At 38.8% G+C, this 144179-nt stretch overlaps 2 protein-coding genes across 5 annotated transcripts in view; both read left to right on the top strand.

Annotated features, from left to right (window-relative positions):
• The window catches only part of FOXP4 (forkhead box P4), a 183560-nt gene extending 149091 nt beyond the window's left edge, over positions 1–34469 (top strand). For all 3 annotated transcript variants that reach the window (XM_083359853.1, XM_083359855.1, XM_083359854.1), the window contains 4 exons: positions 18845–18966; positions 21746–21812; positions 22816–22982; positions 24648–34469. In XM_083359853.1, coding sequence (XP_083215979.1) covers positions 18845–18966; positions 21746–21812; positions 22816–22982; positions 24648–24792 — 501 coding nt within the window. In that variant the 3' untranslated portion in view covers positions 24793–34469. The remainder of the gene's footprint in view (positions 1–18844; positions 18967–21745; positions 21813–22815; positions 22983–24647) is intronic.
• Positions 34470–71301: 36832 nt separating this feature from the next.
• On the top strand, positions 71302–123188 carry MDFI (MyoD family inhibitor). 2 transcript variants are annotated; one of them, XM_083359874.1, is made up of 5 exons: positions 71302–71534; positions 71793–72015; positions 108592–108816; positions 118205–118480; positions 121716–123188. In XM_083359874.1, the coding sequence occupies exons 2-5, from the start codon at positions 71919–71921 to the stop codon at positions 121970–121972; spliced, it is 855 nt and encodes a 284-aa protein (XP_083216000.1). In that variant the 5' UTR covers positions 71302–71534; positions 71793–71918; the 3' UTR covers positions 121973–123188. The 2 variants fall into 2 exon arrangements, with proteins under 2 accessions (XP_083216000.1, XP_083216001.1); XM_083359875.1 differs by lacking the exon at positions 71302–71534 and having other exon boundaries at positions 71717–72015.
• Positions 123189–144179: the final 20991 nt, after the last annotated feature.

The following is a 144179-nucleotide window of genomic DNA, read 5'->3' as shown; positions in this document are numbered from 1 at the left end:
TCCATTATTATGTTGCTTCCAGTTATGATGAAGTGGTTCTGAGTCTGTCGGGACTGATGAATTCCACCTTCTTGAGCACAAGATATTCCTCTGCCCCAATGGCTTTCTTTTTGAGCTGTGGGCTATAGTTTCTCTTGATGATAATGTATAGTTCCTCAGTACAATAAACAGATAATTTAACATAAAATGTGTCAAAATGCATGGATGATTAAACAAGATTAGAGAATTAGTTTCCATCCCTCAGAACAAAGTATTTTAGCTTCTGAGGTGGGGATAAGGATGTGTGGGTTGGTGACAACAGCATGTGACCAGTCTGTTCCATTATAAGCCTGCAGAAATAGGTCTCCAGCTGCATGCATGTGGCTTCAGTACAAAAAAAGCAGAAGGGAAGTTCAAGATGCTGAAATAGAAAATAAGGTTAATGATAACCTGGGGGTTGGTATCTCACTGCATGTGGCAAATAGATGTTTCAGTCAACCCTAGCTATCATTTAGGTTAGTTTCCCAGATTACAAGAAGTACTTGAAGGTTTTGAAATAGTGAAAAAGGTTAAATATTTAGGAGTATATATTGCAGCTTCAAATGTAAAATTGTATAAAAATAATTATGAAACACTATGGTTGAAGGTACAAAGGGACTTAAATAATTGGAAAAAATTACAATTATCATTATTGGGAAGAATTGCAGTTGTTAAAATGAACGTTCTACCAAAGTTTCTCTTTTTGTTTCAAATGATACCTATATTGAAAAAGGATGCCAACCTTGATCAATGGCAGAAGGGTATTAATAAATTTATTTGGGCGGGGAAAAAACCAAGAGTTAAATTTAAGATTTTACAAGATGCCAGGGAAAGAGGGGGACTCAAGGCGCCGAATTTGAAATTGTATTATGATGCGGTTGCCTTGACGTGGGTTAGTGATTGGCTTAATTTAACTAATAAGAGAATACTTCATCTTGAGGGATGGGATTTGGTATATGGATGGCATGCATATTTGCTTTACGATAAGGTAGACAGGGCTTTTAAATCCCATATTCTTAGAAGTGCTTTATTGCGTGTCTGGAAAAAGTATTTTTATAAGTTAAATTATAAAATACCGATTTGGGGAATTCCTGGACACGCGATAGAGGGCATATCTATGGGAGTGAGTATGGCTATGGTTTCTTATAAAGAACTACTTAGATTGCAAGGGAATGATTGGCAACTTAAATCATTAGAGGAGTTAAGACAAGAAAACATAAGTTACTCTTGGTTTCAATATACCCAATTGAAAGCTAGGTGGAAGTCAGATCAAAAGGTTGGCATCACAATTACAGATCAAAATTTAGTAAAACAAATTAGAGATTTAAATTGTGCACATATAAAGAGGATATATAATGCTTTAATTGAATTGGATTTGGAAACGGAACTGGTTAAAGACTGTATGATAAAGTGGGCACAAAATATTCAGGAACCAATTTCGTTGGACACCTGGGAGATAATTTGGGTCAGAAATGTTAAATTTACTCAGGCTCAAAACTTAAGAGAAAATTTTAATAAAATGTTTTATAGATGGCATCTGGATTCCAAGAAGTTGTCCAACATGTATCCTAATTTACAGTCTAAATGTTGGAGATGTGGTAGTTTAGAAGCTACCTATTTTCACATGTGGTGGACTTGTAGAAATATAAAAGCTTTTTGGATCAAAATTTGGTGGAACATTCAAAAGATTTTTAAGAGAAAGATAAAGTTTTCTCCGCAATTGTTTTTATTGGGTATTGTTGTAGATTGTGATGTTAAAGAAACTAATTTGATGTTGAATATGAGAACAGCAGCACAGTTACTGGTGGGACAATATTGGAAGAAGGATAGTTTGCCTACTATAGAAGAATGGGTGTTTAAAGTTTCGAATCTTGCAGAAATGTCTAAGATTTCTGCTTAGTTGAAAGATCATTCACAGGAAAGATATATTTCAGTTTGGAGGAGATGGATAAATTATATTCAGAACAAACATGGGACTAAAAAGTTCCATTTAGCTTATGAGTAGATTTTAGTGGGATATTGTTATTGGTACTTTGTTTGTAGTTATGTTAAAGGGGAGTTAAAGCACATTATGAATTTGGTTAATTGTACATTATGCATAATTTTTATTTAGAATATGATTATTGTAACTATAATCCTGTATTTAGCTCTGGAAAGTGGGGGGGGAGTGGGCGGTTTTGGGGTGGGGGGGATTTGGGGATATATTATAAAACTTTGTTTTTGTAAAACTCTTTAATTAAAAAAAGAAGTACTTGCCATAATACAGATGGCATCCTAATAGGATAGGGGTTTTTGTGTGTGTGTGTGTGTGTGTGTGTGTGTGTTCACAAGAGAGAAACACAGTACTCAACTTCATTTTCAATCCTCGTAGAGAAGTTAAGCTTTACAATGCAAGTTAGTCTTATAATAGTTTCCAGTATCCAGTCTTTTATCCTGAATAAACTCTTGAGGTTCTAATTATGATCTTATCACTTGGTGTATCTATTCCTCCAATTGTAAAATAAAAAGAGGAAGTTACTGTTACTTATATCATCATAAATCTTTGAGGACAGCTGAGGGTTTGAGTCTGGCTATAATCATGTTTGTGCATGTCTCTATTTCACCTTTTTAATTACCTCATGGGAATTAAAAAATTATCAGAACAAAGGCAAAATCTGCAAATTTTACATGGAGAGCAATGGAAGATGTCCACAGTTCAATCACAGAGAACAAGAATTCACATAAAAGAGCTATAGTCCATCATTGTAGATTATAGGGAATAGTAAACTAAGTGGACCAAGTAGGTTGTGTATTTGTGCGTTTCCCCTAATTCCAGCCAATTGTATCTTGTGTCTAGAAAACTTAACAGTTTAAAACTATTAGGCTTGTTTATATTATAAAATCCAAAATACCCCCTTTTCAGGTGTATTTTTTCAGATTACTATTTTAGCAAAAACATATATCCTTAAAATATGAAGTGTGTGTGTGTTTCGTGTGTCTTTTTCTTCATGTGAAATAGTACTCAATTTCCATTTTTAATTCGTATTTTGACCTGTTAATAACCTTTGTCTCTGAATATATTTGCCCTTCCTTGCTTCAGTGATATTTGGAAATAGAAAAGACTATTTCTCCTTGGCATGTAAAAATGGGGGTGGGAGAAAAAGAAAAGCAGTGGGTTGTCTCCAGAGCAGAGGAGGGGTGTCATGTTCCTGCAGCTGGGCATCTTTGCCTTTCAGACAAAGCCCTGATAAGATTCCATCTTCCAGACATGACATAATTCTGCCAGTGTCACACTCAGGTCCCGATACAATCACTCCCTTAGACGGGAAGCCAGAGTTATTGTGTAGCCGTCAGACTTTGATAACGGCCAAGCAGAACTTGCTGCTTGTTAAGCAAACACAAGTCTGAGAGCAGCAAATTACTCTGAGAATGAAAAGGAGGTCATGGCATTAGGCTATTGTGGGAAGTGAGTTGATTTGGATCGATCCAAGAGGGATCAAGGAAATCTGAACTTGCCAGTGAAGTTGGTTGGAGAAGGCAGCTGCCCTGGAGTCCAACCCATGCTTTGAGAGGATCACTGTCTAGGTTCATCTGTGAAATAACTCGTTAATGATATTTCAGAGAGCAGGCGGAATATAACCAGTTCTTAAGATACTTCTTGCTTCCCTGGGAAAAAACAATTTAGTTTGTACTAGTTCAATGAGCGTCTCTGCATTTGCAAAGCAGCAGAGGTAGAGGACCTGGCTCACATCCTATTTGACTGTTGTCTGTATAAGAGGGTGAGAGACAGGTATCTTGGTCTATATACCAAACGAATGACCCATTGGGATCCCCATATCAAAATAACTTATCTTATGTCCGGTCAGAACTTGAAAATAACATTTAACATAGCACAGTATTTAAACAAAATGATCCGGTGAAGATCTGCATATGTGGGACTGATTGGGGTAGATTGCAAGGGCGACTCCGAAATATAATATCATATTTTATCTATATCTTAAATTTGTATTTTAATACTATTTCATCTTAAATTGTATTTTATTTTAATTCCATTTTAAATTGTATTTTATCAAATTCCATTTTGGATTGCTTTTATCAAGTTTTGATGACGGTTTGTTGCTGGAACTTTGCACTTTGATATGGCCCAAGGGCTAATCAATAAAGTTGATGTTGTTGTTGTTGTTACTAGTTAAAAATTGCCGCTCGAACTTGCTGCTTGAGCATTCTTTTTGGTTATGGTGTGGAATGTTTGTGAACAGTTTGTCTTTTCAGAAGATGAATTGTAAGGTTTCAAGAAAAGAAAGGGAAGAAATTATTTCCTACCTTTTTTCCTTTTCATAAAAAAACAAACAAACCCAACCTACTGTATACGTGATTCTAAGATGCTTATTTTTAAGATTAAACATGAAATGCCAAATAATAGAACTTCAACTAACACAAAATCTTTACTTACACTTCTAAACATAAACATAATATCAGCACTCCCATATTGCTGGTTTTTGTTTCTATCTTTGATGTGAATTTTGAGTCATTTTATTCCAGGAGCACACGTAATATTCAAATAGCTGATCACCAATGTGTGGAACATGTTTTAGACAAGTTACATAATAACTGTAATATATTTTCTGTACAGATAGTCCTCAACATACAACCACAATTGTGCCCAACATTTCTGTTGCTGAATGGGATCGTTTTTAAGTGACTTTTTTTTAATCCCATTTATATCCCGCCCTTCTCCGAAGACTCAGGGCAGCTTACAATCTAAAGCACAAATCAATGTGCTTAGCAATAGCCTTCATTCTATGTATATGCCTGCTTATTAGGGCTTTCGCCCCCCCCCCCCAAAGCAGCATTATTACAAAGTCAGCTTATTGCCCCCAACAATCTGGGTCCTCATTTTGCCCCATTTTATGACCTTTGTTGCTACAGTTGTGAAGTGAATCAGTGCTGTTGTTAAATTAGTAACAGAGTTCTTAAGTGAATATGGGTTCCCTATTTACTTTCTTTGTCAGAAGGTTGCAAAAGGTGATCCTGGCACGCTGTAACCATCATAAATACATGCCAGTTGCCAAGTATATGAATTGTGATCACATGACTGTGGGGAGGCTGATGTCGTCTTGGGAAAAGCAGTCATAAGTCACTTTTTTTCAGTGCCACTAAAAAATGGTCACTAAAATTGCAGGGTGTAAATTAAGGACTAGTTGTAAAAGGGGTCTATGACAACTCACCAGGGCCAACTCACCACAGGACAACTTGCCAGGGTCAACTCACTCCAGGACAAGAGTTACACTAATATCAAAGAAATGGTGGAATAGAATCACTAAATAAAGGATGCAAAGGTAGGGACAAAATGAAATATGAATGACAAAAAATAAAATATTTTTTAAATTATTTTAAATAATTAAATTGAATTGTTGAATTGTCCATGGTGAGTTGTCCCATAGCAAGTTGGCCATGGCGAGCTGTCCCCTGGTGAGTTGGCCATGACGAATTGGCCATGTTCGTTTGGCAATGTAGCAAATTGTTCTATTCCGCTGTAAAGCAAAGATATTTAGATTTCATCATATAAAGAGACAGTCTTTTGCCTTTTCAATCCTATTTCCTCCCATTTTTGGTGACATGAAGATACCAAATCAAAAGCATGGAAAAGTTCCTCTATCCAAGTCCTCCATTATTTTCATGTACTGTATCTTTATTCAGCTACATCGTTTGAACTGTGCCTTCAATTCTCTATATAGCCTATAACACACACCCAAATCATGCATTAAACATGGATCTCAGATACAGATGGGAGATCTGAAACACATAGAGATCGAAGTGCCTCTGGACAGTTCAATCTGTAGCTCATTTTTCTTGTTTCCTTCACAACAATGTACCTTTGTCCCTATGTCTGTGACCCATATTTCTTTCTTCAGTCCCCATGTACAGTATCTCTTTGTCCCCCTCCACCTCAGTGAATACAGGTAAAGCATTCATTTTCACATCAGTTCAGCAAAGGCCTTTAGTAACAAACTTGGTTTTCAGATGAGCAGATGGCATCAACCCACTGATATCATCTGGGCAGAGAAACTAGGAAAGGTGGGAATCAAATAGTAGACCACCAGGAAAAACACAAGAACTCTAAGCCAGGCTGAGAAGTTCAAAACCATCTCAGCGATAAGCAGTAGCAAATCACTTCGCTGCTGCAGCCAAAAAAACTATACAGTTGTATCTATCCATGTAATCAAAATCCAGCTTGGCTTGAGAGTTTTTTTAAACTTTATTAAACCTCATATGTCATTGGAATGTTGAGCTCAGCTTACCTCTAAGACACATTAATATTTCTGACGCACATTTACATTTTTAAAGCATGCCAAATTATTTTGCTACTTGACATCTTAAGAATACAAACCATATATTGAAAACATGTAGAAAAACTACAAATTTTCTGTCTGTAGAAGGTTGGGAAAATACTGCTGTCCATTCCATTGTATGCTTGTGATTTGGGGTGGGGAAAAAAATAAAGGAATTTATCGTGTGTCAGAGAAAGGAATTGCAGTTACTGTCGCAATTGGCTGACTGGATTTAGTTTGTGCAGGCCTGTCCCAGTAGAAAGACTTCTGATTATTTAATTATATATGAAAGTCCTGGATTTTGCTAGGCATCAGCATCTATACTTTCTCTTCTTTTTTCTTTATATGAGAAAAAGAACCCTTCCTTTGGTTATTGTAAGCATTGTACAATATTGGGCTCATATAACAAATTGCTGAAAGCTCTAATATTGGGACTGACCACATCACAGAGCTTTACCCGTAGATGGTGTTAGATCAGGGGTCCCCAACCTTGGCAACTTTAAGACCTGTGGACTTCAACTGCTGGGTGGGGAATTCTGGGAGTTGAAGTCCACAGATCTTAAAGTTGCCAAGGGTGGGGACCCCTGTGTTATATGGTTAACCTATTCAAGTATAATGTAGAGGCCTTAAAGAATTTTCATTTCTACTTGTTCAAGAATTATATAATCTTGGTTGTTGGAGTCTAGAAAACAATTATTACCTGACACCTAGTCAATTCACCTGCCAAAGAAAGAATTTTTCCTACTATGTAATTATTTACAATACAACAAATTTCAGCTGTAATGGCTTATGTTATGCTATAATCATGTTCTGAAAACACCAGATATGAAAGTGCTTCAGGGAATACAACCGCTGTGAAATTCACAAGCAACATATGATGTCTTTAGCAATGGTGACAACTGTTTATAGCCTTTTGGTTTTATGTTTTGCTTATACTATCTGTTAACAGGAATTAAGAGTATGTTTACTGACATTCCTACTATATGCTATATAGGCAGATGCAATAGTGTTGTAGTATTTCTGATGTTATCGCCATTTATTTTTTATGCTATGTATATGTATGGTATTAAAACAAATTTAAAATCCATTCTGTAGAATGAAATCCTTGCAAATTATTGTAGGAATGACAGAACAATTGTTGTTCCAAATGATGCTGATTTAAAAAATGGGAACTTCAGCCTCTGTTTCACATACATGCAATATTATTTAATAACTATATATGAAATATTATTTACCATACCTTACAGTTTATCTGAACTTTAAACTAGCTTTTGAAGTCCCAAAGGTGCTTTCCCATAGACATTTAGGTTTTGAGGTAAATCATCCCAGGGTAGAAAGCCAAAAATAAGCAAGATGCCCTGGGAATATTGTGGGGGTTTCTTCTCTTATACAGATCTGTAAGATGTCTTATGTGCAATATATCCTCCTTTGTGAATGAATTGCATGAAAAAGATTCTACTTGATCCCATCATTCACTTCAGTACTACCCAACTTTCTTTGTCATCCCAACCAGATATCCATAAAAGAGGTTTATATACATCTATATACATTTATATACAGAAGAATCTTGACAGACTTGAACATTGGGCACTATCTGACAAAATGAAATTCAGTGGTGAAAAAAGTAAGATTTTACATTTAAGCAAGAAAAACCAAATGCACAGGTATAGTATAGGTGATACCTTGCTCAATAGTAGCAACTGTGAGAGGGATCTTGGAGTCCTAGTGGACAGTCACTTAAATATGAGCCAGCAGTGTGCTGCAGCTGCCAAAAAAGCCAACACAGTGCTAGGCTGAATTAACAGAGGGATAGAATCAAGATCACCTGAAGTACTAATACCACTTTACAATGCCTTGGTAAGGCCACACCTGGAATACTGCATCCAGGTTTGGTCACCACGATGTAAAAAAGATGTTGAGACTCTGGAAAGAGTACAGAGAAGAGCAACAAGGATGATCAGGGACTGGAGGCTAAAACAGATAAGGAATGGTTGCTGGAATTGGGTATGTCTAGTTTAATGAAGAGAAGGACGAGGGGTGACATGATAGCAGTGTTCCAATATCTCAGGGCTGCCATAACGAAGAGAGAATCAAGCTATCAATCAATTCTCCAAAGCACCTGAAGGCAGGACAAGAAGCAATGGATGGAAACTAACCAAAGAGAGAAGCAACCTAGAACTAAGGAGAAACTTCCTGACAGTTAGAACAATTAATCAGTGGAACAACCTGCCTCCAGAAGCTGTGGAATGCTGCAACGCTGGAAGTTTCTAAGAAGAGACTGGACAGCCATTTGTCTGAAATGGTATAGGGTTTCCTGCCTGAGCAGGGGGTTGGACTAGATGACCTTTATAATAATAATAATATAAGGACTTGATAGGTAGACAAAAATGCCAAATCCAGTCTGAACATCTGGCTGACTGTGCGATGATAAATTATTATTATTGTTGTTGATCATCGTACAGTCAGCCAGATGTTCAGACTGGATTTGGCATTTTTGTCTATCAAGTCCTTACCAAGGACCTGGGATAGGCAGATGTGGATGTTTGATAGTATTATAGATATCGTCGCAGGATGGAAGCAGTTCCTAGTAAGGCCGCCTTTTGCAATTGACTAATGGTGAATTTGTCAATGCCAATGGTGTTCAAGTGGTGCTCCAGTTGTTTTGGGATTGCACCCAAGGCGCCTATTACTATTGGTACTACCCTTGCTTGCCTTTGCCACAGTCTTTCTATTTCTGTTTGAAGGTCTTTGCATTTTGTTATCTTCTCCAGTTCTTTCTCATCTATTTGCTGTCTCCAGGCACTGCCATGTTTTTTTATTTTTATTATTATTATTATTATTATTATTATTATTATTATTATTATTATTATTATTATTATTATTTTATTTTATTTTATATTATTTTATATTATTTTATTATTTTATTTTATTTTTATTTTTATTTTTTTTTACAGGGCAGCCTTTGAACATTGACCCACAGACTTTTAATCTTTTAGGGAAGTCTCAATGTATAGCAGCCTAACCATATGGATCTTTCCATGACTGAAATTGTTGCTGTGTGAATTAAAGATTGCAGTAACAGAATTCTTGACAAGTGAATTCAAGCAACAATCTTTTTGCATACTGAATCTGTTTGAATTATTAATTTATCAAGGGGCAGGGAACTTAAGGAACTCATGTTGATGCTTAACAACAGTTCCCAGTAGCTCAGCCAGTTTTAAGTAATATTGGAAATTGTAGGTCAGAACCTTTGAGGAACTTTTGTCCATTCCTATATTAGATAAGTATAGACATTAAGATAGAAGAGGATGTATATAGCTCAGGATTGAACTGTGGAGTTCTTTTTTTATTGAAAAGTTTTAAAATACATTTTAAAAAACATAAACTCCCTCCCTCCCCCTCCCCCCCCACTTCCTCTCCCTCCCCCTCCCCCCCAACTTCCCAGAGCTGAATACAGGGTATAAACTTTAACCAACTTAAGCTAAAATATGCTAACCAACTAAAAAAGACACTTTAAATTCTATCGCACTTTAACTCCTCTTAACATAACTAAATAACTAAATAATAATAACTAATTAATAATACATCATATAATACTAATACTTATTCATATACTAAATGAAACTTTCTAGTCCCATATTTATTCTGAATATAATCAATCCATCTTCTCCATTCCAAAATATATCTCTGTTGCGATTGTTCTTTCAAATATGCTGAAATCTTTGCCATTTCCGCCAGGTTTGACACTTTTAAAGTCCACTCTTCTATAGTAGGCAGTTCCTCCTTCTTCCAATATTGCGCTACCAAAAGTCTTGCTGCCATAATTAAATTTATCTCTATATTGTATCATAACCACCTCCTCCTCAGTCTTGTCCATTTTATTCTCAGCTTCTGACATTTTAGCATCCAATCTCAAATTATTTTGATACACCTCTTCCACACGTTCATCCAAACGCTCAATGCAAACTGCCAGCCCCTGAAAAGCCACTAAAATGTCCCCTCATATTTCTTTATTCTTCTCATTGATAAGTTCAGATATTTGCTGAGATTGATTTTTTAAAGCATCTTGTAAATCTTTTAATGTTAATGTGGGTGCAGGTGCCACTGGGGGTGGCATCAATGCCTGTAGTGAAGAATGCTGAACTGGTGACGCACCAGCACTTCTAGGAATAGAAGCTTTAGCTGGTTTAGAAGCCATTTTAACACCCAATTAATTTTCGTTGCGCACTTTCACTTTTCCACTCAGCTTGCAACTTTCTTTCTCCCCTATTAAATATCCAAATCCTTAAATTCACTTTTAAACCAATTTCAAATATTTTGCGCAGAGTGACTTTAAAAAAAACACAATTTCTTCCTTCTCAGTCTTTATATGTTATGATATATTCATTGTCCTTTTATTTTTCACTGACAATTCACTCCTGCACCATCTTTCTTCCTTACTTTTAGTATAAACCGGAGTTAAAGATCATATACTTGCTGTTTCAAAATTCTCCTGCACAGCTCTGCCTGCATCCAAGTAATCCAAAATACAATGTTGATTGCAGGGATGGTTGCAGCGTCCTGCTCTGTTCCATAGCCTTGGAACAGAGGAGTCCCCAAGTCCGGAGCTAATTCAGGCTCTGGGGAAGCTCTCACCCTTCAACAGAATAACAATTCTAGGGGTCTAGGGGAGCTCTACCTCTACCTGAATGTTCCCCCTCCCCTGTTCTCCAGAGGGAGGTTGTTTCCAAACCGCAAAACAGCTGATTATCGCTGTTTTCACAGTTCAACGGAAAACAACGGGGCTGACGGTCAAAACGGCCACCATCGACAGAGCCTTGCCACCCGGAAGTCCAAACTGTGGAGTTCTTAATATTCTCTCAGCTTGGTTATTTACTTGCAGACATTAAATGCAGACATTAAACATCAGTGTACATAATGTAGAATATCGAAATAATAATACTGTTCTTCAAACATATATATCTCTTAGATTCTTTCCACCCTTTAATGAATAAATTAATCTTTTTTTCTCTTATCCATAACCTACAAAAGAAATTACTGGTGCTTCAGTTGTCAGACAAACTGTCAAGATTGAAAGGAAAGGTGTAGAGTTACTGTGCCATCCTGATTGACCTATTGGACTTTATATTGTAATACATATGACTTAGGATTTAGGTTATAGAAAATGAATATTTTTAAAAAGCATGAAAAAAATTCTTAAAATATGTGGTATCTAATTGTTCCACAAACATATTCGTCATCCACATGAATTACTACACCCTGTCTGCTGGTCATCTATAAGTTTCAGATAGATTTTTTTTTAAATTTAATTGTTGGTCTTAGCTGTATACAAATTATCACTTTATTTTTTTATTTGAATGTGAACATGACTTACAGAGAAGAAAAAGTAATTTAAACTCTGTTCATTTTTCCCCTTGGTCTTAAAATGAATAAACTCCCTGCTATATTTGGTAGCTAAAATGGATGATTCATATCTAGAATCACTTAAAAAATAATAAAGGCTAAACGGGGATTCCCTACCCCCACATATTTACAAAGTGATTCTAGATATGAATCATCCTTGTTAGCTACCAAATATAGCAGGGAGTTCATTCATTTTTAAGACCAAGGGGAAAATGAACAGAGTTTGTTTATCTATCTATCTATCTATCTATCTATCTATCTATCTATCTATCCACACACACACACACACACACACACACACACACACACAAATATATATATATATTTGTTTTCTGAGGTTTTCGCGGGTGTTTGTATGTGGATCTTTGGTCATTCGGGTTTTTCCCCACGTAGAATTGAAGGTGTAAAAGCAACGTTTCGACGAAATCCCATCCGTCATCCTCAGGCTGGTGGCTTCAGCTTCCTTCTTCTGGGAGAAGCATATATATATACACACATACATACATATATATAATGAGAATTTAAGTTCCAAAGAAGAAATTTGCACCCAGACCAGACAAATGTCCTTTTCCATTTTTTTGAGGATGGAAATTTTGGTGGGTTCTTAAGGGTCACAGTGATTTATAGCATCTGCTTTCATCTTCATTTTAATCAGAAAAGTAGTAAAGTTCATGCCACTGAAAATTTTATTGTGAAATTTGCCAATGCAACCTAATTATGAGGCCCCAATAATGAAGGCTGGGGACCATATGTAACCTATGAGTAGAGAGTATTGTAGAGATGCAAAAAGGAAATGGCAAGGTCCTGGATATGAAAATTAAAAGCAAGGCTGGACATTAATGCAGACTTTAAAAAGAGCTGCTTGGATGGGTTAACAAAAGATTGCTGGCTTGGCGGGTGAAGGGAATAAAAAGTCATGAATTAGAATAATCTAGAGTAAGTAGGCAAGTGGAATGCTGTTGGGCAGTGGGACGAAATGTGCAGCTGGCTGATGTATTGTTGAGAAATAAACATCAAAATGGATGAAAAAGCAATTGTCTGTGGATAATATGGCAAAGCAGTCCTCCGAGTTAATAACAATATGGAAGTGGCTCTCTGTAATTTTGAGTTGCAAAGAGAGATCTGCATTGCCTTTTCTTCATTTCTACGGTTACTTTTCCTTTCCTTACTGAAAGGAGAGAGAAGCTCCAAAGTGGCTGCTCATGCGTCTTGTCTCATTTAAGGTTCTCTGTGCCCCAATTTTGAACACTTTGCCTCATTGTCTTCTATTACTCGATGATACACAGCACAGTCTGAGGCATTTTCTGGGTTGCGGTTTTAAAAGACACCTTCACATCCAAATGAAAAATATAATGTGCACTCTATATTGCTCTCCTATTGCTTGACTTAGATTGGATCATATCTTTGGCCTGTTTTGAGTTGATTTCAGGAATGTTTGAAGAGGAAAGCCTCAACTTGTTAATTTTAGCATAAATGAATTAATGTATTTATTGTGTTTCAATATCTGACTCACAGTGGTCTATCAACTATTTCTGATGAAATGCTTAGTCTTCTTGTTTGGTTTATTTTCCATTGTTCAGAGTTTTCATTTCTTCAGTATATCTATTTTTGTTACATAATGGCTACTAACTATTCATAATTAGTTTTATGTGTTCTTACTGCTAACTGTTGATTGATGCTTAAAGTACAAATCAATACTGAACTTGCCACCAAGATTACAAATTATTTTGTTACTAATGAGGAACTTGGTGATTCTATATTAATTCATTTAAATTCCATCTGAAAATGAACTGTGCTGCATTTTATGAGGAAAGCTTGGCATAGCTTTGCATCTTCCTTCCAAGTTAGTTGATTTGATAGTGACATGTTATCCCTTTGTTCGGAAGACAGATGATGATGTCAAGGAAAGGGAACTGCCATTAAGTTCCATTATCCTACCCTGCCATTTCCTAACTTTTTAAAACTAGTTTTTCTTAAAGAATCTCTCCTCTCCCCAACAAGGAATATGAAAAACTGTAATACGTTCATTTCATTCCCTGTCCAGACTATTTTCCTCATTTTTGGAATGATGAATGTTCACATTTATTACTTGCATCTCAGGTAAATAATTTTTAAAAAGTGAATCCCTGTACATAGGCTATTGTTGGGGGAGGGTTGGCACACACCTACACCCACACCCACCCACACACACTCATGGGGTTGTGGTGTGAAAACAGCATTGGTGATAGATGTAGTGGTGTCAAGTGACTGCCTCAGGAAGTATGAGAATCTGGAGAAGTACTAGGCCTGAAGAAAGAATTAGAGAGGATGTGGAAAATAAAGACCAAAGTGGTCTCAGTGGTGATAGGAACACTCAGGGCTGTGACTTCTAAATTTTTCCAACAGATTCCAGGAAGAAGATCAGATCTTCCTGACCAAAAGAGTACAGTGTTAGGAACAACTAAGGCAGCGGCCCCCAACCTGTTGGGCACTAGGGACTAGTTCCGTGGAGAAAGGTTTTTCCATGGACCGGAGGGGGGCGTGGTTTTGCATGCTGCCTGCATCTCAGAGATGGGGCTTTGCTTGTTTGTGCAACCCAGTTTCTGGCATGCCGCGGCCCGGTGCTGGTCCACAGGCTGGGGGTTGGGGATCCCTGAACTAAGGTAATGCGCAGAATTTTCAAACTCAGTCTTCTAGTACAGGACCTGAGATTGGAGGAAGACCCATACCACCACTACAGTGTTTTAATATTTGTTTTTTATGATAGGGACAGATCTGAGTCAAGATGTGGTTAGATGACACTATTATTTTCTTTACTTTGAAGCAAAAACCACGTTGTTAATCAAAATAGGTGTCTGTGAAACTGAAAGTTGAAACAAACTGGTCTAATCATTGACCAATCATTGACTCCCTCTAATGGTTTGGTTCAAAAACTACAAGTACAAGAACTTTGGTTGTACCTACTAAACAGATTACAATACTGTGCATGTTGCAAGTGGAGCTCCATTGGAGAAAATGGGGTGGGGAGGGGAGCGCTGGAAAAATGTCAGACAGGCTTCCTTTTAGAACTAGTGAGGTGACGATAGAAATTGGACATCCAAATGTTTGTGTTTATACCTTTGCAGGAAGTGGTGAGGAGAAAAAGTTGTCCATCTTTGTGTTCTCTGTTGATACACACATATAAGCCATCCTGTCTATATTAGAAAAAAATGTTACTGCAAATTGAAGAATGATACTTTAAAGCCCCTGTCTGTGAAAAACTTCTTTTAAATTATTTTTGTGAGTTTTCTTCCACCGTGGCTGTTTAGTTATCACAGGAAGTTCTAGATATGCATTTCTTTTTCATTGGAAGAATTAAAGCAAAGTGTCTTCTTTTTTTTTTCTTTCAAAGGGATTATGGGTAGAACAGAGATTTTAACACCAGGACATGTTTTTTCCCCCCCTGCAAATACTGTCTATATTTTGTGTGATACAAAGAAAGTGTTTCAATGTTTTAATGATAATTACATTTAGATATCCTCTTAGAGCACTTTGAAATATTCTTTTAGTAGAGGCTGGGCAAAATGTAAAGTAAACAGGTGCCAAAAGGTAAAGTGGCCATCGTCTATAAAGAGACAGGTGTGAGGAGGCTTTCAATGAAACGACAACAGCAGCAGTACACATGGTAAGGAACTGAGGGAGATACTAAATGGCTGGGATTTGAGCTGGAGAGACCGGCTGGGCCAGAGGCATAAAGCAAACATCATTAGAAAAGGCAAAGATAAGAAACAAACAGAGCAGCCAAGGCTGATATTAGACAAATACTCTGTAAAAATACAAAAGCTGCATAAAATCAGGCAAGAAGGCCTCCCTAGAGCAGGGAGCCACAGGATTGAGGCAAAAAAAAAAGCAAGATGTGCTTGACAGAACCCTGCTACCACCCACTGGTGGGAAGATAAAGAGGAATAAAAGATGGTAAGTTCCAAAATGCTAAAAAGTTGAAGATCCTTCAGCAGCCGAGCTGTGTCAGCTATCAGGTTGGAATTGTGATACAAAATTACGCTTATAAATTTGAACTGAATGTTCTTGTAAAAGAATTCCACAAAGATGTGAGAATAGTATAGAATGAAAGGGGATCAAGAATAAATCACAGCCATTATGTTACTATTACATTTCTTACCAGGTATACAAAATAAGATAATGTCACACTTCTGTTTACAGGATATGGGCAAAAGCAATAAAATAGCACACTCATGCTAAATCAAATCCAGGTTTGGAACTGGACCACTGATTACCAGAAGAGCAAGACTCACTTTTAAATCGTAGCACCTGGTTAGTTGTCTAATTAGGAAACAAATGTGCACAGGATACTGTCCCTACAAGAAAATCACAACCCTATCTTGAGAAGAACACAAGAATGGTGTATTTCCAAACGCATTATCATTTTTGTGAGCCATAAGGAAAAAAAAATGCATCATTTGTTTTCCATCTATTTGTTCCAACCAGATACGAATAAGGCAACAGCATTTTTACACAGAAAGCCTAACATATCTTTGATTTCAGTGTTGGGATTATGTAGAGATATACATTCGATTCTTATCTGAAATAGAATTCTTAAGTTTTATAATTTTCATTCTTTTCCTGCCCTCTTCAACTCACTTCTTGCTTTCTTACATACACATGCACCATGTCCCTCTATTTGTGAGATATCAATTACAGGTAATCTTCAGTGAGGCTATTCTGGTTACAGATAATCCACCAAACAGTATTTAGCATTTATCTGAACCGCACGCTACCATCAATGCCACAGAAAGTGAAAAGTTTAAATCTCACTGAAAAACATGCAGGAGAGCAAATACTGTCTGGGTTTCTGTATTAACACCACCAAAGCAATTAGGGAAGGGATCGTATTAGGTTGCAACTTGTTTTACTATTTTCAAACCAATGATTCCATGCAGATTCCCTGAAGCTATTGCACAGTTCCGCACAGCTGCCCCAAAGAGCACGGAATCCCCACTATCTAGGAGGGTTCAGTGGTCAAGATTGAAGGCTGTTGACAAATTCTTTAGCTGCCAAGGAGTAGCAAAGCAAAGTCAAATGCAAGCTTTTTTTCTTTCTTTTAAAAAAAATAATTTTATTGATTTTTATAAATGGAAAATTTAAAAGATAAGCAATAAAAGTTTAAGAAAGAAGAAAAAAGAAGATAGAAATGCAAAAGGAAAAACGATAAGAAAACTAAAAAAGAATGATTTCTGATTTTCTTTGATATATAGATGAATTAAAAATACCTCATACTCTTACTCTATGGTTAGCCTTTGTCTGCTTTATTTCTATAATCTCATATAAATATCTTTTTTTAAAAAAAAATGTCATAGGCATGCCAGTATGAGAACTCACTCTTACCATTTTTGTCAATCGGTGTGGTCTTTTTCAGCCCCAAGAAAGAAGGTTTTTTCTACTGCTAAATTCCTTTGCTAGTCAAGTGATGTGTCAGCAGTATCAAACCTAATGTGGTTACAAACATATATGACAAAAAATGCCCTTTATAACAAAAAATATAAAATAAGGCCTTCCTTTCTAAATTTGGGGAATAGAGGCATTGAGGAGGAACAACTGCATAATTACAATTGGATAACTAAGTGGGGAGAAGACCTTGAAAAATAAACAGTATCCAAAATTGTAGGAAAAGTCTAATTCATTGAGTTTCCAAGAACTGTAACATCTCTAAGGTGGGGGGATTGTTTCCCATCTCTCGCTTTTGCCTTGTTGTCTTGGCCAGCTCTTTTGTTTATACGGCCCCCATTCGACCTTTTAAATTGCTGTTAATGTTTTAGCGTAACGAATTAGTCTCTCATCACGAATCAGGGCTCGAAATAAAAAAAAAATCCTCTGAGGCCAACATCCTGAAATTGGGGTCATTCTCATTTGCAAGGCAGAGAATCTGAGAACCTTAATGCAAGGAAATTTATTCAAAGGCAGAGCCCCAACGTGATTAGGCCCTTTGTAATTATAGCTCGGAGAGATTCCACTCCAGCCTCCTGCCTCCCTCATGGATTAGCAAGTGAGTCGGAAAAATACACAGGATTTAATTAGAGGCAAATTAAAATTGGTAATGAAATAGGGGCAGTAGCAAATGGCAGGGAGCGGTGGAAAGTGGGGGGGGAGAAGGAGCTAGTAGCTCTCAGGGCAACACTGCCTGTGTACGTGCATTTTCTTTATTTTTACATTTAGAAATGTAAAGATGGGAGAATAAAGAGGAGGGACGTGCTGTGAAAAAGGAGGGAGAACTTGGGGTTTCAGAAAGAAGATGACAATAGAAATTCATTGCAATATCTGAGCTTACTTTTCCTCTCCCCACTCTTCCTTTAATTTAGCCAGTAGTAAGCAAAAATGTAGGGTGGCTTGTGAATATTGTTGATTGATAAGGAAAGAAAAACAATAACCATAATAATAATAATTAAAAAAATCCGTAAAAATTAGATTGCAACAAATGGTTGTTCTATGGAAGTTTTATTACTAGATGTTTTAGAGTTTAAGAAAGAGTGGTTGCCGATTTGATGAAGTCCATTGACTTTCAGGAAAACGACTGAAATTGTCATACAGTAATCCCTTCCTTTTGTATCTCTAAGTAATAGTCTTTTTCAAGTGGCTGTGGGCACTTGATCTCATTGCGGTGATGTCTCACGTAACTTGGGATCTTATTTTTTTCCTGTTGCTGACATTCTATTTCATGCAGCTCAGATCTCATAACTGTTGAATTTCTTCAGGATAGTCCATGAGTATGTCTGTGTTATGACATGTGTTAACTGGGACTGTTAATGTTTAGTAGCAAAGATTTCATACAGATCAAGAGGTATAAATAAGCAATATTATAGGACAATTGAATTGAGATAATTCAACAAAAACCCGTCTGCTACAATAATTACTATATGTTGATTTCAGCATATGATAAAGTGAAACCAATCCTTCCTTAGAAGACTGTTATATGGAGTTGTTAAGAATATAGATATCATTTTGCTGATGACAGCTCTGTAGGAAGCTATGTTTGGTTAACACAAAAATTAATTGGAAAATTTTATTGGAGAGGAACTGTTAAATGGGAGATCTTCATCTACTTTGATAATATTCTGTTTTTCTCTCTACTCTGCTTGTAGAATGCTGTACGCCACAACCTGAGCCTGCATAAGTGCTTTGTGCGAGTGGAAAATGTCAAGGGAGCAGTATGGACCGTAGATGAAAATGAGTACCAAAAGAGAAGGCCACCAAAGATGACCGGGTATGTCTGATAGCTTGTCAGGTAGCTTTATGGTTCAATCTGAGAACAATTTTTAAAAAGTAAAGGTGGCCTTGAGTATAACACTTAGTGCAGGGGTCTTCAAACTTGGCCTTGGCTGAGGAATCCTGGGAGTTGAAGTCCACAAGTCATAAAAGGGCCAAGTTTGAAAACCCATGACTTAGTGACTAAATAAACACAACACACAAAATCTAAGTGGTTTTCTATATTTTTTTCTGGGATTTAGTCCTGAAACTGGCCTATACTCATGTTATTTTCTGGTGATATCAGATTTATATATTACCCTGCTTAGTTTCTGAACACAGACAAGGTAAGCCAATGATGCCATCTGCTGAGATATGAGAATAGTTGGGAGTATGCAAAGTCCAGATTACATGGAGATGGAAAGTGCATGGGAGCTCTGGAATAGGAGCATTGGCTTTCATACCGATATATATCTGTCATAACTATTAGTCATTCATAGCCTCCATGAATGCTTTTAAAAATATCTAGGCTTATGGCCATCACTGATATATTATAAGCTAGTAGTACATAGCATAAGCTAGTAGTATATTTTTGAAATGAGTATTTAACCCCAATATAATTCCCACCAAATGACCCAGGGAAAAGAGGTGACTGAGAGGCTTGTATGATTATTGCATTCTTGAGGGACTTCATTATGCATTTAGGTTTTTAGAACCATATTTTAACTTTGGCTTTAATAACTAATGCTTCTGTTGACATGTCGGCTTATTTGAGTGAAGAACCACAGCACACTACTGAGTGATTTTATAATCATTTTGTTCTATGTTCACTTTCACACTCCATGTGTATATAGGTGTGTGCAATGTAAATTTTCCCTATCAACATCAAACCCTTGTCACTAAATGTTCCCTTGGGAATGTCATAAAGATACTTTATACAACTATCAATAAAGAACAGTCAAAAGAAGACCGGGTGGAATTGAGAAAAGAGAAAGTATCTGGTACCTGCAATATGCATTGATACCAGTGTTATTGCTATAGCCATACTATTAATCTCTGGAAATTTACATGATCAAAAGAATTCTTCTTGGATATATAGAATTGTGCTGCAAACATCACCTCAGCATGTACAAGCAGTGGTAAAAATACACTGAAGCATTTTGGCAGAATGAACAGATACAAAGGGCAGATACCAAATAGTAACTGAAAGGGGCTAATGGTATTCCATAAACAAGAAGGAACCACTGGTAGCAGTCTAGTAGTGCTGTACCTTATTGTAGACAAAATGTTGTTAAATAACGCTAAGCCATTTTTTGTTTTGCCATTAGCTATGTTTAGAGTTTATTTATACATAAAAAACTGAGGCAAAGTAAATAATATAGATAGAAGAGAAATATTTTAATTTTATAGTTAAATCACTTTCAAAATCTTTAATAATTAAAAAATATTAAGCCAAATATCTAAGATTTAGAAACAAAGTAACATTTGTCTTCCAATTGTAGCTTTCTGCTTAATTATTATATTACTATTTTTATTTATTTTTTTATTTTAATCCCATTTATATCCCGCCCTTCTCTGAAGACTCAGGGCGGCTTACAATCTAAGCAAAAATCAATGTGCTTAGCAATAGCCTTCATTCTATGTATATGCCTGCTTATTAGGGCTTTCGCCCCCCCCCCAAGCAGCATTATTACAAAGTCAGCTTAATTGCCCCCAACAATCTGGGTCCTCATTTTACCTACCTCGGAAGGATGGAAGGCTGAGTCAACCTTGAGCCTGGTGGGATGCGAACCTGCACTAATTGCAAGCAGCTGGTGTTACTTAAGGAGGCATTAACCCACTGCTCCACCAAGGCTCTTATATCACAGCTAACAGCTAAATCTACACCAATTTACACCACTACCATTCACTATATTTCATATGTATGTTTGTGTACATTTGTAATTTTTACATGTACAGTATAAAAGATAAATGGAAAAACATTTTGCATTTCAACAGTCTTTCCATTTCCTGTATGCCATGGTCAACAACAGATGGATTCACAGATACTGATCTCCAATGCCTAATGCTTATCATGGCTTTGATTAATCAAGAATCAGTGGGGGTTTTTGGAGGGGAGGAGAATAAAATAGAGAAGGTTATCAGCCATAGTCACAGTTTTGCCACATACAAAATTCCCTGATAATGGTAAGTGTCAGCCAGGTTTGGCATTTTGGCCAGTATGCTATAATTTCTATAAGAGCTCAGTTTTACTCTAAACAGGCTAATATTATTCTGTGCAAGACTGCACGCCTACATAACTGTTATTTGCCTTCTACCACCATGGTTGTATATACACTAGTATGAGACATCCTTAAGTGTTACAAGTAGCTAAGAAACATCAACCATAAAACAGGACAAATAGTATTTTTTAAATAGTAATAAAAACATCCAGAATTGTTCCCATAATGATAGTGGCTCTGTTGCAAGGAGTAGGGAGAAATTACCTTCACCTACTTTTCCCCCCTCTCTTTTCAGGAGTCCTTTCTGAATAGTCTGGCAGTGTGTAAAATAAAACAAGACACCCTGTAGCAGGACTTAATATATATTGAGAGTCAATAGCTGCATTATAAGGCTAGGCTAGCAATATCCCAATGCTCCTAAATGTGCTGGTTTTGTATTATGAGAGTTGTAAATTATGGGAATTGGGAAGGACTAAACAAGAACGGAGATAAACAATGTGTTCTTTCCAAGACATCTCTGCTATCTTACTCTTGTTTTTGAATAGGAATGTTAAAAGCTGCATCTTTTGTTTACAGGAGTCCAACTTTAGTGAAAAACATGATTTCTGGCCTTAGTTATGGAGCACTTAACGCCAGCTATCAGGTAAGTCTTCATAGGTGGAGAAGCACACTTGTTTCTATTACAGCAAGCCATCTTTGTTTGGGGAATATTGGGTTGGTTAAACTCCTGCTCTATTGGATATCTTGTACTACTGCATTGTAGAAAATCTTCAAAACTCTTTCAGTGATCGATGAAGTCATTATTTCATTTAGTTCATATTCCAGAATATTCAATGTGGTATTTTTCCTCAAGATAATCAGAGGAACCAGATCACTTATAACCCACACCACTTCACCACCCCTGGGACTCCAATATCCACCTTCTTGCTGTTTCAGTTACATTGCAGTGTTTGCTTGTTTTTGCTTCACAATATAAGTTCTAACTTTTAGCAAGGTGAGAAGAAATCAGTGACAGCAAATGACAGAATAGATAGTCTCTCTTGGAGCTGAATGCTTTGAGCTTTGATCAGTGGATTGATCCCTCTACTACCCTTCTCTTCTGATTGGGAATAACACACCGGAATAAAAGATAGCATTGGATCCTAACATGGACTAGCTGTTTTAGGCATATTTTCTGTTAGGGAACAAGTGACATATAGCTATTTAATGAATCTCATTAAGTTTCAAATCATCTTAGCCAATGACCAAAAGCTTATCAGCACAAATAGAAAGCTTATATTTCTGACATCTGCTTCAAACAGACCAAGGTTTTCCCCTCAATATTTTTAAATGGATAAAACCATAAAAACTGATGGGACTTTCAAATATCTTTTAGTTATCTAGGTTGAACTATTTTTCCTTGTTAGCCATCCTAACTGATATTATTGAAAGAAAAGGTAGAAAATAAATGTTCTTAATAAAGTAATAAATTTTTATTTGTCTAAACCTTTTGATTTTTTTTCCCTGGAAAATAAAGGTACTGTTAGTATAAAGGCAAAATATTAACCATTTTCTAAGTAAAGAAATATCTGGGGTTGTTTTCTAAACATGTCATATCTGATTTCTTTAAGAATTTGTGAATTATACCAGTTGCTGTTTATGTTTAGGCAGCTCTGGCTGAGAGCAACTTTCCTCTTCTGAATAGTCCCACCATGATCAACACAAGCTCCACTAGTGGCATGCTGCACATAGGCCATGATGATGTGAGCAGCACTGTAGAACAAGTCAACAGCAATGGCAGCAATAGCCCCCGGCTTTCACCACAACAGTACAAGTAAGCCCAGAAACAAGGTGTTGGTTATTTTAATCATAAATGAAGTGGTGGGATTCAGACAGTTCGCACCAGTTCAGCACAACCGGTAGCTAATTTTTTGTTGCCCAGGCCCAGAACGGACTTCCGGAAGCGGCATCCATACAGAGAGCCGGTTGTTCACGTATTTGAATCCCACCACTGCATAAAGGCTTCATATATTGAAATTAAATGAAATTTCTTGGAAGTGCTAAGACAACGCTATTTCCAGAAGCAAGATTACTAGATCCAGAAGTCTTTAAATGTCTCTTAACAGTTTAGTAGAAAATCAATTTAGGTTTTTTTTTCAAGAGTTTATGCAAACTGGAAATAGATCTAGATATTAGGCTTTTACAGTAAAAAATAATATATATCGAGACAGTAAAAACTAAGGCATTCGTCACCACGATGTAAAAAAGATGTCAAGACTCTAGAAAGGGTACAGAGAAGAGCAACAAAGATGATTGGGGGACTGGAGGCTAAAACATATAGGGAACGGTTGCTGGAATTGGGTATGTGTATTTTAACGAAGAGAAGGGTGAGGGGTGACATGATAGCAGTGTTCCAATATCTCAGGGGCTGCCACAAAGAAGAGGGAGTCAAGCTATTCTCCAAAGCACCTGAAAGCAGGACAAGAAGCAACGGATGGAAACTAGTCAAGGAGAGAAGCAACCTAGAACTAAGGAGACACTTCCTGACAGTTAGAACAATTAACCAGTGGAACAACCTGCCTCCAGAAGTGGTGAATGCTCCAACACTGGAAGTTTTTAAGAAGAGACTGGACAGCTATTTGTCTGAAATGGTATAGGGTTTCCTGCCTGAGCAGGGGTTTGGACTAGATGACCTCCAAGGTCCCTTCCAACTACTACTACTACTACTACTACTACTACTACTACTACTTATTATTATTATTATTATTATTATTATTATTATTATTATTATTATTATTATTATTATTATTAATGAGCTTTCATGAATTAGTCCACTTCATCAGTTGCTTATTTTTGTCAATAAGTAGGCATGGCCTGGACTTTCATACAAGGTTCTTCATACTACTGAGATAAGATTTGCAATTCAAAACATTTATATATTTTTTCAGAACAGAGCTGTCCCTCAGCCTACAGTGGCAATCTATAGGTTGGTTTGTTATTTGTCTTGTATCATAACACAATTGCTTAAGAACTCCAGTGAATATTGCCCTATTTATTCTTAGTAACAGATAGATATTTTCACTATGGTTCAGTCATCAAATGATAGCTTGAAAAATGTATTTGTGTTACTTATACTGACAAAAGGATCTAGTTTACAATATTTAGAAACTATGGAGAAAAGAAATATTTTTCTTAATGTCAAAAATTTAATCTTTGGAAAAATCTGCTAGGATACCATAGATTAAAATTGCAATGAAATACTCTATAGTTGACTTAGCTGAACTGAATATTTCCATTTCATTGCAAATATATAGAGACCTGGGTATTTAGGATCTGGATGAGAATCAGAAGAGTATTGCTATCCAGCTAAGCAACTACTCTGTTTAACCTCTGATCCTCTGTTATATAGTTCCATCTGAAAACTCTCTTGCCAATCTCTTGTAGACTGTTCTTGTATTTGTTCTAATTCTACCTGATCCTCCAAAATTTTGTTCTTCAGCCATCAAGTGCATGTGAAGGAAGAACCGGCTGAGACAGAAGATGACAGCAGACCTGTTTCTCTCATGGCAACTACCAATCAGAATGTGACGATTCCCGATGACAGAGACCTAGAGGAGGAACTGCCAGTGGAAGACTTGTCTTAAGAGCCCTTCATCTTCATATAGGGCCCATCATTTCCCAGAGACAAAGCAATGGCTCCCATCTCCTCAAGGTGACCTTCAGCATTACTTAGTTAAGGCACTTCTACAAAGCAAAAGGCCATGAGCCTACCCACTGCTGAAGGCACACACTTTTTCCCCCCTTTTTACATCCCAATGACTCTTAAAAGACATTCACAGAGGGGATGTGGAAAAAAAACCGGAGTTGAGCTTTTTCCTTTTCTTATTTTTTTTTAAATTTTGTAATTGGTAAACGAGGATGGTAGGTTGTTTCTGTCCGAAGACTTCTTTGCTGCCTCCCCTCCCCATACCCCTATCTCATGGGGATAAAAAAGAAGCTGTCTTGTATTGTCTGCTCTGTGTTTTGTCATTTTCAACCCATATGCCTGGTTTCCACAAATCAAGATTTTGGAAGCATCCAGTATATTAAGGGACAATATCAAAGCCAAAGGCTTCAGTGAATGTCCCTTATTTTCCCATGGAAAGCATTTTCAATAGTTTGCCAGTAATCCCACTGAGAACTTTGCACTAGGAGGAATCTATTCTCACTTTTTCTTACTTTCACACATGCACTGTCTCCATTTCTTACACACATACATCCTTGCCACTGTAACACCACTTCAGAGTACTGGAATAGCAATGGAAGCAAGACCTCTGCCAAGGTCCTAATGTTGCAATTTATGTTCATTTTCTAACTGGGCAAAAAAATGAAAAACTGACCTTACTTTATTAAATACATTTTAGGATAGCAAGGGGTTACTGCCACATATAAAACCACTTGGTTATTCTTTTTTCCAACCTGTGTTTGCGTCTTTCCAAATTCAAGAAGCATTCTTCTATCACCAGTCACAATTGACAGCCAGACTTCAACTCACAAAGCTTTATTCTGCACAAAATCCAGGAATGAATGTCCATTCCCTGCCATGACATAATTTTAAACACTTTCAGAAGCCTATATATGGGCAGCCAGCAGACAAGATAATGGTTGAGACTGAATCAGGGAGAGACTTCTGCAAGATGAATCTTTTGCTTGCTTCTATCAGCTGCCATCCTGTTTCTTCCATTCCAGCAAATATTGAAGCCAGAAAGCATGACTCCTTGATTGTTTATGTGACCAATGGGAAGGTTTAACAGATGTAAATACCGCCGATTTTGCAAAGCTACCAACATCTCAAGCACTTGAGATAGGAAAGGGGGGGATAAGCTGAAATTTATGGCTGTGGGGAACAGACCAAAACTGGGTTGACCAAACAGAATTCAAAGCAATATATCTGTATAAATGTAAGATAAGCAATTCCCCACCTTTGTGACCAACCAGAACAAAGCTACAAAGCAGCACTCAGTTTCCTCTGACATTCTCTAGTAGAAATATATCCTATCCCACAACTCTTGTGCTACTCATTAGTTCTTAGCTGTAAGCCAATGTGGGGGGAAAGATGCTTCAAAACTCATAACAAGAATTAAATGTGTCAGATAAATAGTGTTGACCCAAATTTTCTCCCTTACTTGATTCTGTCAATTGTCTGCTGCCTCACATCAGAATATATATTTTTTAAAGCTAAAGAGCGTTTTGCATGACAGAAAACATCAGGTTTCCAAAGGCTACTTTGCTGTTCCCCCCATGAAAGAACAACCCAAATGCCCCTCCTTGATTACTGAGACTTTGACAGTTGCTGATTGAGAAACTGGTTTGCTTTCTGTATGATCAGGAATCCAACATCTCAAGGAAGATGGATATTAATGTTTCTAAGGAAGTCTTTCTACAACAAACCAGCACATGCTTCCCTTTCCCATCAGGAAATCTCTGAAATTTATTTTCAGGCCTAATTGGAATATAGGAGTTTCTCCCATTATTTTGGAGACGAGCTGATGCAGGCAATTTGATGTTTTCTGAAATGGCAGCTGTTCCTCTTCTATACTCTGTAGTCCATGAAGAAAATAAATCATCACAGCTATGTGTGAATAGTCACGTTCAATACTGATAATTATGCTAAATGACCTCCCGAAACTAAGATGCTCAAGAATACTTTGTCAGCATATTTCTGATTAATTTAGGATTGCTTTCTACTCTTCTGATTTTCATAGTTAAATAATGTTTTTTCATTGCTCCAAACACTATGCAGTTGGTAATATGTAACATAAGTGTTTTTGACTTCGAAGGGGAAGAGAAAAGAGGGGGATTGTATTTTCCTTATATGCAGAATTTCTCCATTTGTCTCAAATACAGTATATTCTTAGTGTCCTTTTCCGGAGCTGGCCAACTATGGTAACAGACCATTTTTTTAAAAAAAAATGCTCTTAACTCCCAAGATTATAATAAATCAACTAGCACTTGAGCCTTTTTACCTATCACAAAAAGGAATATTATTCCTGATCTGTCACTGATTTCTGTTTGTACATGACTGGTGTCAAATTTCTTAGCCCAAATCAAATTTTCTCTCTTTTAAAAAAAAGATGGAGGATTATTCTGAGGATTATTCTTTGCAATAACTCTAAAGCACTGGATAATCTCTATTTGCTCAGTTTTTCAAATAGATCTGTCTCCTGATTAGGGCTATGGTGTGTCATACCAGCATTAAAAAAAAAAGGAAAGAAATGGTAGCTGGCTGATTTTGGCCAGTCTCCATCTTTTTCTCGTGGTGGAGAAAACGTCTTGACTTCAAATCTCAGATTTGGTAAAATTTGAAAATGTTTAATTCTTGGTATTGTCCATCTATCAAACAGTTTATACTTCCTTTCTAAAATTCCCCTTCTCCAAGATTCTCAGTTTACTAAATATGTCAAAATGATTAAAACTGATTTTGAATCTAGGTAAAATCAAGAACACCAAAAATGAAAAATATTCTCCATTTCTGAATTATGACTGCAAGAAAGTCCACAATCCTTATTTCAGAAAACTTGTCAGGACTTGATTCCTAGAGCCTACAGTATGGGGCTCTACTGAACATGCATTTTCCCTTACTTCGTTCCCTACTATTTCTAACAGGCAAGCAAAATTATAAAGTTTGTTATTTAGATAAAATAAGTTAATTGCTCTGATTTGAAAGGGGCTGTACACTTAAGGGGGCCAACAGTCTCTCAGCTGCAGAAAACTGGAGGTGATCATGTTTATGGGGTGTGAATCAAATTGCAACAGCTTTTTTGAGCCTCCTTAGAGAACCATCAAACCAAGTGGCTTGCTTTTCAAGGACCACAAAGACAGGCAATGTAGGATTGCAAGCACTAAGAATACCTCAACACTTTTATTATCCATCTCTCGGGTCCTAGCTTTACTCCAGAAGCAGCTCAAGAAAATGTATCTATCCTCCTTTTACTAAAAACACACCACACCTCATTTTTTTCCTTGGGACCATATTTAAATGTCTCCCTGGTGTCCTCTATAGAATGCTTTGCAATTGGCTTAACCATTTACCAAAGACCTTGCTTAGTCAAGAAGCATAAACCAAAACACTTAATATTTTTGTTTGTTTGGTGCTTTTATTCTGACTTATTCTAACTTTTGGCATCAGCCAATAAGGGGGGGGAATCACAAAGATCCTGCATCCCCTTAGCCCTTTTGTCACTTTCTTTTGATTTTAAGTTATTATTTAAATCAAAGTTTACAGGTGCTGTTTTGTACATTTCTAATGAAGTTGTATCGGGAGCATGGATTGCTGCTTTGTGTTTGACGTTTCTTGAACCAAGGGTACGCTGTGAAGCCTAGGGTGTGATTGGCATTCCATGGGTCTTTTCTGAACCTACTTCCATCTTGCTGCTGGAGATTTTTTTCCTTTTTTCTTTCTTTCTTTCTACAGGTCAGAACTGTCTTTATTTCATGTTAACTTTTCAACTGTTTTTTATACATCGGGATTTTACTCTTGTTTTTCTCTCTCTCTTTTTTAATTTTTTTTTTCAAAGGCTTAATTGCCCTAACCCCTTCTCCTTCTCTTCCCAAAACTGAGAACCTGGTATTTTCTTTGAAGCACTGTTGGGCAACTTATGTTTCTGAAATACAGCAGATTCATTGTGACATCTCAAACTTTGGACTGTTGATCTACAAATGCACTGTGTGAATTAGAGAATGTTGCAGGTGTTGCTGAAGTCGCATCCTGTAATTGTTTCCCATAAATAAGACCTCCTAGTTTATAGTAAAGTCATGCATCAGAAAAACAGATTATGCATAGTTTATTCCTAAACATATGCAAGTTCTCTTTGCATTGATTTTATTTTTACTTTGAGTTGCATTTTAAAAAAGCAGATTCTTGCAGCCTAAAATGGTAAATTCTGGAATGTGTAATGTTTAGACCCAACTCTCTGCGCATGCACTGAGGTGCTTTTTGGAACTTTGTCTGATTGCATCACAATTTGTAGTCCTCTGTTGTGTCAAATTGCTTTGCCAATAGTTTTAGAACTAAATGGCTATACTGTGGTGCTGTTGTATTTTGTCTTTGGCTCCCTTTTCTGTCAATCCTAGAATTACAGCTGCATTGTTATAAGTTTGATCTTCTCAAAGTTGCTACCATCCTGATTCACTGATCTCAGTTTTTTCTCTTGCCTGGTCCTGGTACAATACCAACCGTTTGTTGGACATCTGCAGCTGGACCTGAGATGCCCAGGATATATGTTTTCTGCCAGTATTAAAGTGATGTTTCCTGGTACTGTACAGTCAAGAGTTAAACTGTTAAACCATCCTAACATTGAGAAGAGATTCTCTTTACATATAATTGTCTTTGTCCAAGCCAAAACATTTGCCTTGCTGTTTGGGTTTGGTCATCCATACCTATTTAAAGAGAGGCACGAGAAAAAGAAAGCATGATACCCTGGGGTTAATAAGTGAACTACCCATTGTAAATTGAGAGCTAAATAGTACTCATAGATCTAGGGAGCACTTCAGATTTCAAGGGGAAAAGGTGCTTTGGTACATGTAAGGGAGCTAATGTAGTGTCTTGCTAATATAGCAACCCTAAGAAACATATTTTGAGTTTAAGGCATTCCAGACAAGCTACATTCCCACCTTTGTAAGCTCCAAAGCATATTTTTGCCTTCAAATCCCAAGCATTGCATAGCCTAACTTGGCTGTCGTTGCAGTGTTGAGCAATATGTATTTAGCAGTTAAAACTTTTCCAATGCTATCTCATTCCGGGTAACAGAATGGGGAAAGGTCATCTGGGGCTACAGAACAGGAAACGTTACTGTCAGACAGAAAGTTAGTCTTTAAGCCTTTCCCACTATATACTAACTAGACAGTCATTGGCCAGAGTTTCCCCCATGCATAATCAAGTAATATGCTACTGTCATTGTTCTAAAGAAACAGTCCAAGAAACAACAATTCTTTGGTGGATATCTAATCTAGGTTGGCTTTCTGAACATGAAGGCAGCCCTAGAAGCATTCCTAACCTCTGTAAGGGTAGCCTTCCATTTTTTCTTGAGAATCTTGACAAAGTTGGGGATGTTTCCCTTTCATCCTATCCATACTTCATTAGGCATTTACTATCTCTCAGGGGAAATGATTTCAGCCCTTTACTGCTGCATAAAGGCAAACAATGCAGCCTCTAGAATTCCATTTTGCCCAGAATGGAGCAACTCCAGAATGTATTTCATGGCTAAAATAATTCTGCCAGTTACAGCTGTTTCCTGCCTTCATGTGACAGTATTAATACATATGTATCCTCAGAGCACAGGTGTCAAACTAGCGACATCATGTGACGTGTCGCAACATATTGCAACTCTTTTTGCATTGCTGGCAATGGGGTGGGCATGGCTTTGGTATGATGAAATGGGCCCGTGGGCCGGCAGTTTGACACCCCTGTCTCAGAGGATAGCTTTAAACCTAGCTCTCACAGGATGCGTCTGTGTTTAACTATGTCAGATCAGCCTGCAAGAGGGAAGGAAGTCATGTGACTAAATATACTTTCTTCCATGCAGATTTTTTTTTAAAAAAATGGAAAATTTAGCCACATGATCTGCTACTTGAAGCCTGAAGTGATTCAATTCAAAGACAGGTTTATTCTTTGAGAATCAAGTCATTGTGTTAGTGATCATTGAGGGAAAGTGTTTTAGGTCATGGATGCTGTGACAATATTAAGTTCCTCACACAAGTGGCCCTTTCCTTCCGATGCTTTCTCCATCTCTTTTTGTAGTGGATGAGCTTTAAAATATTGGGTGTGCTTTCTTCAAATGTCTGCCTTATGTGCCGAAGCTAGGCTTCTATTACCAACTTGTCAATATGAGAGGTGGATAGGTAACTTACAATTAGATTGGCTTAGAATCTAGGTCTGGTCATGAAGGGAACTAGCACATATCAAAGAATTGGAAAGTAAGTAATGAAGCTTTGGAATAATGGATTTTTCTTCATATTTGTGCCTGTGACTTAAAGCAAAATTATTGTATCACCATAGTTCCTATTTTATTTGATGGTCCTGGCATTCCCAACAAAGATTACTTAGAAATGTAATTTCATTTATTCAATATTGTCACACTGTCCCAGCGGGGGGGGGGGGGGAATTGCAAAACAATTTTTTTTTACAAAACTGACAATGAAATAAATTGAGAAGCAGATCCTAAATCTATTCACTTTCAATTAAAGACTGTCTGCTGATTACACTTGCAATTAATGAGGACTTGCATTATATACATTTGTCTTGAGAGCTTTGAGAAGCCTACAGGTGTTTGCATAGTTTGTAGGGCTTTAAATGTATTTTTCTAATCCTGATACGTCTCTTAAAAGTACACTGAAGAAAGAATGTAATTCAGTATCACTGAATAAATATGCAGTTCCCTAAAGATCTTCAGTTTGGGGTGATTTTGTTCCCCAACATCTTGGAAATCTGAAATTTCTCCCAGATTGAACTGCTAAAGCTTTAGTTCCCAACATCTAACATCAGTGATGCCATTTTGTTTAAATGTAATTCATTTGACCCTTTTTTTTCTAATTATGACTTTGGGCATTTGTGTCCTGATGGAATTTGATTGCATATCATCTATAAGGTGGGTTGATTTATTAAAAAAAAACCTTAAATAGTGTGAGCAAATCACAAGCAAATGATGACCAATTGGTTCTGCCCTCTTCTTTGGTCAGTATTTGTTCTGTTATAATAGCATAAATTCAGATAAACTCATAAAAAATAATAAATGGCACCCAAGGAATCCAAGAAGGGTGGGTGAGGAAGAATGTTTATTCTGTATTAAAAGCCTATTTAAATTTTAGCAATAAAATCTGTCCTCCTGGTTTCCTTCCTAGCAAAATCAAGCAGTTAAATGAGAAGGATATGCCTATTTGAGTAAGCACATTGAGTAGGTACTAAAGCCATGATTTCATCTGCAAGTGTCTTTTCTAACATTTTCAAACTCACTGGTCCTTTATTTAGATTACATTTCTCCTATAAGGGTTTAATGAATTATTTCTAATTCTATTTTTTTTTGTTTCTGATCAGCAAATTCAGTTCACTTTTTCACTTGAACAATGTATATACAAATACACATGGACACAGTAAGAAATAAACAATGGCCTTTATGTAACTGCTTCTACTTTGTCAAATACGCCCATGTATTATTGTTCCATGGGTCCTATGGAAGAATAGTATTTAAAATTTTGTGTTGGTGGCCTCAAGCTCTTGGGATTTTATTTTCCTTGCCCCTTATTCCTGACTGTCGAAGCAACCCACTGGTGTGAGCCATGAGAAGCTGCCTTTCTTTGGCACCTGATACCAGTGTCCTTCCAGACTCTTGCTTACATTAGGTACATCTATTTTTGCACATTTATGTCCACCAAATTATTTCATTCAAAACTGCATATAGTACTTATTTGGGGGGTTTCTTTTTTGTCTTAAAAATATTTTATTTTTGTTGTTACCTCAAAATGGCTTTTAAAGGGGTGGTATGGGAAAGACCAAACACAATTTGTGGCAGGATAGTATATGTATATATTGATATATATGCTGGTTAAAAACCTACTAAAACTAGATTATTGTCTGTTTAACTATCCTGTGATGAGACTAATGCAGGGAATATTTAGGAAGGGTTTTTTTTCTCCTTGTTCTGGAATTTAGGAAGCCATTCTTGTATTTCTCTTTGACTTGACTTGGATGCTGTTCCAGTTCCTTATGTTGTTTTTGGCTTGCTTTCTCTCTTAAATTAGTCAGTAGAAATAGTGGGAGGAGATAGATGGTTGCTAAAAAGAAACTGGGATAACGATATAATTTCCTTTCCCTCATTGGTTCCTGAAGTTTAGAAAAATAGGAACAGAATTTAAAATACACATTGTATTAAACCAAAGGTGTCCGTATTTCAGTTTTGTATGTTTACATAATTTTAATGTAGTTATTTTTCAGGGTGAACGACAGAAATCCTACTTTGAAAAACCCCTAGGATTTTGCCCTGTATTATCCATACTCTGAATTCCTGGTTGCCCTGAGCCACATAAGTGTGGAAATGCTCCATAATTTCAGGGGAACATATTGTTTGTTTTTCCAGATTTAGATATATTCCAAAGTGCTGAAGGTTTGTCAGTTTGGAGTCCTCTTGGTTTGTTGTTTTGTTTTTTTTAAATAACCATGCGGTTCTACCATAGAAGTAAGATTTGAAGACCCACTGCTCTGCCCTTCATTTTGATGGGATGCTCTATGAAACAGTGTTTCTCTGGGCCCTCCCAAAGAGTTGAGACTCTGCTTCACTTGGCATTCTTGTCTTCCAAATCTCTCACTGAATCTCAGGTGGCAGGAAAACACCCAAGAACCAATGACTGGTGACTCTAAAATTGTATCAGTGTGAGCAGTTCAGCGTGAGCCAGCGGGTCTCTGATCTCACTGAATGAAAATGGGAGGTTAACATGTCTCCTGCAACGATCTGATTTGCTCATTTGTAATATTTTATGTTGGCCCCAAGGGGCTTCTTCTAATTAAATCTCTGTTGCGAATAGGTATCTTCTCCCTCATGCTAGTACCCAATGTGTGGTGGGAAGGTGGGGAACACTGACATGTCAGCACTCTGCTGTCATTTCCTTTTCCTGGCACTCAGGAAAATATAAGGAAAGAGGCGAGACATGCAGTGACCTTTAATATTGTGGGTTTTTTCTTCCTCACATTTGTTGGTTTGATGTGATCATCCTTTTAGCAGGTGGCAAGTCAGTGTGAAGTGAAAGATTACTGGGAAGGATGTCTGTAATCCTTTGATCCATCCTCCTCTTACTGCTTCACACTGCCGTATATCCATGCTGTATAAAGGAAATAGCATTGCTGTGTATTTGTATTCTGGACTTCTGTGTGTCTGCTCTGGCAGACGGTAAACCCTTGTACAGTAGATCTAGCTGCATGTAATCTGTATGGACAATGGCATTATAAAATGCAATAAAATTAAATTACCTATGAGGTGGCTGTGACTTCTTAAGAATATAATTCCTCCAGTTTCTCTATACCATTGTTCCTTCTGCATACAGTTCTCATGCTTCCTTCATGTGGTCTTACCTTAGGAAATGGCTTCACTCAGTATTTTAATACTCTGTGTATGTTAGCAGCAATGACACACTTTTCCACATGTAATATTTTCATGTTGCTTTGTTCTATAAATTGAGTTCTTATTAACTGCTTTGTGGGAGCATTGTAAGTTCGTTTCCCCTACTCCCTCCCACCAAATATGTAAAAAAGAGACCAATGATATTGATGGTGATACAGTCATGAAATCACAGATGGAACTATTAAATTGCTCATTGCTTTTTAAATGAGTTATATTTTCTGGAAACCTCTTGATTCATTTAAGCTAACAATGATCCAGTTATTAAATTATTATTGTTATGCTCAAATCCTACTCATCAGAAAACCCAAAGGAACATCTGTCTTCTGTAAGGAACATCTTATTTTTTTTAACATGTCCAAGATATCCAAGACCAGTCTGGTTGTCCTTAATGTAATAGTATTTTAAAATAAACTTTTGAGAACCCATGATCTATACAGCTCCAGGCATCACTACTAGGTGCAGAACATTTATACAGTAATGCATTTCTAATAATTGATTATGTTATGCACTGACTGCCAGGAATCTACAGTACATCATATCATCTAGATCCAGGAATCTGGAGTAGATCGGAACATTTTGAGGTCATTTTTAATTTACTTTGGGTGGCATAAACAATTTAATCTGTTCTGTCTCTGATTCAAAGAACTCCATAGAGCCATGGTGACCCAGTGGTTAGAATAACTCTGCCCACTATTAGCAGTTCAGTGCTGACTGACTCAGGATTGACTCAGCCTTCTATCCTTCCGAGATTGGTAAAATGAGGACCCAGATTGTTGGGGGCAATACGCTGACTCTATAAACCACTTAGAGAGGGCTGTAAAGCACTATGAAGAGATATATAAGTCTAAGTGGTATTGCTATTGCTACCCTATACATCCCACAGTTGCATTCACTTATATATACTCATTTTTTCAGGAATGTGCTTAGTCTTGTGCAATGCCTTGATAAGAAGAGGAGGAAAGGAGAGTATTAGATTCAGTAATTGGCATAAGCACCCTCAAATCAGACTGATTCTCATAACATTACCATCTTTTTGTCTATTGCTACCATCTTGAAGGCTAGATAAAGAAAAGATATTGGAGAATCTTTGACTATTTTCTCTCCTGTGTCTGTCTTCCCATTTACATAAGCAAAACTTTTGTAATGGTTAACAACCTGACTGGTTTAGATATTATTTTAAGTTTATATTCTTCCCCACTCTTCATACTTGACAATCAGTTCACTGCATTCATAAAACAATACCTTATTCCTTACCACTGCCTCCTCTTTGCATCTGCTTGCATTTTTAACACATTTATCCCCTATACAAGACTTGTATATCTTAAACATCTTCACTCAAGATAGAAAAGTATTAGCACTTTGTAAAATACAAAATTAGAATTTAAAGGAGTACAGTTTGAAAAAGACGCACAAGTTTCTATAAAACTGATATGCTTTATTCATAGAAATCTAACTCCTTCTACATTTTGTTGTGTTCTGGTAAAAAAAACAATTAACAAAATAAATATTCAGCACTTTAGAAACTGATCATAAAGATATTTCACTTTGTGCTAATATTTATGATGAGCAATGGTGAGCATCCTCTATATACAATGATTTCCTGCATGCTTCATCCAATTCTGGTTTTTTTGGAGGAATGGTGGGGGAGGGTTTGGAGGGGAGCACAAAGTAACAGCTGTTTGGTTTTCTATACTAGATAATGAAAGAGTGGGGATTTTTCTCCTAATTCAGACAAGTTGGACTGCATTCTCCTCCCAGGTTTGACATAGTGTGGATTAGTTTTTCAGGGCCAAATACATAACTACACAGATGGAGCACACTGAGATCAAATAGTTATCTTCTATGGGCAGGAAAACAACAACTAACTAGTTTAGTTTCTCAAGGCAAAGGCAGGGATTTTTTCAGATTCCTAGTTATCTAAAGTACTAAACACTTACTAAAACTCTTATTGGCATTTATTTAATCCAATTTGGAAATGGTAGCAGTTTCTCTACCCTTTCCACAGGACAAACAGTGCTGTTTCTGCAAGATCGATGGGAGTCCCGAGTCTGAAAGAGAAGATTCAAACAAAATGTTATTATTGCTTGCTTGAACACAGATATCTTTTTGAGTATTTTTCTATATATTTAGCAATTGGTGTGCCTTTTTGAGAGGAGCCATCATTCATTAATGAATATGATCCATGTTGAAAACCATAGCCTTAACCTGTGACTTAGAAAGAGTACTCATCCTAACAGTCAATGGAAAAATCTTTCCTTACTATGGTCTTGCTAGAGTGTTCCCAATAAGTTCTTGTCCCAAACAGACAAGTACTCTGAATTGTACAGTCCAGCATATATGAATCTACAGCATCCCTCCATCACTTCCTCTTTAGTGACCAATTTTGTACCAACTGTCAAATCATATTTTCCTCCAGTGACAGGAGAGTCTAGTCTGTCCTAGTAAAGGTAAAGGTAAAGGTTCCCCCGCACATGCGTGCTAGTCGTTTCCGACTCTAGGGGCCGGTGCTTATCTCTGTTTCAAAGCCGAAGAGCCAGCGCTTGTCTGAGGACGTCTCCGTGGTCATGTGGCCGGCATGACTAGCATGGAACGCTGTTACCTTCCCACCGTAGTGGTCCCTATTTTTCTACTTGCATTTTTACGTGCTTTCGAACTGCTAGGTGGGCAGAAGCTGGGACGAGTAACAGGCGCTCACTCTGCTACGCAGCACTCGGGATTTGATCCACCAAACTGCCGACCTTCTGATCAACAAGCTCAGTGTCCTAACCCACTGAGCCATGTTATCTTTGATAGCCTAGCAGGCTATCAAAGATAACATGGGCAAGTTATCTCTGCATTGCATTAGTGCCACATTCCATCTATTGTATTCCCTTCCAATATAGTGAAAAGGAACTAATAAGAACATGATAAAAAAAATTGTGAAACCGGCAACATTCACATTGATGCAGGGTACTAAAATCCACTCTTATCAGCCAAGCATGGTGAGAGCCTGTATGTAGCAACACTGACATGCTTCTATAACATTGTGATATTTCTGTTCATTTCTTATTAAATTTGAATCCCTCACTTCTACATATGTAAGCATCGAAAGTGCTTTATTCTGCGTCATTTAGAATAAAACGGTTTGTAGAATGGGATGAAATAACTGGTTAATACATTATGCAAATGTAGCCTTGCCACACACCTTTCCCAGCTGATGCTCAGACATTGTGCCATGGAGTTCTCGGCTCTGGGAATGAAACAACTAAGGCATAGCTATAAGGGCACTGAAGTGAAGATTATTTGGGGATTCCTACATGCTTGGGTTTGCACCCCTGAGATTTATAAATACATGCAATAAATAATCATGGTTTTGAGTAACAGATTCACAGGAAAGGAAGTAGAAGATAATGTGCTAAAATGTTCAGTAAGGCTGCTTCAAAGGAGGCTTGTGTAACAGTGAAATTGGTTTTGCTTAAGCAAGTCCTGCTTAAGAAGGTTTTGTTGTATGGTGTTTTGTTTTCTTTTAGAGAGAAAAGTAAGAACCAGAACAAAAAATGAGAAGAACTTTGAGCATTTTCATATAGGAATGAATACTAATATACTGTCTAGAATCTTGTTCTGATTTGTCCATTTCAAACATATGCCTTTCAACTTCCAGAATATTTAGCAGTGGTCAGCCATACTGCTCACTCCACAGGATAGCTAAAATCTACTGATTTGGAGGTACTCAGGTTGAGGAAGGCTGACCTAGAGCACTAGGGTAGGAAGCGCATGGTATAAAATACAAATTCAAACCATATTTTTCATACCCAGCTAGCTACATCTATGATGGGACAGAAGCAGAAGATTGGGAACAGGAAACGGAATGGAGCCCAGGCACTGCCCACTTCATAGCCTAGCCCAGCTGGCTCAGGAATTCTGGGAGTTGAAGTCCACGAGTCATAAAAAAGCCAAGGTTGCCTACCCCTGGCCTAGCCCTTTACACATAGATACATTTTCTTAACCATAATGACATAAAAGGGACAAAATATGCAACCTGATCTTGAACACAGGTTTGTAAAGGGCAAAGTTAGTTTATTTATTTATTTATTTATTTATTTATTTATTTATTTATTTATTTATTTATTTATTTATTTATTTATTTATTTGGATTTATATACCGCCCCTTTCTGAAGGGACTCGGGGCGGTGTACAGGGCAATTAAAACACTATAAACAACACATAATGTATAAAAATTAAAATGAAATTAAATCAAATAGCCCTAAACAATAAACACATTCTAAAATTTAAAATTTTTAAAATTTAAGATCTAAAATCCCAGTCCCTCAGTCCAGGCCGGCAAGTTCAAATAGCCAAGTCTTCAGGTCGCGGCGAAACGAGCGAAGGTCGGGAGCCATCCGGAGCTCAACCAGAAGCTGATTTCAAAGGGCTGGCGCACCCACAGAGAATGCTCTCCCCCTGGGTGCCGCCAGTCGACATTCCCTGACCGACGGCACCCGGAGGAGGCCCTCTCTGTGGGAGCACACAGGGCGATGGGAAGTTAACGCCAGCAAAAGGTGCTCCCATAAATAACCCGGACCCATGCCATTTAGGGCCTTTATAGATCATCACCAGCACCTTGAATCTCACCCGGAAGACAACTGGAAGCCAATGCAGCTTGCGGAGCAGAGGTGTTACATGGGAGTATCGGGAGACCCCCATCACAACTCGTGCGGCCACATTCTGCACCAGCTGTAGCCTTTATGACACATGTTGTCATATCCCTCCCCTTGCAGACCATTTTGCCACATATATAAAAGGTTGATCATGAGGTTTTGGTAATTCTATCACCAACCGAATCAGTTCCACATTGTTGTTGTTGTTGTTAGCTGCGAAGTCGTGTCCGACCCATCGCGACCCTATGGACAACATTCCTCCAGGCCTTCCTGTCCTCTACCATCTTCTGGAGTCCATTTAAGCTCACGCCTACTGCTTCAGTGACTCCATCCAGCCACCTCATTCTCTGTCGTCCCCTTCTTCTATTGCCCTCGATCTTTCCCAGCATTAGGCTTTTCTCCAGTGAGTCTTTCCTTCTCATTAGGTGGCCAAAGTATTTGAGTTTTAGCTTCAGGATCTGGCCTTCTAAAGAGCAGTCGGGATTGATCTCCTCTAGGACTGACCGGTTTGATCGCTTTGCAGTCCAAGTGACTCGCAGGAGTCTTCTCCAGCACCATAGTTCAAAGGCCTCAATTCTTTGGCGCTCAGCCTTTCTTATGGTCCAACTTTCACTGCCATACATTGCAACTGGGAAGACCATAGCCTTGACTATACGCACTTTTGTTGACAGGGTGATGTCTCTGCTTTTTAGTGTGCTGTCTAGATTTGCCATGGCTTTCCTCCCCAGGAGCAAGCGTCTTTTAATTTCTTGGCTACAGTCCCCATCTGCAGTGATCTTGGAGCCCAGGAAAATAAAATCTGTCACTACCTCCATTTCTTCCCCATCTATTTGCCAGGAATTGAGAGGGCCAGATGCCATGATCTTGGTTTTCTTAATGTTAAGTTTCAACCCAAGTTTTGCACTCTCCTTCTTCACCCGCAACAAGAGGCTCTTTAGTTCTTCTTCACTTTCTGCCATTAGAGTGGTATCATCTGCGTATCTTAGGTTGTTGATATTTCTTCCGGCAATCTTAATTCCAACTTTTGATTCATCTAGCCCTGCCTTTCTCATGATGTGCTCTGCATATAAGTTAAATAGGCAGGGCGACAGTATACAGCCTTGCCGGACTCCTTTCCCAATTTTGAACCAATCAGTTCCACATACTAAGGCTAAACAGAAAAAAGGTATAAAGAGGACATGCAGAAACTCTTGGGTTTAAGCTTCAGATCTCCTATTGAAAAAGAGTGAGAACACCAACAGCACACCTGAGGAGGTGCATGTCAATGGGCTTTACCTGTTACAGAAATGAATTGCTTTTTGCTTGAGCCCCTACCTATTAGTCTAAATCCAGGACAGCAGAGTATAACTAGATCTCCTTCTTGTCCATTCATTCACATATGCTTAATTATGTGGGCTAGCTAATTTTTTCCATTGCAAAAGGGAAATCAAAAGAGTTGGGATGAGGGAGGATTTCTACCCCTCCAGAGGAACTGCTGCAGAAGCAAAACAGGAGCTGAGTCCACAGGCTCAGTTTTCAAGATGCATGACGGGGCGGGAAAGGGGAAGGTAGCTCATGTTCATGGAAGGGAGCCTGCATATTTTATTTCATATTTTTTGAAGGGTGGACTCAGATATGCTGTACTGCGGGGTTGTTTAATAATGTTCATTTCTTGTTTGCCCCATGGATTTATGAAGATGACACGACAGTCTCAAATTCTCTTACTGAGGTAGTCCCATGTCATGATGTTTTGCCTTACTATCCTCCCAACAGGTCTGTCAGAGTAGAATACAAATCAGTTCAGCAAAGGGTCTGCTTGCCTTGATTCTATTACTATCTGACATCTACCTCTGTTTATGTTGCTGACCCTAGGGCTTATCCAGAGATCTCTTCCATTGGACCAGGCCAGCTACCATGAATTTCTTCTTTCTATCCCTCACTCCAAATCACTCATATAAGGAGTGGTGCTGGAATTCTTACACTGAAGTATACTTGTTCATTTTTATTTCATTCATTGGCTTCTGATTACTCTCACAGTGGGGTAATCTACAAGGAGTAACAATAAGGTGTTTAATTCTACTCCTTAGGGCCATCCTAAGAAGAGAAAAAGGAAAGGTGTGCCTGCAGATTTTACTCTGCTAGTCTTTGCCGACTATAGGTGGTGGCATTCATCTCTGTTTCAAAGCTGTTGAGTCAGTGCCATCCAAAGATGTTTCCATGGTCATGTGGCCAGGATGACATCATGGAGCCGATGTTTCCTCTCCACCGAAGTGGTATCCATTTATCTATTCTCATTTGCATGCTTTCAAACTAAGTGGCAGGAGCTAGGCAAAGATCAACATTGCTCATCCCATTGTGTGAGGCTTGGGTCTTGAACCCAGTCTGACAGCTTTCCAGCTGACAAGCCCAGCATCTTTACCACCAAGCCATCACGCTGCCATCCTAGAGGAACTTGGGGTAGTACACTCCAAGAATTTTCTTTTTCCTCCTCTGTGCAGAACTGCAATTCTTCTTCCAAGCCACTATTTCACTGTAGGATCAATGACTGTTTAACTGAAGTTCCTAACTTGTTTACACTACTTAATTCCTGAACAGATTCAATCTCTTGACTTGCAATATTTAACTGCTGTGTTCTGCAATCCAACCTGGCCAGTCATCATTATCGTCTGTTGCAGGGATGTCCAACCTTGGCAATTCTAAGACTTGTGAACTTTAACTCCCAGAATTCCCCAGCCAGCATGTTGCCAAGGTTGGACACCCTGCTCTAGCATCAAAAGTTCTTTCCCTTGCATCTACGCCTATTCTGACTAGTTCTAAAGCAAAACAAATTCTAACAGGGGTGACTAGTATGTTGGCTGAGCTCATTCATTTTTTTTAATTTTTACTATTAGCTATATCAGGAAGGCAGAGAATCTATCATTACACGTTTGTAACCTTTCTGCCAACCAATTTGTCCCAAAATCTAGACATTTCACCATCATTGGCCACCAGAGGGAGATATTGGATTTGAACTAAGGACCTCTTATGAGCAAGAACTGCTCCTAGGAGTCAGAATGGGGAATAGGAATAAGGTGAGTCATAATTTGTTCCGTCAAGATAAGTTCTTGTATCATTATGCCCTACAATCTAGACAGCTCTGAAAGAAACCTCACTTTGGGAAATGGAAAGGAAGGAATATATGTGGTGATGACATTTTGGTTTACCAAAGATCATGGTGTTCTTCATTGTCCACCAGGTTTCCTGCCGCTGTTGGACTCCTCTGAATCTAATCTCATTCAAACTTTGTAGACACATTATATTACTAATGACTAGCTAATAAATATTCCTATGCCAGTGAAAGTTGTGTACGCAGCTGGCCAATTGTACAGTGACTACACAAGATCCCTAAGCATGGATTAATTTACAGTTTAATGCAGCTGTCTGTCCTATTCATCATTCTTTCTTCACCCCCATTGTAAAGCAAATAAAACATGTGGCGGGGTTCTTTGCTTATTTTCATGCATATTGATATATGAAGTGTGAAGTGCCTACACCAATAGATCTTAGCTATTCTTGATTGATGAATATCAAGAACGTCTGAACTAATATGTGCAAAATGTTACTGGGTGAAGGAACGGATTTTTTCCCCCAATTAAACACAGGCTTTTGTGTGTTCTCTGGGAGAGGGGGGCTGATTTAAATTGCAGTTATTTAAATAAATTGGAGTAGGCAAAACTGAAGCTATACCTTGGTACTGAGCACCAAATTAGAGTCCCAGCTTATTCAGCTGTCACTCCAAACCGTCTCTAAGGTTTTCCCATTTGACAAAGTACCAGTCAGAAATACTTTGCATTCAGAAATAGCTCAGATTCAGGTAGCCACCTCTTGTCATCTTACCCAACTTTTATAAAAATTCTGGGATGCAAATGTTAGGAAGTAACCCAGCTATTACTGAGCTGACAATGAAAGCAATTAATCAGTGGAATGGCTTGCCTCCTGAAGTTGTGGGTGCTCCATCACTGGAGGTTTTCAAGAAGAGATCGGACAAACATTTGTCTGCAATGGTATAAGGTCTTCCTGCTCAGGCAGGAGATTGGATTAGAAGACCTTCAAGATCCCTTCCAACCCTATGATTCTTTTGAGCTGAGGTTGAAACTATATGGGAATATATTTTCTAAACTCATTGTCCCTATAAAAAGCAACAATTGATTATTATTAATTCATATAATTTCTATATATAAATTGATTGTTTATTCATCTGTATTTCTTTAAAATATTAAATTTTTGAATGTATCTTCTCTCTCTCTCTCTCTCAAATGAATTTTTAGGGATTTTTGCTATGCATTATTTTGTTTTTCACCTTTAGCTTCATACATTGTAGCCATCGGGGGCAATGATAACAAGGTCCAATATCTATATGTTAATTTAATCTGATAGAGGTCAATTCATATTGGAATTCAGAAATGTTCCTACCTGAACATGATTTCTGCTTGACATACCCTATAATGGTTCAAGAACCATTTGGAAAGGCAGCAGTTTTTTTTCTGTGCTGCTCAGCATTATAATTTCTGCTGTTAACATACTGGAACTAAATAGGACAACTGTTTGTGCCAGTAACCAAAGTTTATATTCCTTCCCTACAGACTGATTGTTCCAGAGCAGCAATCATCACACTTAATGGATGAAGGCAAAAGGATCCAGGTTCAGTCTCTGAAACCTGGCCAAGCTGTTATTTGTGCAGGGGCAATGCTGAGCTTGGTGGACCAGTGGCTTGACTCAGATAGGGGACCATCTTGTGATCCCATGGCAATAAAACAATAGGTAGTACCATTAGCAATTTCCTTGGACAGATGTACATATTTGTGCACTTAAAAACAGGAGAACATAACTTTTGCGGGAATAGAGGCTCAGACCTGAGATGCATGCCAAGAACTACAACCAGTAGGTGTCAATGTTTGCAATGACAGTAGGTTGGAAAGGACAAAAACTAATTGATTTTATTTGTTCTATTTAAGTTGATTAAAATAAAGTCTCCTTAATGCAAGTGTTTGATGTAGTGGTTAAGGTACCAGGCTAGAAATTGGAACGCACTCCAATTCCACCTTGGGCACAAAGATAACTGTGTGACGTTGGACTAACTACTCTTCTCAACCCTAAGAAGCAGACAATGGCAAACCACTTCCGGAATCTTACCAAGGGAACTGCAGGGACTTGTCTAGTCAGCCAGCAGGCACTGCCATGAAAGCACAAAATCAACCAACCAACGATTTCCCCTCTGGCACAGTAGCAATTAATAACAAGAATTTGGCAATTGTTTTTCAAGGATTCTGAGACTAGGCCCAAGGATTTTGGACTTTTCAGGTGGTCTTGAGGTGGGAGGCTATCCATCTTTGTTTAAAACACCAAAGATGAAAAGGCCTTGAAGGGTGGACCCCGTTTCCCTTACTTGTGAGTAGAAGGGTTCTGTTAGATTGATTTATTTATTCAGCAACCCATCTCACAAAATGTGATTCTGGGCAGTATACAATATATGAATACAATAAAGCCCTAAAACACTCAAAGTTAAATAAAACAGAAAAACTGAAAACATTAAAAACCTAAAATAGGGAAAGAATACCAATTACTTGACCCCATACAATCACCTTATTGGCTTTCTGGGGTTGATGAAAAAAAACATGTTTGAGAGCTTTCTGGAAGGCAAGCAGAGATGGGACCAATCTTACCTCAGGGTGGGAAATGCTCCCAAAGGGTGGAGGCCATAACAGAATGCGGCCGCGCGGGTAGTGATGGGAGCATCCCGATACTCCCATATTACACCCTTCCTGCTTGAGCTGCATTGGTTACCGGTTGTCCTCCGGGTGAGATTTAAGGTGCTGGTACTTACTATAAAGCCCTACATGGCTTAGGCCTGGGATATTTGTAAGACCGTCTGCTGCTGGGAACGATCTCCCATCACCCAGTACGCTCACACAGAGAGGGCCTCCTCAGGGTGCCATCGGCTAGACAATGTCGGCTGGCGACCCCCAGGGGAAGGGCCTTCTCTGTGGGAGCACCAGCCCTATGGAACCAACTTCCCCTTGAGCTCCGGATGGCCCCGGATCTCCAGTCCTTTCGTCGCGGCCTTAAAACATTTCTTTTCCATCAGGCTGACCTGGACTGACGACAGGGATTTTAAAATGTTTTTAATTTTTAACTTCAATTGTAATTTATTTTATTGGGGCTGTTAATTTAATTCTTTTTAACTTTTGTATCATTGTATTTTATTGTTGTTAGCTGCCCTGAGTCCTTCGGGAGATAGGGCGGCATATAAGTCCCAAAAATAAATAAATAATAAATAAATAAAAAAGTCCAGGGCTGAAAAATCATAAGTATAAAGCTCAAAAACTTAATAAAGGGGGGGAAAAACAAGACAGTGCTCTTTTGAAATTCCTAACAAAATTGGAAGATGAGCCAACCATAGGATTCACCAGAATGTGACTTTGCCTAGGGAGCCAAAATGTCTAGGTGACAATGATGATACATTCAGTAGTATATGGGAATTTGGAAATTGTTTATTATGTCCCCAAAAACATAGACTCAGGAGTGGAAAGGACAAGCTTAGGCAGCTCAGAGTGCATGTTTTTAAGTGTTGTAACTGACCCCTTTAAGATGTAGGGCACTTTTTAAAAGAATATTAAAGCATCTGAAAAATGATGAAGGAAATCCATATAGGATTAATTGTTTAAAAAGTAAATGGGCACATGAAACCAGGAAGAAAATATTTAAAGTACTTTGCAGATAGCATAACAGTTAGTTTTCATACAGTGCAGTTTCCTGGTGACTTTTGGGCTAGGAGCTCAAAGTTGGTGGCTTCTAACAATTGTTATGAAAAGAATATAGTTCTGAACATTTTAACACTTGTTGAAGAGGCTGTTTACTTGCTTAAAGAAGCCATAATGCCCATTTTTGCATATAAAGGTTTTCTACCTTTTATCATTCCACCACCAAGCTTGCATTAATGTCTGGTACTGAAAGTAAATCAAACAGCTAGGATCCTATGGACAAGGAGCAGTTAGATTATTTTCAAAGTTCTTACTTTCTTTTTAAATTGTAAAATAAGGTCACACATTTTAAATACCTCTTTCCATTTTTATGTACACCTTTTTTAATTTAAGAACATCATCTTTGGTTAGGTAGTGGTATCAATACAATGAACATGAATTTGGGCAAACTCTGGGAGACAGTGGAGGATGGGGGTGGGGGGCTGGTGTGCTGTGATTCATGGAGCTGTGAAAAGTCAGATATGACTTAGCATCTGAACAACGAAAAACATCATCATCCTAATATAATAACCTAGTTAATCATTCTTTATCCGCCACTGAAATGGAGTGTGTTGGCTCACATGGTTAGGACACTGAGCTGATGATTGACAGGTTTCCATTAGAGATCTGGTTGTTGCTGCGGGATGGGGTGAGCTCCCATCACTTGCTTCAGCTCCTGTTGACCCAGCAGCTCAAAAGTGGGTGACCATGAGTAGATAGATGTGTACCACTTTGGTGGGCAGCTTGATGGGGATATTAAAGGATCCTCCAGCTGGGTGTCCTCCAAACAACAAGAAGCATTTTGGTGTTCCCAACGTAATTGTAGTAGTAGCTACTGAAGAAAGTAGAACATTCCTTGTGTTGTCTGACTTTCTATCTTCTCTCCACACAAGGAGAAGGGTTAAAAAAAACAATTCCAGTTGAGCCCTGTGGTTGTACTTCTCCAAATACAGTTCAGCTTTGCATGACACCTGCCTTTCCCCTCTAGTCCAGCTTTCTTAAACTGGTGCTTTCCAAGTCTTTTTGAGACTATGAGTACTAAAAATGATAAATACTGGACATGAGGATCAGAAAGACTCTTTCAATACTGTATGTATGTGTGAACACACTGTATTCTTTCACTGATGATGGAAATGTGATATGAATGAAATTAGGTCCAGTCAATATTTCATACAGCATTGTAAATAAAATCTGAATATACCATGATAAATTTTGGCTAAAACTAAATCTTTTATTATAGACTCCTATTTTTCCCATCAATAGACACATTGATTTATATCAAAAGTAAATAGAAATACTAATGTCTTCAGCCTTCTGCTTTTAATAATTAGCAAAACTGGGTTTCAGTAAGATGGCTTCTAGTGAGATACCTGCCTTTTACTTATTATTACAAGCTAACAGATTTGATTGGTTCTGATTCAGATACTATCTGATCCTATTATTTAGCTGAATCAGGAAAACTAATTTTATTTCTAAAAGAAGAATCCTATATATAGGCAAGTAATAATTTAGCTCAACTTATTCTTTTGTAGCACACATTTGCTGCCCTCAGGTGGTTGCATGTTTGTGATTTCTCTATACTGTAAGTCTAGCAGATATGGAAGTTAATCTGCAAGTGTTTATGTACATTATATGTGTGTGGCAGCATGAATTTCACATTTCAGAACTCAAATTACAAACTCAGGTTCAGTGTTTGCCTACAAGTACTTCATACTATGGAACATTTCTAATTTATAGCCCAAAAATCATGTTTGCGTGTGAATAATAAGATTGTTCAAGTCTGCACATATTAAAGATGAAAACACCACTATAACCAAAGATGGATGCTATAACTTTAAGATTTGTATCCCCAGTTTTGAAAACAGATTACATGGATAAGGTTACTATAAAACAAAAAATGGGCTGTTACAGTTTTATTGCTTTTCCAGTGTTGTCAACTCCACTAGGTAGACCACAGCAGAAAGTCAACTCCAAAGGAAGAACTATACTTTATTAAGACAGGCTATAGTAACAGATGTTTGCAAGCCTGGTTGTGTTTCATTTCAGGACCCACCATCAAACCAAGACAAAAACTCTTGGAGTCAGTTCTAGTCCAAAAGGAATCTTTACTAGGACATGCTTGGTTGTGGGAATACAAGACAGGACTTAGTATTGTTTTACAAATACTAATATACTAAATGACTGACGCCATTTGGTCAGCCCCCATCCTTCTACTTCGTGTCATCCCGTTCGTGGGGAAAAAAGGAACTTCGAATCTTTATGGTTATTGCCTTCTTCCTCTCCAGAATTAAAAGAAAACACAAGCCAGATACCTTCTTCTCTAACCCTCCCTTTTGATCCCCCCAGTTCAAAAGGTTTCCTTGGTCTTTGAAATAACATAAGGCAGGCTGAATCCACATATGCTCCTCCTTCCTCGGGAGATGGCAGAATCCATATGGGGGGGAATAATGTTTTAAACATTATTATTATTATTATTATTATTATTATTATTATTAATAATAATAATAATAATAATAATAATTTAATTTGTATACCGCCCTTCTCCTAAATGACTCAGGGCGGTGAACAGGGCAATACATAAAAACAAGATACAAAAATTAAAAATTATTAAAAAGTAATTAAACAGTGCCCGTAATAAATTAATACAGATTAAAAGTTAAAATCCATTTATAAAATCCAACCCCGTCCCATCAGGCCAGGCCAGCTTGTTCAAAGAGATGGGTTTTAAGATCGTGCCGGAAGGAGCAGAGATCGGGTGCCATCCGGAGCTCGACCGGAAGATGGTTCCAAAGATCCGGTGCACCCACAGAGAACGCCCTCCCCCTGGGGGCCACCAGTCGGCATTCCTTGACCGGTGGCACCCTGAGGAGGCCCTCTCTGTGGGAGCGTACTGGGTGGAGGGAAGTTGACGCCGGCCGCAGGTGCTCCCCAAGGTATAAACATACATTTATGAATGTGATATAAATGGATTCTGACATCCTTCTTATATCCCAGTGAATCAGGGAAGAGCCTGCCTGTCTTGCTTCCCAGGTTTTAAATAATTTTTCAGCTTTCTTTGTTTATATAATTGTTCTTGCATACATTTCCCTTGAAGGGGCGCAGTGGCTCAGTGGCTGACACTGGGCTTGTTGGCTAGAAAGCTGGCAGCCCAGACCAACCACATGACTTGAGTGAGCTCCCATCCTCGTCCCAGCTCCTGCCAACCTAGCAGTTCAAAAGCATGCAAATATGAATAGATAAATAGATACCACTTCAGTGGGAAGGTAACAGCACTCCATGATGTCATGCTGACTATATGACACGGAAATGTCTTCGAAAGCATTGGTTCAATGGCCTTGAAATGGAGATGAGCACTGCCTCCATAGTCAGCAGTGACAAGTGGGATAAAATCCACTGGGAGTCCTTTTTTTACTAATATTGCTAAAGATGTGTATCATATGCCTAAACAATTTTATGATTATACACAGGTCATCAACTACTGTGATCGATGGCCTAAACCAGGGGTAGGCAACCTTGGCTCTTTCATGACTGATGAACTTCAACTCACAGAATTCCTGAGCCAGCATGAAAGAGCCAAGGCTGCCTACCCCTGGCCTAAACCATGGCTGAAATAGGTGTAAATATTTATTTTCTCCAGGATCCTCTGGAGTTTTAGCCCAATCTTACTTTTATTATGCAAGGAAGGAATCCTGCAAGATATTTGTTTAATTCACTGCAATCCCAAGTTTTTTTTGAAAAAGAAATACAATACATCTGTACAATATAAGGCCCTATCCATGGCACAAATGGACAAAGCCACCTTAACACATTGCTTCAAAAAATGGAAGATTTATTTTTATTTTTCCCATTCTGCAAACAGGTCAAAAAAAGAAGGAATGAAGACTCAAACATTTCAGAATTATTTCATCAGTTGGGTCTTTGGACTGATTTAGCAAGGCATGGGTTGTTGTTGTTGCTTTTTAAAAAAACTTCTTTGATGTTCATTGTACAAAGACTCATTCAAAGACTCATTTGGTTAGCTGTGGCTGTAATGATAATTGAGTGTCAAAGCTTTTTAATAAAGCAGAATCCAGCTTCAAAAGGATCTCTGAAAGGAATCCTTGGTTTTATTTGATTTAAGTACATACATGCATATAAATGCTCATATACAAATTCAATAGGAGGAATACATTAGCTGGCTAACGCTACCTCAAATACATAAAGGGAAGAAAAGAAAAAGAAAGGAAAACTACACAAAGATATTACCAACAACCAGGTTCATGGTTCAGCACTGGAGAACAGTTTCTTGTCCTCTGCAAGTACACCTAGATTGTAGATGAACATGGTCTATCTCTAAGCATCACCAATGCTGTAAGGAGAACAACAATTTAAATAAAAAAGCAGTCCTCCAAAGGAGGCTGGTTGGAATGGTCTGGCTGGGGGACGTGGTGGGTGGGTGGAGGATCAGGCATGATTGTTTTGGGCTTGGCCTACACATTGAAAGAGAAGTAGCTGTTGACATTCTACAACTCAAATCATCCTCTTCTCCTACCTAGAGTGCAGCTAAATTTTAGGAAGCCCCCACCATTGTTGGATTCTATCCCAGCTTTCCTCCAATCTACCTTTCACTGTGAAAATATTTCCTCAGTCAAATATTTATTTGCTTAATTCCTTCCATTTCACTATTAACCTCATTTCTCTTCAAAGGCTCTTGACTGAGGACCAAAAAAAGCATCTATCAGCTCCCTGTAGCCAGCACATCTGCTTAATTCAGGATCCCCCCACATATGGTTTATACATGACTATACTTCCAAGTTTCTACTGCCCTCTCTTGGGTTGTGGGGGAATGAGGGAGAGGCTTATTCTTCTAAACATATTCTTCTAGTTTTAATTGGAAACAAAAGAACAAAGGGCTGTTCCAACTAATTGCCAAACTTAATTCTCCATGGAGGCACTTTCTAACAAGTCTGAGACATGAAGAATGATGAGTAGATTTCTCCGTTCTCATTCCAGCTACAAATAGCAGTAGCCACAAGAGCTAGCAGCCAACAAGAAATGTAAGAAATTTGCCACTGATATTGGTGTAAGAGTTTCTGTCCAGTCACATTTTCCATTTCTCCTGTTGCACCTCTTTCTTAGACATTCCATCCATTTTTTGCTATCATTTCCAGTCTATACTAAATTAATGCTTTCCAGTCATTACAATACTGCAGTATATTTGCCTTAATTCAGCTATAGATTATGTATTTCCATTTTATATACTGAAACCTAAAATTCTAAAAAAAATGTAGACTTTGGGAATAAAATCTTATACATATGAGAAATGGACTAAATATTCCCTACTTACTTCCTAGTCAACTATATTGACATCTGTAGGATGTTTTCTCCCAAACGTTTCTACCCATCCAATAAGAAATGAAGGAACTATCTGAGTCCTATCTTTGAGGGATTGTTATCCTTAAAGACCATGAAGATGTGCCTTTTCTGATGTTGCCCATCTTCTTTAGAACAGTGATCCATCCAGGTGAGGCCAGGTCAGCACCAACCCAGTCAATATTCAGGAAAGCTGCCAAGAACAAACCTTGCTGTTTTGGAAATCTTTGGGGGAGTGCTGTCAGTAAGCAATCATTGTTATAAAAGTTTTTCATCGGTAAATTAATAGACAGGAAGACTTACTGCTGTTAATGGGTTTGGGGTTTTGTTCTGTTTTATTTGCTACCCTATTTTAGTTTTGTGTTATTTCTAAGCCATTTAGAAAGTGATTTGTATGATTAGGTAAAGGTAAAGGTTCCCCCGCACATACGTGCTAGTCGTTTCCAACTCTAGGGGCCGGTGCTCATCTCCGTTTCAAAGCCGAAGAGCCAGCGCTTGTCCGAGGACGTCTCTGTGGTCATGTGGCCGACATGACTAGACGCCAAAGGCGCACGGAGCAGTGTTACCTTCCCACCGTAGTGGTCCCTATTTTTCTACTTGCATTTTTACGTGCTTTCGAACTGCTAGGTTGGCAGAAGCTGGGACGAGTAACAGGCGCTCACTCTGCTACGCGGCACACAGGATTTGACCCACCAAACTGCCGACCATCTGATCGACAAGCTCAGCGTCCTTTGTATGATTACTAGGAGTCAAAAATTGACTTGGTGACACATAATCAATCAATGCCAGATTTTCCAAAACTATAATTATTAATTTTTTTCTCATGGGTGTTACTGTCTGATTCTTTGGTATATATTTGAAGACCACGTGCATGTGAAAGTATCTAAATGGGCAACACCCTCATTTTCAGGTTGGTCTATAGTTCTGTTAAAGCTCAGCTAAGTTAGTTCAGAATTTGCAAGAAGCTGAATCAACCAACTTCCTCTGCATTATTTTAGTGAGAAACATTTTATTTAAAAAGATCAGCCAAAGAAGCATTTTTGAAATTCATGTAGCAGGTTGAGGTGTTTTGTGTGTGTCTAAGAACCGGAATCTGATCTAAGCAAGAATTAATGAAGTAGGTTTTATAACTTATCAGAAAGACAATTTGTTTGCAAAAATGCATGATAGCAAGGAGAATCAAAGAGCATCTTGGAAAGAAAGACTTGGCCTCAGACTAGCATCTCTTAAACAGAACAAGTAGAATGAAAAAGGAAAAGGGAACAGGGAGTAACTCTTTTACTCTGTACCTACACCCTATTGTCTTCTTCTGGCCAGCAGTTCATGAGAAGCTGAAGAGTTAGTGCCATTGAATTAGTGACGGGGTGAGGACTCGGAGACCTTCTCAGTGTAAGGTCCTATACTTTGGAGTAGCTGATCCATTCATGTTTGCTCAGCCTTCTCCCAGTTCTGTATAAACAGCCTTGTTTGGAAGAGTGTTTGAGCCTTTTTGTTTGCTTTGTTGGATCTGGGATTTTGATTTTAACTTATATGTTTTAGGTTAACTGGGTGGTGCAATTTTATTGCAAAGATGTAAATATAAATGTGATGTTCTAATATTTTTATTGTTTTTTATCACTGTGACCCACTTGCGGTCTTGGACAAAAACTGCATAAATATATGAAGTAACCTTGGAATGTCAGTATACATTCCATTTTTGCACTGCTGAAAATAAATATAAGCTTGAAATATCCGTTCTCATATCAACAATTTCTGTTCAAGCTGCCCCCCCCTCAGCTTGCACTGAATTATTTTCTTCAGTACGTTGAAATATACTATACCTTATATCCAATAATGTTTGACACTACAAGGAGTCCTCAGTGTTATGTTTTAATGTTTATATTAAGTTATATAAATACTTGTAATTTCAGTGTATGTGCAGTGGAGACAAAAACTTGTTTCCATGTTTAGTTCCTGTATATGTTTAATCCAGAAAAAAAAATAACAATTCTAATCACTCATGCTTATTTTTATTTTTTTTTAAAAAGGAGATCTTCCTCCAAAGGAAAGTATGGATTTGGCAGGGATAAATAATAACAAATATATAACATATATAATTATATTTATAATTACCTTCTGTTCTGTTTGTGTAAATGGGGCAGTCTTACTGAGAATTTTCAAGAGACAGACTTGCCACATGCACAACATCATTACCAAGAAGAAGAAAAAAGAAATGGAAAATAAAAATAAATGTTAAAAAGTGACAAGTTACATAAACATGTGCATGTGCTGGTATATACACTTTCATGGATCATGAAAATTAAGCAGAGCTGAATCAGGTTAATCCTTGAAGAGGAAAATGCCAAGGCTGTCAGGCTAGAATGGTGGGAGCTGGAGAAGACAAAGATAAATAATTTCTGTATTATTTCCCCCCCAAAAAAATAATGTATGTATCCTTGAATGTACATGAATGTATCCTTAGTCACTAGGAGCTAAACTTGACTCATGAGAAGCTTTACTCTGTGGATAGATGGACGGATGTCAGCCTCTGATACACTGCATCATTGGTGTTGGAAAGGGCTTGAATTGGAACAGCTGCAAATAATCTCCTGAAGCCAATACAATTTTCCTAGTTAAAGGATGGGGGGGTGTTGTTGTCATGCATGTAGTGCAGAATGCTGGTCCAATTTTGGGATGAAATGTCTTACTTTGCTTACATGGGAAATGTGTAAAAAAAATGTTGTTTTGTAGCCAGCAGCTGGATTATATAACATTCCATAAACATGAGAATTTGGGAGTGGGGCAAATATTGTCCTTTTTCCAATTAGGCAGAGAGGGAAACCCGGCAAATGCAGTTTTGGCATCCATTTCCTCAACAACATTCTTACTATAATGCAGATTTTCTTGTGTTGATGTCTTCCAGATATGATGAACTACATTTCCCAGGACTTCCCCACCGTCTTCAGGCCATGCCTGTTGGTAATGCTGTGAAAGGTTGTTGAAAAGTTCACAGCAGTTTGTGTGTGTGTGTGTGTGCATGTGTGTAAACAAAATTGATATACAGCTATTCAGTATTCCCTTCCTTTATTCAGTACTAAATGACACAGAGTGGGCGTGCCCCTTTGCTCCAGGTGTTTCGTATGTGACTTTGGGCATTCAATTTAATGCATATTATTTATCACCTGGATAACACATAGACTTGTTTTATTTTATTTTCATTTCTTTTTTTTACAGATTTGGATTAACAGTATGATAACAAAAGCTTAGTGTGCACTTGCCCATTATTTTGAGTTTAAAAAAAACATGAAAACTGTGTAAGCTCTAAAATATGTTTTACACTTAAAAAAGAAGCTCCATAATGTTCTCTCACAAAACTGATGGGGGGGAAGAGAGAAGGAATGGAAAATCCAATTGCTCGCCTTGTGAATGATGTAACCATACTCCTTATGCACAATTGCCCTACCTACCACAGCCTTTGCCTCCAGAGAGTTACTTCTGTGTGAGAGACAGTTTAGCTTAGTGGTTAAGGTCCCAGGCTAGGTCCCAGGAGATTGTGAGCTCTGCCTTAAGCACAAAGCCAGCGAGGTGACCTTGGGCCAGTCATTCTGTCTCAGTCCTAGAAAGCAGGCAGTGGCAAACCACTTCGGAATTTTTGCCAAGAAAACTGGAGGGACTTGTTCAGGCATTCACTAGGAGTCAACACTGACTCAAAGATGCACAGACACACAAAAGGCAAGCAGAGATCTAGAATTCTACATTAGGTGTAGAGACAGCAAGAAAGAGACAATGTTGAAAAATATTGCTGTAGATTTTCTAGGGCATCCTGCTAGAATAAAGTTGGACAATATGTGGCCATTGAGATGTTATTGAAATGCAAATCCTATCTGTCCTAGCTTTCATAATCAAAGATGAACAATGGGAGGAACAATAAATTGTGTGATTAAGATTTAGAGAAGAAATCTTTTATTGTCATTTTTTACTGTGAGCACATTGGCACACACTAAAAATAAATTCCTGTTGCCTGCTCCCAAAACAAAGTACCTATCTATCCATACACATACATAACACTCATATACACATATACATACACATACTTATACATACACACACATACACGTGTGTGTATGTCTGTGTGTGTCTGTGTAGAGAGAGAGAGCTCAGTGGGTTAGGACGCTGAGCTTGTCGATCAGATGGTCAGCAGTTTGGCAGGTCGAATCCCGAGTGCCGCATAACAGAGTGAGTGCCTGTTACTCGTCCCAGCTTCTGCCAACCTAGCAGTTCGAAAGCACATAAAAATGCAAGTAGAAAAATAGGGACCACTACAGTGGGAAGGTAACAGAATTCCGTGCGCCTTTGGTGTCTAATCATGCCGGCCACATGACCACGGAGATGTCCTCAGACAAGCGCTGGCTCTTCGGCTTTGAAACGGAGATGAGCCCCGGCCCCTAGAGTTGGAAACGACTAGCACACATGTGCAGGGGAACCTTTACTTTTTACCTTATAAATATATAAATCACTGTCCATTTTGAATAGATAGTGGAAAGAAGAAACTTGACAGTTCACAAGGTTGATACTATATGGAACAAAACTGTGACTGAATCTAGAAGTTCTGCTTTGGATACCACGAAGACTTCTCCCACAAGGTAAGAAAGAAAACAGGTCATGAAGAGGATGTGTAGCGTCCCAGACAATGTGGTGGAGCCTGCTCAAGCATCACTTATATGTCCTGGATAGAAGGAAGTAAAAACTACCAATAATCTTTTCTGCCATCCTTACCACTCTCTGCACTGCCTTCCTGACCGAAGCATAATGATTCCAAACCAGACAGTAATGCCATATGACAGGATTCTCTGGATTGTCTCTCTATAGAAAGTGGTAAAGACAAGGGAAGGAAGATGTACTTTTCTCATGAGACCCAGTAAATGTAGATGCTGCTGTGCCTGCTTCACCAGTGACTCAATGTTGAGCAACCAAGCTAGCCTATTCATTAACTGCACATAAATGTCTTAGATAAGGAAATTGAAGGGGAACTCATCAAATTTGCAGATTACACCAACTGACAGGAGTAGCCAACACCCCAGAAGACAAACTCAGGATCCAAAAAGATCTTGACAAACTTGAACAATGGGCCCTGTCCAACAAAATGAGTTTCACTGTGGAGAAAAGCAAAGTCTTATATCTAGGCAGGAAAAACCAAAGTTACAAATACAGATTGGGCGAGATCTGGCTTAAAAACAGCAATTGTGAGAGGGACCTTGGAGTCCTGGTGGACGATCACTTGACTATGAGCCAGCACTGTGCAGCAGCAATCAAAAAAGCTAATACAATCCTGGGTTGCATAAACAGAGGCATAGAGTCAAGATCACACAAAGTATTAGTACCGCTTTATAAAACCCTAGTTAGACCAGACCTGGAATACTGCAGCCACTTTTAGTCAGCATATCAAAAAAAAGATGTTGAGAGTTTGGAAAAAATTCAGAGAACTGCTACTAAGATGATCAAAAGCGTGGAGACTAAAACATATGAAGAATGGCTGCAGGACTTAGGTTTGGCTAGTCTAAAGAAAAGAAGAAATAGGGGAGACATGATAGCAGTATTCCAGTATCTGAAGGGCTACTGGAAAAACTAAAAAACTAAAATAGAAAAAGAAAAAAAACGAAAGAAGACTTATTCGAATGCTACGTAAAACTTCTTAACCCTATACTTGTTCTGGATAAACTCAATCCATTTTCTCCATTCCATAATATAACGTTCTTGCGAATGATCTTTCAAATAGGCCGAAATCTTCGCCATCTCTGCCAGGTCGGAAACCTTTAAAGTCCACTCTTCTATGGTCGGCAGTTCCTCTTTCTTCCAATATTGACCTATCAAAAGTCTTGCTGCCGTAACTAAATTCAACATCAACTTGGAGTCCACAACTGTAGCGTCGACCATTATTCCCAACAAAAAAAATTGCGGACAAAACTTTATCCTCCGCTTAAAAATCTTCTGCATATTCCACCAGACTTTTATCCAAAAAACCTTAACCTTCTTGCATGTCCACCATATGTGAAAATATGTTGCATCTTCATCACCACACCTCCAACATTTAGGCTGGTAATTCGGATACATACTTGCAAGCTTTTTAGGATCTAAATGCCATCTATAAAACATTTTGTAAAAGTTCTCTCTTAGATTTTGAGCTTGAGTAAATTTTACATTCCTCACCCAAATCTTTTCCCACATGTCCATTGTAATAACTTCCTGAATGTTTTGGGCCCATTTTATCATACAATCCTTAACAAGCTCTGTTTCTGAGTCAATCTCTATCAGTGCAAGATATATCCGTTTAATATGTGCTGGTCCCTGATTTCTAATTTGCTTTATCAAATTTTCATCAGTCATTGCAAATCCATTTTTCTGGTCTTCTTTCCACCTGGCCCATAACTGAATATATAGAAACCAAGTTTGAACAACCTTCTCTTCTCGCAAGAGGCTATATGATTTCAAACACCAAACCTCACTGGAGATTTTCAAGAAGAGACTGGACATTCACCTGTCTGGGATGGTATAGGTCAGGGGTGTCAAACTCAATTTCACTGAGGGCCGCATCAGCATTGCGGTTGCCCTCAGGGGGCTGGGTGGGCGTGGCCAGGGTGGGTGTGGCCTACTGGGTGGGCGTGGCTAGAGTGCGTATGGCCTACTGGGTGGGCGTGGCCAGCTCTACATCGTTCGCATCAAGGGTGTCTATGGTGGCCTGGGCAGGAGTGGGACAGATCTGAGGGTCTCTGGCAGAAGGAGGGTCTCTGGGCCAGGGCCAAGGCAGTGGGGGCCGTTCCCTCACTGTTTCCAGGATGGCTTCACGGGCCGCATGAAACCACTTCACGGGCCGGATCCGGCCCCCGGGCCTTGTGTTTGACATGTCTGGTATAGGTTCTCCTGCTTGAGCAGGGGGCTGGACTGGAAGACCTCCAAGGTCCCTTCCAGCTCTATTCTATTCTAATATTCTAATTCTAATTAATATACAGAGTTGCCTGCCTTTTCTAAAATCAACAATGATCTCTTTAGTTTTTCCTATGTTTAAAATGAGGCTGTTCACCAAACCCTCCTTGCGGTAAGCACCCTCATTGTCATCCTGAATAAGGCCCACTACTGTTGTTTCATCCGCATACTTCACAATATGATTGGTGGCAAACCTTGCAGAACAATCGTAGGTCAACAGTGTAAAGAACAGAGATGAACTGAACACTATGGTGACTGAAGTCCAATAGCTGCAGCCCTTCTAATACTAACTATTAAAGAATAAATCCCTAAATATGAAGTCAAGTAAAATCTCAGATTGTGAGATTTGTAAAGAAAAAAATTGTGTACATTTCCAGAGTTAAGCAGCTCACGTAGAAAAATAGTTCCATAAATTAAATATAAATGTAGAAAGGTGTGTCACTGATGCTATGGCATCTGGTCAATGATATACCCCAGTTAAGAAGCCTGGCATATTAAATTAAAAGAGTAAAAGATAAATTCTTAATGGAACCAAATCTGAATCCAGAAGCATTACTATGGTTCTTCATTATCACCAACATCCTCATCTTGTTTTCTTCAGCTATGGTCTATGAAGGGCAAATTCTCCAGTTCCATCTCCAGCTTTAGCAAAAATAATATTTCTTCATTGATCAATATTACCAGGGGCATTTAGTGTAATTTTTCCCCTTTGAAAAAGATTAATGTTGAAGTCTGGGATTTTTGCTCCTTCGATATTTACGGTAACAGCTTTTGACTCATCAAATTATTTAGCCGCAAAATATAACACTGAGGTCATTCACTTGAAAACTGTAGTAGATTTTATCGTTCCCTTGAATCAAATTATTTGTGAAAGCTTTTTTAAAAAAGCAGTTTTGTATGTGTAGATATAAAAATGATAATAATTCTAGGCAGGTCAGAGAATTGGGGCAGCAACTCCATTCGCATGTTACTGTTAGGTTGCTACTAAACAAGGGGGATGTCTGGCACTGATCCAAGGAAGTTTTTTTAAAATAACATACATGCACAGGAATGTTCAAAAGCACATGCTACAGGCCTTGGGCTAAGGTCTGAAGGGTTTGCAAACCTTCATCCCAAACAATTGAAAGAGAATTGGTTTCTTGTGACTGATACATATAAATACAGGCACCTAACAGAATAACAGAACTGCCAAATCAAAGAGTTGGAAAAGACCTTAAAAGTTCTTCTAGCCCAACCCCGTGCTCAAGCAGGAAATCCTATATGATTTCAAACAAATCTGAGCTTGTTTACTCTAGCTTCTCTTGTGATAGACGCAAATTTCACTAAAATCTCCTAAATAAATATAGCAATGCATCTAAATGAAAACACTGCAGGAGCCCAACCAGGCAGCTTCTATCATTTTTTCAAAATATACCTAAAAGGTAAAGGTTCCCCTGCACGTGCGTGCTAGTCGTTTCCGACTCTAGGGGCCGGTGCTCATCTCCGTTTCAAAGCCGAAGAGCCAGAGCTTGTCCGAGGACGTCTCCATGGTCATGTGGCCGGCATGACTAGATGCCAAAGGCGCACGGAATGCTGTTACCTTCCCACCGTAGTGGTCCCTATTTTTCTACTTGCATTTTTATGTGCTTTCGAACTGCTAGGTTGGCAGAAGCTGGGACGAGTAACAGGCACTCACTCTGTTACGCGGCACTCGGGATTCGACCTGCCAAACTGCCGATCTTCTGATCGACAAGCTCAGCGTCCTAACCCACTAAGCCACCGCGTCCCTTAAAAAATATACCTAGGCAGTCCTATTGTCTTGAGCACTAGAACTATCTCAATTGGAATATCAAGTTTCATGGACTCGGATTCAATCCTTATGCCAAGAGGATTCCTTACTACATAAGAGACACTTTGGATTTCCTAAGAAAACAGAACTCTTATGCACCCTCTGCACAATATTATTTTAACTATGGATAGTAAGGCGATGAGGGACGCGGGGCTCAGTGGGTTAGGACGCTGAGCTTGTCAATCAGAAGGTCGGCAGTTTGGCGGGTCAAATCCCGAGTGCCGCATAACAGAGTGAGTGCCTGTTACTCGTCCCAGCTTCTGCCAACCTAGCAGTTCGAAAGCACATAAAAATGCAAGTAGAAAAATAGGGACCACTACGGTGGGAAGGTAACAGCGTTCCGTGCACCTTTGGCATCTAGTCATGCCGGCCACATGACCACGGAGACATCCTCGGACAAGCGCTGGCTCTTCGGCTTTGAAACGGAGATGAGCACCGGCCCCTAGAGTTGGAAACAACTAGCACCTTTACCTTTACTAAGGCAATATACCAATATGCCCTCAAACATGTATTTCATACTATCAAGAACTTCATCACTGATGCCAAAACAGCATGCTTGCAACCAAACTGTATGACTTTGTATTCACCCCATAAGTACTTCACCTAGGGCACAGGTCTGCAACCCGCGGCTCCGGAGCCGCATGCGGCTCTTTCAGCCGCATGCGGCTCTTTCAGCCGACTCCTGCGGCTCCTAGTCCTCTGCCATGTTGCAGTCCAAAAAGAAAAAGTGGGACTAAAAAAGTTCAACCAATCAATTCAAATATGCGGGGTAGGTGCATATCTCGCCTTGGCTCCATTCTTCAGTCAAACCCTGTTCTGCACATGCGCGCATGTACGCAAATGCGCACACATTTTTTTGCTGCTCCCAGCTTTTCCTTTTGTGAGGGAACCTGTTCCGAGTGGCTCTTTCACTATTTCAGGTTGCTGACCCCTGACCTAGGGCAATAGGATGTACCTGCATGTCATCATACAGATAGCTTCTAAATTCATTGTTTTCATGGCTGGTCTAGAACAACATTTTCTTAATTCTCACCCTCTGAAGCTGCTCCTTTACTTGAGATTCATTGAAGAAATCATCATCTGGATTTGTGAAAATTAATTTCTCATCAGATTTCCTGTTTACTTGAACAACCTGTAACTCACCATCAACCTCATCCTTGATTTATCTGTAGAACAAATTCGCTTCCTCCACAATACCAAAAACTATACAATGAACAGATAAATACCACATTACATAGACTCCTATATCTGGATTAGGGACACGGTGGCTCAGTGGGTTAGGATGCTGAGCTTGTCGATCAGATGGTCGGCAGTTTGGCAGGTCGAATCCTGAGTGCCGTGTAACAGAGTGAGCGCCTGTTACTCGTCCCAGCTTCTGCCAACCTAGCAGTTTGAAAGCATGTAAAAATGCAAGTAGAAAAATAGGGACCACTACGGTGGGAAGGTAACAGTGTTCCGTGCGCCTTTGGCATCTAGGCATGCCGGCCACATGACCACGGAGTCATCCTTGGACAAGCGCTGACTCTTCGGCTTTGAAACGGAGATGAGCACTGGCCCTTAGAGTTGGAAATGACTAGCACGCATGTGCGGGGGAACCTTTACCTTTACCTTTATATCTTGGTTAACCATCATGCTAAGTACTGTAAACTACAAAATAGGTTCTTGGGTCTGTGTTGTAATTAAGCTTCCCTAATATATAATTTTTTACAAATGTATCAAGGATGAAATCTTATCAACTAGTTAGAAGGTGAAGGATAGGCAACACAACCAAACAACAGCCAACGACTTAAAAGCCAGCCATCAACACACCCAGATCAATATCTAAAAAGCCACATAGAACAGGCACCATATAAATATCACACACAGAACAGCACACACTCTGCTATAGAGAGGTTCCCTGAAGATGGGTTCAGTGGTGGGATTCTCTGTGTGGATGCCACTTCCGGAAGTCCATTCTGGGCCTGGGCAACAAAAAATTAGCACTGGTTCTGCCAAACTGGTGTGAACAGGTTGAATCCCACCACTGGATGGGTTCCAGTATGAGTCCGAAAGCTCAGAAGACAAAATTTCTTGTTCCGGTGACCGACCCAGTTTGGATCCTGCAAGAAAAAAAGATCATTTCTCATCTTTACATGTTTTCTTCTAGAAAAACAAACTGGGGAATTCTGGGAACTGAAATCCACACAGCTTAACATTGCCAAGATTGAACAGTATGTCTATAACTTGTCCTTTTATGCAGTTAGGGAAGGAAGGTTAAATGAGCTCATATGACGAAAATAATAATCATTTTCTGATTTGTCTGACTGGAAATTTGCAAACAGCCCCAATTTTTCACAGACCATCTCGCCAAAAGATGTTGCTTCTTTCCTTTTGTCTCTCAGTTGCCCATTTAGAGATAATGTTTCACCAGTATTCAGCATAGTACAGTAGCCACTTGAGAAATAAATGGTCAAAGCAGTCCAGAAAAGAATGATAAATCCTTCACATGCATCCAGGAGGACTGAAGATGTGGAAAGAAATCTGTATGTGTTATATGTTAACGAATGTTAAGAGTTAATAGTTGTAATGTTGTGAGGTAAACACGGTGACGGGGAAACACGTGGGAGCTTTTGACAACTGTCAAAAGCCGCCGCCAGCGGAAGCGCATGCACAGCCAGTTGACAGCTCTCCACTGTCAAACAAGTATCGCACCACGCATGCGTTCCAGCCACGAGGACGCGGAGCTGTCAAACACACACCACAGCTGATTGGCTCCGGAATCCCGGCGGGAGAAGAACGACCGCGGATTGGCCCAGCCGGCCGGCAGCCGGCTATAAAAGAGCTGAAGCCAAACACCTACTTGTCCGGTTCCTCAAATAAACCTGTTAGACTTAGCCAGCTGTCTCCGAGTGGTCTGTAAGCCATTTCACTGTACATTAAAGGAGACGGTGCTTAGATATATCCATTGACATCTCAAAAGAGTCACTCCTTCCCCTGAGGATTTTAGTGAAATCTTTGCCTTAAAAAATAAGACAAAAGCATTTCTGAATGACAGAAATGTAGCATAAATGTTCAGAACAGCCCAACTAGTCTATTCTTTTGCACAAGCAGCCCTTCTGGGTGCTACCCAGATAAACGCAAACAAGAAAACCTGGCCCACAATTTTCCTTGTTAAACATTCGAACTTCTGGCAATTAGCTCACTCTGAGGTAAGCTCAGAGTTGCACAGGAGTGGTCCCGTTTTCATGTATTTTCCTCTCAGTGACTGATTTATCCACTTCCACCCACTTAATACCTTTGCACTAATGTGGTAAAATGATATATTACTGACTCAGCAGGGACGACTTTTATGACAGGAAACTTATTGGGATGGCAGCAGCAAAGAAAGTGGCTCTTTTCACAGTCCAGCCTTCCATAATATTGATGGAAGTGTTCATACTTATGTTGGAGCCTGGCTCAAGCATGTAATACTGCACCATATTGTTGACATTGGTTCAGCTCATAACATGTTTGTGCACATGCACACCATTCTCCTAAAAAAGTCTAAGATATGCGCTTTTCCTTGTCTACTTCTATTGCAGCTGGAGGGATCTTCCAAATTCTTCATTCTTTGATTATAGTGATGCTAAATTCCTCTCTGCTAGGACATGTTTCCTTACACACATTCTGTTTGTGTGTGTGTGTGTGTCGGGTGTGACTGTGTGTCTCTGTGTGTGTTCATTCACAATAATGTGCCATAGATGCAATTAGTGTATGCATGTCAATACATACATTGAACAAAGAGCAAAAGGATTGGTTAAAGTATAACAACTGAATTACTCAAAGCCAGATTTCATTCAGATCAAATCAGAATGGTAAATAATTCTTGATGCAATCAAGAAATCAATTTAGAAAATTATGTGGATCTAGAATTTGTGGTGATTTTCTACTGTTTCTGACAATAAGGGACTTGCCTGCAGACACTTTTTCTCTCTTTTTATTATTTGGGTAGAAGGATGGCACTACTTTACTTACTTGAGTCCAAGACCATCTACATCCTATTCTGCGTGTTGCTAGTCACAAGGACAGAACTGGAATTGCTGCCAACTCTGTATCCCTTGGCAGCTCCAGTTAAGCAACCCACTCATTTCCCATCACCTCCTACTGCTTCACCCCTCATTCATTCTCTGAATCTGACATCTGTCAATTGGACCGGTTCTGAATATGGGCAACATTTTTTAGAGTGCTAAACTTGTGTTCAGGGATAGTCCAACTAATAGGTCAAAGACTTGAAGTACCTATATGCCTACAACCTGTAAGTTAGGCAGCTTGCCAAATGCCTAAACACACCATTCCAAGGGTCCACCAACCCTCCTCCTAACCCACCGACCCCACTCCACTCCATATTAGTCAGAGAGCTTAGGATGCTTTCCTAACAGCAGGCAATTCTTGGCGCAGTTGAGGGAATCTATTAACTGTGTTGTCTAATTTGTCATGCATTACAACAGTAACGGCAGCATCAGCTACAGCAATTGAAGCAATAGTTTTTATGGTGACATACTTTCCTACCCCTCCATGGAACAGCATTTAACATAGTTCTCTGGCTATATGCCCTGTAAACTGAGAAACGGACTTCAGGGTTACCTGTAGCAGCTCTTTAGAGGTACAGAATGTCATCTTTCATTCCTTTTGGAGTTTACAGTGCTTTATATGCAAAAGAAATATTCTGTAAATGACCTCCAACCCTCTTTCAATGAATAAAACACTTTATTTAAGTACTGATTGATTGACTGATTGATTTTAAAAGTGCCAACTCCAGAATAACATTTAGTGAAGAAAATATGGACAGTGTCCTGGGAAATCTCTGAAGCCAGAAAGGAGCTGATTGTGATATCTAGTTTCCAGAATGTATTATTGTTTAATCCAATCTTTTAATAGGAGAATTGGAATAAAGTGTGCATCCTCAGGAAACCTGGGCACTTTTGCTTACATTGTATATATTTTATACACACTATTTGAGCATTTCTTGGTAATTTCCAAAAGCAGTCATAGCTACAACAGATGGGATTTTCAGGGGTTTAAAGTTAACCAGACACATTCCTTTAAAATGCTCTTTCTTGGAATCCAGGTAATTGAGCAATTACAAAACTATGTCAAGTATGTTTATTTCACAGCTGAAGTTTTCATTCACTGCAGGGTAAAGATGTATAGGCAGAGAATTGTAGGCCCTGGGTTGTGTGCATTTCTTGAAATTTCTGTGGGCAAAATCTAGAGTCTTTCTAAAAATGGGTATCAGCTTCTGATTTTTAATGGACACAAAAGGAAAATTGCTCCTTATAGTAATCATATAACTGTAATCATATGAATTATAATTAACTAATTTGGAATGATGATGATATGCACACATAGCCATACACATCATGCTACTCTTTTGGAATGAGCAAACTATGCAAAAAGAGAAAACAAATACTGTAGGAAGTAAGAAACGCAAGAAATTAAAGGGAGGAGATACAATAACAAAAAAGAACTAAATTCTATTTTTACTAACACCATTTACAAAAATCACTCTGCCCTTCCCTATTTTCCTATCCTTGCTTTCATCAAATCCATGTGTTCTCCATACATTATTTTCTCCCCCTTTTTTTAGAATATCATTTTCCATCCAACTTGGACTTTCTCTTTATTTTGCAGTTCCATCCCCATTCTCTCTCTCTCTCTCTCTCTCTCTCTCTCTCTCTCTCTCTCTCTCTCTCTCTCTCTCTCTCTCTCTCAACCACTTCAGTTTACTGATTGTTTTCTTCTGCATTCAATCCACATTTATTCAGTACTCTTTCATTCTTGACCTTGTCTCTTCTTGTTTTACTACACATACTTAAGTAAGACACTCAACTTACTTTATTATTTCCCCTAGCAGACCTAATTCTCAGGTGAGCAGAAGTTCAAATTAAACTTATTGATTTTTACCCACTTTGGATAAATAGCCGTTCATTGCAATTGACTACATATTATCCACTGCCTTTCTCAGTATTTGCATGTTTTAAAATCTCTGTATCTATTTTCTGATTTTTATCAAGATATATATAAAGGTAAAGGTAAAGGTTCCCCCGCACATGCGTGCTAGTCGTAATTGTGTAAATATATATAATTCTACTTGCACTACTTTTGGGGGGAATAGGGCATTTTTGTGTAATTTACAATCACTTTACTTCCCCTGTTAGTTTTCAATCTGCTAGTTTTGCAAGCCATACTGCTCAATACATCTTATAATCTAATCATATCAAGTTATTTGGGTTCTCATCCAACAACACAGTAAAATGTGCATACAAAAGTACGATTGCTTGACCAACCAACCAACTTCTACCATCAACACAAGCATTCTTTATACATTAAACCACCAAGGAAGTGTTGCTAATCATTGTCTTATTCTTGCTCAGCACCGAACCATTTGCTAAGCATTCTATTTATTCTCACATGGCCTTTACTTTCATTACACACTGCTCTTACCACATTCAGCAATCAACTGTTAACTCCACAGTTCAAGCCTACAGCATTTACTTCATGATATCCATTTTCTATATCTGCAAATTTACAATTTTCCATCCTGAAATTTCTAAAATACTCCTTCTGTTATATAATTTCAATTTCACCCCAAATCTTTTCAATTTTATCACAGATTTGTTAGCTGGAGGCTGCTTAGTAAATCTTTTTCACACCCAGTCATTTTTTTTATTTCCTTCAGATTACTTTGCAATCCCTCTGCTTCTTTCAATTATAACATTTCATTGCTCTCTGACCACTCTCTTTGCAATATTTTCTTTTCTTTATACTATATGTTTTCTCACCTTCATCTTTTAAGCAATCTTTTTGGTTATATTTGTGTTTCTATCCACAGTCTCATTCATTTACTTATTCCTTTTTTGCTTCCCATTATTATAATCCCGTACAATTTGTAGAGATTTGAAATAGGTTTCCATATTGTTCCAAGCATTTCTGTATTTCCTCATGTCCACTTTCCACCCATAGTTTTGTAAGTTTAAGTTTTTTCTACAGGACTCATACATTATCTTCCTGCCATCATTCTGCTTTTACTTCTTTCCTTCCATGTTCATTTCCCCCTAAGAACCATTTTTGACAAATTATCTATCATCTATCTATCTATCTATCTATCTATCTATCTATCTATCTATCTATCTATCTATCTATCTATCTATCATCCATTTATTTATTTATTTATTTACTTATTTACTTATTTATTTATATTTTGCATTTCTGGACTGCTCATCTCCCTCAAAGAGAACACTAAGAATATTTCTTTGCCATCTACCCTTCTTCAGTTTACCAAATTTTCATCGTAAGCAATCAAATCATTCATACTCCTAGATTTATATTCATTCTGTTGTCTTGTGTACACATACACTGATTTTGAATACTTCAAATAAATGTTTTAGATTTTTTTTCTTTCACACCAAAATTTCTTCAGAACTGAAAAAGCTTCTTGGATGAGAAGTGAAATGTTTTCAAATAAAAAATAAAAAATCCAGTTACCTTTTGGAAAACCATGATTTGGATTATTGAAAAGCTCCATAGTCACCCCAAAATTACTTTTCTCATTCATTTTTGGGTATCATAATTGCCTTCTTATGAATTCTCAACCATCCATTCATGTCAAAACTGCTTTTTTGGGGAGGGGGATTCATTCATTTGAAATATTGCCCCATTTTCTTCAAAACTCTTCTTTCCTTCTTTCATTATCACCATTACCTGCAGTGTAATATCAACAAATTTATTTTGAGAGTATTGTCTTATCATATCACACAAAGAAGAATATTGTAGATAACTGAAATAATGTTATACTAGGACTTTTTCTAAAACTTAATTCTAACAGAAATCTATTTGAATCTTTATCAGGGGCTTCAAATATTGCACAAACCAATTTCTTCCAAGATTATTATTATTATTATTTTATTATTATTATTATAGTATTATTATTATTATTATTATTATTATTATTATTATTATTATTATTATTATTATTATTATTATTATTATTATTATTATTAGGTTTCTTTTCAAGAAAAAAAGGAGGGGCTTCTAAGGATCTAAAAAATTATATAAAAAATTATTGTAATAAATGTTTTCAAACTGTTTTTTCTAGCCTGGAATCACTCTCTTGCATACCTTCTAATTTTTAGTAGAATGATGGGAATCGATACAAATAAAACTAATAGAGGATGGTTCATGCATTGCTTTGGACATTCCACTTAGTCCTCTTGTGGTTTGTCTGGACTGGAATGGACTGATAAGCTATGCCACCACCACCACCACCCCTAAAAGAGCCAGCAGGTTTAAGTAATTATGGAAAGTGCTTCCTGAAATTCCTACAAGCAGAAGAGAAGGGAAGACTAGAACTTCTTGGTTCAAGACAAATAAGGAGCTATGAAGTATGGGGGAGGATGGAAATTCAAGCTAATCATCTGCCTTTAAGTATGAACCTTAGTAGAAGGAATGAAGGGGATGAGTTGGCATTTTATCATCAAAGCAGTTGCTTTAATTAATGGGGATCTGGGCTTCTCCTACAGCTACCAAAGGGCAGGCAATTTCCCCCTATGAGCCTGAGAAGATAAAGAAAGGAATTCAGTTCAAATATGTGATGTGAAGTCAATTCTTTCAAAAATTGCCTGCTCCAGCCAGCAGCACTAAAAAGGGGGAGAGGAAAGAACAGAAATGGGCATGTACCTTGAAAAATACATTAGTCACCCGGGGCTGACAAGTAAACAAACAAGAAAAAATAGCCAGAGTGGCTGCATTGACATGTTTGGAGGGTGATTCATAGCTCCTGCTGCCTAGCAGTCAGAAAATCCAAGGCACACCCACAAGGACATACTTGCAACTAGCTGGGTGTCACAATCAGATCAACTTCTTCATCAGTCAATTAACTCTTGACTCAAAAGAAGTGGCAGGATCTTTCTGATGGGTATCACAGGCTATAGTGCTATGCTTAATGAACATGGGCTCTGTCAGAACTTCCTTTGTCTGTTCAACCCTAAAAGAACCTGGTGGAGAACAATGCAGCATTCTTCCCAGTCCTGAGTCCTCCAAAACTGTCAAACTATAACGACAAAATTCCTAGTAAACCTGTCCAAGGACACTTTAATGCATGGCATCTAATTAAAGGAGGCATTTGTAGGGAGTTGACCTTGCCATTTGAGTTCTTTTGAGGCCTTTGAGCACTCAAGGTACGTTTAATTGATTATACGGAATTATTGCTTACCATGACTTGAGAATTATACTTCTGAGGATTTTATTTATTTATTACATTTATTTTGATCCCAATGGATTCCAGTTGGCATGCAAAGACAAGACATTTTTTTTAAAAAAAATTCTAACTGAAGAACTTGACATTGGTTTGTATGAAATTTCATTATGTTATTTTGAGTCTACTTTAACTGATCATTCTGAAAGTTGTTTTGTCTTCTAGAGTATTAGTTTAGGGCTCTGCACTATCCATGTATGAGCATAGAATATATTCTACATTATTTTTGTTATTATTATTTGTTATTATTAAAGGTAAAGGTTCCCCCGCACATGCGTGCTAGTTGTTTCCAACTCTAGGGGCCGGTGGTCATCTCCGTTTCAAAGCCGAAGAGCCAGCGCTTGTCTGAGGACATCTCCATGGTCATGTGGCCGGCATGACTAGATGCCAAAGGCGCACGGAACGCTGTTACCTTCCCACCGTAGTGGTCCCTATTTTTCTACTTGCATTTTTACGTGCTTTTGAACTGCTACGTTGGCAGAAGCTGGGACGAGTAACAGGCGCTCAGTCTGTTACATGGCACTCGGGATTCAACCCGCCAAACTGCCGACCTTCTGATCGACAAGCTCAGGACCTTCTGATCGACAAGCTCAGCGTCCTAACCCACTGAGCCACCGCGTCCCTCTTTGTTATTATTAGAGGTCCTGAATTAACAGTCCTGGTACATTGTTCATTAGTTGCATAGTGCACAGCAGCTAACATATAGACGTTTAAGTGAATTTATGTACCTGTTAAAGAAGGAAAATAGGTTAGTTGGTTTGTTGCATGTATTAGTGAATCTTCTTTGGCAACAGTACAGAGCTGGTTTGCCACTGCTTTATTTTGAGATGCTTTTTCAGCTTCCCATTATAGCCTACAGCCCTGGGATTTCTGGGATTTGTGGACTCCTTTCTAACCAGGTGTGGTCTCGCTTAGCTTTTTAAGATCAGCAGCATACTAAAAGCACAGCATGTTGACTTCAACTCTATAGATGCTGAATACAGTTCTGTGCCAGCATCATCAGCACCATCATTTGTTTTATTAATAATAATCGAAGGACCACTATGATACTGAAGGCAAATGGCATTCTGCACTGAAGTGGGCCCTTTTCACACAGCATGCAATCATTCTCCAAGCTTATCAGAAGGCTACATTTAATCTCAATTACTATGAAATGTAAGATTAGTGCCATCACTGAGATGAAAGTTCCCATATGGTCACGGCCCAACTAGGTTTTCTCTGTAGCCAGTTGTAAATGTATCCATCTGAATGTAACTCAGCCTGTTTTTCAGTTTCAAAAGCACTATCCATAATGCAACATCCAGAAACAAAATATTAGCAACTGAAGATGTAATTCCAAAAACTTTAGGTGCCTTTTTAACAGTGTTGCTCAGGCAATTTTAAAATGTGTGGACTTCAACTCCCCAAATTCCCCAGGCCCTGTAGCTGAGGAATTCTAGGAGTTGAAGTTTACATATCTTAATGTAGCCATGCTTGACAAACACTGGTAGTTAGTTCTTTATTTGGCAAGCATGAAATTTATTGCCTAGACATTTTTTTTAAAAAATCCTGTGATGTCAGAGTAAGGCACAGAAAGGATTTTGAAACACTTTCCTTTGAACTGGACAAATGTGAATATATCTGGGGTAACCTAAATTCAGTAAAGGGGCTTTTTCCCCCTTCCCTTGGAATATTATTTTCCAGTTAAATCAAGGTGTTTTTTTTAATTTAACTCCCAAATAATTCTGCAATCTAATATTCATATTGCTTTTTGAAAAATAAGATGTAAGCACCATGACACGCTGCTTTGATTTTTTTTTTAGTTTGGAGATGTCATTTTGGCTACTCTATTTCCTGAAGTATAAATTGCCTTCATACTGTCTTGTCCCTTTTCTTTTTCACTGCTGAAGCAGGTTTGTGTGTGTGTTGGGGGGGGGGGGGAAATAGGATGCTGTGAGCGCATTTGTTTACTTTTAGTGCTTCAAAAGAAAAAAGGAGAACCAATTTTGTGCCAAGCTACTTATTATGGGTTCTATGTACTTCAAATATCGCATGCTCGAAGGAAACTGAGTAATCAAGACTGGATGCAATTTCCTGTTTTAAAAAATAACCGACGGGAGGCAGAGCTTACAGGATAAGGGGGAAGAGGCTGAAACTTGCCCGTTTGCAACGAAACTTTCCAGAAAGAACAAGGCGGGCAACTCCAGCGGTTGAACGCGTTTTCCCAGTTCTGGCTTTCTTTACTTCGGAAAACTTCGAGAAGTGTACAGGGAGAAAAGTCACATCCCTTGCGAAGGACAGGAGGCATTCAAAAACCTTTAGTTTTCGGGGCTCTGTTTCAAGAGGGGCGACGGGGGGAGCCGGGGAGCGGAGCAACGGGAGAGAACCGCAGGTGGAGAAGGCGGCAGGATGACCGTCCGCTGCTGCAAGCGGGGCTGAAGACTCATCCCAAAGTAAGTCCCCTCCTCTTGCCCAGTGTTGGGGATTTGTGTGTGTGTGTGTGTGTGTGTGTGTTTAGACGTCTGTTTTGGGAAGTGGGCTGGAGAGCGGTGGGCTGGCGGGATCTCACCGCGGCGAAGAGGTGGCCGGAGGCGGCGTTTGCGTCGGGTTGGGCTTCCTTGGCGAGGGGGACGATCTGGGGAGCGAGAGATTTAGGAAGCCTGGGCTGGCGCGGGGCGGTTTCTCCAGCGAAGCGTCTGATTCATCCCCAGGGGTGAGCGCGTCTTGTGGGCCGGCCGGAGAGGGAGCGTCTTCAATGAACTTCGCTCTGTCTGCCTCTGTGTCTCTGCGGGCGGCGGCGGCGGCGGCGGCGGCGTCTCCTCGCCGGGCTCCTTCCGATGTCCCAGGTGCGAAGCGACCTCCCGAGCCGTTCCACTGACTCGCCCGATGGAGACCCCCAAGGGGATTCGATGCTCATCCCAGCTCCCAGTACAGGTAAGTGGCCTTCCTTCCTTCCTTCCTTCCTTCCTTCCTTCCTTCCTTCCTTCCTTCCTTCCTTCCTTCCTTCCTTCCTTCCTTCCTTCCTTCCTTCGAGGACATAGCCCGTCTCTCTGGATCGGATTCTCAAATGTTTTCAAGCAAAACACTGCAGAGAGAGAGGGAAGTCTCGCTTCCCCCCCCCCCCCTCGCCAAACTTTGCGCGCAGGCAAGAAGTTTCACAAAGCTCCTTAATCCCGCGGCTGCTGGCTCCCTCGCGTTGTGCTTTTTATACACATACCGACGCACCCACCCTGCCTGGGGCTGCCGCTTCCCCCTCCCAAGACTCCATTTCCTAGGAAAGAAAGGGGGCTGGGGCCGCCCTGGACTTTCCCGAACGGCCCCTTCTCTTCCCCCCCCCCCCCGCCGCTCTCCCTCCTCTCAGCCTCAGCTTTGCTCCTGAAAGCCTGCGGGGCCACTTCTCTGGTCGAGCTCCGCCAGGGCTTGGTTCTGGGAGAGACCCTTGGAGAGGCCATTGGGGGGGGGGGCAAAGCTCTCCTCGGGCGCCGTTGGCTTTGCAAGAAAAGTCCGGCTCCTGCGGGCGCTGGGCTTGGCCAGTTTCGGGAGGAGGGAATCCGATTTTTCTCCGGAGGTCTCCAGCCTTTAGACACCGTCTCTTGCTGATTCTGGGCCAGCGCCTTTGGGGCCCTGGCCTGATTCTCGCCCTGCCCCGCCTCCCAGTCCTGAGTTTTTGCAAAGTTGCTTGCTTGCCTCCTCTCGCCCAAACTGGAGCCGGGGAAGAACGTCTCCCTTTGTTCCCTTTAATTCTTTCAACAGATCTGGCTTCGAAGTGGGGCGGGGAAATCGGCTCGGTGCTCCAAACGAGGAGGCTGCATTCCACCATCCATGCAGCAAGTTTCAGAGCCAAAATAGCTTTTGGGGTTTGGAAAGACACCACAGCGCAGAAGAAGCAAAACCCCATTACCGAATTAACCATTTTTCTCGGTTTGCATAAAAAAAAAACACACTGGAATAATCAAGTAGTAAGCTATCTATCTATGCAGCTTCTCAACCATCCAGGTCATAGTTGTGCTTTTTCGAAAGGCAATTGGACTATGTTTTTTTTTCTTAAGGAGGAAGACCTTTCTCTTCGCATCCAAGAAGCTTCATCAGTTCTGACTAATGAACTGATGAAGCCTCTTGGATGAGAAGCGTAAGATCTTCTTCCTCAAGAAAACAAACAAACAAACAAACATAGTCCAATTGAAAAAGCACTTTTGAGACGATCAAGTCAGCTAGGTTCAGACAACAAGCTAAGTCTGAAAAACTCTAACCAATATATAATTTGTTGCATGAATGCTTCTGCTGGGTCTACAGGTGTCCTGGAAAGTGGAAAGGGCAGATTGAGAGAATGAAGGCTGAATTTCGGTTCTGAATGGACAGCTATTGTGCCATGCAACAATCAAGTCACAAGTCTTAGTGTGAATGATTTCCCAAATTTTAACACTCTCAACTATCTGCAATATAACTTTCTGAATATTTTTAAAAGCACACCTGGGAATTCTTCCTCTGCCTAGTCTACGATGAAGTTGTAGCTTTCCAGAAGTGCCTGAACTGCAACTTCCTGTAGCTTAGAGAACTCCACATCCCTACATGAATCAAAACGTTATCGTTTATATTACTATGTAACTAAGAAATATTAGAAAATAGAAAAAGGAACTGGAGGCAGATTTAAACAAAGATTAGCTATGTTTGCACTGTAGGATGAGCTATAAACTTCAGCAAGCACACATAAATACCATTTTTATTCCATCAGTTACCATTCTTTAACTAAGGCTTTAGATTTACCATGCTATTTTAACTCTTATATTCTAAATTAGGACAAACCAAAAATACAGAAATTGAATTAAATAGATACAAGACTGAGACTATTTACAGTCTGAGTTGTCCGGTTAAACTAAAATTTTAGTTTTTTGCACAGATTGGAGTGTGCACAGGGTGCATGCATATATATATGTATGTGTGAATAGATACTGTATTCACCTCTGAGTGGATGGGATACAGGCAGTAACATGTTGGCTTGCAAACGTTCTCCAGACTAGTGGTCTTAGCTTTCATACAGTAGTGTGGGCCTATTTGAGGGGAAAACTGGGCTTTGCTTGTGCTTGTGACACTGGCCAAAATGTGCCAGAAGTGGCTAGTAGTGTCTTTACCATTAGCAGAGATTGTTGTAGTGGAGTTGTAATCTTAGTAACCTAGTCTTATCACGTCACTAACATATTTAAAAGAAATTATGTAAAAGTCTCTATTTATCAAAACCATAATGGGAAGATTAATATTGGTGGGCCCTTCTGGTGGACATGGCAGATGGAAGATTGCAACTTCAGGTGTAAGAGGAACTAAGTGGAAAAAAGAACATGAATTAACAATGAAAGGAATAAAAATATATTATGCTGTCTGGCTATGAAACTACAAGAAAGGGAAAGGATTTACTAGACCTGAATGGAGATAGTCTGATCTTAAGGCATGGGCTTGATGACTACCTGCTAGTGTAGGTTAATTATGCATAAAAGGGTTGAAATGTTGCAGGATTCAATCTGGGTCAGTTGCTGGGACCAGAGGTTTGGTTTTCTGAGCTTTTGCACTCATTTTGGAGACCATTCTCAGGGAACTTCTACAAGTTTTTGGTTTGTAAGAGAAATGTCTTTTTAAAAATATTTGTTTTTATTTTTTATTATCATGCCCTGTCATGCACAAGCAACACACCCACATTTTAGGGTTGGAATTTGCTCCTTTATTACATTCTTATTATATAGGAATATCACCAGATTGTCAGCCTCAGCCTGGGAACAGATAAATAAGGCTTTATCCAGCTTAGGGGTTCCTGAGGAGCACAGTATATTTCTGCAACACGGAAGTTATATTCAACTAAGGCTCGCACACAATTACGCTTTGGTGCTCAGCTGGGACCTTACTCCTCTTTTACTCCTCTGCAAAAGGTGCAGTCCAAACTCCTAAGAGCCATATTTTAGGTAGCCCACTGCATCCCAAATGCAGTACTAAGGAGGGAGGGAGGACTAGCCTAAATCAAAACAGGTACATGGATTTATACTTTTCCCCATTGGATTAAAAGTACTCTTTTTCCCTACATGTTTGAGTTCTCTCCTTCTAGAAGACAGTTTCAGATCAGTATGGTTCAGGACCTTCTCACAAAAACTCCAGTATCTTGGTTTCCTCGGGGAAGTGCTTCTAATGATGGCGGTATGAGTGTGCGCTTAGCCCACTTAACAGTGTAATAAAGATCTGGAAATCCAAGATCAGGCTTTTCCCAAGAATGCTTTTTTGAGCAGTCAAACTCCCCCCTTTAAAGCAGCAAGATATTTATATCAAATAACCGTTCCAAAAATTCGAAGGTCATTAACCTTAGCACACTGCAACGCACTTCCCCACAGCAGTTTTGGGGGGCCAATACAAAAGAACACCATATGAGCTGAGATTGTGGACAAAGGCCCATTGGAATTATAGCTCACATCCTGCTGTACTGCATCTTCTATAAGGACTGACTGACTCAATTTATAACACCTTACCTAATAAAATATACAGGAAATACTGATCTTTTTTTATGTGTAACTACTGATATAAGATCAGTATGAAGCAGCTTTGCTGAATGTGGCCAAATTCTGCTGTGCTGTATGTAAAATTAGGCAAACTGTAACTATTAATCTACCACCAACCACAATATATTATTCTATCTTTTATTTTTTTTACTATTATTATTGTTTTAATGCTTTTATTTGCTGGTCTGTGACCATAATAGATTGATTGATGGATTTTGTAGTATTGGGGGGGTCAGTTCTGCATTTCTTGCAGCTACGCAAGGATGGTGGCTACTTTTGAGTTTGCGGCCTCCCTACTGCTATGATTCCCAACATGCCTTTAATATTTTTCTAAATAACTCAAGGCATCAAATATGCGTAATACTCCTTATCCTATACTCCTCACAACCACCACCCTGTGAGGTGGGTTGAATTGAGAGACAGTGACTGGCCCAAGGTCATCCAGCTGGCTATCATTTCTAAGGCAGAGCTAGAACTCACTGTCTCCTGGTTGCTGACTTATATTTACTGTTGACAATTTAAATAGATTGTGCAAGATTATGAATATTTACGTTTTTCAGTCTGACCCTAAGGCTTCAGTTGTAAGCACAGATGGTAGAGAATAAAATGTCAAGCATCAGGAAAACCAGAAGATTCAGCCAGTTCAAATGAGTATAAAGATTTATTGCAAGCTTATTGTCTCTACAGGAATCTGAATTACTAAAGGTTAAAGCAAATTGGTGGTAGATAAGAGTCAAAGGAATTCAAGGTGGACTGGATTTAGATCACCTGTGGGCACAAAGAGACTCCCTCCCTTGGGCTCAGCCTAATATTGAAGAGGGAAGGATGAGAAACAATGGTTGGAAACTGATCAAAGAGAGAAGCAACCTGGAATTAAGGAGAAACTTTCTAACAGTGCAGACAATTAACCAGTGGAACAGCCTGCCTCCAGAAATCATGGGCACTCCATCACTGGAGATTTTTAAGGAGAGACTGGACAGTCACTTGTCTGAGATGGTCTAGGTCAGTGGTGGTGAACTTATGGCATGTGTGCTGGAGGCGGCACTCAGCCCTCTCTGTGGGCACGCCTGCTGCCGCCAGCAGCTTGAGCAGGTCCATTAGGCTGCCGCCGCTGCCTGGAGCAGCAGCCCTGCCCAGCACAAAGAAGGCAAAGCAGCCAGCTAGCAAGCTTGAGTAGAGGTAGTAGATCACGCCCCCATGCACTCGCTGGCCTCTGTGTGCGGGGGCTGATGGTGTCAGGCAGCATCTGCCCCTGCCTTGCCTTGCCTTGCCCCACAGCAATGGTACCCCCACCCTACCCCCTGCCTCACCCTGCAGGACAAGCCTCCTGCCCACCGCTTCACCACCAGAGACCCTCTGGATCTCCACCAATCCTGCCCAGCCCCCACAGGCATCCCCCCCATGAGCAGCATCAAAGTGGCCACACCTACCCAGTCTGCCGTGACCACTGCAGCCACGCCCACCTAGTGGGTCACACCCCCCATCCACCCTGAGGGCACCACAATGCTGATGCAGCCCCTGACACTTTGCTATAAATAAGTGGGTTTTGGGTTGCGGTTTGGGCACTCGGTCTCTAAAAGGTTCGCCATCACTGGTATAGGTTCTCCTGTTTGAGCAGGGAGCTGGACTAGAAGACCTCCAAGGTCCCTTCCAGCTCTACTCTATTCTATTCTCTATTCTCTATTTTTTTAAAAAATACTGTGAAGAGCTAGATATAGGACGAAGTGTACTATACATCTCTTTTAAAAATATGTGCTAGTGAATTTACTTGGGTTTATTTTGGAAAAATATATTTAGAATTATATTATAAAAAATGTTGCTTGTAAATGCTCAAAGCCCTTTTCTGCAGTCCCTAGGGCCTCCCAAAATCATGTCTCCATAATTTGGCTAGAAACTCCTGGCAAACAGAGGGACAACTTCTTGCCTATTTTTACAGAAAATAAACTTTCGTCTGCAATTCTGCCAAAACAGATGAACACACACACACACACACACCCAGAAGTCACTATTTGCATGATGTCATGATATAATCAATTTGCCTCCTGTTATCCTCAACCTGGCTACCTCCCCCATTAAATGAAATGTAGATTCTGAGTTATCAAAAGAATGGCCAGCCCTACTGCAAGAATTCTTCTGGTTGATTTCTATATAATTTACACTTTTGTGAAATAGTATAGGGGATCCAATTCTTTATTCCCATGAGAAATTGAGCAATCAGATTTTTCTGCAAACTATTACTGTACTGTGAGTGCCACCTCACAGAAGCATGTGCTGGGTTCTCTCTGCAGTAATTATCTCCTTCTGGGTGGACTTAATGCTGTAAGTATTGTCTTTCTGGATTATCCAAGGAATTAATCATCAGCATAATCTGAGAGATATTTATTAAAAAATAACTCTCTTTGAGTTCAATGGAACTTACTCCCTGATGCATTTAAGATAAAAATCAAAGGCTAGCATTTTATTTTAAAAGGTGGTTCATATTATGCCATAGGAAAAGTGAACATTAGGGAAAAAAATGGTTATACTCTGTTGTTTGTTACAAATATCTGATAATGAAAGCATATTTCCTCTACGTATGGACAGTCTGTTTTGGCTGTCTCATGTTGCTTTGTGCATATAGAATAATGAATACAAGATAAAATCATGGAGATGTATTCAAGAATATTCAGTTTGCTAGTTCATGTATATTCCCTGTGTAGATTTATCTTAAGTTTTGGTGCTGCCTTTATAGATCCTACTTGCTTCAACATACAAAACTTATCTTCATCATCCATAAGGAATGAATGGAATAATTAAGCAGTGGAGTATATATACTGTAACGTATTTTGCATCAGTCTAACAAACTTAGCAGTGGTTAATTTTGCCTTAATTGCCAATAAAGAGTTCTTTAGAAAACTTCAGTGAAGAAATGCAGTTTTTTTATGTTGTTTTATTTCAGACTCTATTGCAAATGTAAATCCTATACCAATCAGAAAACTGACTCCCACTTCTCCCACTGCATGAGTGCATGTTAACATAACCACTGCTAAGTTTGTTAGACTATTGCAAAAGACATTTTGCTGCTCACCTGTATTTGCATCATTCAAGAATTCTGATTTCAGAAAACAAAACAAGGATTGACTAGACCTGTAGGTACACTTTAGAAATGTTTAGCTGACTGAGGATCTAGAGTCTTCAAAGAGAACTGACAGCTAATTAAATACTAGTTCTTCTTAAGTAGAGATGTCTCAGAAAGTCATTGCTCTACTATCCAGACTATCAGAGAAGTATGTTATCCTGCCCTCTTAATCTTGAATCCCAATTCCCTGCTCTGCTTGTAAAATCAATACAAAGCTAGCATGTCTCTGCTCATATAGTAGGATGGTATCAAGCTCCTTATTTTGTTAGATATTTGAGGCCTTGTACCCTGTCATGATATGCATCCATCTTACAGAAATTACAGGAGCTGGGAGTTTTGGCAAGCCAGAAGTCCCTTCCAGGGACTTCACAGATGACATGCTACCACACAATGAAATGTTATTCTTTATGCAGTAGCAGTCATGATTTGAAATGAAAGTTCCTTATTTGAAGGAAAGTTAAAGAATTCAACAAATAACCTGGAACTTAGCATGATGGTAAGCTTTGTCATGGCATCATTTTATCATTCAGAGGCTTAAACTGACCCATGAGCAAATCTTCAGAACTGTGGGATTCTGGGAGAGAGGTTCATGGATGATTTATAACTCCTAGATCAAAAAACCTGACACTTTCAAGGTGATATGCCTATTGCAGTCTCAATGATATTTTCTTGAAATGCAGTTCTGACCCAGGCAATAATAAAGATAAAGGTAAAGGTTCCCCCGCACAGGTGTGCTAGTCATTTCCAACTCTAGGGGTCGGTGCTCATCTCTGTTTCAAAGCCGAAGAGCCAGCATTTGTCCGAGGACATCTCTGTGGTCATGTGGCTGGCATGACTAGACACCAAAGGCGCACGGAACGCTGTTACCCTCCCACCGTAGTGGTCCCTATTTTTCTACTTGCATTTTTATGTGCTTTTGAACTGCTAGGTTGGCAGAAGCTGGGACGAGTAACAGGCGCTCACTCTGTTATGCAGCACTCGGGATTTGACCCGCCAAACTGCCGACCATTTGATTAAAAGGTAGCCCTGCCAGCCTCCTGAACAACTAGTGACCCAAAATATTCAGGTAGTTCAGATATAAAGTTTAACCATATCAACAAAGGAGATTAGAAGCATTTGCTTTCCTATTTAAATAATCATCAGCAAGTATAAGCAGTGAGAGAATCAATACATAGGGCTGCAGTATAGGAAACAGAGCCACAGATTTAAGATTAGTGAGGCCGTGAATGATGTCCTCATTTTCTCTGGTCCTTCCACTTCATTATAAAAATCCTAGCTTCTCATAAACTGGAGTTCTATATTACATCAAAACCAACAGACCTTAGATTAATACTTGTAATGGAATGTGTGGATGACCTTGGGGAATGAGGGAAAGAGATGTGGCCTAAGAAACAATTAGGAGAGAGAAGCAGGAGCCCTCAGTGGCTTAACAGAGAAAAAAAAAGTTTTAGGAAGAACTTGCCCTAACTGATCAGGTTAAAAGTAGTGGTGGGAAGTTTGCACCTTCCGACTTGCAAGATTCTGTTAATGTAGCCTTAGAATAAAGTAGAATTAGCTCATCTAGTCATGTTTCCTGTCTGGTTTACTTGAGAGGGCTGACTATTATTGCCAGGAGTTTTGTCCTGAAGTGGAGAAGTGAAGAAAAGAGCAGTTCTTAGCAGTTATTTTCCAAGCTATGATTAATGAAGTCATAAGCATGGATGCCAATCTGGGCCACTAATTAGAGAAGAATTGTTGGCTATTAGGCTCCTTAGAGGTTTGTTTTGTTTTTTGATAACCATTGGCTTTCACAAAAGCAGAAAAAGTGGAGGGTCTCGACTAAGCTCAGTAGCAAATGAATACATTCTTACCCTCCTCCTCCTCCTCGTGTCTGAAATAAGAAAAAAGGCCATTTATTTTATGTGTTGACTTGGAGTAAAAATGAGAACACAGTCACTTAAAATAGATGCAGTAGAAGAAAGGGTTACTTCACAGGCAAATGTGAAAACAAAGCTCAACAAAAATGGTGGCAGTTCTGACATGAGTGTCCCTTGCTCTCCTTTTTTCCTTTATGTAATCAAAATTCTGTTTGGCTTTATGATTTATACAGAACTGTATGAGATGTACATGTATTCCTAGAATTTTATTTTTTCTGCTCTCTTCCTGTTTTGCAGTTAGAACCAGTAACTCTGTGGTGTTTTTTTCTGATTAGGAAAAAAAACACAACGGCAGCACTAAGTTTTCACAGAAATACAATGCAGCTTTCTAACCAAACCCAGCTAGTTTGCCCTGAGGTATAATGTGTTTCTTAAAAGCCATTCTTTATCCAGATCCTGGTTTAGCTGTGTTGTCCAGGCCCTCAAGTGCTTCCAAACAATGCATCTTTCACAAAATACTGGGGCTTTGCTCAGAGTTAAGCCTGTTGAGCCAAGCAGAGATTTATCTGGCTTCCAGTCCATCCATTGTTCTGCCTGAATATTAAGCCTTTTTAAAATGGCAGACCTTCATGACATAAGAAAGCCATAATTTTACGTGTCAGTTTCTTTGCTTAAATCTGCCTAATATTTAGGGCCTCACAATCTGGATATTGCAGCAGGTAAAATGAGAACATTTAAGTATAGCAAATGAGAATCTGAGTTGATTCCTTTTCTCAGAGATCAGTTCTACTCTTGTTATGGTGTGATATGCTTTCTTTTCTTCTAAATATGGAACCTTCCAGAGAGCATCTGGCTGAAGGTGTTGTGCCAATGCATACAGGGTCTTTATCCCTTTGCTGGAAAAGATTTGTACTGCAACTATTGGCACCAGATGTGGACTGAGGAAGAGGCAGAAAACTATATCTATGCAAAAGGTTTGATTGTAGAACATTGCAAGAAAACCGCAGTGGTGGAATAAGGAGAGTCTATATATAATTCTATAATAGAGCAGACAGGATGATCATCTGCGATTTTGGGGGGAAACTGCTAAATAAAATAAAATATTTATTCATTTAAAACATTTACATATCTGCCCATTTTATATCAAACCAAGGGACGCGGTGGCTCAGTGGGTTAGGACGCTGAGCTTGTCGATCAGAAGGTCGGCAGTTTGGCGGGTCGAATCCCGAGTGCCACGTAGCAGAGTGAGTGCCTGTTACTCGTCCCAGCTTCTGCCAACCTAGCAGTTCGAAAGCACGTAAAAAATGCAAGTAGAAAAATAGGGACCACTACGGTGGGAAGGTAACAGCGTTCCATGTGCCTTTGGGGTCTAGTCATGCCGGCCACATGACCATGGAGACGTCCTCGGACAAGCGCTGGCTCTTCGGCTTTGAAACAGAGATGAGCACCAGCCCCTAGTGTTGGAAACGACTAGCACGCATGTGCGGGGGAACCTTTACCTTTTACCATTTTATATCAGACTCTGGATGTCTCCCAAAGAATGATTATTGATAGATGTAAATATCCTGAAATGTTTATCTTTTAAAGTTTTTGAAATATTACGTTAATTCTCTGCTTAACACACTTCTGATTTTAAGTGTTTATTGCTTTCAGTTTTTATTGTTTTATGAGATTTTTTTTTATTTTAAAAGATCTTGGGAGTTGTCTTCAGAATCAAAAGTAGAGCGTGAGTTCTTTAAACTAAATATTTACCATTCTGATTTTAGTTAAATCTATATGTGCTTTAATTGGAGACTTGCTTATTGAAGTTTGTGTTTTAAATCCTGGGGGAAAGATGCTTTAATCAGTAATGTACTAAAGCAGCGGTCTTCAAACTTGGTCCTTTTCTGACTTGTGGACTTCAACTCCCAGAATTCTGGGAGTTGAAGTCCACAAATCACAAAAGGGCCAAGTTTGAAGATCCCTCTACTAAAGTATCTGAACATTTTAGGGAAGATTAAGCAATTGTAACACTTACATACTTGATGAATCTCTGCATGTCTTATGTATGCCAGGCAAATTAAATTCTATATAAAAACCTTAAATTTAATTGACTTACTAATGTGGACCAGAAGTTCCTGTTTTTCTGGACAGCTGCAGATTTAAGCATCCCAATAAAGTCTATAGCCTGGATTTGATTTATAGATTACACACATCCAAAGGAAACCATGAAAAACAACTCACGACCACTATTCAACATAAAGTCACTTATTTTCCTCCAATCTCATCACTAACAGCTTCTACACAAGGATTCTAAAACTGTTCTAGACCTTGGTAATCTCACACAGTCAAATACATTCAGGATGTGAGCTGGTTCATTTCTGACTCATCTGCAAAGACTTTGAGAGATCATATCAAAACTATTACTGTCCTTGGTGAGAACTCTTGTCACTTTCTGCCTCCCATTTCCTGGACTCAACTAATTGTCATTTCCCTGTCCCAGAATGGTTTATCTTTGGAGCAAATCTGCTAAATATTTATTTCAAGAATCTTGATTGGAGATGGTGGGTGGGCGGTGGGAGGATCAGTTTGGCAGCAGCCAGCTGGTCTTCTATGAAGAGAAGATGAAAACAGACAGAATACTAGTCAGTTTCACTTCTGCTCCCTTTCCTCAAAAAGAAAACCAGAGAAACTGAGAATTGGTCAACATACAAGTTTAATAATAATAAATCCAATATAGGAAAATATATACCAGAAAAGATAAAGACCACAGGATGTCGCTGAGTTAGAGGAAATTCTTATGGACAGGTTAAGTTTATAACCTTGTACGTTGTCCAGGATCACCTTGCAGGGGGATGGGTGGCATAAAAATTTAATTAATAAATAAATAATGTAACGAGGATACAAGTTGCTCAAAAATCATTATAACAAAATTGTATAAAAATAGAAACAATAAGTTAAACAGTCAAATTAAAAGTAATCTTATGCAACAATTCTACCTAAATGTTTATCCTTTCAGTGATAGCAATTTATCCTGAAACAGATTTTCCTCTGTCTCAGTTTCTCCTTGATTCTTATCCAGATCCTTACAGTTTCCAGTCATTTCATTCTGAGGCTGCTGTGAAGATGGAAGATGTTTCTTTCCTCTTGTCGGCCAAGTTCCATCTGGGTTTCAGAAAGACACCAGTTTTCTCTCTAATAACAAGGGAGGGTTTGGGGTGATATGATGTTGCATGTGACCCAAAGGGTACACAACTGCCCTTTAGGCAGATGAAAATTCCATTTCTGAAATGAATTTATATGTGGATTGAAACTCACCCATCTGTCTGTCGATGAACAAGTAGAGGAGTGCTTGCCTGTTCATTCACTACACACCTCACCTCATTTTGTCTGGGCTATGTTGCACATATCAATGGCTATTTTATTATTATTATTATTATTATTATTATTATTATTATTATTATTATTATTATTATTGGTGGCGCAGTGGGCTAACGCCTCCTTAAGTAACACCAGCTGACTGCAATTAGTGCAGGTTCGCGTCCCACCAGGCTCAAGGTTGACTCAGCCTTCCATCCTTCCGAGGTAGGTAAAATGAGGACCCAGATTGTTGGGGGCAATTAAGCTGACTTTGTAATAATGCCGCTTGGGGGTGTGTGTGAAAGCCCTAATAAGCAGGCATATACATAGAATGAAGGCTACTGCTAAGCTTGTAAGCCGCCCTGAGTCTTCGGAGAAGGGCGGGATATAAATGGAATAAAAATAAAAATAAAAATAAAATTATCATTATCATTATTATTATTGCTTTCTAAATGTATAACTTGCATATTCAGTTTACTGATGTTTCCAGAGTGGCTTACCCAGAAATAAGACATAGGCTGATATAACTGGATATCACCAAAAGCAACACAAAAACATTGTGAAAGAAACACAAACTTTTCTGCATTTAAATGATTGCAGCAACTCTAGAATAAAAGCAGTGGAACAATGTTGAAATAGGCAAACCCCTCAGGGAGCAGAGTTTTAAAGAGGCAGAGTGCTATCCCCTTCCCTCGAGCCTATGATTAAATTTCATTAAACTTGGGGCTTATTCAAGAGATTTTGCTGTCTGAGCGAATGAGCAAGATGGCTTCTTCATTATCCATTTCTGGCTGGATTAACATCTGATTTTTTTAAAAAAAACACATTCTGCAGATGAGATAGCTTATTCCACTCACCCAATAGTAACAGGATAGTATAGTTAATGAAAGTTAGTAAGAAAGAAACCAAGTCCACCACATTCAAACACAATCCAAGGGAGGGATTTATACCCAGGTTTCCTTAAAAAGCCAATTGTTAATGCCCATGTCCCAAATTATAATATAGCAGAAGTCAGGATTTGGCAAGAATTACTTGGAGTGGCCTCAATCACGTATCCATTAATTGTTTTGTATCAATATATCACTACAGAGTAGACAAACAGTTGTAGGAAGGCTAAAAAAAACCCCTGGATGTATCATATCTATCAGTTCCATCTCAAGCCGATTTTCAGGAGGCAGTGATCTCATATTCTAGCTTCATTGCAACTTGTGAAATATCTACATATGTTTAAAATAATAATACACTGAGGAAAGGGGGAAAAGAACAATAAGCTGCCTTTTGCCTTTTTCAAAGGTTCCAATTTTAAAGCAAAACAAACAAATCCCTCTTCTGGGATCTGCTCTCTACTGCTTAAGCATTGCATTCTTGCACTTATTCTTAATTGGATTTCCTTTGAAATTGCCTAACTAGATTCTATTAGTTGCAGAAACCAAACAGTATTCCATTTGGGTATTCTTGAGTTTCATATTCTCATTTCTCATTCTTTCCCAGAATTGTAAAATCGCATGCATGCCAAGCTTCAGGCTATACCCTTTCCATCCATAGACTCCCTCACCTGATCTAGTTTGATCAGTCTGATCCAAATATTATGTATGAGATGCTATAAAATGGATGACGCAAAAAGCAAGTAAATAAACCTTTTACAAAACATTAAAGGTACAATCCCTAAAATGAGATTAAGCAATCAAACATACTGTCGACAGTAGCTAGCCAAAGACCATCTAGTTCATGGGTGTCAAACTCGCCACATCATGTGACATGTCGCAACGTATCGTGACTCTTTTTGCATTGCCGGCAATGGGGTGGGCGTTGCTTCAGTATGATGAAACCGGCCCACGGGCCAGCAGTTTGACACCCTTGATTTAGTCACTTACAGAATACAGAATAATAGAGTTGGAGGGGATCTTGGAGGTCTTCTAGTCCAACCTCCTCCTTGAGCAGGAGACCCTATGGCTGTCCAATCTCTTCTTAAAAACCTCTGGTGATGGAGCACCAACTTCTGGAGGAAAGTTGTTCCACAGATTAATTGTTCTTACCAATAGGAAATTTCTCCTTAATTCTAGATATTGTGTGTGTGTGTGAACATGACTTGAGCCTGCTTAACGAACCTAGGCTGGGGATGAAAGGCAAAAGTGATTATAATAGTAGAACTGCAATATAGCAGTTGAAAACATACACACACACACACACATACACACACACACACATATATACACATATACATATGCATATACATATACACACACACGTTTCCATCTTTACTTCTTGTCCTGCCTCAGATGCTTTGGAGAATAGGGTGGCCCCCTCTTCTCTATGACAAATATTGGAAAGACTGCTATCATGTCAACCCTAGTCTTTCTCTTCATGGGACTAGACATTCCCAGTTCCCACAACTGTTCATTGTACATTTTAGCCTTCAGCCCCCTAATCATCATCATTGCTCTTTTCCGCACTCTTTCTAGAGTCTCAACTTATTTTTTGAATTGTGATAACCAAAACTGATCTTACCAGTGAAGATCCTATTTAAGATAGGAAATTTCCAGATTTGCAGCTCTGCATTACAGTTGTCGCTATGTTGCATATTTTTTCATTGGCTGAAATAAAATTAATAAAACATGCAATGCAGAATTTTGAGATCAGGACTTGTCTTTACAAAATATAGCATGGGGAGAAGTTAATTTACATTATCTCTTGAACAAATTAATTATTCTTGAGCCTAAATTATGCCATCTTGAAGCAAGGCTATATATCTATTCCATCTTCTTAACCATTTATGATCTCTGATTGATCCATTCCCTTCTAAGAATGGAAACAATACCATTAGGTATAATAAGACAAGAGTTTTCACAATGTTTGCTTGATATAATTTTTAGATAGTCTAATACAAATCTATAATAGATATCTAATTATGATATATCTGTATCCATATAATCCTATTAGATATATCTATATCCATATAAGCCTATTATTGACTCTCAAATGGTCAGAAAGATGAGATATTTATATTAAAATTATTTTAACATTTTTCCAAACTTCTAAATGTTAGAATAATAAAAAAGACTAATTGATTACAATAGTTCTTAGATTTTTGACCTTGGATTTGTAGGGTTGGAAAAGAACAAATATGATCTTTTCAGATAATACATTCAGTTATCTGTGGCAGCATGCTGACTAGGGATATAATGGGAGCTGCAGCTGAAATAGCTACCATCCCAAATACAGTGTCCCTCACTCCAGCCAATGTAGTCATGCTATATTCGTTAATGGGAGTGACAGTCTAGCTAGCACATCTGGGAAAAGCCAGATCAAGGAGGGCTGCAATAGAAACTGATTATGCAGATGATGATGATGCCCTGAAAGTATGGGTAGTGGGAGAGGAGAATGGTGCTGATTTCAAAGCAAAACTATTTTCTCCTCTTGGAAGATGTAAGAAATTGCAGAAGAATTTAAAAGCAGTTGCACTTTATCCATTATTACAAAAGAAGAAAATGGAAGCACTGTTGACCCTTGACCAGTTCTTTACTACCTACTCATGGGTAATATGACTTTTTCTTCATAATCCTTAAGGATTGCTCAAAGCACCTGGAACATGTTTTTACCAACCCAGTTTGACTTAAGCAGTTTTATTGCACTTTTGCACACAGAAAAACCATATGTCCACATCAGCCAGTCTTGTAAATTCCAAGCAAGCTGTGATGGACAGTACACAGAGGGCAAAGTTTAAAGGCAATGTGACAGCATCTGGAATGTATTTTGCGAGATATCATCAACTCTCTTAGTCTTTAAAGGCACACAGTTAATGGATTTTATGTGTCTGTTTGCCCTGCTTATATCTAGGGTCCATATGCTCAAGGTTTTCTTCTGAGGTTTTCTTGTTGGCATGCCACAGTTTGTTTCCTCTTTAAGGCACTTTTGAAGTAACATTAGAATATCTATTACAGTGGTGATAGGGGACACTTTTGGAAGGGCTACAGGACCAGATTAGGAACAGATCACCATGGAGAAAAATTATCTATGAGGTCACTAAGAGCTGACAATGATTTGTTGGCATGTAATCAATCAATAGTTAACCATGAACTGTCTGTATATCTGTATTTATCTATATATCTGTATTTAAGATCTGTATATCTGTATTTATCTATATATCTGTATTACAGATCTGTATATCTGTATTTATCTATATATCTGTATTTAAGATCCTGTGGATTCATTTTTTAAAATCTGACACATTTCCATGCTGTAGTTGAAACATCTGTGAGTTTAAGCCCACCTGTCCCATACTTGGTGCTTTGCCTGGCTTCACTATTAAACAAAGCGAGGTAGATGCCTCAGGGAACAGATGGAAAGGGGGAGCAGTAGAAGCTCCTTATACATATTTCCTTTGAAACCTTCCAGCTTGTTCTTTTTATTCAAGTTCTAGAATAGTGGGAGGAGATTATCAGGAAACAACAAGTATGGTAGGTAAAACTGGTAATTGGGGGCAGATGGGGGGGAATCTTCCCAGAAAACAGCATTGTTGTTGTGTTCTAAGAGCACCACATGAAATCACCAAAAAATCAAGGTAGACTTAAAGAAGACTTTAGAATTAGATTATACAGCCTATTGTGATTTGAGGTGTGCATATGTGAGAGTGTTTGAATTGTGTGTGTGTGAGAGAGAGAGAGAGAGAGAAAAAATCTCCATGGTGAGTTGTCAGATAGTCTCTAGATATGGCAAAGATATGATGCAAAGAGGGCAATACAATGTCACTTCCTTGAATATTCTTTATCTCCTACAACTTAAGAGAGTAGGGAATATGGAGGGTACAGTATTTTTCTAACAAGATTAGGTTTATGCAGGGTTTAAAATTTTGTTTTTGTTTGAATGCTCAAAATGTTGTTGCAAGATAATGTTTCCATTTTTTAATAATTGGGGATGAGGAGAACTTGCTTGTCTCAGATTCTTTGTAATGCTCTGATGTTTCAGGAGGCCTTGATCCTGTGTAACTGAGTCCTCTCCCCAGTTGTTCATTTTGTATATGTGAATCAAAGCTTAGGGTCAAGACATTATAGTTGACATCTTAGGCTGAAGAAAAGTTTATACTGAAGATTTGCTTCTAACATTTTAAACACTGGTTGGCACTAGTAGCTTGCCCTATTCAAGTTTTCAAACAATACTGTCATACATTTTCCATTACGTGTATATATGAAAAATAACAATTTTGTTGTTTCCAATCTAGCCTTGTCTTGTGTTAATTGAAAAAATGTGGAATTACTGCATCAGTTACAGAGTCTCCAAATCTATTTCTTTTTTTTAAGTAATGCCTGCAGTAGCAATTACTCTGGAGAATTGATTTTGTTGGTAAACATTCTATTTTCTTCATAATTCTATTTTGTAGATACTTTGCACAGGTAAATTCCTAACTGGGATTGCACATCAAACTCTTTGACCTTTTGTCCAGTATTATGGGTCCCAAATGATATAAAGTATGAGGGTTTGAAAATTTGAAAGAAAAATGTTGTTCATAGAGAAGAGGGGAGCAAATGCAAAGGAACTAAAGCAATTCATGGCAGTTGCTTGTATATTACATAGAGAAATGTATATCTACAATTATCTATGTCCTCATAAGCTGTGCTGCCATTATCATCAATTTTATACATCCTCAGCCGATGAATAGAGTCCAGTTCTTGCAATAGTGCCCTTGGGATCTTTTTTGATGTTATTTTGTGCATAGTGCAAATTGCAGATGGACTTTGCACATACATTTGGGATGTTTTTTAAGGATCAGAGTTCAGTCTATCTGCACCTTCTTTCTCTCACTTGGCTAGGTAAGCACACCGTCTCCTGGATTTCCTGGTCTTCCTCAGGGCAACTACCCAGCTTTGAAACAATCTGTCATCTAATGATTGAGGGAATTGTTTATGGAGCTCAATCTGGGTTTTCTGCTCTGTGTGGCTCTTTTATGTTCTCAATAAAAGGGCCTCTTGACTGCATTGCTAGGTACCAGTGCTACTTACAGATAGCTTACAGCTTGCTCCAATGATCACTTGCAGATGAAATACTTCTGTTTCCTCTGAGGTTTCTGACTACAATGCTGGTGAATACAGCTGCTACTGTTTACAGGAAGATAATGACAAAAAATCAACCCTGCAACCTGTATGGAAACAGAGATTAGAGCCTGCATGGTTTATAATTTGCTTTCTCTACAGGCTTTGTGACTGGTTGATTGATTCCATCTACAATTTTGTTTATTCCAGTGGTGTAGCGTGGGTTGTCAGCACCTGGGGCAAGGCAAGTAATTTGCGCCCCTAAGTTCCAAATGAACTTTTCCCTTTAGCCTTCTGTCCCTCCCCCAGATAGTCCCTCGCTCTCTCTCTGCTCCGCACCGCACCGCACGCCTGGCACCCCCCCCTCCACAGTGGGCGGCGACCCGGCGGCTCGGCTCGGATTCGCACAGCCAGCACTGCAGTGAGAGAGAGTGAGTGAGCCAGGCAGGGGCAGAGAGCTGCGAGTGCGAGTGCGCCCCCCCAGATGTTGCGCCCGGTGCGGCCGGCCCCCCCTGCACCCCCCACACTACGCCACTGGTTTATTCATAGTTGTGGCTATTGATTGCCCAATTTGCACATTTAGTATGAAGCTCAATCACTACATAGTGACTCAGGAGCAAGCTATGTTGTTATCTGGCTTTCTTTGATTTGCAACTCAGTACAGAGTAGGGCTTCATTTGTTCCTTGTTCTTCTCAGGATATGTAAAGAAAAATGGTGATGGGAAAAATAAGTTATCAGTAGAGTGTTACAAGACGTAAACTGTACTTTGGATTGAAGCAAAAGAGGAACGTGTAAGTAGGTATTGATACAAAACCTGTGTATCTGTATCAGTGCGAAAGTCCAAATCTTAAGACAGTTGCAAAGTTGATCAAGATACTCTAGGCAGATTTCAGAAGTGGTGGGGAAGATGCCTAGTGCAGAGAAACTAAGCAGAATCTCTAACATTATGGTGCATTCCACAGTTACAGGATTAAAATAAATGAATTCTAATTATAAAATTGAGTATCTGAAGAACAGGGGGGGAATTACTCTTATTTTGAAATATATTTCTCGTAAAAATATGCTTCATAGTATAGGAAATAAATACTGAAATCCCAGAAGCCACTAGGAGGATATGCACATTTCAGGCCACACAATATTCTACATGATATACTACGTGACTAGAAAAAATGTAAAATGTTACCATTACATTACGACTGATAAAGAATTTTTTACTTATATGAGGTATATAAAACTTTTATTTATTCTACAAATAAATAGACTAAATTACCATTAAGGAACCATCATCTCCTAGTGCATCGTAATAGGAAATGTTGGAATTTTTCTCAAGTTGACATTTTTGTTCTCTTCCACAGCTATGATCTTTATCAATGAAGTTTGAATCCCATGCAATTTAAATTTCATACACAAAATAAGTAGAATTGGAGTTATTTGGGAACTAAAATAAGGGGAAAAGAGGACAATATTATACATTTTTGCAATATCTCTAGGCCGTATTCAGAGACCAAGTATTTTGAAATTTCTACAGATGAGCATTCACGTATATAATTTCATTTAAAATCAAATGTGTTGTCAAACCAATCAAACTTGTCACTGTATGATATTTTATTATCTAGACTGAGGGATTAGTATGACTTACAATAAAAAGAGTTGGATAAATTCAAATTATAATTCTCAATAATAATGTCTACTAGCTCCCATATATCTAATCTTCAATTAACTTCTCCAAAGATCTCTTAATGGGTTAGAGAAGCACAATTTCCCCTTGAAGAACCTGTGCTGGTTTGACCTGAGAAGGTTAGACAATTACTGTACCAGCATGTCCTTGATTAGACTTGCCATAATTTTTGTTAGCATGATGTTCTGTGTAAAAGGTCTACAGTTATCCAAACCTGTTCCACATGTGCTTTCCCCCAGCCTTTAATATCATGTGTGCATTAATACAGAAACAAAACAAAATATAGAATGCACTACTTTTATTTTTATTTATTAAACAACTTTATATATTGCCATTTCACTTCCTTCCTTAAAGAAGTAACTTCCAATAGGAGCTGCCAGTTTGTCTTAAAATGAAAGCATTATGCTGTCCTGTAACGATCTTTCCTAAATATTACCAACTAAAATGGGGAAAATCTTAAAAAAATATCAGAATTTATTTAATGGCTTCTATAGTAAATGCAATTTTTCATACTTTGGTGGTAAAAGAAATATCTGGGAGCTGCATTCTCTACCAATCCTATAAGGTGCCCCCACCCTGTGTGAACTGCTTAAAGTGCTCTTATATTACAGCACATTGAATTGACCTGAGTGGTGATGGGGCCCGTTAAACCATATTGTTTATATTCATTGTCGACATCTGAAAGATAGTATAGTTCAGTGTTTTTCAACCACTGTTCCGCAGCACACTAGTGTGCCGCGAGATGTTGCCTGGTGTGCCGTGGGAAAAATTGAAAAGTAATTATAAAATACTTTCTTTGTGTTTATTTGATTCCTATTTAAGAGAATTACTTTATATATAGTCAATATAGGCACAGAGTTAAATTTTTTAACATTTTCTAATGGTGGAGTGCCTCGTGATTTTTTTTCATGAAACAAGTGTGCCTTTGCCCAAAAAAGGTTGAAAAACACTGGTATAGTTAGTATGCTGTCCTTATACGAAAGGATAAATAAGAAGGACACTCAGACAGGTTTATCAAAAATGGTCCAATGTCATATTGTAAATCACACTGATTTTGCCTCTCTTTGAACCATAGTAGGCCAAAGATATGGAAGCCATGGTTTTGCTTTTATTCAGGATTGCCAGTGCTTTGCTGGGAATCTGTGTATACTGTAGTTGTGTGGATGCCTAATATATCTATTTTGCATCTTCAAAGTGGTTTGGTTGACTTAGGTGAGCCAGGTTTTGGCCAGAACACATGGCAATGACTCCTTAGCCATTGCTGCCCCTTTTCTAAATATTTTGAATGTAAACTATACTAACCTGAGGATTTCAGATTGAATGTAAATGATTTAGTTGAAGAACCAATTACTTCAGTGCTATGGAATTCAATGAACACTTGGGAGAAACTTTAATGTGTATAAGTAACAATCTTGCTTAAATTCATGTGTTTAATTTCATTCCCCATATTAATAAAAACTTAATGTTATACAACCTGCTTAGGCACATGTATAATAAAGGCCTTTTCACATAAAAATGAAAGATGGATATAACTGTGACAAAATGATGCCATATGCAATAAGTCTCTGCCCTTATATTTATAGTACATTGGATGCATTTTGTTTTAAAATTACAGTATTTACCCAAAAGGAAGACAACTATTAATCTGACATCCATCTCGAAAGGAAGAGGAAACAGAAAAGAAATTAAACAAGACAAAGAAACTTAATGCCCCAGCTTTCCTTAACTTTGTAGGACTGGTATTCTTACTTTTCACCAGGGAAACACTATTTTGAAGAAAAACCTTCATTTTGCTTGCTTCTGTTCCTAGATGTTTCCCCTTTAGACATTTGATTCTCATTCTTGGGCCTCACATCCTAAAATCCTCACCCTGAAATTCCTGGAAGGCTACGTGATAGCCTTATCAAACAACATGTACCATCCTGAATGAGGACAGCAGTGGAAACAAAGCTGCCCCTGTTGTAAACAGATTAGTTAGAATGTGCTAACTATGCTTTTCTTGCTGCAGATAAATTAGCTAAAAAGTTTTGTACACTTAATTACTAGCCTTATCAGTTAGATACAGAAGGGCCCAAGGGCTGTAATATTTTAGTTAGGAACCGACCTGCTGGGACAGACATCCTCTACATGGGTGTGACTATTTTATTGATTGTCATCTATTGCTTGCTAAGGATCATTTATTTTATTTTATTTTATTTTATTTTATTTTATTTTATTTTATTTTATTTTATTTTATTTTATTTTATTTTATTCGATTTATATACTGCCCTTTTCCCGAAGGACTCAGGGCGGTGTACAGGGCAAATTAAAAAATACAATATACAGATTAAAATACGATTAAATTAATAGCCCCAACACATTAAAATTGGATTTAAAACCTTAAAAACCCCTCAGTCCAGGCCGGCCAACTCGAATAGCCAGGTTTTTAGGTCCCGGCGAAACGAACGAAGGTCGGGGGCAATCAGGAGTTCCACCGGCAGCTGATTCCATAAGGCAGGCGCACCCACCGAGAATGCTCTCCCCTTGGGAATCACCCGCCGGCACTCCTTGACCGGCGGGACCCTGAGGAGGCCTTCCCTGTGGGAGTGCACAGGACGATAGGAAGTTGACACTGGCAGCAGGTGCTCCCTAAAATAATCTGGACCCATGCCATTTAGGGCTTTATAGGTCATCACCAGCACCTTGAATCTCACCTGGAGGGCAACTGGAAGCCAATGCAGCTCGCGGAGAAGAGGCGTTACTTGGGAGTATCGGGAGACCCCCATCACATGTGCCTCTGTTTTCCAAAAGTGTGTAAAAGCTATGCTAACTTGTGTATTGGGGGGCTCTCAATTTGTGATTTAGTCCAGAGAGCACACCTGTTTGTGCTGTACAGAATAAAAATAAAATTTCCTGTCTTGTGAGATAAGTGATTACTTTGCACCAGGGAAAAACAAATTCAGCATTTGGCTGGGCTAATCAACAGTTTGGCAAAAATTACCAACCTTACATTGGTTTTCAATGTAAGATTGTGTATCATCCGACCCATCCACCGCGATCATTAAGTTCGCAGGTGATACCACCGTAGTGGGTCTTATTACAGGTGGAGATGAAACATCGTACAGGGGGAGGTACAAAAACTATCCATATGGTGTTTAGAGTACAACTTGCACCTGAACATCAGCAAGACAAAGGAGATGGTGCTAGACTTCCAGAGGAAAAGAGAGGAACCTGCCCCACTTTACATGGGGGGGAGGGCTGTGTGGAGACAGTTTCCTCCTTTAAATTCCTGGGAGTCTACCTCTGTGAAGGTCTTACCTGGAAAGTCAATACAACCCAGATGGCCAGAAAGGCTCAACAGAGACTCCACTTCCTCAGGGTCTTGCAGAAGAACAGGGTAGAACAACGGCTAATGACCTTCTTTTACAGGTCTACTATAGAGAGTGTCCTCTCGCACTGTATTGTGGTTTGGTATGCTGGCCTGAGAGCCGCAGATAGGAAAGGGTGGTGGATAGGATAGGGTGGTGAGCACAGCACAAAACATTGTGGGCTGTCCCCTGACACCACTGGATGACATCATCAGGGCTCACTGCCTTGGAAGAGTGAGGAAAATTCTCAGGGATGACTCACACCCTGGTCGGTACCTCTTTACTCTGCTACCATCAGGTAGGAGATACAGGAGTATAGCCAGCCATACCAACAGGCTGAAGAACAGCTTCTATCCATGGGCTGTCAGGCTCTTGAACGGGAAATAACTTTATGTATGATTGACTTGCAAGGCCGGTGTGTTGTGCAATTAGTTCACATGGTGTAACAAGATGGTGGGTTTGTTGTCACTGTGATTTGTGCTGGGGGAGGCATGAAGGGAGGCTCAGCCAATCTCAATGTATACATGGTTGTAGTTGGATAATAAAGGTTTATTCATTCATTCTGGGGATTCTGTTTTCTCCTAAATATCTACCCATCTCCTGTGTATGCATACCTATGTAATGGTGTGCATATATACTTGCCAAAAATCATGCTCCAAAAATGAAAGAGAGGATATTTGGAATTCATATCTATTAATTAAAATGTCTTTCCTTTAAAAATGGTTTATAAAACTGATTCCCAAATCATTTTCTTGAGTCACTTTCTCTCACACATAATGTAGAGGGGAGGAGTGGCCTTGAAGGACAGTTGGAAAAGACACTACCAAGGCAAATGTCAAATAAGTGGAACTTATACCCTGCAAAAATATTAAGCCTCCTCTCTTTTAGGAAAAGCAGCCATAATGATGGAGAGATCTGGAGAGCTTAACTTTGGGAAAGGAACAGAAGTAAAAGTTGACAAAGTTGAGGCAATGAGAAGAAATAACTGGACAGAGAAGGAATGAAAAGAGCAAAAATTTATTTAGATATCATAAAAAGGTTTAAAATTTAGTATGCAAAGAGCAATAGCAATTAGCAATAGCACTTAGACTTATATACCATTTCATAGTGTTTTTAATAGCATTCTCTAAGCAGCTTACAGAGTCAGCATATTGTCCCCAACAATCTGGGTCCTCATTTTACCAACCTCAGAAAGATGGAAAGCTGAGTCAACCCTGAGCCAGTCAAGATCGAACTCCTGGCAATATTGCATTCTAACCACTGTGCAACCATGACTCTTCTTAAAAGCTAATTTTCAAAGTCATACAAGATTTTCAGCAACCAATCATTTGAAATTCCTGACCATTTTTTTCTTTGTTTTCTTACCTGCTTATCAAAATTGACCCATTTGGAGGGTGTGTGTGTGAATCCCTAATCTTCATATTAAGAAATATAGTTATTGTTCTACAGGAAATAAGATACTGATGTCATGATGTCACAGAAATGGCAGGATTATTTTTTCCAATATTTTGTTCTGTGGTCTTCTAAACATTTTCTCATTTCTTTGTTGTTCAATTTAGTTTCACTAAGCCTATTGGAAAATTTTGTCCATGTTATTTGCTGTTGTTATAAAATCACACTATTAGTTTTTAGTGATAGTAAAAATTGGCAACATAAACTTTGGTTCTAGAAAGTGCAGTATAGATTTTGGGATCATATGCAACCTATAGTTGTGAGCTATACATTCCTGCTTTATTACAGTATGAACTGATGTTTCCTTGTGTTCAGATATGTGTGTGCATATGTGGTCTATTTCTTATATCAGGAAGACTTTATGGACAAAAGTGCAATACTTACTTTTCTTTTCATTCCATTCACTTAAGAATAAGTGCATGCAGAATTAGTTATAAAACTCATGAAACTACAGCTCCAGTTTCCCTATTATAAGATCCAAGTGTCTGTCTACAAATATTCAGCTCTGAAGATAATTCAGAGAACCCAGCTGTTGCTGCTGCAAAGAAACCCCCCAACAACCATGTCCTTTGGGGAATTATTTTTAACCGATTTCACTAAAGACAAATACAAAATCTCAATAAATTTGGGGAAATTTCATTGTTGATACAAAGAAAGTGCTAAGCTTACAGTTTCAATTGCTCCTCCCTTCTTTTATGCAACTTTTTGCCACCTCCTCATTTAAGAGCTTGAATCCAGAAATTATATTAAATTGTTCATCACTAATGTTAAATGTTTCTATTACAACATTGCCTAGAGCACAGGTCTGCAACCCGCGGCTCCGGAGCCGCATGCGGCTCTTTCAGCTGTCTCTTGCGGCTCCCAGTCCTCTGCCATATGCAGTTAAAAAAAAAAGTGGGACTAAAAATGTTCAACCAATCAATTCAAATATGCAGGGTAAGTGCATATCTTGCCTTGGCTCTTCAGTCAAACCCTGTTCTGCGCATGCACGCATGTATGCACATGTGCACACATTTTTTTGCGGCTCCCAGTTTTTCCTTTTGTGAGGGAACCGGTTCCGAGTGGCTCTTTCACTGTTTCAGGTTGCTGACCCCTGGCCTAGAGGCATCTGATACACTGGCAGCCTTTTGTGTTATGTATCACATACATTGGAAATAGATGACAAGTTCTGTACTGTATTACAGTTATAACACTGCAAGTCTAAACACATCTACTAGACAGTGTGTTTAACTGAACACAGATTTATTATACCTTGGGGGATTTGCATTTCTATCCAGATATTTTTTGTTAAATGGATTGTTTCCATTAGGAGATATACAAAAAGGAAGCTAAAACATGAGCTGATGAATAAAAGAAAATGGTGATGCCTAGATGCCCCATAAAATAACTATAATGAGCTACTGGCAGTGCACATTTGAAGATCCATCCAGAAACAGGTGGGGTTAAATGCTAAGCAGGCAGGAATCCAACCGGTTCCTTTTGCCTCATTAGTCTTTTTCTGATTCTTTCAAGGGATAGAGAAAGAGATAGTTTTGATACTGCAAAATGATAGTTATAAAAACCTATCAGATTGTTTAGCACTGCTAATACATTTGGCTAAAGAAAGTACCACTTCACCCAACTTTTCATCCTATCAATTTCTCTACCAGATTTTAGCATTCTGTGTATTTTGAAAACACACCTCAGAGACCAAGATGTAAGATGATGATGATGATGATGATAACTTTATTGTCACTTTGAATGTACACCAATCGGCATACATCAAAATGAAATTTCATTGCCTACAGCTCTCAAAGGGTCACCACCTCCGATATATACTCCTTGTTCGGGGCCCGCTCAAATTTCACATTGTCCATTTTAGTCTCTAGGGAGTGAATGATGGCAAACAGGACAGATGGAAATGGGGCTCCGTGTGGATTAGCCCTCAAATTCGCTTGTATTCTGACAACCTCGCCTTCTTTCCTTTTTCTGATCCTGACTCTTCCACCTTTTCCTTTAAGAGGCCTTGCTTCTTTTCACCCCTGGAGCACGCTGCTGCCGCTGCTGCCAACTCCTCCAAAAGCCTTTCTCTCTTCCTCTGGGCCTGCCGACAGCCTCATCCAGTTCCTTCGCTCCATAAGCTCCAGGTCCTCTCCTCCTCTGCCTCCTCTGGAAACAGCCCTGATTTGCAGTAGAATCCATCACTGGGCCAGAAGTCAGATCTTGCTGCTGGTAGAACAAATTCAAACAGCGCCAATGACTTTTAACGGTCTCACCAACAGTTCCAAAACAACTAGAAACTCGCCAGGCCAGCAAAGATTGTCGGTCGTATGTCGTATGTTACCTTAGTAATAATACCTTAGTAATAATCAGCATGTGGTCAAAATGGATCAGATTTTTGAACAATGCTATTAATTCTGGGCATTTTTCTGAACCTTCTAGCTCTGAAACTTTTGTACTGCAAGCATCAATTGACTAGGCCAGGGGTAGGCAACCCTGGCTCTTTTATGACTTGTGGACTTCAACTCCTTGAATTCCTGAGCCAGCATAGCTGGCATAGCTGGCTCAGGAATTCTGGGAGTTGAAATCTATGAGTCATAAAAGATCCAAAGTTGCCTACCTCTGGTTTACACTCTCCTTTCATAAAATAACTGCATCTTAAACAGTAATACTTTTAAAAATGGAAGATAATTATATATTGGCTCCTGTGAATTTCTGTTACCTAAGAATATCCTATTCTTTTTTTATAGTACTTTTACTTAAAAATACAGTTGCAACAATAAAAGCTAATACAGCCTAAAAAGAAAAATGAAAAGGTAAAAATAGATAGGAAAAAGAATGAAAAATAGCAAAGAAGAAATAACAATGCAGTAAAGAATAAAAAAGAAATGTATAAAGAAATGTATACTGCTCAAAAAATAAAGGGAACACTTAAACAACACAATGTACTGTATTTAATAGTAGGATGTCTTATTCTGTGTTCCCTTTATTTTTTTGAGCAGTATATATTCCTCATTACAAGTATAAAGAAATCTTATTTATCACCACCTTTTAAAATGCAACAAATGATTTCTTATTCCCATACCCCAGGGGTAGGCAACCTTGGCTCTTTTATGACTTGTGGACTTCAACTCCCAGAATTCCTGAGCCAGCCATGCTGAGGGAAAAGGGAGTTTCCAAGCTGAGTCATGCTGGCTCAGGAATTCTGGGAGTTGAGGTCCACGAGTCATAAAAGAGCCAAGGTTGCCTACCCCTGCCATATCCTATCTCTTATCTATAACTAAATCCTTAAAGCTTCTTCACTGCAGTCCTGATGTCAGCAAAAGACCATTAAGGGTATTAAAGATAACACATTTATTTTAACCTTGATCAAATAAACCAACGTTATATTTCTTTTAACATTCCTGATCTTTAGTCTCTTCAAATAATGCTCTAGAACTTGATTTCTTTTTTTTTCTTTGTCCCTTCTCACAAATTTCTTCAAAACGTTAACTCACCTCTTGTAAATCCAGTATAAGAAAATTATGCAGGTAATCTTCTTGGTTTGTTATCTGTATATTCCTTTTAACTGTTAAGAAGGCTGGTATCTTTTGTATGTTCAGTGTAGCATTTTTTCCATGTCATTGTTATAACCTGCCATTCTTAACTCATCTTTCAGATCAGTCTCAATCTTATCAGATAAAACTTGTTTCTCTTCCATATGGTCTTTTAAACATAGTCTATCTAGAGAGGCCAACACTCATAAAATAAACTGATGGTTGATTGTTCAAAAATATTCTTCAATATGCCCAGTGTTAACATATTTTCTTTCATCCTGTATCTTCATGTTGAGTTTAACTGTTCTCCTTTAATTGTAATCTTTAGCTCTTTCTGGTTCCCTCTAATATCCAACCTTTAAAACTCTTATCGTATCACTTATAATTTGAAAAAGAATTCAGAATGAAACCATTTCCCATGGAAAGGATTCTTTGTGATTAATTCCAAAATCTTATTTCAAATTTACTGGATTCTTGGTCCATTTATACTTTTGCAAAATAAAGTTTTTAATCACCCTTTTGCTGTTCCAGAAAAAAGTCATTAAACTTATATTTAAAACTTCTTTAAGTAAGGATTGAAGGAAACTCACCCAGTGTTTACAGACTTGTCAAACCGAAGCTGAAAATAGCTGAAATGTAGCTGAAAATGTAATTGTATGTGGGAATGAGGTTAGAAAATAGTGGGAGGGGGGAGGGAGCTGTTTTTCAGTAACTAATATTCTACTTTATTATAAGGCTATATTAACAGAACCTTAGAAATCTCCCGTTGTCCCTTTTATAGCCTGAGAAGTTAGGGAGGTTCTTTCTGAGTTTCTTTCTCTGCCCATTATGTAGCTGTGGGCTTATGAGAAAGTGAAGTTGGGGTTGTGCAAATAACAGAATAACAGAGTTGGAAGGGACCTTGGAGGTCTTGTAGGCCAATCCTTTCTTCAAGCAGAAGCAGATTCAGAATCAGAATAGACCTTTGAAGTCTTCTAGTCCAACTCCCTGCTCAAGAAGGAGACCCTATACTATTTCAGACAAGTGCCTATCCAGTCTCTTCTTAAAAACCTCCAAGCACCTACAACTTCTGACAGCAAGCTGTTCCATTGGTTAATTGTCCTCACTGTTAGGAAGTGTCTCCTTAGTTCCAGGTTGCTTCTCTCCTTGATTTGTTTCCATCCATTCTTATCCTGCCCTCCGGTGCTTTGGAAAATAAGTTCACTCTCCTCCTCTTTGTGGCAACCTCTCAAATACTGTAATATTGCTATCATGTCCCCCCTAGTCCTTTTCTCTAGACTAAAGGTAAAGGTAAAGGTTCTCCCGCACATGTGTGCTAGTAGTTTCAAAGCTCATCTCCATTTCAAAGCTGAAGAGCCAGCGCTTGTCTAAGGATGTCTCTGTGGTCATGTGGCCGGCATGACTAGACACCAAAGGCGCACGGAACGCTGTTACCTTCCCACCGTAGTGGTCCCTATTTTTCTACTTGCATTTTTACGTGCTTTCGAACTGCTAGGTTGACAGAAGCTGGGACGAGTAACAGGCGCTCACTCTGCTACGTGGCACATGGGATTCGACCCGCCAAACTGCCAACTTTCTGATACAAGCTCAGTGTCCTAACCCACTGAGCCACCACGTCCCGTTTTCTCTAGACTAACCAAACCCAAATCCTGCAACCATTCTTCATATGTTTTTGTCTCCAGGCCTTTAATCATGTTAGTTGCTCTTCTTTGCATTTTGTCCAAAGTCTCAAAATCTTTTGGGTAATGTGGTGACCAAAACTGGATGCAGTATTCCAGGTGTAGCCTTACTAAGGCTTTGCTTTCTGTGCTTTTGAAAAGCAATTGCAGCCAGGTAGAAACATTTCCCACCTCCAGTTCCCTCCTTTTATACATTCACTTTACTTAACAAGCATTCAGGCCAGTGTTGCAGCTGCCTACGATAACTTAACCACACACTGGTGTTTTCAGGGATGTGCAGATATCCAGCCTCTGCTTGCCTAGGCCTTTAGTCCACCTGTGCTCTCGTCTTACAAAATCAAATGCTGTGACAGAGTGGGGGAAGGGATGTAGGATGAAAGGTATTAAGGAAGTGGGGGCAATGTCTGATGTTCAGCAGCTATTACATGCAGGCAAGAGGATTATCATTCAATCGTGAAGACTACAAAATTTGGTTTATCAGCATATCAAGGTGGGAGTCCTTTCTGGAGCTTAGAGCTTTGCTGGGAACTTGATAGAAACTAGAAGAGGTTGAAACAGCACCTCATCCCAACTAGTCCAAGAACCTTTGGAAAAAGACAAGTTTTATGCTATTTTATAGACTTTGGGATTTTTGTTTGAACTGAGTATTAAAAGACTGAATATAAAGGAGTAGTAATGACATGTGTAGGTGGCAGGAGATATGTGGCCCAGGATAGAAGAGTGGAGTTGACCCAGAGCAATAGTTCATAGCACATACCTGGGGAAGGTATGTGCTGCAATAAAGCATTGTTTACAGATTACCTACATTGCGGTGTGTCCAGTCCTTGAAAAGAAAAAGAACCCTCATATGGCTATACTGTTTTTTACTGATCATTCCCTAGGTAGCATCTCTTCCCCAATACCCCCTTCTCCAAGGTCATTCCTATATACCATTACAGAAAAGCAGTTGACATGCAATGTCCAAAAAGTAATTATAAAAGGAAGTATGCAAACTTGGTATCCTCTTAAGACACCGAGTGTGGCTGGAGAAGATTATTATTCCCTCATCTCCCAGAGCTCTAAACCCACCAGAAACTGCTGTCTTATGGTCTCTTTGCAAGAAGCAATTGTCTGGAGCACTTGTGGGTGATCCAGCAAGGAATTATGAAGCAGTGGCTTCACTTGCTGGCTCTTCTTTCCGCTGTGGTTGTTGTGTTTGTCTTGAGTGGAGCCATCTTTAGTTCACCATTTCTTGCTGTCATAGAAATCCATTGAGGTCTACATAGGAATATTGAATCCTATGTAGAATGTTAATCATGTGCCTAGGAACTTTGAAGCGACAACCAGTATTCACTCCTTCCGGCGCGATCTAAAGACCTACCTGTTCGAACAAGCCGGCCTGGCCTGATGGGTGATGGGTTTGGGTTTTATTGCTTTTTATGTATTTTAACTTATTGTTATAGTTTTGGGCATCTTGTTTAATCTCTTTTAACTTTTGTATTCTTGTTTTTTAACATGTATTGCCCTGTTCACCGCCCTGAGTCCTTCGGGAGAAGGGCGGTATACAAATAAAATTATTATTATTATTATTATTATTATTATTATTATTATTATTATTATTATTATTATTATTATTATTATTATTATTATTATTATTATTATTTTGAATTGCACCCAGAAACACACTGGCAACTAATGCAGCTCATAGGCTAAAGGTGTTACACATGCTGAATAACTGGCAACAATTACCACCCATGCTGCCACATTCTGCAGCAGTTGAAGCTTCCAAACACTGTTCAAGGATAGCCCAAGTTAACATTAGAATGACTTACATTCCAAAAATAGCTCAGTTTTTAAAGTATGATTATTCTGAGACAAGAAAGAAAGAAAGAAAGAAAGAAAGAAAGAAAGAAAGAAAGAAAGAAAGAAAGAAAGAAAGAAAGAAAGAAAGAAAGTGAGTCATCATTTTGAAATATCTGTTCAATCTTTCACAGATACAGATGTTAGGGAGGTTTGTTTTAGAATAATCCCAGTATTGAAGAGGGAGGAAATGGTAGGCCAAACCAATATTTGTCTTCCTCTTTTTAGAAACCAACCTGCATGTTAAGTCTTTCAGAGAGCTCCTTCTTGAAATATGATTGAGTGTATTGCTTTAAGCACAGTTGAACCAGATCAGGAAAACTAGAAGGTATTTTAATGCAAGACCTGGTCTTTTTCTCTTCCACAAAGCTGTAGGTTTCTTGGTGTTTCGGTTATTGTGGAGAGTGGGGCCTATTATTTAAGAGATAGGTAAAGCTTAAGGTTCCGCCGCGCATGCATGCTAGTCGTTTCTGACTCTAGGGGCCGGTGCTCATCTCTGTTTCAAAGCCGAAGAGCCAGCGCTTGTCCGAGGACGTCTCCATGGTCATGTGGCCAGCATGACTAGACGCCAAAGGCGCATGGAACGCTGTTACCTTCCCACCTTAGTGGTCCCTATTTTTCTACTTGTATTTTTACGTGCTTTCGAACTGCTAGGTTAGCAGAAGCTGGGACGAGTAACAGGCACTCACTCTATTACGCGGCACTTGGGATTCGACCCGCCAAACTGCTGACCTTCTGATCAACAAGCTCAGCGTCCTAATCCACTGCAGTATAGGTAATATATCTGTGTGATCTGTGATATTCTTTTTTTTATCTGTGATATTCTTTAATAACAGTTCAGTTCTCTTAGATGGACTTGTTCCATCTTATTGTGTGTGTGTGTGTGTGTGTGTGTGTGTGTTTGTGTGTGTGTGAAGACTGCATGAGGCACTCTGCTTAGCTACACTCTGCTCCTGATAAAATCAAAGCAGTTTATATAGTTATCTGGGGCAGAAAAGCCCAGGTACATAATCCACTTTTTTGAGTCAGAGACAGAAGGAATATGGAACACCTGATGTTACTATTACCATGAATTCTCAGAAGATTGAGAATTCTTGATAATAGAATAAATAAATAATAAATCTTATTAAATAACATGAAACGGGACTGGGAAATCTGTGGCTCTCCAAGTGTTGCCAAATACCGGTAGCAGTTCCAACCCTCTCCCTCTCGTTTGGCTAATAAGGGGATTTGACGGTATAGGTTTTTCAACTTCTGACCACAGGTTCTCCATCTTGGATGGTAATCCATAATTCTTATTGTATTTAGGTAGTTACTGCTAACCAGTTTGCTTCCAACTCAGAATTAGAAAAGTACTAAAAACTGTAGTTTCTAATTACAGAGGCAAGCTGTGTTTAGCAGGTAATACAAATTGAAGCCTATTTCTGGGTCTGCTTTTTGGCTCAAAAGAGCTCTGCAGCAGCTTGTAAACTTCAACACCAATGCAGAGGTCGAAGTACAATAAAATAAAGGCAAGGTAAACAGCAGCTTACTTAAACTGAGCACACAATATCCAAATTAACATAATTAAAATAAAAATACCCAAACCCAAAACTGTTCTCCTCCCCAAATGTTAAAGGAATAGGAGTAAAAAAAAACCACACACACAAAAATCCAAGTGGTTTCTTGGGTCTTAGCAATAAATATCTGCCTGATTCAAGCTTTATGGCAATCTGTAATTGTTGGAAAACCACGAAATGCAGGGGGAATCAGATGGTACTGGGAAAAGCAAATAAGCAAAAGCTTGAGTTGGTTGTGACATCTGAGTAGCATCAATGTGATACTGATTCAGTCAATAAAATCTTGCAGGGAAGATTGCAACATCTGCAAATTTCTGATCAATTGTAAAATAAAATATTGGGATTAGAAAGTATATTATTTCTTTTTTATCCTAGATACAAAAGAAAGCAGATGCAATACTGTGGTTATTCCACTCTTTGATTCTAAACTGAAAAAAGTATAACAGCAATAAAAAGAATTTTGAACATGAGCAAAACACTTAATCCTTTGCAACTGGGTGTTACAATTGGTAGGAAATGTTTTACTAACTCATACTGCCTTCTTCCTATTGTAATGGAGCACACCTTTACACAGTATTGGAGATTTAGTCCCTCTCTTACAGGAAGTTAAAGGAAGGGAAAGGAAGCACATTCAGATGTGCAAGATTTTGTCATTGTAATTTTTACAATTAAAGTAGTACTGATATGTATGGCATTGATTTTCTAGTCTGGTCTACTTGTTGAAGTTACTGGAAGCAACTTTTGATAATAGCTATGTAGAACATTTTAGCACTAATCTTTACTACTGAAAATCTATTAGCCATGCAAGTTTTAAAGGTACTATATTTAAACATATGATTTTAAAATCATAGGGGACTGGAAGGGACTGCAGGCTAAAACATATAAGGAATGGTTGCTGGAATTGGGTATGTCTAGTTTAATGAAGATAAGAGCGAGGGGTTACAAGATAGCAGTGTTCCAATATCTCAGGGGCTGCCACAAAGAAGAGGGAGTCAGGCTATTTTCCAAAGTGCCTGAAGGCAGGACAAGAAGCAGCGGATGGAAACTAATCAAGGAGAGAAGCAACCTGGAACTAAGGAGAAACTTCTTGACTGTTAGAACAATTATCCAGTGGAACAACCTGCCTCCAGAAGCAGTGAATGCTCCAACACTGGAAGTTTTTAAGAAGAGACTGGACAGCCATTTGTCTGAAATGGTGTAGGGTTTCCTGCCTGAGCAGGGAGATGACCTCCAAGGTCCCTTCCAATATTGTTGTTGTTGTTGTTAAATGATGGAAGTTTATTAGATCATTTTTTTATTTTTTTAAAATCACACGTTTAATATTGTATTTCAGTTAATAATTCAGGATTTACAGAGTACAGTAAATAGCACAAGTATCACCTCCAATATCTCTTAGTTAAGTACTGGATCCATATAGCACGGTGTCCACAAATATGACAGGACTAAGGAATATGCTTGGCCTTTGCATAGCAAGTTAAAACCATACTCTAAAAATAAGGTGTAATAATAACAACAGAATTGTTTTGTATCTCAAAGGAAAGGCCAGCTTTTCATTCTTAAAGTAAATGTTCTGGGAGGGAAGAGCATACACTAAATTACAAAGTGATGGCTTCTGTTTGATGAAGATTGCCAATTGCTAGGGCACTCTGATACTGGACAAAACAATCATTTCTGGGAAAGCTTCTACAGTGTTGCTGTATGAGTCACTTCAAATCATTTGTTTATGCAGATGTTTCTGAATCACATAGAAAATAGCTTGTAAACTATAGTAGCCCAAGACTTTGTCCCTCAGTCTTCATACTGGGCTCTGTGTTAACAATGACTAAAAATTATGTGTGTGCGGTCTGCCTCCTTTCCTCCCTGACTGCCTGCATGTAGGACCACTTGTTCTATTCAGTATAATGATGGGTCCAAAGCCTCTTGCTTCCTGCCTTCAGCCCCCTGCCTGCCTGCCAGGAGGCCTTGTTGTTATCGGCAGAGTAATTATGGGTGTTTGGTCTTACTCTCTCCACCTAAGGTGTAATTTACTTTATATAAAATGTGCCTCACCCCTCCAAAGCTGGTGCACCCAGCTGCTCATCCTGTGTGCAAATTGTTGCTATTCTGAGTGCCCAGCAGGAGCAGGAAGAAGCCCAGAGAGTAGGAAGGAACAGTGCTATGTGTGAAACTAAAGATGTTTTTAGAGGTGAAGAGAGAGATTTGTCAGCCTGCCATCTCAGGGTCTCCATGGGAGTTTGGCCAGTGAATCTCCAGTTTTCTTCTCAGGCTTTGATATTCCTCTTTCAACAGGTTCCATTTCTACCCAATAAAATTCAACAATTGCACCAAGGCATCTCCCAATTATACACTGTTGTTGCTTTATAGATGACCTCAATGCCTCTTTAGTCGGTGTGTGTTTTGCAAGAAAGAAAAAGGGAGCAATTGCTCTGAAACACATACATAGGTGGGATAGTTCAATAATTAAAAGAAGGCCCCCTTTGTTTCACAATTTTGAGACTTCTGTGGACTGAAAACAACAGATAAAAAAATGACCAACTTGAGTAGGTTTCAGCAGAGAAATGACAAATAGTAGTACCAAAATCTAAACACAATGAGATTAAAATTAATTATAGGAATGTTGGGACATATGTAAAATGTTAATAATCCACTTTTAAAGTATGTTTCTTGGTATATGCAATATTTGTACACAATCCAGCTGTGCACAAATCCTTCCCTTTTCTCTTTTTGACATTGTGCCATAATTCCTCATGATGAGTGAAGTACATGATATTATAACCTGATTCATCATTAGACTAAACCCAGCAGTGCCCTAAAAGGGGAAACATTATGAGAGGGGAGGGTGGAGGATGGTTTTCTCTATTAGTTTCCATTCATTGCTTCTTGTCCTCATTCAGAGAATACGTTGATCCCATTTTCTTTGTGGCAGCCTCTTAGATATTGGAACACAGCTATCATATCACCCTAGTCCTTCTTTTCATTCAACTAGACATGCCCAATTCCTGCAACTGTTCTTCATATGTAAGGCTTACATACCAGCCTAACAAATCCTTCAGTCTATAGAAATTGGAAGGCTGGGTTATAGAGGCCCAGAAAAAAAATCACAAAAAAGGGATACTTGAATACAGACTCAAAATAAGGATGCAATAAAGCATTTGTCCTACACTTTCAAAACTGCAGGACTGTTTTCTGTACTACACAGTTTCTCATTTTCACTGTGGAAGGCAGCCAATATAAAATCAGGACACCACAGATCAGTGGAAGAAGCTGGGGAAAGGGGGGGGCAGTTTTGCTTATGAACAAAATGGCAGGTCAACTGTTTGCCAAATAACAGAGGATTACAAACCCATTTACTCTTTATTCAGCCACTGCTGATACATGATAATAAATAATATCTATTGAAGTCCACTTTTCTATTTCTATTTCTCTATGGATGTATGTGTATGTAAGAGAGAGAGAAACAGTTCTGTAATGATATTTCCACTTTTATCAGCCTGGATTTTCTGAAGCCGCCTTCTGTGCATAATATTAGTAAGCTATATTCATGCTGAAACTCTCTTTTCCCTTGCAGGCCAAGATACAAACTCATGCCCTTCCTCCAGGCCAGCTTCAGAGGTAGCATCAGCAACTTCAGACTTCATAACCTCTACCCCTAGTTCTCAAAACCAGGCCACAGTTGTGAAAGAAGAAGTCTCACTGGAAGAACGTTCAACATCTCATAGATCCCTGATGAATGGAAATTCTTCATCCAACATAGAATCCGATGGCCGTCTCAGCGTAACAGAAGCAGTGACGTGTATGTTTTTTTCCCTTCCATTCACACCATCTTTTTCCTTTATTTTTTAAAAACTGAGAAACAAAATATCCAGATAAAATGAAACAAAGTTACAACATGAAAAATAAATTGTGGCAAAAGAACTTTTTTTAAAAAATAAAAGCAAGTGTAGGTGAAACAGTGAGTGCATGGAAGTGTCCTAAACATTCTAAGCACCAATATTCAATATTTCTATCTAGAACAAATATTCTACAGACAAGGTATTTTTAGAGAATACAGTTTTAACATAGCTAATAAATGCCACAATCAAGTTTGGGGGGAAAATTCCCTTATAGTAGATTTTTTTTCAAGACCCTTTGTCATTATTTAAACTTTTTCAACCAAAGCAATTTCCCACATATTTAAATACCTCTGATTGACAGAAAGATTTATTTCAATTTTACATTTCAGGGGTGTGTGTGATAACAACAAAGTTCAAAAACTGAATCAATAATTTTTATTTATTTAAATATTTTTATTTATTAGTATTTATTTCTTAATTTTTATAGAAAGAAATAGAAGAATATCATATGACAGGAAATTTGGTCAATAATTCAAAAGCAGGATTTATTATGAAAGGTATTTTCTCAATTTCTTCAAAAGCTTGTGACCAAAAAGTTATGCGAATGCAGGTGCTCCAATCCTGATCAGATTCATGGTGTTGTTTTATGTCAATTTCCATTAATGACTGATTGCCTAGGTATACTCAAACATATGGCAGCCTATGTTTTTAGTTTGGCAACTTTTAAATCAGGCTTGCTTTGGATATGTTTTATTAATTTGTTTAATTATTAAAACTGAATTTTGACTCACAACATGTAACAAAAGTGGAAAGGTGAGCTTTTCAGAAGGTAGAAGCATTGAGATGAGCTTGTTCGGGCCTGGAAGCTTGTTTTGGCTTGAAGCAAGAACAAACTTGGTTTGTACTCAGATAGGAGACTAACAGTAATGCTAAATAGCAATGTCAGGGCTGTATGATAAATTGGGAAATAAAAAAAACCAAACTAGAAGCAAACAATAGTAAACTTTTCCTCCCCTTTTACTAAGAAAACTGTCTCCTAGTGTACATGTAGCTGACAGCTGAGCTCAGATAAAGGGCTGAGTTGAGTACTAAAATCATAGTATCTCTGCAACTTAATATAGGAACCCAATTCTCTTTACTTGGTTGCTAGTATAGTTTAGGAATAAAACAACCTTTATATAAAGTATGTAGTCCAACTTACATTAAAGCAGTATGGATGTAGTTGAAGCTAAGTCAAAGGAATGGTCATATTGCTATTTCAAATATCAAAATATGACATTTTTATCAGTGGCTGAGCCTTGGAGTTAAAACTTTTTGCTGCAAAATCTATTTTCCCCTAAATAAAAAAAATCATATTTTTTACATTTTCTATTTATAAATGTGGCACACACATTTCCTTGGTTTATTTTTTTTTATTTTTTCAGATAACAAAAAAATAATAATTTATTAGTTTGAGTGCAACTTTCACTGTTTTTGATGGGCTTGTTTAAGAGAAGCTCCCTGATGACCACATAACTCTGAATCAGATAGACCAGGGGTAGGCAACCTCGGCTCTTTTATGACTCATGGACTTCAACTCCCAGAATTCCTGAGTCAGCTATGCTGACTCAGGAATTCTGGGAGTTGAAGTCCATGAGTCATAAAAGAGCCGAGATTGCCTACCCTTGAGATAGACCTTTAGAAATAATTGAGATTGCTAGTGGAGCACAGGGTGTTGGTCTGATTGGAAAAGGGAGACTGTTGGAGGGCCAAGAAAAATTGTAATAATGTGCTGGGGACAAAATTCTTTATCGTCAGCAAAAATCCCACCTGTAATTATCTGATTAGGGGAGTCCCCACTCTATAATTTTATCCGTAAAATAATGATGAATAGAATAGTTCACTTTGGCCACTGCAGTTAAAGTCATGTCAGTGTGGGAACCCATATTCTCATGGGCTCCATTGAACTCAGCCAACAAAAGTCATTCTTAAATTTTCCTCTCAGAAAGCATTTACATACAAAGATAGAATTTGCTCTTCTTATTCTGCAGATGTAATTGTAGATATAGTTGGATCTTGGCAACCATTATTAGTAACCAAGTTTCATGAAAAATTGCTATTAGCATGCTAATGCAACCTTTCCAAAGTCACAAAAAGGCAGAAAGAAAACCACAGTGCAGACTGATTTCAGAATGATGTTTGCATACCTGGATCATGGATGGGTCAAAAAACATATTGTATTTTAAGAAGCAATTTCTTTCACACAAAAAAGAGGAAACTGTGCATCTAACGAGTAGCCTAAGCTTGATTCAATTTCTATTGTAATACAATATACATAGGGTATATGTGATATATGTAATATGCAGCAGTACATACCTTTTCTTAGTTCATATACGGTATCTTCCTAGTTATGAAGTACAGAGTAGCTGTGGCTAAGAGGTTAAGAACAATGTTATAAAATGCAGGCAAACTTTGATTTGGGATCCTTTGAGATCACCAACTGAAAAGTGTTCCAGAAGTTTTTAAATTAAATTTTAACATTGCTAAAGATGGATGTTTCATAATCATGATAAGTACTCACTGGCCAGAAATTGTTTCTATCTATTCTCCAGGAAAATAATCCTTATAGAAAGCCAAATTATTCTTCCATTCTGTTCTGTTCTTCAGAGAAATTTTTTTCCCCAGAAAGCTTTCATGCTTATTTCATGCAATTATTATTGATCATTAACAGTTCTGGCTTGTAGCTAAAAAAAATTCTTTTGATGTTTTATCTTAGCATTCTGTGTGTGTCTGCTGCTGAGTTTGTAATGAAATTCTGCTTATAAATGATTCCTGTAGAAGGAGAGTAGTTCAGTTTTGTTGCTTGCACAGAGTGTTTTTGCAGGACCAACCATCCATTTTTATTGATCAAACCAAAATCAAAGCAACTAGATCTTTTTTGTATTCACCTAAGGATGTATACTTAAGTGAAAACCACAATAGTTATGTGTCCTCACGCATTCTGTTCTACTTGTTTTCTCTTTGTTTCCAGTATTCACAACAGAGATTTGAATAGGAGTAACACCCTTTTGATAGGTTACCCGTAACTAAAGAAACTAGGATTGTACAGCCAGGCATCCGCTGTGCATTTCCTGGCTCCTCAGTATTGTGATACAAGGAGCATCTTGTGCTTGAAGGCCATGTATGGTGCTCTCAATGTGGCCTTTTTCATCTGAGAAGTCCAGGAGCCCTGTCCAGCTGACGTCCCAGAAAGAATATAGCTTCTGTTTCTTGAATTGGCTCATGGTGCCTTTAACTTTCAATACTTTCTGCTAAATCACTGCTGCTTTACAAATCAGAGAGAGGAAATGTAAAATCTACCCCCATCCCCACCACCCTGCAAAAAATACAAGATCTACTGGGAGTGGGTGGAGAGCTGGTTCATTGCTTTTTAGCCAACCCGCCCTTTAGCTTGGTTCTGATCTGACCAGATTGTATTATCTATCTATCTATCTATCTATCTATCTATCTATCTATCTATCTATCTATCTATCTATCTATCATCTATCTATCTATCTATCTATCTATCTATCTATCTATCTATCTATCATCTATCATCTATCTATCATATTTATATACTGTAGCTGCCCATCTCACATGAAAGTGACTCTGGGTGGTGTACAGCAGAATTAAAAAACTATAAAAACAGTCACAGTTAAAAAAACATTAAAAGGGGGAGAAGATATTAATTGCAGTAAGGGAAGGCCACATCTCTCCAGTCCCTTGGGACCCTCAAGCTAGATAACATAGCAAAGTCTTGAGGGACTTTTAGAACATTGAGAAGGATGGAGATAATCTCACATAGATACACATACAATTCATATGTATTTATAGTTCATAATCAGTTTAAATTATGCTTTGTTTCCTTCAAATATCTTTCCTGGCCAAGATAATTTAAATTTTTCCATGGATCTGTCCATTGTCTATTAAATCAACAATTTTAAGACTGCTTCAACACATTCTGTATATCCAAGGATCATTCTGTACTGTTCTGATTACAAGAACATTGGGACACTGCTTAATTATACTCTTCAGAAAGTTAAACATTTGGCTAACACTGGAAAAGTTGGGATGGGATTTTTAAAAAGTGTACAAAGTGCTCCTTTACCTTTCCTCAATTGAGTAGCACTTCTTAAAAAGCTCATTCAATGTGTTCTGGATTCACATATTGTACTAAAGCGACAATGTGTTTTTGGTGGACTTTGGTTTAGTATATTATGTGAACCCAGCTAATTATGACTTACTGTTGTTGGTGGTGGTAGTTGTGAAGTTGTGTCTGACCCATCGTGATCCCATGGACAATATTCCACCAGGCCTTCCTGTCCTCTACCATCTTCTGGAGTCCATTTAGGCTCACGCCTACTGCTTCGGTGACTCCATCCAGCCACCTCATTCTTTGTCGTCCCCTTCTCTTGCCCTCAACCTTTCCCAGCATTAGGCTCTTCTCCAGTGAGTCCTTCCTTCTCATTAGGTGGCCAAAGTATTTGAGTTTCAACTTCAGGATCTGGGCTTCTAAAGAGCAGTCAGGGTTGATCTGCTCTAGGACTGACTGGTTTGATCGCCTTGCAGTCCAAGGGACTCGCAGGAGTCTTCTCCAGCACCATAATTCAAAGGCCTCAATTCTTTGGTGCTCAGCCTTTCTTATGGTCCAACTTTCTTATGGTCCAACTATGACTTATTACACTTGGCAAAAGTCCATGATGTAGATGTGTGAACCAGGCCATTTTCTGTATATATACTGTTCGTTTCAGATATAATATACTGTAGACTGTAGAAAATGTATACACCAAAATTACAACTTCTTCTGCGTGAACTACTACATGAAACCCATGATTTGAAAATACATGGCAGAATTGAAACATGGACTTCAAAATGTCATGCGCTAAAAGAGTGTACTTAAAGCACCTCCATTATTTTTCTCTCTTTACATTAGAATTTTTCTGAATTTATGCTTAAAGGACTCTTGAGCATTCACAGCCAAATCACAGTTAGTTAATGTTGCCTCCAACAGAGTGGTTGCCATTTTGATCTGGTTGTTTTTTGTTCCTCAAGGGGCTGGTATATATCATTTGAAATCTGGCATGCTGGTGAGGTAGCAAAGTAGTTGTGTATACATATGATCTCTTAGCCATAAATACTTAGTAAGTTCCATTGAAGAAAATGCAGCCACACAGTTATAGCTAGACAACAGTTTATAATCAGAATTGTTCTTTTATTGTTGCATGGTTTGTAGTGGAGAAGAGCTGAATAACAGGTCAGCAAGCACTGGGCTTGTCTAATAGTGCTCAGCAAAGACAATGAAGCTCCTTATCACAGAAAAGGCAGCTCCTCCAAGGCATAACATACAGCCAAGGAGTTCTGCTGTCACGACCACCACCGCCACCACGAAGAGAGACTTAAAATCAGTATAATGTTTCTATTTTTCAAGCAGTTTTTCCCAGATAACTCAATTTCCTGAAGAGCTTTCTATTTGTTTGTTTTGGACTTCTGCTGTGATCCTGAGTATAGTTACTAGTATATAAATGCAATTAAAGTTGAATAAAAATATTTCCAAATTTGTATTTCCTTTTTTAAAAAAATAACTGGCACAGAATGAGTACTTTTCATGCCAAAACATGTTGCATTACATAGATTCAGTTTTGGCATGTGGTCAATAAAATTTTCTGAGTTTTAAAACTCATAAATCATTCTTAACAACTCTGAATATGATTGTTTATTACTATTTATTATCAATATACTTCTATTCCAACTTTCTGCCTGATAGCAGGCCCCAATGAGACTGAAGGTAAGGGATAATGAACACTTTAATGCTCTTTAAAAGCCCTTTTGATGTACAGATATTCACTTTCTTAGAAATTATTGAAATGCAGAAAAAATCATTGGTTAAATCTCCTAATACCATACCTTAATCTACATGCTTGGTTTAGTTAGCTTTTTTGTCATACATACCGTATATTCCGGCGTATAAGACGACTGGGCGTATAAGACGACCCCCTACATTTCCTGTTAAATTATAGGGTTTGGGCTATACTCGCCGTATAAGACTACCCCTCTTCCAACGCACACCAAATAAAAATTAAAAAAACATCAGATTTGATTTTAATATGGTAATTTTAATTCAAATGCTTATGACATGTAGGTACTTAGTAGGAAAACTGTCACTTATAAACATAAGGCTGTTTGTCATCAAACATGTAAACATAAAACAGTGCAAGTGGATTAAACTTAATAGTAATAATAATAATAATAATAATAATAATAATAATAATAATAATAATAATAATAAAAATAAGAAGAAGAAAAAGAAAAAGAAAAAGAAAAAGAAAAAGAAAAAGAAAAAGAAAAAGAAGAAAAAGAAGAAGAAGAAGAAGAAGAAGAAGAAAAAGAAAAAGAAGAAGAAAAAGAAGAAGAAGAAGAAGAAGAAGAAGAAGAAGAAGAAGAAGAAGAAGAAGAAGAAGAAGAAGAAGACGTTGGAAGGGACCTTGGAGGTCATCTAGTCCAACCCCCTGCTAAGGCAGGAAACCCTATACCATTTCAGACAAATGGCTGTCCTGTCTCTTCTTAAAAACTTCCAGTGTTGGAGCATTCACCACTTCTGGAGGCAGGTTGTTCCACTGGTTAATTGTTCTAACTGTCCGCAAGTTTCTCCTTAGTTCTAGGTTGCTTCTCTCCTTGACTAGTTTCCATCCATTGTTTCTTGTCCTGCTTTCAGGTGCTTTGGAGAATAGCTTGGTTCCCTCTTCTTTGTGGCAGCCCCTGAGATATTGGATCACTGCTATCATGTCACCCCTCACCCTTCTCTTCGTTAAGCTACACTTACCCAATTCCAGCAACCGTTTCCTATTTTCCTAATTCACTTTTTCACTTTTCCTAATTCACTCTAAAGCTTTCCCTACGCAGAGCCTTAAATAACACCAGCTGCCTGCAATTAGTGCAGGTTCTCATCCCACCAGGCTCAAGGTTGAGTCAGCCTTCCATCCTTCCGAGGTAGGTAAAATGAGGACTCAGATTGTTGGGAGCAATAAGCTGACTTTTTAATAATGCTGCTTGTGGGGGGTGAAAGCTCTAATAAGCAGGCATATACGGTACATAGAATGAAGGCTATTGCTAAGCACATTGATTTGTGCTTTAAATTGTAAGCCGCCCTGAGTCTTCGGAGAAGGGCGGGATATAAATGGGATTTTTTTAAAAAAAGACCAAATGGGAGATCCGCTCCAAGTTTTCCAGCCAGCCCGCCCAGTTCCTGAGTCAAATGTGTCCTTAGAGCAAAGCAGCTGCTCTGGTATTCCCCACCTGCCTTTCAAGTTGCTCTTGCATTCCCCACCTGCCTACAGCTGCTCTTCAACTTTAGAAGGAAAGACACCCAGACCCCAGCCTGTAAAAAATCACAGACGGCAGCTTCTATTCCAATTGGTCCTGCTTTCCCTGCGCAGACTAAATGGAAGATCCGCTCCAGGTTTTCCAGCCAGCCCTGTCTCTATAAAGTTTCAGCACCCGGCATATAAGACGACCCCTGACTTTTGAGAAGATTTTCATGGGTTAAATAGTCGTCTTATACGCCGGAAACTATGGTAGTCTAAAACCTATTTTAAAAGGCCATACTATTTTAACTTTTGGAGAACAATTATTTCGACAGTAAATTTCTATGCATATCTAGCATATGGGAACATTGTCCTGCATTTGAAGGGCTTTTTAGTTGTCTCAAACTTCAAGGGTGATTATTGTTAAGGGAAAAGGAACAGCTACATCTTTAGCTAGTTTTTTCTTCTTTTTCTTTTTTACAGCTCCTCATAGAAACAGCTGCTGTCCTACCTTACAAATAATTATCTTTGATTACTACATCATGCTTGTTTGCATCTATCATGAAAGAAATTTATCTCTGCTAACCTGTGACCAACCTTTGTTGCTCATAATTTAACCTGATATTAAACGAAGCTACTTCTCTGGGAGTTGACTCATGATAGGACAACTCATTGCTAATCCCTTAGCTGCCCTGAAACAGAAGCAATAACACGAGGAGACTTTTAATCATTGTTATAAAGAAGTTTTACTTCATCTATGAGTTAAAATTCAAAAAGATCTTAGTCACAGGAAAGGATATTACTATAGACCAGACATGTCAAACACAAGGCCCGGGGGCCGGATCCGGCCCACAATTTGGTTTCATGCGGCCCACGAAGCCATCCTGGAAACAGTGAGGAAACGGCCCCCACTGCCTTTACCCTCAGATCTGTCCCACTCCTGCCCAGGCCCCCATAGGCACCCTTGATGTGAATGATGTAGAGCTGGCCATGCCCACCCAGTAGGCCACACGCACTCTAGCCATGCCCACCCAGTAGGCCACGCCCACCCTGGCCATACCCACCCAGCCCCCTGAGGGCAATCACAATGCTGATGCGGCCCTCAATGAAATTGAGTTTGACACCCCTGCTATAGACCATAGGACTAAATTAAGTGTTTTTGGTGTCTCGATTTCAGTTACATGTCTAGCTGCTAGATTTAATTGCACTAAGGACTGTAGAGGAAAGCAGACTTTAAAAATAACTAGAGCTATTTTTCGGAATGTTTTCTGAGAAATTAAAGCCAATAAAATGATTGCTCCAGGAGCAAGTTATGCATAGAAGAAACAATAAGAAGAAATAGATATAATTCCAAGAAATAGAAATAAGTTCAAGAAATCTGTTCTCTTTTTGCCCAATAATAAAATGCCATTATCAAAATTGACATCAAAAATTCAAAATAAGATAAATCTCATGTGCACATCCACTCCCAACTTAATCTTGTGGAAGCTACAGTTACAATTTTATGCTGTCCTATTTGTATGTCTGTTTTTATCCAGGTTCATTTCAAAAGATCATTCCTGGTTTTGAAACTAAGGGTTAAAAACTTAGCCACAGATCCTAATGGGTATTCTGCTTCTCTCCAACTTTGCAGAAAAACAGATACTAATATGATATATGATATAATATATCATATATATACTAATATATAATATGATATAAAGTTTGGCTAGAATTTTGTTTTTTCATTTTTTTAAAAAAATGATACATCAACTGGTGAGTTAATTTAAAATTCTATATAAAATAGTGATAATTACTGAAAGAGAAATACATCCAGGAAATTTAAAGAAATCCATATGGGGAGCATTTCCTTGACACCGAATAAAAGCAAGATGATTTGCTGTTTAAAGTTTATTTATTTTTCTTCTTTTTCAAACAGTTTACATTATCTATCAAATCAATGAGAAGATGTATACAAAGCTTGCTACATTGACTTAAACAATTAGGATCTTTTTTTAAAAAGAAAACATTGTCTTTCCTCCTCCAACAGGTCAGCCTCAAAGCCGAGTCACTGTCCAGATTCCTTCAGACTTGACTTCTGTCCCATTACTACAAAATGGTGCTGGATATATATCAGATGACCTCAGCAATTCTAAGGGAGAGGCTGGCAATGGGATCTTATACTCCGAACTTAGATCACTGTCAAGTTCCCAGAAGCCTCATCGGAAACTGCAGTCGCATCACTCCATCAACAGTCATATCAGCAAAAAAAGCAAGAGCAGCTCCAAATCAGCATCCTATCAGATCCCTACCGAAGCACAGGAAGGTATCTCTCTGTTTGCATGACTATTTTCCCTTACCTGGTCCTCTAAATCAGACATGTCAAACACAAGGCCCGGGGGCCGGATGCGGCCCGTGAAGTGGTTTTATGTGGCCCGCGAAGCCATCCTGGAAACAGTGAGGGAACGGCCCCCACTACCTTGGCCCTGGCCCAGAGACCCTCCTTCTGCCAGAGACCCTCAGATCTGTCCCACTCCTGCCCAGGCCCCCATAGGCACCCTTTATGCCAATGATGTAGAGCTGGCCACGCCCATCCAGTAGGCCATACGCACTCTAGCCACGCCCACCCTGGCCACGCCCACCCGGCCCCCTGAGGGCAACTGCAATGCTGATGCGGCCCTCAATGAAATTGAGTTTGACACCCCTGCTCTAAATGAAAGAGAAGGAGGGAGGGAGGGAGGGAGAGACCATGTTTCTACTTGGTCTTTTCATTCTGACACAATCCAAGAACAGCCTTCACAGGACTGTCAAATAGGTTAGACTTTGACCCCCCCCATCCCCTTTGACCAGGTTTTTTTTTTAACCTTAGTAACTTTAATATGCATGGACTTCAACTCCCAGGATTTCTCCAGTCAGCCAAGTGCAGTGAAGGGATTCTGGGAGTTGAGGTCCGCGCATCTTAAAGTTGCCAAGTTTGAAAGGGAACTGGGGGTGGGGAGAAATCAGATGACTGCAGAGACTTCAGACAGGAGGAATAGAGGCAGAAGAGGGTTCAGTAATGAGGACAGCAACTTTCATAGGAATATAGTTTCAACCAACCGAGGATAGGTGGATAAAAATTCAATAGTAGGGAAAAGTGAAAAGAGGAAAAGAATTGCTCATGTCTCCAATTGTCAATCAGTCCACATTGACTTTGGATCACAACTTCATGGAGCAACTGAATGCATGTTCACCTTGTCCATAGTAGATACTGTCTTCTAGTTTCTAGTCCATGATGTAATTTAGCCCTTGGTCAAGGTTAAAACTCTCAGCCTGTCAATAACATAGACTATGGTTGAAATAAAGAAGAAGTGGAGAAGAACAGGTATAATGAAGGCATATAGGATGGGAAAGAGAAAAGCATAGTTCTCATCCAACCTCAAAGACTGAAGGGCTTTTCATTTACTTTAGTTTTGGACCTGTGTATTTCCCTCCCCTTTCAGAATTCAGTTAATTAAGGGAATTACTTATATGTCAACTTTCCTCAAAAGCATTAATTAAAAATAGGAAATTTCTGGGTAGTCATGCCTTTATTCGTTTATCTTTAATTATTACTGTGCCCCTATATGGGAATAGCATTTCAGGAATTACAAAAGAGCAACTTTGCTGTGTATAAACATATGTTTGGGGAAAGTTTTCTGCTTTTGAAACTAGGCAGGTCAGGAGTTTGAATTCCATTGCTCCTTTCTGGGTTTTGTCTACACATTTGCATTTTGTTTTTCAATATAAATGCCAAAGTCCTGCTTCACTGTGTATTTTCCTCACCCTTGCAAATTGCATTCCTGAATGTATTATTTTTTAAAAAAACAACAACATGGTTTTAACTATCTAGAAGACACTGTACAAATAGGGGAAGACAATTAGTAAGAGAGTAAGTACTGCAAGCAAATATTCATTTATTTATGAGGCAATTTAGGAGAATTGCAGTCGAAGCTCCTCAACTATTTGCAATTCCTTTCTTTCTTTTTTGCAGCCTTTCTCTCCTATCCCATAACTCCCAAAAAATAAGTGAATGCTTTCCTGCATTTTAATGTGGGAAATACAGATGGGTTACAACCACTCATGCAGCAATCATTGAAACTTGCAACAGTGCTGAGTAGGGGAGACTCATGACCAGTCCTTGGAGTTCTAGTCATCACAGTGTCCCCACAGTCATGTGAATATGATCTGGGGGTTAGGCAGGTACTTCACAATTATGGTATCACAGTGAGCTGCAGCCCCACAATCAAAATTTCCAGTATTCCCTATTAGTTTCCACAAGTGAAGTCAGCAGGAAGTCATGGTCACGTGAGATCCTCACTTAACAGCAAGCAGGACTTTGAACTAATATCACATAATATCATGATTTAAGACTATGTTGCTTAGCGACAGCAATTCTGGTCCCAACTGCCAAGTCCAAGGACTACCTATACAATGAAACTGTTATGAAAATCTTAATACAGGCATAATCTCTACTCAAGGGTTCCAAAAACCAAAGCACCTAGAGAACTCCAAGGTCCTGACCTCACGTGATATTAGCCAATAGAGTGAGTTTTATATTGATTTTGAGTCAGCGTGGATTCTTCCTGCAGGAGATAAGTGTTATGTGAGCAATAACACTGAAGAACAAAACTTATCTGGCACCTCCTATACAGATTTTACAGCCACTTGTACTCAAAACTCTCTCAAAATCAAGAAAGAAACAAACAAGTCCATTCTGCACAAGGAACCCATCCAAGTCTGTTCACTTTTCAATATCACACCATCCATTGTAGTCAGTACTCCCCAAAATTTTCTCCCAATCTTTTTTTTAAAGTACTGGTTTTAGACCTTAATGTTGTTTTAAAGTATTTTTAAGACACACTTTCACTCTTGAATTTATTGGGCGCTAGTTGTTATTCTGCCAGAGAAGCCCAATGGCAATTGTTTCCAAGAAGTTGAGAGCTCAGAAGGCATTGTCTTCTATTTGGTACTCTCCTGCATTTTCTCAGTATTTCTCCCCCTCCCCCATTTACCTTTCAAAGAAAATCTGTTAAGTATAGAAAGATGGACTAGCTACATTGTTGATTGATAATATTATGAGCTGTATATCTGGAAATACTCCAGACTTGCAATCAAAACTGCCAAAAGATCATTAGTTTTATTTTTGCTGAAGCCTCCCAGATAATCACTCATACATTCAGCCCCTTCAAAGGCCACTAGTTTCTACTCTGATCCATGGAAGCAAGAATTTTGTATTATGAGGTCCATCTAACCATTCACCTTCATCTGCAGGATATTTATAAAATCTCCTAAGGCTGGTCCTAGGAACTTTCAGGTGCTGGTATGCAGTTGGTTGGTTTGAACATTAGTGCTCTTCTTGGCATCCTTAGAGCTTTAGAGTGATGCCTTTGCAGCATCCTGCTGTGCTCTAGCTGTGCAAAATGTTGTCTTTCATTTCTTCTTCCTTCTCATTTTGATCCAGCCTTCCTGCCCTATTTCAGCCTCTTGTGCCTGGCTATCTGTGGCCTGCTTTTGATAGTCTTGTCTCTTTCTGATTGCAGACTGCTGCGTCCACTGTATTCTCTCCTGCCTCTTCTGTGAGTTCCTGACCCTCTGCAACATCATGCTGGACTGTGCCACTTGTGGCTCCTGCAGCTCTGAGGATTCTTGCATCTGTTGCTGCTGCTGTGGCTCTGGGGAATGTGCTGATTGTGACCTGCCCTGTGACATGGATTGTGGCATCATTGATGCCTGCTGTGAGTCAGCTGATTGTCTGGAGATCTGCATGGAGTGCTGTGGCCTTTGTTTTTCTTCCTGAAGTCAAATCTTGAACAGGAGCTCCGAATGGGATCCTTGGGGGAAAACTGTGCTAATTAAGTCTCTGTTGTTCTTCTTTAGTTATCAGATAGCAGAGGTTTGAGAAGTTCCCAGTTTGAATCCAGAGACCAGAATAGAAGAGTTGACAGAGTTAATTCTATTGGATACATTTCTGGGCTCAGAAACTGTTTAGAAGATGTGGTTCTTTTTTTCCCAGACTGCAACAAAACGTTTGAACAAGTAGCAGTATATCTCCATGTAGTCATTGTCTTTATTCTTTCTCTTTGCCCTCACATCAGAACTTTCCACATGGAGGCTGGGGAATAGCAGTGTTCCTGCTGCCTGAGCCAAATATCAGAGAAGAATAGTTGCACGGCTAGCTATGCTGGTTGGTTGAGATCTGAAGCAGTTACACAAAGCCAAAGATCACAGCAGACATGCCCAGGCTATGTTTAGTGTGACAGGGAGTTGTTCCCTCTACTGGTCCAGCTGCAGGGGTTGTTCTAACTCTGGCAGTTACTGCTGCCTTATCTGATACCCACTAGTTGGTAACTATGCTGCCTTCTGGGCATCCAAAGCAATGGCAGCTCATCTAATGTTTTCATGCAATTGTTCTGGGTTTATCCCTGGCACACCAGCTAAATTCTTCCAGTAACAAGATTCAGAGAACAGCCCTTAATTCATCCTTACTAATGTGGATCCACTTGGTACCTGTCAGCAGTTAGGAGCTGATCTTTCCTGTGAATTCAGGGACGGGACTCATATCTCATTCCTGCTGCTTCATCTTCCATTTGTCCATGTCAGTGTTGGGATTGTATCATTCCATGTGACCAGAACATGCTGCTCTTCATTTTCAAAGCACAAAGTCAAGGGTCTTTTTTACCACCACTGGCATCTGTCAAGAAAAACCTTTTGAACAGATTGGGAGAGATTATTGGTATAAAAGAAGACAAGGGAAACTGCTGTCCTTTGCTTTTTCCCACAGCAGGAAAACACTAAACCCAACTCAAAGACACCGGATATGAGTCACTTAACTATTAGGGGGAAAAAATCATATCCTCTTAGAAAGAACATTGACAACACTGACATCCAGTATCTTGGGGAGAGTGGATGAGACAATTTGTAGCATGTAAGGGCAGTCCTCTGCCTCTTTGTAGTATGGGAAAAGTTTAATGTTATGTCTGTTTTTGTTATTGTAAATAAAAATATTTTTCACTTTTGACTCTTAAAATTGTTCAGTGTTGTGTACTGGCTTGGAAATTAAAAGTACTATACATTTCAGTTGAAATGTTTCTATACATAAATATAATACCAATATAAAATATACACACAGCATGCATCTTGTTGAAATTTGAAATGTACAAACATCAACAATTTACTTTTATTATAGTGAAAGCATGCAGATCTGTGAGAGGAATTTACACACACTTACCTTGTATGATCAGTATATGAAATTGCTTTAAAAAATATTTTAATTTGCTTCCAGTTGCAGTTATCCATCAATAATGGGTCTTGAAAATGTGTTCCAAAATATTTTTTTAGTAATCACATTGTGCAAGAATCAGAAATGTATCTAAACAGTGAACCAGTCATCTAGCATATGAGTAGGAATGCTAACACAAAAATACACACAAACTCCAAACTTTGAAAATAAAATCATGTTAAATGGCAAGCAGTAATTCAGATATCGAATTCTTTCAAGAACAGAACATTTTCCTTATCTTTTGGAGTGATATAAATAAAGGATAGACCCAACATCTATCTTTTCACAGCCCCCTTATTATTTACCACTCAAAAGGATATTTCATGTGAAAAGTATCTGTTGGAATTCTTCTTAAATCCCTTAAGAAGACTTATTATCTTCTGTTTCTTTTAATTACTTATTTTTCCCCCAATATAATTTTGCTACCCACCTGAACTATAGGCATGTCCTAAGCTTGGCTGTCTGGCTGGGAGAATTGCTGGCTTGGAATCCTGCAGACATGAGTAAGGGAAGAGTTAACCAGGCTTTGGGGAATTAATTAACAACAGATGTCTTTGGTTTCAATTAATTAATCTCTTGCCACAATTGGTTTTTACAGTTCCCTGGGAAGCCATTCTGCAATGACCAGCTGTTCAGATGCCAAGGTAAGCTCAGCGCTCATAGGGTTGGTGGCTCACGTAGTAACTGGGCAGGGAGTAAATGGGGTTGTTGTTCTTCTATTTGTGTTGCACCAACTAGCAGACAAGCAGACTTCCCCTGATGTTAGCAGAAATGACGCATTGCACATCAGGCTTCTCAGACAATTTCCCAAGAATTTATGGGTCAGTGGCCAGGAATAACTGCCACCTGGTACTGTGTTCTTGTAGATGTTAAAACTCGGTCCACATTAGGAAAAAAAAAAGTACTGTTTTGATCAGTTGCAAAGGAAAGGAGGGCACAGATTCATACATTTATAGGGAAATTATTTAAAAAAATCAGATGAGGTGATTTATCTTCAACTGATGGTTCACATGTACAGCAAATATTTGCTGAGTTGCAAATTGATATGCTGAGTAAGCATTAGTCTCCTCACGGGGAATATGCTTTTAAAAAGGGAATGGACATCCAATAACTCTGGAACATATAGACTCATAAAGCAACAGAGGATTAGGCACAACCACTTCCTAAGCTAGGAGATGCAAACAGGGGAAAGGTGTAAACCCTTTAGATCACAGGTTTTCTTTCCAAAGGAGTCTGATGTACAAATAAAGACAAGAGCTGGTTATTCAGAAGCAAGGTGGTACCATTTCTGCTCTATGTCATTCTACTCTTATTAAAACACAAAGCCTTTAGAAACAGTGCAGTCTACAGTGAATTGAACCACTCTCTGTGCCCCTTGGTTAATCCCCAGTGCCCTACTGAGACTTGAATTAGGATCTCCTTCCAGAGCTTCCTGGATAAGAATGTGCCACCTAAGATACTGAAACTAAAGTGGAAATCATTCTTTGGTTCAGCTTATACAGATAACTTAACTCTTCATTCTTTCTGGGACCTTATTCAGGCACCGTAAGTGATGGCTTTGGAGAAAGCTACATCTAACAGAAATAATGCACTCTTGATTTCACGGTTGAAGGTAACAGACCTACTTCAAATTATACCTCAGACAACTTTTATCACATCTTCATTTTTCAAACTAAAGATATTTGTCCCCCAAACAAAAAGGCACTTACATTAGCCAACTTTAATTTCCTGATCTTAAATCTAGTGCAGAGACAGGTCAGTAACATTCCTTATCTAGACTGCCTATGTTCAGATGCAGCCATTGAAAGAACATCTCACATTTTCCAGAACTGCCCACTATATCAGGTTTGGCAATTTATATTACAGTATTGTATTGCATCCAGTCTGTGTTTGTGCAGAAGTTAAACAGTCCAAGACTGTACAGTTTTTATTAGCAGATATTTCCATAGAAACATCCAAGAAAGTCACTAGATTCTGCACCATGGCAGTTGCCATCAGAATTCAGTGGGTTCAGCCCCACCCAGGTGTAGATTGGCCAAGTGTCATTTATGGGACTAAAATGTACTTTTCCAATGTCAGCTACTGCCTTATTGCTTATTAGTATTTTTATGATTTTACTTTTTGTATATATGCATAAATCTGATTCATTTCTATGCGTCTTTAATTTATTCTACTTGCTTAGTTATGCATTTTTAATTTAATCTTTGACAAAATAAAATAAAGTTAAACTATATGAGACTCCAAATTCTCTGAAATCGTGTAGCTGTAATTTAACGTGTATTATAAAAATAGACTACAATTTCATACTAATTTTGATTGGAAACAAACTGGTTGAAAACAGCCTTAGAAAAGTTTACCATATCTATGCAGTAGCAATAAATCCCACCCAGTCCATATGCATTCCCTGAATTCCTTGGGCTGTTTAAGATTTATAGTAATGTTATTGTCATCTTAAACACTATAATTTTATAAAAAGTGTGCCTCCCTGATTTTTCAAAGTATTACTGTTTAAGATGCAGTTATTTTATGAAAGGAGAGTGTAAACGAGGGGTAGGCAACCTTGGCTCTTTTATGACTCGTGGACTTCAACTCCCAGAATTCTGGCAGTTGAAGTCCACGAGTCATAAAAGAGCCAAGGTTGCCTACCCCTGGAATTGGAAACAAATATGACAATTAAGGGTGAACCGCAGACTTATTGGTGTTTTTAGAGTTTACAGGTTGCAGCATCTGTTTGACCTTACCTGAATTTGGAAGGTAAGCAGGATCAGGTCTGGATAATTCTTGGCAAATTGCCATCTTATCGTTATTAAGAAAGCTGCATGAAGTCAGCAGTGGTCAAAAGAATTTTATTAAAAAAAGAGATTTTTTTCTCACACTATACAACAGCACAATATGTTCACAATATATTATGAATAGTTTTTTTGTGTGAATTTCCTGTCCGGGGTCCAACATTTGACTTAGCTGTGTGAAAACTTAATTAAGTCACACATCTCTACCAGAAAGTAGAGACGGCCTTGATATTGTCATTCTCTTGTTGCATGAACTGAATTTCTTTCAAATAAAATGGGAAAAACTATCAACTATAGTTATTGTGAGGGTGAAAGGAAACAAAATTGCTGAATGAAGAATAAAAATGAGGAGACAGAAGCCTTTGAATACATATAAAAAGTGGTTGAATTTATTGTGCAAATATGTTTACTGTGCATCACTTTCTGTACAAAATTTCCCTCTGTGTGGTATTCCTTTTCTTTCTTTCCCAGGAGAAATGTTTTTAATAGTAAAATTCTGTTGCTATTTCAAGTATAACTTGATGAGCCAAGATCAGTTCAAGACCTAAATCCTGATTCTAATTTTTATCCCATCCAAACTAAAGGGATTACTGTAGAAGCAATTATTATATTTGTCAAAAGATCTGCTCTTTACTGAGATTATGGTCTGATTTCCTCTTTGATCCACTCTTATAAAATAGCAATAGAGAGACTCAACAAACAGACAGAAATATTGCAATCACGGGCTCTCCTAGTACTGTAGTAAATACATATACATTCACATGTAAGATGTTCTTAGGGAAAGCTTTTCCAGTGAACTGCCCATGTAATAATAATAATAATAATTAATAATAATAATAATAATAATAATAATAATAATAATAATATAACAACAACAACTTTATTGTCACTTTGAATGTACACCAATCGGCATACATCAAAATGAAATTTCATTGCATACAACTCTCAAATGGACTATCTATTTATTGTCTTGGTCAGCATCATAGGCAAACAAGAGACCATAACTACAGGAAAACAAATATCCCCAGAGCGTGGAAATGCCCTAAATTATTTTTATGTCACTCTAAGCACATAAGAAGTAGAGATCTAAAGGGCCAATATATTTACAACAATGCTTTAATTTTGACAAAGCTAAATTGCCCAGGGACCATCAAAACAGTAAATGTGATGGCAGTTACAGTACATTCAAATATAGTGGGAATCAAACTTTGGGGTACTTGCAAAAATGTTTTATTAAGAAGAAAAGGGACAGAGATAACTTCAAATCAATTATGCCTTCAAAGGAGGATGACCCCTAGTACTAGCCATGCAGTCACAATGTTGGGGGGGGGGCTAATAAGCACTAGGCCTTTTGAATATTCAATGGACTGCCTAAGGATGACAACATGCTTGTGAAAAGGTTAGTTGCAATCAGATTGTGCTTCTAAATTGCTACCTGCATTGCAATGATGTGGGAGGGATGTGAATGGCCATTGCAATGGCCTATATCAGGGGTCTTCAAACTTGGCCCTTTTATGACTTGTGGGCTTCAACTCCCAGCATGGCTGGCTGAGGAATTCTGGGAGTTGAAGTCCACAAGTCATAAAAGGGCCAGGTTTGAAGACCCCTGGCCTATACATTATTTAGAGAAAAAGCCAGTTGTCCTATCTTTTCTAGATCAGGAGTAGGCAGTCTTAGAGGCATTGGAGCATTGTGACTTTCTGAAGGAGGGTAGCGCACGGCCAAAAGTGACTCTTGTTCCTTTTTTTTCTTGCCCGCCAGTGATTTTGGCTATGTATTTCAGCTGTCTCAAATCCCTTCTACATGATATATCTGTGCAATGTTTGTGTAACAGAGCTGATGATTATTAAAAGTTTACAGGACCTGCCTGTGCGATTTTATCTGCTGTTAGGCAAAAACCTTTTATACATGAGATTTTATTATTAGTGGCAGGCAGAAGAAAAAAGAACGAGAGCCCCCCTTTCCCAATTTCTGAAGAAAGCGATTCAAACTGTCTGGCTTCTTTGTGGCTTTTAAAACTTGAATTAAATTGTGGGAGCAGGGTAAAATCGGGGAGGGAGTAGAATGTAAACTGTTTCCATTCCAATCCCATTCTTAAAGTCACCTGGAATTTTCAAACACCTCTGAATTTCAAAGGCAGAGTCTTGGAATCCTTAGGCGGATGCAAATAAAATGTTGGGTGGGTCAGTGCTATCAGCAGTGCTTTTTTTGTAAAAGAAAAAGGTGCCGGAACTCACACATGTCATACAACCCGCCTTGCCTACACTACAAGGTTCCATTCAAAAAAGGTGCCGGAACTCCGTTCTGAGCGTTCTATGAAAAAAAAAGCCCTGGCTATCAGTGGTGGGATTCAAATAATTCAACAATCAGTTCTCTGTTCTCATGACCGTTTTAAGTACTAAAAACGATATACCAAAAGGTAGTTTAATTTTTCATGCATTTAATACTTAAATAAGAACTATAAAAGAGGTACACAAAACTAGATTATAAGAAAGTTTTAAAATATTAATGAAAAAATATTAAATACCTGACAAAAACAATAAAACTATTATTTAAGATATTTCCATATTGCTACTTGATTGGCGTCCTCACTTGCAATTTTCTTTGCTTTTATCCGAGCATCATCAGCTGTGTGATTTATCCTTAATCATCTTTTCACTGTAGGAGTAGGATCCCATTCCTTTAGAGGTAGGCTGATTAGACTAATAGACATTGTGTTTGATATATTAGAAACAGGCAACTTCTCTTCTCTGAACATATTATGTTCATCCTTGAAAAACCCCTTTCTGCTTCTGCTGAACTTACAGCAATTGTTCTGACAATATTTGAACACTTTCTTTGAACACTTTCTTTGAACACTTTCAGGATTTGAATATTCTGGGAATTTTTAAAAACATTTTCCGTGAAACCTCGATAATCATTAAAATCAATTTGGTAATCCAGACAGAAGCCTGCCACTGCCACCGCCATGACCAGTCTGGAAGGCCAGGCACCACCCAGGCCTTGAAGGCTTCCCCTAGAAATAGGCCACTGGCCCTGGAGATGGGGGGAGGTCTCCTCATGCTGCCTGCTTCTCAACACACAATGAGGCAGCCCCAGGGGATAGGGCTTCCTGGCCAGCGGACCTTCCCATTGGGAGGCACAGGCCTCCGTCAACTTCATGTCCTTTGCTCTGTTGGCTTTGTGATTCGAGCCAGCCGGGAGGCATGAAAGGCAAGAGTCTGCCTCGCCACAGGACTGGGAATTAGGAGGCTTGGACACTAAAGCCCATAACTGGTTCACCAAACTCAACAAAAAATTAGGTATCAATGATACATATGTCCCATAGATTTCACACTCCTGCTCCAGAGGCCTACAGTGGCTTCTACATAGTCATAATGGCAGAGGCAGCTTCTATGGTCTCAGATGTAGGCTTGTCTGGGCAACTGAGTGCCAAGAAAAAAGAGAACAAAAAAAGCAGACTACACTGCAATGCCTGGAGCCCAACCTCTTCTCAACAAATGGAAAAAAGTGAAGTCGTAGGCAAGATGTAATTGAATAAAATAGAGCTGGAAGGGACCTTGGAGGTCTTCTAGTCCATCCTCCTGCTGAAGCAGGAGAACCTTTACCATCTCAGACAAGTGACTGCCTAGTCTCTTCTTAAAAATATCCAGTGATGAAGCCCCCATGATTTCTGGGGGCAATAGTCCAAAGAAAATGGTCCTAACAAAGTCAAGAGTGTTTTTCTGAATTAGATTTGGAAGCTGGGAACAAGGAAGCATTGACTGGATCAGCATTGGCAGGGATGGGCATCCTCTGCATGGTCTGACACCCATTATTTTTCAGGTGAGAGACATCACCTGGCTGATCTGGAATTGCATTTCTTCCCAGTTTCTCAGGGAGGAATGGTCTTCTGACAAATAACCCAAGTGGTGATTGCTCTGTGATAGAATGTGGCTAGCACTGCTATACTATCCTCTTGTGGATAACAGCCAAAATCTTTTCTGCTCTAGTTCAGTCTGGCACTTTCTTTTACTTAAAGCAATCCCTGCTTTCTGCCTCCAATGCTATTCTGAGTTTTCAAACAGAAAAGCAATAAAACCCACCTTTTTCTTCTCCACTGCATAGCCTTTCTCCTGGTTGGCCAGGGACCAGATTGGCGCCTGCTGCGGAGTGCAATGAAATGGCCTCCGAGGCCGGTCACTTGACTTGCTTTTCATCTCCAAGGGCCTCTGTTGGTCACCGCCCCTTAGCAAAAAAATGGCTTCCTCCCCTATAACAAGCTGTACATTGAAAAAGCATGGAAACACATGGCACTGAAACAAGCCAAGCCAAAAAGAAAAATAAATTCATGGGAGATGAAGACTTTTGTTTAATCACCAGGCTGCACTGGGCTGCCTCTGTTAAAGCAGGGCCAGCGAAGAGAAGGCTGCAGTCTATTAAACTTCCTTTGAGAGCCTGCCAGACTGACAACAGCTGGAAGAAATTAACATTTCAGATCCATCAGCCAACTTTGCTGCTTTTCCCTCCAGAAAACAAATAGCTTGACAGCTATAGTCTTGGCAGCTTCACCTTGTCCTGCTCACTTCAGACAATTGCTGGCGTGATTTTGCATTTCTAAGATTCTCCTAACTTCTATCACCTTCTCAACCTGCAAAGAGAACAAATAACCAGCAAAATAAGAAACAATCTAGTAAAGGAGGCTGTGTGTTGAAAAGTCCTTATAGCTCTGCTTTCATAGAAGGCATGCTCCTGTGAAATCTGCACTGACATGGATAAACAGGTACCAAGAGAGATTTATAGCCTAGGCGAAGAAGCAAACAAAACATTAACAAAATTTCCCCAGTACTTCAAGCACAATGAAATATCAACTACTATTCTCTTCAATAACTCAAAAAAAAAGTTAAGAGAATTGATAGTGACATTGTATTTATTACTTTAGAAATATTTGTTTCAATTGTTTTTCTGTGTTGGCTCCAAGAATTGCTTACAGATGAAGCACAATATAGTGGAAATTCATTTAAAAATAAACATGTTGAACCAATTGTTGTACACAAATTGAAACACAGTGTTAAAAAATTAAGAAACTCGGAAAAAAGAAAAAGAAAATATCTTTATCCAATGTCAAAGAGAAAATTATAGTGCCACTGAATGAATTTCTTAAGGAATAAATTCTAGAACATTTTGACTTTGATCAGCTCAGGTTTCTTGCCTTCACCTCTTTTGAAGAAGTTAATATTTGAGGTAGCACGAAAAGAAAATCACTAAAAGAGCATTCTTCTTTACCACTTCCTGCCAAACAATTGCAGACAACAATTGTTCTTTTCTTAGCTGTGTAGCCTTATATCCAACAAAAAAACTGAAAGGTATTTAATTGTATAGCAGTAGAGTGGAATCATGAGGGATGATATCCTCAAAGCTTTCCACTGATCAGCACAAAAGGGTACAGTTGCATATGGACTTCTGACCTTAAATTCTTACATTCTACAGGTAGTCCTTAACTTACGACAAGTTATTTAGTGACCATCTGAAGTTACAATGGACCCCAAAAATGGAACTTACTATCCAGATTTGAAGTTCCAACATCCATGGACTCCTGCAGAGACATGAATGCATTTTTGATGCTCATTAACAGACTATATTCACAGCTGTTTTCAGTATTCTGTGGTCACGTGACCATGAATTACATTTCCCCCCAAAAAACCAGTATTTATATCCAGTTTCTGGGGGGGGAAATGCCCCATCGTAAACAATGGGTTTTCTCAATGACTTCTGGATTCAGTTAATGACCACCACAAAAAAGGTCATGACATTGAGTGTGGTCACATGGTGATCTGCTTTATGACTGCCATGACGTATGATCAAAATTGCACACTCAATTACAGTCATAAGTTGAGGACTACCAGAATACATTGTTTCATTCTGGGTCTCTGGGGCTTTTGATCATAAGAGTATATTCACCTTCAGTTTCTCCCCAGTTGAAGACTTTTGTTCTGTCTTGAGACCCTTTGCATTTTTATTGACTAGGAGTGGAAGAATTCCAAATCTGATCTGCATTGCTATCTTATAACATCTTGTGGGAACAGAAGCAATTTGGATCCTATAATATTTAACACAAGGCCAAATTGGCAGACTGACATCAAGGTTGTGCCAAACTACAATCTGTTTGGAAACTTTAGCCTCTCAGCACAGCGTTGAGAGAAAACAAACCATAGTTTTATAAATTCTGTTTTGTTATTAGACTTGAGGAGAAAAAATGCAAGTTATTTGAAGTTAAGTCTGGTGGAGGCAAAAATGAACATTCTGGGGTTCTCCAGAACTTTTAGACTTCAACTCTCATCAGCCCAAGCCAGAAATGACAAGAATTTATGGAAGGTATAGTTTGAAACTTCTGAGTGATGCCAACTTTTCTATCCCTGTAGGTGAAGAGAAGTCTGAAATATAGTGAGAATAGTACAGGCCAAGAAAATGAGTACTTCTGAGAATGTTACGGGAAATTTTATCCAAAGACATATGTAAGAATTTGTTCTCACTCCAGAAACAGATCAGTTCCTAAGTGTGACTGCCCTTGGCCATAATCTTCAATAGCAAACTGGCAGACAAAACTATTGTTTTGGTGAATTTTCCCAGGAATTTAGCTCCCATGACTCTATAACACTGAATTCCTCTGAAAATCTAACCCAGCGGATAAAATGCTACCAGTACATGTCTGGCTATTTGGTCCATAGGGCCATATAAAATGTAAGGGACCGATAACTCTCTCTAACCTGTGGTGGCACAGTGGTTAGAATGCAGTATTGCAAGCTAATTCTGCTGACTGCCAGGAGTTCGATTCTGACCATCTCAAGGTTGTCTCAGCCTTCCATCCTTCCGAGGTTGTTAAAATGAGGACCCAAATTGTTGAGGCAATATGCTGACTCTGTAAACTGCTTAGAGTGGACTGTAAAGCCCTATGAAGCGGTATATAAGTCTAAGTGTTAAGTGCTATTGCTAACCCAGGGCCTGGGGGGAAAATCCAGGTTTTAAGGCCTTTTTTAAATAAGGTCGATGTGGGTGCAAGCAAATCTCTGATTCATTCCAGAGAGCAGGTGCTATGATACAGAAGGCACGTGCCCTGGGTCCTTACAGTGACATTGTTTACCTGATCATACAAGATGAGCAGAAACTACAAAAAGCAGATGCTCTGTCAAATAAGAAGAACTTATGCTGTGAAAGACTTCAAAAGAGCATCTTGAATTGCATCTGGAAGCTTACTAGTAACCAAATAAAGCAGAGGTGTTGCACAAGAATGCTGTGGCCTTCCTATGGCTTCCTGTGCCACTGTATTCTGGACTAGCTGCTGCTTCTGAGTATCACATCTCAGCCTTTTGCTGAAGAATAATAAATGTAATATATTCCAAGGTTCAACACTGCTTAGTCTTTGTATTCAAGATCAGCTAGGTGCTGCTCCCTTCCAGTCATGACCCTAGAGCTTTCCCAAGTGCCTAGAATTGGTTCCAATACTTTGGGAGTTTGAGGAAAGTTGTTCTTAATAAACAACAAGGAAATGATTTAAATTTCTCGGGCAACTTAGTGATATTGCAAGCTTGTTTGAATAATGATTGTGTTTAATTGTTGCAGTTATAAAAATCAACTGGTATAATAAAGAACATAATTCTCCCCATCCCAAAGTTAAAAGTTAGTTGTTGTAGCTTAGTTCACATTGATTCTCCTGAACTTTTGTACACCAAATTGGCATTTGCTTCCTGTTATAAAACTTATCATTGCATTGTGACATGACTAGCAACAGATGTTTCCTACCTTTATCATTGTGCTTATTTGCTTTTTCACTGATGAAGAGCTATGTGACCTCTGCTCATGTCTCACATAAACTTTAATCCCACCCTCTAAATTTATTAATCCTACCCTCAATTTTCATATAATTAAATTTCACCCTAAATGGATAGTTAGACCCTGATTTATAAATATGAGAGAAGAAAATGTCTTTGTTTTGATACATATCCAAGTTTAGAATTCCAGATTTGTCTGATGATATAATAGTTGATAGCTCAAATGCTGTTTCTTTGGTTCCTATATGTAAAGAATAGTTAGGATAGCTGAGTGAAGGAAGATAAAGAAGATAAAAAAGGTAGGAGGTAGAATGCATATCCTGACTGTCTCAGTTCCCTCAGGTTTATCCATTGCTGCTTACAGTTGCTTGTAATAAGCCAGAATGAAGTAGCCATGAAAAATACACTTCATTGATCTCATGGGATTCCTACCTACAACATGTCAAATCAAATCCGTACTTACTGACCAACATAAACCTATAAGACAGAAGCAGGAAAAGAAGCCATACAGGGAATTTCATATGGAGATACCAATTATTTCCACCTATTCCTTCATACAGAACCAGAACTTTCATCAGAATATGTGACATTCATTCTATTACAATTTAAACTCAGATCCCATAATTCCAGATTATCAGATTACCGAGAGGGAATGTAGGGTTGGTTATATGACATCTCATATTTAAATATTGTCATATTCCTTCTAGTTTGGCAAAAGGCATTCCCTCGTGTGATAATGTGACAGTGTAAATCTCCATTCTGCTTATACTAGTTTATTTTTTTTGGATTTCAGTGACATTGATAAGATTTAAAATAAATAAATAAAATAAATAAATAAATTTGGGGAAAATCAGATCAGAGTCACCCAGAACGGTAGTTGGTTCTTTTTAAAAACAACCTGCATAGAGGAAACAGTGCAGGGACACAGGTAGTGTTTCAAGAACCATCTTTTGGAATAAATGAAATAAGGAATTTCTTTGGCCTTGTCAATTTCACCAGAGAACAGAACATATGGATAGTGAAGAACTGGTGTTTTGTCACTTTAGAATTTGTCTCTTCATGAGCAAAAGCAAAAACTAAATTCTATCAAATATGGGGCTAAATATTTTCATGTAATATATGGGTTTATAAGAATACAAATGTTATCAATTGGTGGGCAAGTGATATCCATATCAGAGCCGACACTAATGGAAAGAAGAACAAATATGATATTGGTTTTACTCACAAACAATCAGATCATGAGGATTTGCAGATATCAGCTCTGGACTCCCCACAGCATCTTTCTTTAGACCATATGTGAATAGTATAGGTGTATAGTTTATTAGGGACGCGGTGGCTCAGTGGGTTAGGACGCTGAGCTTGTCGATCAGAAGGTCAGCAGTTTGGCGGGTCGAATCCCGAGTGCCGCATAGCAGAGTGAGCACCTGTTACTCATCCCAGCTTCTGCCAACCTAGCAGTTTGAAAGCACGTAAAAATCCAAGTAGAAAAATAGGGACCACTACGGTGGGAAGGTAGCAGCGTTCCATGTTCCTTTGGCATCTAGTCATGCTGGCCACATAACTACGGAGACATCCTCGGACAAGCTCTGGCTCTTTGGCTTTGAAACGGAGATGAGCACCGGCCCCTAGAGTTGGAAATGACTAGCACGTATGTGCGGGGAAACCTTTACCTTTACCTTTTATAGTTTATTAGTCTGAGTGAGCTAATAGGTTCTTTGTGACTTTTCTTGAATTAGCTGATATTTGTAGATTCTTCTTTGGACATTTGCACATAGTAAGGTTGTCTGATAGGAAAATGGAGACAATAGAATTCTCTTATTCAGCTCTTCATTTTCTCTGAAAATAACCTTTTAATTGCTGTATGCAAAAATGAAAGTAGATATTCTATCTTTCACTGTGCTCTAGTGCAGCCTTCTCAGAGAGCAGAGCGCAGTACCTAGGTAAACTGGGCTTGTGTCTAAAAAAACTAAAGAGGCTTAAACTTGGTCAATAGTTGGTTACCAAGAAATCCCAGGAGTATAAATGAAACTGGAAAATAAAAAATAGGAAAAAATAGAAGACAGCAAACCACTTCTGTCTTTTTGCAGAAAAAAAATGTGGATGTGTCCATGAAATCACCAAGATCTGAGAGACATTTTAACTAGGTTTGCTTTATAAGCATGGCATGGAAAACTCACCCATATAAATACCAACAGCTAGAAAGGATACAATAATCATTTTATTTGCTGAAGCTAACAGGTTATGTTATGTGTGAGTCACTGGCCTCTTCACCCAGACAAACCAAAAGCAAAAGCCTCAAGGTTATACAAGTCTTACATAAGATGCTGATTAAAAATAGCTTGAGTAAGTATGCTAGCAAAAGGCCTCAAATACAGAAATAATTGCTTTACAGTCAATCAATCAATCAGCATAGAGCTGGAAGGGACCTTGGAGGTCCTCTAGCCCAACCCCCTGCTCAAGCAGTAGATCCTATACCATTTCAGACAAATGGCTGTCCAGTCTCTTCTTAAAAACCTCCAGTGATGAAGCACCCACAACTTCTGAAGGCAAGCTGTTCCACTGGTTAATTGTTCTCACTGTTAGGAAGTTTCTCCTTGATTCCAGGTTGCTTCTCTCCTTGATTAGTTTCCATCCATTGTTTCTTGTCCTGCCCTCTGGTGCTTTGGAAAATAAGTTGACCCCCTCCTTTGTGGTAGCCTCTCAAATACTGGAACACTCCTATCGTGTCACACACACACACACACACAATCCTTTTCATTGAACTAGACATACCCAGTTCCTGCAACCGTTCTTCATATGTTTTAGTCTCCAGGAGGTGCCGAGGAGGTGCCGAGACTGTTATTCTAACAAACTGACCCTCACTTGACCACAGAAAGAAGTGAAATAAAAAAGCAGCATAGCACATCCTTGAATCAACAACATCTACTAAAGCCATAAATTCTGTAGGTATTTAAATCATTCCCAGCATATTATTAGTGCAGTTATAAAATTCCATATTTAAAAAAACAACCAGAGACATGCAACTAAAAGCATAAATGTAGTCCTCAGCTTATGACCACAATGAAGCCCAAAATCTATGTTGCTGAGACATACGTTAAGTGAGTTTTGCCCAATTTTACAACCTGTCTTGCCACAGTTGTTAAGTGAATCAGTGCAGTTGTTAAGTTAGCAACACAGTTCTTAAGTGAATCTGGCTTCTTCATTGACTTTGCTTGTCAGAAGGTCGCAAAAGGGGATCACATGATGCTGGGACACTGCAACTGTCATAAGCATAAGCCAGCTGCCAACTGTCTGAATTCTGGTCAAGTGACCGTGGGGATGTTGTAATGGTTGTAAGTGTGAAAAATGGTCATAAGTCACTTTTTTCAGTAATGTTGTAATTTTGAACAGTTACTAAATGAACTGTTGTAAGTTGAGGACTACCTGTTATAACTAATATATTTAAAATAATTATAGAGAAGCACAATCAAATCATTTTTTAAAATTTCAGTTGTCCCCAGTCAGAATTATAAGAATATCAACCTTAAAGTTCTTTTAGTTACAATGCCTCCATTCATGATTAATTCATACAGTATCTCAGGGGTCTCCAAACTTGGCCTTATTATGACCTGTGGACTTCAACTCCCAGAATTCCTCAGCCAGTGTGCCTGGCTGAGGAATTCTGGGAGTTGAAGTCCACAAGTCACAAAAAGGCCCAGTTTGAAGATCCCTGCAGTATCTGGACATGTCTTCATTTCCAATAAACATTCTTAATCCAATGGCAAGGGGTGCCATCTTCCTCCTTCCTTCCCTCCATCACAACTTCTATGCTGGGAAGTCTTTCCTATTGGTTTTGTTTTCTTTCTTTCTTTTTTTTTCTCTTTGGTAAGAGATGGGAAACCTTTATCTCTGGAAATGCCTAAGAAACTTTTTTCTTAAATGGATTCTCATTTGAGAAATGAGCAGCCTCCAGATATATTGCATTTTTCCTGGCTCACTAAGTAAATGTTGGGGTTTATTTGGATGTTTTGTTCCTCCACAAGTACAATATGTGTTTACTTAATTGGGTACTTCAATTATACAATAGTTTATCTCTGCCATTTGTCAAATCCATATTTTCTGATCTCTGATTCTCCAGTTGAACAAGGGCCTTCTTTTCCCATCCAATTTCATTTCAGGGCACTCAGGGCGAAACCTGAGAGAGTGGAGGGTCCCCTGCCCAAGAAAATGCCCCATTCCAGACCCACTACTTGCCTTTTCTACAAAGGGTTGTGATGAGAATGAAAAAAAAACCCTGTGCTGACTGTAAAATACAGACCCTGTAATTCTAGCAAAAGCTTTTCAGCAAAGACTGTCAGGAAGAGGTGCCTCATAAAACCAAATAGTGATTTCCTGCTGCAGCTGGCAGGGGTTGTTTTCTTTATAACACACTGCTGAAATTGGAGAGGAGATGGTGTTTAAACATCTCGCTCCTGGAAGCGTTACTGTTTGCCTGAGACAGAGCCAGCAGTCAAAGTGCACAAGGAAAGGACAGATGCCAACATTCGAAAGCCATTAACTGGGAATATTTGGGAGGATAATTAAAGAACATACCTTTAACCCTTTGAAAATATACTAAAAGGGTGTATGTCTTGGACCTTTGGAGAGAAAATAGGGCAATTTTTACTTTTTTTAATGCATACCTTTTATTTAAAAAAAACCCTCCTATCCTAACACAAATAATCCATCTGCATAGTTTCATAAAGCTGAGGCAATTTGATCACACACATGATTGATTTCTAAAAATTGCTTCTAAGGTTCAGGGCCTGTGGAGAAGTGTTACTTGGCACTTGGACTGCCTTTGTTGTCCAACGCCCAATCATGGCCAGCAGTGTTAAAGGACATATAGCAAAGGAAATACTATTTGAATCCACCCTGGAATCAGACTCAAGCCCTATCTACTCCTGCATTCTCTTTCTCTCTTGGAAATTCACTAGGGAGAGCCAGTCAGATGAGCTGCTGTTTTGTTACCTCTAACATTTAACACACTTGTATTCAACTGTTCCTGCGAACAACATACTGGTCTCCATTGCAGCTCTCCAGATCAGATGGACTGCAATTTCCATGATCCCCCTGTTGGCCAGTGATTGTCAGGCTTAGTTTGACTCATCTGGAGAGCATCTGATTGTGATAATAGTAAATCTGGGAAGGCAGCCATCACCTTATCACGAGAACTCAATGGTTATCTCTAACGTCAGACAAAAAATAAGTAATGTTATGGGCAAGCAAGGACTTGCTTCTGTTTTATAGGATAAAAGAGACTATTTGATGAAAAACTCAGACACACTAGTGAGTCAATGGAAAAATAAACAAACAGATTGTAAACCAGTGTTTTTCAAACTTGGCAGCTTTATGATGTGTGGTTTCAACTCTCAGAATTCCCATGCTGGTAAACAATACACATTTTAAGAAGGAACTAGGAGTTTCTGGTGCTGCTTTGCTTTTTATTTTTTAAAAAAATAAAGCAAGAAAGAATTATTAGAAAGAAACCCCTCATCTTAAAAAAATCAGATGAGAAAGGAGAAAGGGCACCAGTCACTCTCATAATCATGCTGAAGAGGACTTCATCACTAGAGATACATGCAAAGTGACAAAAGTTCATCTTTTCTTCCACACAACTCCCTGTTTATGTTTGCATTGCATGGCACAGTGGTTAAGGTACAGACATTACTCTAATAATGAATGTTTGAGTTGCAAATGTTTGCCAATAGCAAACTTTTGCCAATACAAACAAACAAGTTGGGAGAAGATGGGAAAGAGCCAGATTCCTGTGTGCAGGAATATATGCAGTGCATCAGAAACCAACCACCTTCCGCCCTCTACCTACCATATTATCGTGACCCTCTAGGTTCAAATTGCAAACAGGTGCAGTACAGTTCTCACCTCACATACAGTCATGGCCGAAATTGTTGGCACCCCAGAAATTTTTCCAGAAAATCAAGTATTTCTCACAGAAAAGTATTGCAGGAACACATGTTTTGCTATACACAGGTTTATTCCCTTTGTGTGCATTGGAACACAACAAAAAAGGGAGGAAAAAAAGCAAATTGGACATAATGTCAAACAAAACTCCAAAAATGGGCCGGACAAAATTATTGGCACCCTTAACTTAATATTTGGTTGCACACCCTTTGGAAAAAATAACTGAAATCAGTCGCTTCCTATAACCATGAATAAGCTTCTTACACCTCTCACCCGGAATTTTGGACCACTCTTCCTTTGCAAACTGCTCCAGGTCTCTCTTATTGGAAGGGCGCCTTTTCCCAACAGCAATTTTAAGATCTCTCCACAGGTGTTCAATGGGATTCAGATCTGGACTCATTGCTGGCCACTTCAGAACTCTCCAGCGCTTTCTTGCCATCCATTTCTGGGTGCTTTTTGACGTATGTTTGGGGGTCATTGTCCTGCTGGAAGACCCAAGATCTCGGACGCAAACCCAGCTTTCTGACACTGGGCTCTACAGTGCGACCCAAAATCCTTTGGTAATCTTCAGATTTCATGATGCCTTGCACACATTCAAGGCACCCAATGCCAGAGGCAGCAAAACAACCCCAAAACATCATGGAACCTCCACCATATTTCACTGTAGGTACTGTGTTCTTTTCTTTGTAGGCCTCATTTCGTTTTCGGTAAACAGTAGAATGATGTGCTTTACCAAAAAGCTCTATCTTGGTCTCATCTGTCCACAAGACATTTTCCCAGAAGGATTTTGGCTTATTCAAGTACATTTTGGCAAACTAATCTTGCTTTTTTATGTCTCTGTGTCAGCAGTGGGGTCCTCCTGGGTCTCCTGCCATAGCGTTTCATTTCATTTAAATGTCGACGGATAGTTCACGCTGACACTGATGCTCCCTGAGCCTGCAGGACAGCTTGCATTCCTTTGGAACTTGTTTGGGGCTGCTTATCCACCATCCGGACTATCCTGTGTTGCAACCTTTCATCAATTTTTCTCTTCTGTCCACGACCAGGGAGATTCGCTACAGTGCCATGGGTTGCAAACTTCTTGATAATGTTGCACACTGTGGACAAAGGCAAATCTAGATCTCTGGAGATGGACTTGTAACCTTGAGATTGTTGATATTTGTCCACAATTTTGGTTCTCAAGTCCTCAGACAGTTCTCTTCTCCTCTTTCTGTTGTCCATGCTTAGCGTGGCACACACAGACACACAATGCAAAGACTAAGTGAACTTCTCTCCTTTTTATCTGCTTTCAGGTGTGATTTTTATATTGCCCACACCTGTTACTTGCCCCAGGTGAGTTTAAAGGAGCATCACATGCTTGAAACAATCCTGTTTACCCACAATTTTGAAAGGGCGCCAATAATTTTGTCCAGCCCATTTTTGGAGTTTTGTTTGACATTATGTCCAATTTGCTTTTTTTCCTCCCTTTTTTGTTGTGTTCCAATACACACAAAGGGAATAAACCTGTGTATAGCAAAACATGTGTTCCTGCAATACTTTTCTGTGAGAAATACTTGATTTTCTGGAAAAATTTCTGGGGTGCCAACAATTTCGGCCATGACTGTAAGTGGCAGCATTGTGGCAAAACCTGACGAGTCCAGTGAATCCTGGAAAATGGCAGGAAAAGGTGAGAAATGAAGTTGGGAGAAGGCAAGAAAAGGTGGCTGCATACACATGTGGTATGGTAGGATCTGCAAAGCAAACATGCAAAGTCTTGTCTGAGCATTGGGAAAGCATGTTGAGGGCTGCATTCAGGTGATTGATTGATTGAATGATTGATTGATTGATTGATTGATTGATGCATGCTTTCAAGTCAGTGTTGACTCCTCAACTATCTAGACTACTCTCTGCAGCTTTTCTTGGCAAGATTTTGGAAGTGGTTTGCCATTTCCTCCTTCCTAGGGCTAACAGAGAGACTGACTGGTTCAAGGTCACCCAATTGACTTTGTGCCTAAGGTGGTACTAGAACTCCCAGTCTTCCAGTTTCTAGCCTGGTGCCTTAACTATTACACCAAAATGGCTCACATTTAGGATGAGGCCAAGATGAAAACTAAATTTCAATTTTGTTTCAACTGCTTTGGAAATTAATCAAAATCAAATATTGTTATGATCACTCTTTCCCCTTCTATCACATTAAATAAAATATTTTGATACATTTTAGAGATTTAAAAGCTGCACTTCAGGTTCTGAAATGCTGAGGATGGTCCTACAGCTTTTTGCATCATAGAGTGAAGCTGTAAGTATACCCTTCTCTCCTTTCTTCCTTGATGTGAGATGATAAAACTTGAGAACTAAGGCATTCAGGTAAGAAGAAAAAGCATAAAAAAGACTTAGGAATATTTTTGCTGGTCACATTTAGATGAAATGAAAATTTTGATAATACAGACCGATGTTCATCATTCTTTGCTTGAGGATATCGAAGAAAAGCTCAGATGTTGCCTGAAATTCTGCCAAGTCAATGAGCCTGGGCAGTTTTTGTTTGTCATTGGATGGCCTACTAAAGGCCATTTTGCTCTTTAAATAATTGATTGTTCTCCTTATCTCTTCAGTTAACATTTGTCAATGGGATTACTCCAAGAAGCTAGATTATTTACAAACCACCCTCTCCTCCAAAATGGATTTTAATACTATCCCAGCACAGATACCATCCCAAAACAAACATGGCATCAGATTATCTTCCTCTGCCACGCTGGCTTTGGTCCCAGTAAAAGGTGAGCTTTATTGTTGCAGAAAGATTTAATATAGCAGTTTTATAGTTAGCCTGCTCCTCCTGGCTGTGACTGATAGGATTCAGACTTCTGTTACATTACATTTATTTCACAGATGTTAGATATTTCCCAGGATCTAGAATAATGCTATTTTAATTTAGACTGCAGCGCTTTGGACTATTCCACATAGCCATTGGTTTCACTGCCCACTCTGTTGCACTTCCCAGCAGATGTGGAAGTTCTTCATTGCTGTCATCCTCACAATCGCAAGAACTTCTCTCGAGGAGATACACTCCTTCCTGCTGAGCAATAAGGAAGCACTGAAATCACAGTTGTACAGCATCCGTATCTCCCTTTAACCATTGCTTCCTTGCAAACCTTTTTCACAGCAAGGTAAAACTAACCTGTTCTGCCTGCACAAAGTTGCTATGCTGCAAGAACATGACACATGAAGGCTTTGCCACAAGTCTGAGGTAAGAACTGATAGGAAACTTCACTTCTCACCAATGGAACCCCTGTACATTTGCAGTTGCAAAATGAAAGCTTTGAGAAAGAAATTGCTTTGTTGCTAAGCTGCAATAAAACTGGCCTAGGTGGCCAAGGATGAAGATGTCCAAATAGTGGGGTATACTGTGACTCCAACAGGTGCATTTTTGTAGGACATGCTGAAATCCCCTAGCATATTTAGGATTCTTGCAATCAAAATCTGCAAGAGGCAAAATAGGGTGCCACAGCTTCTATGGGATTAGGTTCACTTTGCTGTGATGTGGAAGATGTTCAGATGTCCCATAATGGACTTTGTTAAAAGAAAAACATCATTATTTTGGATAGATAAGATATCTACTACAGCTTATTTTGGATGGGTATTCCTTGTGGAATCTTAACTGCTCTAGCTTATAGACAGCATGGAAGAATAATTTGTTTCAAGAATTTACCCCTTTCTCCCTACTCCTCTCAAAAAGCATCATGACTACCAAGCATCTGTCTCAGCATATCTGGAAAAGAAAACAGAGAAGAGAGGGAGAAACATGTGGCCAAAAAGCAGAAGTGGGGGATATAACATTTGATAGCAGAAAATACTTCCAAACTTCCCTTCCTTTCTTTCTGTCAAGTTTATCAGTGTCTGCAGTGAAACTGGGCTTCTAGAAATGAATGCTGCATTTCCAAAATTTTAGGCTTGTTTCTTCTTGGTCAAGTTTTGCTCCAATCACATTGATCCAACTTAAATCATAACTGGTCTTTTCAACAATAGTATAAAGCTGTGGATAAGTGTTGGGTTACATTCCCCTCTACTTGCACCCAGGGAAAGATGAGAATTATAGTACAAAATACTTGATGTTTTTAGAGAAGAATGGCCTAAGTACATAATTGTTCTCCTAGTTTGTTTTGTTTTGTTGGCTATGTTTCTCTTGACCTGTTTTTTTTTTCCAATCATAAAAGG

This window comes from Vipera ursinii (genome assembly GCF_947247035.1).
Source record: "Vipera ursinii genome assembly, chromosome: 3".
Taxonomy (NCBI): Eukaryota; Metazoa; Chordata; class Lepidosauria; order Squamata; family Viperidae; genus Vipera; species Vipera ursinii.
The sequence above is the reverse complement of the archived record's forward strand: the minus strand, read 5'-3'. Positions and strand labels throughout refer to the sequence as shown.

Excerpts from the sequence above, each read along its gene's own strand:
- MDFI (XM_083359874.1), top strand. The coding sequence starts at position 71,919 with ATGTCCCAGGTGCGAAGCGACCTCCCGAGCCGTTCCACTGACTCGCCC. Across the intron at positions 72,016-108,591 it reads CATCCCAGCTCCCAGTACAG|GCCAAGATACAAACTCATGC; the intron begins GTAAGTGGCCTT and ends TTTCCCTTGCAG. Across the intron at positions 108,817-118,204 it reads CGTAACAGAAGCAGTGACGT|GTCAGCCTCAAAGCCGAGTC; the intron begins GTATGTTTTTTT and ends CTCCTCCAACAG.